Source organism: Pelobates fuscus, chromosome 2 (assembly GCF_036172605.1).
Source record: "Pelobates fuscus isolate aPelFus1 chromosome 2, aPelFus1.pri, whole genome shotgun sequence".
Lineage (NCBI taxonomy): Eukaryota > Metazoa > Chordata > Amphibia > Anura > Pelobatidae > Pelobates > Pelobates fuscus.
The window spans coordinates 406,164,181-406,308,359 of record NC_086318.1 but is presented as its reverse complement, the minus strand read 5'-3'; the positions used below and the strand labels follow the sequence as shown (position 1 = coordinate 406,308,359).

Sequence of the window (144,179 nt, the reverse complement as noted above, 5' to 3'; positions counted from 1 at the left end):
GGCAATCTAGTATATTATTAGTGACACTAATCTCTAATTTACCTCACATTAAAGAAACACTATAGTCCCTAGAACCACTGCAGCTTAATGTAGTGGTTCTGGTGTCTATAGCCTGTCCCTGCAGGCCTTTTAATGTAAACACTGCAGCAATAGCATTCGTTAACATGGCAGGTCATATGGGTGGGGCATTGTGATGTCACGGGGTGGGGGGGCGGCAAACTTTACTTTTGCCTAGGGCGGCAAAAATCCTTGCACCGGCCCTGATGGTAAAGGTTCTATGCCTATATACAGTTACCCGCTACCTACGCACATGGATTCCACAGTAAGGCTGTCCCTCCAAATACGGAGGAGAGATAGAGGACCAGGATTTGCTGCAAAATCTAAGTAATCACTGCTGAGGCAGGAGATCTTAGCAAATCACACATCTATTCATTAAACTCTAGTAAAACTCTAGTAAGCACCTTTTTGTCATGACCGGTGTATAGTCACCATATGGGCAGTCGGAACCTGGGACAAAAACCCCCACATGCCTAACCCAATAATACGCTGACACTAGGGTATATGGGTAAAATTATAATAATAAATATAATAAGTTTATCATTAGTAATAACAATCATAACTAGAAAAGCTACAATTTCTGGGGAAATTGTGTGAAGTGTTCTTGCCTCCACCAGTAGTCCACAACTAGAGTGGGCGGAGTAACTGTTAGTATTTATTTATATAGCACATTTAATTGCAATGTTGTTGCCCAAAGTGCTTCACAGTTACATTAAAACATACAGTTATAAAAAAATTAGCAGGTGTAAAAGGCTTTGTCTATGACATCACTTGCTTCTGCAGCCTTGCACAGGTCAGAGTATTTTGGCGGTTGCCATCTTCAAACGGTCGTATTTTAAAAACTATAAATCCTACAGTGAAGAGCTTTACATTGTGAGAATCACAAGACCCAGACCTACATTTTGATGTATAGTATGTCTCTGAGATATTAACAATGAAGGCACAGTTGCAGTTTAGATATTGCCCTTCAAATGTGAGCTTTGCAGAGTGGAGTTTCAATGAATGTCAATGGAAGGCGTGAGTTGCAAACAAATGGTCATATTGTGAAAACTATCAGGACTATGGCTTAGCTGTGGACATTTTTAGTGGCAGCAGGGATAGCTGAACGTTTTGAGATAAGATTTGTGTAGGTGGGCCTGAAAATGAGGGAGTGGTGGCAGTTTAGAAATCATGTCCTGATTTTTCAGCTTTTGCCAGCTCCCACTCTAGCTTTGCCATTCATTCCTATGGGACAAATTTCGCCACAAGAACGACGATATTCCGTGAACCATTCGGCGAAACGTTCCACAAAGTAATAGCAATCCGATCGGGAACAATCTGCACGTTTTGGTATATTTTTGTCTATGTAGTGTAAAAACTGTGGGAGGAGTTAGGGTGGCAAATTTGGCTATAATAAGAATAATAATAACTAGAAAAGCTACAATTTCTGGGGAAATTGTGTGAAGTGTTCTTGCCTCCATCAGTAGTCTACAACTGGAGTGGGCGGAGTAACTGTTATTATTTATTTATATAGCACATTTAATTGCAATGTTGTTGCCCAAAGTGCTTCACAGTTACATTAACCCCTTAAGTCCGGAGGACGTAATATTACGTCCTGCAGGAACCGGCTCTAAACGCCGGCGGGCGTAATATTACGTCCTCGCCATAATGGCCGCCCACGTGGCCGGCGCTAATCGCCCGCTGCAGGCTGTCACTGCGACCAGTATTAAGCATGTGTTAAGCATGTGTCAGCCGATTTCAAATCGGCTGACACATGCGGCCGGCGGCGTTCCCCTTCTGCAGATCGCGGTCGGGGGACTTACCTGGCCCCCCAGGCAGTCCCCCTGGGGTCAGTGACCGCGATCTGCGAAGTCTGATCGCAGTGACAGGCTGTCACTGCGATCTCAAAGCACTCTGATCGCAGTGACAGCCTGTCACTGCGATCAGTGTTACATGTGTCAGCCTATTGGCTGACACATGTAACTGGCACAGTGATCCCCCTGCAGATTGGAAGGGGGGAGTGCTTGTACCACCCAGGCACTCCCCCCTGTGGTCAATTACCCAATCTGCAGGAGGTGATCACAGTGACAGGCAGTCACTGTGATCACTGATCCTGTGTGTCAGCCAGTGATGTGAAATCACTGGCTGACACTGTCATTGCCCCCCTGTCCTAAAATAAAATAAAATAAAATATTAGTTAAAAAAATTACAGTTACAAATAAGATATACTTAGATCATATATATTATATATATATGATCTAAGTATATATATATATATACACATACACACACACACACACACACACACATTTACACATACACGACGTGTATTTAAATATTAATATATATATAAATATATATATTAATATCAAATTACACGTAGACTGATACTGATCAAATGTATATATAATTATTGTTATATATATATTTATATATAATATAAAAAAAATATGTAAATACGTAAAAAAATAAAATTAAAAAAATATTTAAAAATAAATAATTAAAAAATATATAGATGTGTTATTTCGTTCTAACTGTATTGTGATATTAATATATATATTTATATCAAAATACACGTAGAACAAAATAATATATATATATCATAATATATATATATCTATATACATAAATATATACGTATATATCACTATATATATACCTATATATAAATAAAAATATAAAAAAAAAATTATATATATATATACGTATATATACACATATGTATATATATACATATATTAATTCTACACATATATTTATGTAATAATTTTACATAATTAGGTATCCTAATTAATTACAATTAGCGGGACCTGCCTGACAACCCATGCCGAAAGTATAGGGAATTTAATTTGCTAGCACTATATTTAACCCTATAACTTTCCAAGACACCATAAAACCTGTACATGGGGGGTACTGTTTTACTCGGGAGACTTTGCTGAACACAGATATTAGTGTTTCAAAACAGTAAAATGTATTACAACGATGATATCGCCAGTAAAAGTGACGTTTTCTGCATTTTTCACGCACAAACAGCACTTACACGGACGATATTATTGCTGCAATACTTTTTACTGTTTTGAAATACAAATATTTGTGTTGAGCGAAGTCTCCCGAGTACAACAGTACCCCACATGTACAGGTTTTATGGTGTTTTCAAAAGTTACAGCGTCAAATATAAGGCTTGTGTTTCATTTTTTTCACATTAAAATTCGCCAGATTGCTTACGTTGCCTTTGTGACCCTATGGTAGCCCAAGAATGAAAATTACCCCTATGATGGCATACCATTTGCAATAGTAGACAACCCAAGGTATTGCAAATGGGGTTTTTCCAGACTTTTTTAGTAGCCACTAAGTCACAAACACTGGCCAAAATTGGCGTTTTTTGAATTTTTCACACACAAACAAATACTAACGCTAACTTTGGCCAGTGTTTGTGACCAAATGGCTACTAAAAAAGACTGGACATACCCCATTTGCAATACCTTGGGTTGTCTACTATTGCAAATGGTATGCCATTATGGGTGTAAATTTAATTCCTGGGCTACTATACAGTCTCAAAGGCAACGTAACCAATCTGGCGAATTTCAATTTCAAATGTAACGTGCTATATTTGACCCTGTAACTTCCCAAAACACCATAAAACCTGTACATAGGGGGTACTGTTTTACACGTGAGACATCGCTGAATACAAATATGTGTATTGTATTGCAGTAAAAGCAAACAGTATTTTGACATCCACAGTTAAAATGTCACATAGAACAAAAAAAATAAAAAAAATATTTTTTTCTCCCATTTTTTTATAATTTTTTTATATGAAATTATGTTCAATACCTAAATATTTGATGTTAAATGAAAGCCCTGTTTCCCCTGAATAAAATGATATATAATAAGGGGGGGTGCATTTAATATGAAAGAGGTGAATTACGGTTGGACAGACATATAGCGTAAATGCCAGGTTTTGTTTACGTTTTGTTCTGTTCACAACTTGTACATTTGGCTGCGGTGTTAAGGGGTTAAAACATACATTTATAAAAACATTAGCAGGCCCTGTCTATGACATCACTTGCTGCTGCAGCCTTGCACAGGCCAGAGTTTTTTCGCGGTTGCCATCTTCAAACGGTTGTATTTTAAAAACTATAAATTCTACAGCGAAGAGCTTTATATTGTGAGAATCACAAGACCCAGACCTACATTTTGATGCATAGTATGTCTCTGAGATATTAATAATGAAGGCACAGTCGCAGTTTAGAAATTGCCCTTCAAATGTGAGCTTTGCAGAGTGGAGTTTCAATAAATGTCAATGGACGGCGTGAGTTGCAAACAAATGGTCATATCTTGAAAACTATAAGGACTATGGCTTAGTCGTGGGTATTTTTAGTGGCAGCAGGGATAGCTGAACGTTTTGATATAAGATTTGTATAGGTGGGCCTGAAAATGAGGGAGTGGTGGCAGTATAGAAATCATGTCCTGATTTTTCAGCTTTTGCCAGCTCCCACTCTAGCTTTGCCATTCATTCCTATGGGACAAATTTCGCCACAAGAACAACGATATTCCGTGAACCATTCGGCAAAACGTTCCACAAAGTAATAGCAACGCGATCGGGAACAATCTGCACGTTTTGGTAAATTTTGGTCTATGTAGTGTAAAAACTGTGGGAGGAGTTAGGGTGGCAAATTTGGCTATAATAAGAATAATAAGAATAATAATAATAATATATATGTGAGATAACATTAAGTGGTCTTGCTATGCAAGAACACTTAATAATAATAACTAGAAAAGGTACAATTTCTGGGGAAATTGTGTGAAGTGTTCTTGCATCCACCAGTAGTCTACAACTGGAGTGGGCGGAGTAACTGTTATCATTTATATAGCACATTTAATTGCAATGTTGTTGCACAGTTACATTAAACCATACATTTATAAAAACATTAGCAGGTGTACAAATGGCCCTGTCTATGACATCACTTGCTGCTGCAGCCTGGCACAGGTCAGAGTATTTTGGCAGTTGCCATCTTCAAACGGTCATATTTTAAAAACTATAAATCCTACAGTGAAGAGCTTTATATTCTGAGAATCACAAGACCCAGACCTACATTTTGATGTATAGTATGTCTCTGAGACATTAACAATGAAGGCACAGTTGCAGTTTAGAAATTGCCCTTCAAATGTGAGCTTTGCAGAGTGGAGTTTTAATGAATGTCAATGGACTGCGTGAGTTGCAAACAAATGGTCATATTTTGAAAACTATCAGGACTATGGCTTAGCTGTGGACATTTTTAGTGGCAGCAGGGATAGCTGAATGTTTTGATATAAGATTTGTGTAGGTGGGCCTGAAAATGAGGGAGTGGTGACAGTTTAGAAATCATGTCCTGATTTTTCAGCTTTTGCCAGCTCCCACTCTAGCTTTGCCATTCATTCCTATGGGACAAATTTCGCCACAAGAACGACAATATTCCGTGAACCATTCGGCGAAACGTTACACAAAGTAATAGCAATCCGATCGGGAACTATCTGCACGTTTTGGTATATTTTTGTCTATGTAGTGTAAAAACTGTGGGAGGAGTTAGGGTGGCAAATTTGCCAATAATAAGAATAAGAATAAGAACTAGAAAAGCTACAATTTCTGGGGAAATTGTGAAGTGTTCTTGCCTCCACCAGTAGTATACAACTGGAGTGGGCGGAGTAACTGTTATTATTTATTTTTATAGAGCACATTTAATTGCAAAGTTGTTGCACAGTTACATTAAAACATACAGTTATAAAATCATTAGCAGGTGCAAATGGCCCTGTCTATGACATCACTTGCTGCTGCAGCCTTGCACAGGTCAGAGTATTTTTGCGGTTGCCATCTTCAAACGGTCGTATTTTAAAAACTATAAACCCTACAGTGAAGAGCTTTATATTGTGAGAATCACAAGACCCAGACCTACATTTTGATGTATAGTATGTCTCTGAGATATTAACAATGAAGGCACAGTCGCAGTTTAGAAATTGCCCTTCAAATGTGAGCTTTGCAGAGTGGAGTTTCAATGAATGTCAATGGACTGCGTGAGTTGCAAACAAATGGTCATATTGTGAAAACTATCAGGACTATGGCTTAGCCGTGGACATTTCTAGTGGCAGCAGGGATAGCTGAACGTTTTGATATAAGATTTGTGTAGGTGGGCCTGAAAATGAGGGAGTGGTGGCAGTTTAGAAATCATGTCCTGATTTTTCAGCTTTTGCCAGCTCCCACTCTAGCTTTGCCATTCATTCCTATGGGAAAAATTTTGCCACAAGAACGACGATATTCCGAGAACCATTCGGCGAAACGTTCCACAAAGTAATAGCAACGCGATCGGGAACAATCTGCACGTTTTGGTAACTTTTTGTCTATGTAGTGTAAAAACTGTGGGAGGAGTTAGGGTGGCAAATTTGGCTATAATAAGAATAATAATAACTAGAAAAGCTACAATTTCTGGGGAAATTGTGTGAAGTGTTCTTGCCTCCATCAGTAGTCTACAACTAGAGTGGGCGGAGTAACTGTTAGTATTTATTTATATAGCACATTTAATTGCAATGTTGTTGCCCAAAGTGCTTCACAGTTACATTAAAACATACAGTTATAAAAAATTAGCAGGTGTAAAAGGCTTTGTCTATGACATCACTTGCTGCTGCAGCCTTGCACAGGTCAGAGTATTTTGGCGGTTGCCATCTTCAAACGGTCGTATTTTAAAAACTATAATTCCTACAGTGAAGAGCTTTATATTGTGAGAATCACAAGACCCAGACCTACATTTTGATGTATAGTATGTCTCTGAGATATTAACAATGAAGGCACAGTCGCAGTTTAGAAATTGCCCTTCAAATGTGAGCTTTGCAGAGTGGAGTTTCAATGAATGTCAATGGAAGGCGTGAGTTGCAAACAAATGGTCATATTGTGAAAACTATCAGGACTATGGCTTAGCCGTGGACATTTCTAGTGGCAGCAGGGATAGCTGAACGTTTTGATATAAGATTTGTGTAGGTGGGCCTGAAAATGAGGGAGTGGTGGCAGTTTAGAAATCATGTCCTGATTTTTTAGCTTTTGCCAGCTCCCACTCTAGCTTTGCCATTCATTCCTATGGGACAAATTTCGCCACAAGAACGACGATATTCCGTGAACCATTCGGCGAAACGTTCCACAAAGTAATAGCAATCCGATCGGGAACAATCTGCACGTTTTGGTATATTTTTGTCTATGTAGTGTAAAAACTGTGGGAGGAGTTAGGGTGGCAAATTTGGCTATAATAAGAATAATAAGAATAATAATAATAATATATATGTGAGATAACATTAAGTGGTCTTGCTATGCAAGAACACTTAATAATATATATGTGAGATAACATTAAGTGGTCTTGCTATGCAAGAACACTTAATAACTAGAAAAGCTACAATTTCTGGGGAAATTGTGTGAAGTGTTCTTGCCTCCATCAGTAGTCTACAACTAGAGTGGGCGGAGTAACTGTTAGTATTTATTTATATAGCACATTTAATTGCAATGTTGTTGCCCAAAGTGCTTCACAGTTACATTAAAACATACAGTTATAGGGGGCGTGGTCTGACCGCCGACGGTGATGGCTGCCTAGGCGAAGAGCTCTGCGCCCTGCCAGACCCGAAACGCCGAGCAAAACGCTACTCACCCCTGCCAACGAACCACGAACCTGCCTACTGAAGGAGGAACACTCCAAGGAATGGCCACAAATAAAAAATCCGGCAAAAAGCCGAAGGAAGGGACCCCTTCCGTCGCCGAACTCCTCGCGACGCCCAGGCCGCATGGAATCAAAGATGGCGGCGGCCACATGCATGCGGGCTCTCCGGAATCCCCACATATCGGAGACAACGGGCACAGACCACTGCAGACGACAAATGCAGAAATCCTGCACTCAATTGCAGAGGTAAGACACTACCTGGCTGGGGAGATAGAGAGATCAGCAAGGGAGGTTAAGGAGGAGATTCAGGCAGTGGGCCAGCGCACAGAGGCCCTGGAATGGAGGATGGACCACGTGGTAGCAGCCCACAATGAAACAACCTCCACCACCAACCACTTACTCACTAGAGTGGCTGAACTAGAGGCAGAGCTAGAGGATGCCTCTAATAGGTCCCGCAGAAATAATTTGAGAATTAAAGGTATACCTGAAAGAATTAAAGATGCAGACCTAACAACTGTATTGCTGAGGCTGTTTAAAGACCAATTACCTGCCATACCGGAACATCTATGGACCATAGACAGGGCGCATAGAGCGCTGAGAGCCAAGGGCCCACCTGACAGCCCCCCTAGGGACGTGATAATGAGGTGGCATTTTTTCTCTACCAAAGAAGCGATTATTAAAAGCGCACGCCGCCACACTTACTCGCTGGATGGCTCCACACTCCACCTTTACCAGGACATCGCACCTGCCACTTTAGCCAGGAGACGGGAATGGAAGCCCGTTGCTGACCTAGTCAGGGCAAAGGGCCTCAACTTTGCATGGGGCCACCCCTTTAAAATGCTGGTGTTCAACGGCCCGCGACCAGCTGTACTCCTGCCCACGGCTGACCCAAAGGCCTTCCTCCGGGGACTAGGTATAGAAGTCCCAGAAGATTTCCGACTCCCCCATCGAGGGACCCAAGCGCTAGGCCTCTTGCCCAGGGATGGGGCAGGCTTGGATGGCGGTGCACAATAGGGGACCCAAAGGGGCCTTCCCTCTACCAAACATTACCAACTCCTAACCTAAATCACCTTAACGATATCCCCTCCCGCACTAAACAGCAAGAAGAGACTTAGACCCAAATCATAGGCTATAACACAAAAGTGGACTACCAAACTGAACACAGACGGCTACAGCTGCGGACCGCAAACTCACAGACGACACGAACACAAGAGACATTATCCAAAGATCCAATGTATGCAACACTCAAGTAATCAAGACAAGACCTGCGACAGAAGGATTACTACCACACATCACAGTACAACACCTAGGGGCTTGTGTAAGGACTCTGCGAAAACAAACGGAACGTAATATACCCTAGAAATTACATGAAACTCAAGGGACTGGCACTGGGTGAATGATTACGCAGCGCCCGTTAAAAACTTTACAACATCGCAAGAAGAAGAATGACGCAGAAAAAGAACGGCTACCACTCTAACCCGTGACCACAGACTCTGAGTAGAAACGGAAGCGGTGCAAGGACGAGAACACACTTATACAGAGGACCTACTCTTATACAGAGGACCCACTCTTGCCTGACCCGTCCACGATATCACCGTGCAGCACGGTTCAGAGACTCTTAAGACCCACCCATTTACAAACAGGACGGTGCCGGAGTCCACTACTGAATAAGACACTGGTTCCTCCCCAGGCATTAGGACACTGCTCAGGGTCTTTGAAAGTGTTGCATCCACGACCAGAAACGCAAGTGTATACTCCCTCTCCCCCCACCCCTCAGTATCACTCTGTTACTCTATTGTTTTATTATCTCATTATTATTTTGCTATCTTCTGCTTTTCTGTTTTGATGTGTAGTTCACAGTACTTAAGGGGACCTCAAGGGCTTTCTGATGATGACGGACCCTGGGGGTTATGACCTAGGCCACCAGGTGCATATGCGGTAGGGGATAATGCTTAGTACCCCATGGCTGATCCCACCCCCCCAGACCCGTCATCAGGACCACCCCCACAGAGGTGACTGAAACTTCTTATTCTCTCCGGACATCCCTGTTCTCCCCTGCCCCACCCCCACTAATACCCTACGGGACGGGTGACGGAGTAACACACCCCGGCAGCTCTGACACAGACGGGACGAAGCCCCCCCCCCCTTGCGGACCCTGAATGATATCCGGGTAAGGTGATTAGAACTTTAGAGGGAGGAACTAGGTGTGATAGTTCTAAATATATTCAATGTGGTAAATGTCACAGGTTTAATGTCTCACGCAACTTACATATGTATTGAATGTCTACTTAAGGTCAAATATGCTTGCTTCGTAACTGTATTGTAACTCTGTATACGTACAACTGATTTGGTATGAAATTACACACATCCCTTACCGAACTTGGCAGGGCACTGATGTTTATACGCTAAGATATCTAGATACTCGGGTCTTCGGCAGGGTGCTCGGCGATTGATTGTCCCCTCCGTGCTACTTTAAGTACTCGCGGAGCGGACAACCACCCCCCGATACACCCGGCACAGATAAGACCGGAGTGATCCCCTACCCCCTGTACTGTACCACTACCCTTCCCCTTTTCCCTCACCTCACACACTAAGGCCGAGACAGCTGAGACAGCCCTTGGGCCTCAACAACCCTCCCGCAAATAGCCTCCAATAGCCCAACTCATAGGCCAAACGTACTCTCCCTAGTGGGGACTCCCTTCCCATCCCCATACCGGTCTCCAAAAGGAGCCCAATCTCTACCTCTCCTCCCTAGATCACAAGCACCGCTCCCTGGTGGGGGACGCGGCGGACGGACCTGACTACGACACTAACGGGACTGATAGGACCTTAACCAACCCGAAGCATGGCCACACTTAAAATTACTTCCCTTAACGTTAACGGCCTCAATACGCCGACCAAACGACGACTGCTCATGAGGGAACTAAAAAGACAAAAGACAGACATAGCCTTCGTGCAGGAGACTCATATGTTGCGCTCAGCCCGGATTCAACTAACCGACCACCTGTACACCAGGGCGTACTCTTCCAGAGCTCTGGTGAAAAAAAACGGAGTAGAAATACTCCTCCATAAAAACTGCCCTTTTATCGCTCATACGACACAATCCGACACCACGGGTAGGTATGTCATCCTTACTGGGACCATACACGCCACCACCTATCACCTGATCAATGTCTATGCGCCCAATCAACCAGACCCAGCCTTTTGGGACAACTTACACAGTATTGTGCAGTCCCTTTCGCATGGTATAATAGTATTGGGGGGCGACCTGAACGCCGCCCCCAGTCCACCAGTCGATCGTAGCACACCGATGGGAGGTCAGAGGACCACGAGGGTGGGGGGACAGGATAAATTGCTATTTCAATTCATGCAGAATACACAACTACTTGACCCATGGAGACTGCGACACCCGGGACAAAGAGACTACACTTTTTTTTCGGCGGCACACTCCACTTACTCCCGCATAGATTTATTTCTGGTCAATCAGGCTGGGATCCCGTGGATCCATTCCGCGCGGATCAACCTCATTACGTGGTCAGACCACGCAGACATAGAACTCTCACTACGAATCCCAGGCCCTAGGCCACCGTGGAAATGGAGGTTGAACAGCACACTCCTTAAAGACCCAGATGTTGCACAGCTAATTCAGAAAGACATTGTTTCCTACTTCGAAGAAAACGACACGCCGGACCTAACACAAACCACAATATGGGCCGCCCATAAGGTGGTCATCCGGGGCTCCCTCATCAAATTGTCAACTAGGCGAAAAAAGCAGAAGGCGGAAACCCTCTTCGAGCTCCAGAAGGCGCTGAGGAGGGCCGAAGCCAGGCACAAACAATCCCCCACGACACAAGGCCTCCAAGACCTCCGGGAACTCCGTCACAAAGTTAGGGCCTTAGCGGTTGAGGAACTTGGTAGGGATCTAGTCCGCAAAAAACGACTTTATTATGAACGCTCTAATAAAATGGACACCCTCCTGGCCCGGGCACTCAACCCCAAACAACAGTTCAAATCCATAACGGCGATCCGAAATAAGACAGGGCAAATCACACACAACCCCGCGGAAATCAACCAGGTCTTTACGGAGCTCCTGGCAAACACATATAACCACTCCCCGGACTTAAACAGTAACAATGCGACATATGCGATCACGGTTGCAAATTACTTGAACAAAACTAAATTGCCACATCTCACACCAGAAAACATATTGACACTGAATGCCCCGATAGAGGAGGATGAGGTCGATAAGGCCCTCTCAGCACTTAAAGGTAATAAGGCCCCGGGACCGGACGGATACGACGGTTCCTACTATAAGATCCTTAGGGACGCCCTAATCCCACGATTGGTTAAGGTATATGCGGAATGGATGGACGGAGGACATCCCAACCCAGAAACACTAACGGCAGACATCACCCTCATTCCGAAACCTGGCAAAGATCCGTCGGAGGCTGGGAACTATAGGCCCATTTCGCTCATAAATTTCGACGTCAAATTGTTCGCCTAAATCCTAGCGACCCGTCTAAACCCCTTGCTGGAAAAACTGGTCCACCCGGACCAGGTCGGCTTTGTGCCATCTCGACAATTATACGAGAACACTAGGAGAGGAGCAGATGTCATATGGTGGGCAGTGAGGACCCGGACGCCTTCTCTGATCCTTTCCCTAGACGCGGAGAAGGCGTTCGATAGGGTCCTATGGCACTACCTCTTCTCGCTTCTGGAGCACCTCCGAATGCCGGAGAGGTTCGTAAGGGGCATAAAGGCCCTGTACACAGCACCTAGGGCGCAGACAGCAGTCCCAGGGGCGGCTGCGACCCCATTCACGCCCGCCAACGGCACCAGGCAGGGCTGCCCCCTTTCCCCCTTATTGTTCGTCCTAGCGCTTGAACCACTTCTGCAACAGATAAGGGAAGACCGGAACATCCCAGGCATACAGGCAGGGGGGGAAGAGTACAAAGTTTCCGCGTATGCCGACGACATAATGGTCACCATCACCAACCCCCAGAGATCCCTACCACACCTTCTCTCCCTCCTAGATGAATACGGGCAGGTATCGGGCTATAAAATTAATTTAGAAAAATCAGTGGCAATGCCACTGGAATTGAATACAGCAGAGATTATAGACATACAAACCAACCACCCCCTTCACTTCTCAAGAACCGAAGTCAAATACTTAGGGATCAAACTAACCGCAGACCCAGAGAAGCTATACGACGCGAACTACACACCCACAATGCAAAAACTATGCAAGGACATAGACAAATGGCAGGAGAAGCCAATCTCATGGATTGGGCGGCTGCATGCCATAAAAATGACACTGCTCCCACGTCTATTATTCTTGTTTCAGGCCCTGCCGGTCAAAGTTAGTAAACAAGATCTCACCACACTACAAAGACACATAGATAACTTCATATGGGCACAAAAACGGCACAGGATGGCCAGACAGGTGTTATATCGTCCGAAGTTAAGAGGAGGGCTCGGACTCCCGAATTTACATCTTTACTACTTAGCGGCCCAATTAGCCCAAATAGTGGCGTGGCACACTCCAGAAGGCTCCCATAGGTGGGTCGACCTAGAAACTAAGCTCATGGGCACAGACCTGCCACAATACTGGATATGGGTCCCCAAACCAGACAGACCCGCCCTAAACACCACCTGCCCGGCCATCCTAAATTCGGTGAGAATTTGGGACAAGACGGCTATCAAATACGCACTCAAGCACACCCCCTCGCCACTGACACCATACTTGAGAAACAAGGCGTTTGAACCCGGGCTGAGCGCAAGGGACTTTAGGGCCTGGAGAGCTCGGGGATGCAAAGATACCGACAAATGTACGAGGGCGACGCCTTTAGAACGTTTGACAGTCTTAAACTCCTGACGACCCTGACTACAAAGGACGTATTCCGCCATATGCAATTACGAGACTTCGCCAGATCTCCAGAAGTTAAAAAAGCAGCACACACCCCTATGACGTTTTACGAACAGCTATGTAATGCCGAAACTGTACAAAAAGGCCTAATAACTGCTATTTACTCACAACTCAGCGCCCCCGTCAAAGACGCCACAGACCCACGATACATTAGCCAATGGGAGACGGACCTGGGGGGGACGCTGGAGGGAGAGGATTGGGTTGACATATGGGAAGCGACAGCCAAAACCTCAATTTGCGTACTACACCAAGAACAATCATACAAAATGCTCATGAGATGGTACACCACACCAGTGCAACTGCATAGAATGGGTAAAACCACGACCGATACATGCTGGAAGGGATGCGGGGGTAAGGGCACCTTCATACATATGTGGTGGGAATGTCCCGAAATGCACAAATACTGGACGCGCATACAGACGCTCTTGACAGACGTGCTTTTGCAACCTGTTGCTTTGGAACCCTGGTCGATCTTATTGTCCAAACCCATAGACGGCCTCCCCAGGAACGAACAACGACTCTTTGACAAAATCACACTAGCGGCCAGAAGGGCCATTGCCCAAGCATGGCTTAAACCTGACCTGCCCACAGACGCGGACGTAATCGTAAAAATCAAAGACACTTATCTGATGGACAAACTCACAACCCAAATTAGGAACACAGAAAAGTCTTTCCACAAAATATGGCAACCCTGGGAAGACTATATTGACGAATAGGGACCTTTATAATAAGACGCTGTCAGACAGAGACTGCTTATCTGGCCTCACTCCGCCGCGCCCCCCCCCCCCCACGACCGGTGCCTCCCCCCCCCCCCATCCCTCAGCTTCCTATCCTGACCCGCCCTCCCCACCACTGTTCTTATTTTTCGCCGTGCACAAACAACAAACAATTGGACATATTACGACAGAACCTTCGGCTTCTCCTGAACATAACATTGCATTACGTTGTCCTCTCTCTTTATACACGGCCTACAGGCACCCAAGACGATGAGCAATAATACGAAATAGTAAAATACCAAGGCCATAAAGGCTAATATACACCTAGCTTACTCTATAGGACACACGTCACACTATGGAGGTCGATCTCGGTGAGAGCCGTAACATCCCAAAGAGCCACGCTCAGCACCGACGCGATCCACAGATGTCAAACCCTGTATAGCCACATGCAACACAGACCATATCTCACCATTGTGACTTATTACAGCGAGAAGCGATTTGTCTGCTGCACTGTTTATCTACATTGGAATGTTTTGTTTCATTCTAATGTTTTTCATTGTATTGTACAGTTTTATTTTTACGCTATTGTTTTTCCTGTTCCCCTGATTACAGGGCTAAACCGCCCTTCCCCCCCCCCTTTTTTATATATTTCAAATAATGTGACACGGAGCGGCACAAAACAACATCTACTATGCTAAAACATCATCTGTCTACTGATGCATATCCTGTAAAACTGTTTGTACTCGGCCCCTGCGCGAGCCACTGTATATTGATATGCCGCACTCCGTGCCGACACAAAAATAAAGAAATAAAAATAAAAATAAAACATACAGTTATAAAAAATTAGCAGGTGTAAAAGGCTTTGTCTATGACATCACTTGCTGCTGCAGCCTTGCACAGGTCAGAGTATTTTGGCGGTTGCCATCTTCAAACGGTCGTATTTTAAAAACTATAATTCCTACAGTGAAGAGCTTTATATTGTGAGAATCACAAGACCCAGACCTACATTTTGATGTATAGTATGTCTCTGAGATATTAACAATGAAGGCACAGTCGCAGTTTAGAAATTGCCCTTCAAATGTGAGCTTTGCAGAGTGGAGTTTCAATGAATGTCAATGGAAGGCGTGAGTTGCAAACAAATGGTCATATTGTGAAAACTATCAGGACTATGGCTTAGCCGTGGACATTTCTAGTGGCAGCAGGGATAGCTGAACGTTTTGATATAAGATTTGTGTAGGTGGGCCTGAAAATGAGGGAGTGGTGGCAGTTTAGAAATCATGTCCTGATTTTTCAGCTTTTGCCAGCTCCCACTCTAGCTTTGCCATTCATTCCTATGGGACAAATTTCGCCACAAGAACGACGATATTCCGTGAACCATTCGGCGAAACGTTCCACAAAGTAATAGCAATCCGATCGGGAACAATCTGCACGTTTTGGTATATTTTTGTCTATGTAGTGTAAAAACTGTGGGAGGAGTTAGGGTGGCAAATTTGGCTATAATAAGAATAATAAGAACTAGAAAAGCTACAATTTCTGGGGAAATTGTGGGAAGTGTTCTTGCCTCCACCAGTAGTCTACAACTGGAGTGGGCGGAGTAACTGTTATTATTTATTTATATAGCACATTTAATATCAATGTTGTTGCCCAAAGTGCTTCACAGTTACATTAAAACATACAGTTATAAAAAAATGAGCAGGTGTAAAATGCTTTGTCTATGACATCACTTGCTGCTGCAGCCTGGCAAAGGTCAGAGTATTTTTGCGGTTGCCATCTTCAAACGGTCATATTTCTAAAACTATAAATCCTACAGTGAAGAGCTTTATATTGTGAGAATCACAAGACCCAGACCTACATTTTGATGTATAGTATGTCTTTGAGATATTAACAATGAAGGCACAGTCGCAGTTTAGAAAATGCCCTTCAAATGTGAGCTTTGCAGAGTAGAGTTTCAATGAATGTCAATGGAAGGCGTGAGTTGCAAACAAATGGTCATATTGTGAAAACTATCAGGACTATGGCTTAGCCGTGGACATTTCTAGTGGCAGCAGGGATAGCTGAACGTTTTGATATAAGATTTGTGTAGGTGGGCCTGAAAATGAGGGAGTGGTGGCAGTTTAGAAATCATGTCCTGATTTTTCAGCTTTTGCCAGCTCCCACTCTAGCTTTGCCATTCATTCCTATGGGACAAATTTCGCCACAAGAACGACGATATTCCGTGAACCATTCGGCGAAACGTTCCACAAAGTAATAGCAATCCGATCGGGAACAATCTGCACGTTTTGGTATATTTTTGTCTATGTAGTGTAAAAACTGTGGGAGGAGTTAGGGTGGCAAATTTGGCTATAATAAGAATAATAAGAATAATAATAATAATATATATGTGAGATAACATTAAGTGGTCTTGCTATGCAAGAACACTTAATAATAATAATAATATATATGTGAGATAACATTAAGTGGTCTTGCTATGCAAGAACACTTAACAATATAATAATGATTTAACATATAAATATGGGTCATTTCCCCCATACTCCGCCCTCGCATCCGCATCCTTCTTTTAATATAACGGGCAATGACCCCCAACATATTAACACATATATATATATCTTTAACAATTTGCAATCTTATTCCAACATAACAATTTAAGTGCCAACCATAAATAACCATGGCAGGGGTATACCCGGATAGCCCTACCCCACCAGGTTCTGAGCCACCTCCAGGACTCGAAACCTACCAACCACCAGTGATCACAATTTCCATGTCCGTGACGTTCCTCATGGGAGCCTATTTCCTCCTCCTCGGCTCCCTATCCCGCCGCTGTGACAAAACGGGATACCATTATTCATCTAAAAAAAACCAGGGAGCGTGGGTGGGACAAACTCAGCCAGGTAAGAAATTAAATGTGCTCTATCTAAAATGGCTGCCTACTTAAGTATACCAACCCCCTTTCTCCCACAATCCACCAGTCCTAGCCGGCTCCTCCTAGGCCCGCCTCCTCACTCCTGTCAAGGCCCTCCTCCGCTAAGCTGTGCTTTGGCTCCTTGGGGCTACATATTGTCAAGTATAAGTGTGGATATTTTTTTATTTTTTGTTTTTCTTAGCAAGCGAAAGGTGACATTTAAGATTGTGAAAAAAGGATGTGTCACATTTCCTGCTTGTTTTTACTTGTTGTTTTTTTTTTTTTTTTAAACAAATTTCCCTATTTTTGGTGGGCTATCTCAAGCATCTTCTTCTGAACAGGGGATCTATTTATTTATTTTTTTTGCAGTGCATATTAGTACAAACAGGCCTGAGGTACCCCAACGGCAATCCTCAGGCTTCGCAAAACATTGGATAAGGCATGCACAATTTCTTTCGTCATAAACAGGAGATAAACGGGGTAGTACAATTCCTAGGTACGTCTATCCAGCTGAAAATCATTATACAGGCTATATGCAGGCATATATGGGTGAGTTTGGCTAGGAGACTTGCTAGGTTAGGTAATATACACAAAGATCAGAATATAATACAAGACTGTGTCGGTATTAAACATGCTGGACACACATGAAAGGCATCCGTCCTATATAGATTGCTAAACAAGAGCATGTATAAGTAAGTTGGGTAGTTAGGAGACCTGTCTATTAGGAGTTACAGGAGGTGCTGTATTCATGCCTGAATTAGGCTGGCGGGCATGCTGTAGCAGTAAGATTTGTTTAACATTCAATATTTTTTCAGTGCATAGCGGAAAATACAAGCTCATTTAGATATTTCAGAAATGGCATACACGGTGTTAAGCGATACGAGGGGTTGCCTGAGATGTCGAGAATACTGCACTCGTTTTTGAAAAATGACATAGAAAATACCAATCCACATCAGGCATGTACAATTACCAGACTAGATATTAGCCAAACATTCTCAGGCTAACTATCTAGATCTATGTTGTTTATGGAGTAGAATAGCTGAAAACAGTTAGCACAATACTGCCAGCATCACACTATACTGTATTATCACCTTTTTTTATTTTATTTGCTAGACATTCAAACATAGGGAGCTAAGCTGGATATGCATGCCGACTGCAGGATTATACAATTATGATCAGCGTGATGGGAGTTATCCCATGTTCATCTCCACAAAGCTGTTACAGGCTATACTTAGTAATAATATAAGTAAGTAAAATTATGTAGCTTCAGTCGGTTTACAAGTGAGTAGAGAATCAAATAAAAACAAGAAACAAAGAAAACAGAGTGTGCAGGAGAGAGTTCTCATGGTGTGATCGGGCTGAAACCAAGAGTTGGATAGCTATTCAGTCTGCGCCAGGTAAGCTGATGCCCGTTTTGGAGGCTTTAAATGCAGGGCTGTTAGGTATGTTGCTGAGTCTTCCCAACTGCTCTTCGGTGACCCGTGTGTCTACGGCAGTCACACTGCGTGAACCAGAGGAGGCTCTCCTGCTGCCCTGGGACCTTGCACGGAGCCAGCACCAGTGTCTCGCGGACTCGCCGCCATCTTGGCACCAAGTCCTTCCCCGTGTGGGGTTGCGCAGGTTCGCACTTCGTTGCTGTCGCAAGCTTACTTTCCTCCGCAGGTGTGAGTAGTGTGTAGGGGTCGCGCCCCATGCGGCTCTGTTCCCAGGTGGACCAACAGGCTGTCAATGTGTGGTTCTGGTGTGCGTTTTGCTCGGATGGGGCCTCCCCGGGTGTGCCTCGGCCTTGCGCCTTGCTGTGGGCTGAACTCTGCTCGGCCGTCGTGCTTTGGGTGCTGTGATCTTGTCGCCGGCCAGTGCTGGTGTCAGCGGCTGTCGCTTGTTCTCCAGGCTTTCCCAAAATCACCTGCAGATGGCATCAAATTTTTTCTTGAATGCCGCTGCCCATTCCGTGGGTGTCTGTTGTACCTTATAATTAGCGGGGCCACCAGCCATCGTAGTCAGGCCACGCGGTGCTTTTCTGCTCACTCCATGTTCTGGATCGCTTTGGTGGTGAGTGTTCCCGGGGGATGACCCTCGCCGGTCCAGAGGGGGGAGGGTCGAGGGCCCTTGTGCCGATATGCGGTCTGTTGTGGCGGCAGGAAAGCGTCCGTCTCTCCTGCGCCTGTCATGTTGGTAGGCCTCACGCCCTTGTCGGGTGAGCATTGCACCAAATGTCGCTTGGGTGATGTCATCTCGCTCAGCTCGATGTCACCTCTCGATTGGTGGCCTTTCTGCCTTAATTAGTCACCGTTTAGGCTGTAAAAAAATGCTTTATGTGCTGTATGTAGTGGGAGCTGCTGAGGTTTGCTTCCAGTCAGCTCGGCAGTCAGGCCCAGCCCCCCAACAGGATATCTATTTAAACATAGAAACAGATATGCTTTATCTGGGAGGTAATTAACTAAAGGACCAGCTTGGATGTTCCTATTTTAAACATATATATATTTTTTCTATAACATTAAGATTATGACATTTTAGCTACGTTTATTTAATTTTTTTTAAACTAGTTACCCTGATCAGCCGTGCTAACGAATATTTTGCAGACCTTATGCGTCAGGACTTTCCCATAATAAATGAGAGTTTGTGTAAACATCAGAATTCTTAAATTACAGCTTGTGTCTTGTGCTGCGGCCAGAACAGTTGGCTTGTAGACACTACTCACTAATGGGTTTAATTTGAATAAAATTACATGAAAAAATGCACGGATATAATAAAATAAGAAGTGTATGAATAGAGAACATTTCATAACAGGAAATGTGATACAAGATAACTAAAGGCCTGTTAAGGTTCAGTGAACTTTTCTCACTTCCAGTTAATATTCATTAGAACTGCATAGACACGTGAGGCTCAATCCCCTGTTACATATAGGCATCAGAGCCGGATTAAGGTTGCACAGGGACCTAGGCAGCGTGCCTGATGGGAGCACACACCTAGAGCCCTGGCCTCTGTTTCTGTGAGTGGTGTGTGTGTAGTAGAGCGTGGTAGTGGCTGAGTGTTGTATGTGTGGAGCAGGTTGACAGCTTTATGGGGGGGGGGGTGTACTGAGTGTGTCTGTTTATCTAGCATTATGTGCCTGAGCATCCTTGGGTGTTATTGTGTGTCGATGTGCATGTCTGTGTGTGGGGTAGTTGCTTGCGTTGTGTGGGGATTGCTTGTGGTTTTTCTATGTTGTGTTTATGGTCAGGCTTTGTATCATGTGTGAGATGTGATTGTGTATGGCGATGACTATCCTCAGGGGGTGACTGGCAGGGAGAGGAAAATAAATGTGACAGGGTGTGAGGCGTGAGTGTGGCAGGGTGAGGTGTGAGTGTGGCTGCACTTGGGGACTGAGTGTGACAGGGTTTTCAGGGTTTGGAGTAGGTATGCGAGGGTGAGGGAATGAGTGTGACAGGGTTAGGTGGGGTTAGTTTGACAGGGCTGAGGGTGAGTGTGACCGATTTAGGGGGTGAGTGGGACATGGTGAGGGAGTGAGAATGGCAGGATCAGGGGTGGTGAGTGTGACAGTTTTGATTGGTGAGTGTTACAGGGTTAGTATGTCAGGATCTGATGGGGTTAGGGAGTTACAGTATGTAGGGAGTCTCTTCACACTGTAATCTCCTTCGTACCTCCTGGGTAGGAATGCATTTGCTGGTGGATTCCCTGGTAATCTGGTGGGCTCCCGGTTCAGAAGCAAACCTTCCAGTCCAGCTCTCTGTAAGGAAGTCAGAGCACAGGCTGAGAATCCTGCCTTCTGCGCTGACTTAATAGTGCCGGAACTGCGAGAAACCACAGACCACCAGGGAGTCATTTTTAAATGGCCGAGCAAGGAGATCCTTTGATCTCCTTACAAGTTCGAGGGGACCCAATCAGAGTCGGAGCTCCAGGTTCAGGCAAGGTCTGACCGGACTGCCTTGGTCGCCTAATGGGTCATCCTGATACCTAACGGGTCATCCTGATAATCTGATAAGCATCTGCTGTCAGCTATAGCAAGCTAAAAAGTAATAGTATCTGTTGCAGTCTTTGCCACCCGCATTTTTCCCTGTTTCACAACATTTAATGCAGACAAGAATTCAAAGTAATTCAAAGTGAATTTTAAAATAGCGGAACTGTAGAGAAACATTATTACCTATTCTGGCCTTAAATTGGAAATTCACTTTGAATTCTCACTTTGGTAGATAAACTTGTTAGTTTCAAAATGAAAATTAAGTAAATTTGTAAAGGCAGTAGTTAGCGGCAGCGCAGCCAGAGGGGTTGATACCTGCCTGTAAAAAGGAGGACAGGCAGAGGTGTCGATACCTGAATGGAAGTAAGAAGAACAGCTTGAGGGGTCTATACATGATTAAAAGAAATTGGACAGGCTGTGGGTCCATACCTTGCTGGAAAGAGAAGGCATTGGTAGAAAGGCCACTGTGACTAGCCTAGCTGATGGAAATATAGCCTTGGGCTTGACCCCAGTCATAACGATGATCCCTCTCTGGGATGGCAGACCCACACATCTGGTGGCACGTCCTGGGAATTGGTAGGCCCAGGACAAGATGTGCCATCACAACATGCATGAACTAAAGTATATGGCCACCTGCTTATCTAACCTCTCCAAAATGAGCTACAGCTATTCTGGGAAGATTTTTCATCAGATTATTTGGAAAATTGGGCAGACTAGATGGGCCGAATGGTTCTTATCTGCCGTCACATTCTATGTTTCTATGTTTCACATGTTGGAACATTGTTGCAGGAATTTGCTTCAATTAATCTGTTGGAGCATTAGTGAGATCGGGCGCCATTGTTACACAATTAGACTTGTCTCATTGTTGGCTTCATCCCAAAATGGGTTGAGAGATCAGGACTTTTTTTTTTGTTCCACATCAGATACTATTTTCAATTATACTTTTGGAATAAACATCTGATGCACTAGGTACTGATTTACATTTCCAAATTTTTATAAGAAGGTATAGAAAATGCACTTACTAGTTGTATATATTTTGATAATGTATCACAAGCATTTTAATGTTATCCATACACCCACAATGCAACAGGCAGTGCATTACCAGTGTGCAAGCACATTTACCTAGTAATTACAGAACAGAATGTCCCAAAACATTGATTAGCTATTTAGGAAACCCACTGTATAAAACTAACTGAATACATTAACTAATATCCACTTTACTTTTTAGGATATATGCAATTTAATGCTCATAAAATTAGGACAAACATAGAATATTTGCCATTTTATGGTTTTTACACTTTAAATTATCTCTTTGGGGAAAGTGAAGAAAGCAGTCTTCCGATGTACACTTCCCCACTTAGGAAGTGGTGTACTGTGACATGATCTATTTCTGAATTCACAAGACCAGAGTTGGCATGAAAACACAGCACCTAATTGTTTCTTCTAAACTGATTGGAGATAAATCTCTATGCTTATGCTAATTCTTAGCAACAAACAGAACAAATACATTTCCTCATCAGTTAACCATGTAAAAACCAGTGTGCAATTACCACTGTGTAATGTATTCTATTAGATCTTTGTGTTTCAGAGTAATTTACTAACTTGCTACAAATATCATAGTAAAATTAGCCCAATAAGCTCAATTCATATTAAAGTACATTGTTTGTGATTTTGTGTCTGTGTATTATGTATCCCAGAGAGCTGTTTTATGTATATGACACGTTGCTAGCCATCATGCATGTGTAGTTACTCTGGTACCATTTAGAATGTCTTGTTTTAGCTGTTAGTAACTGAATGAGTAAGGGAGAGAATAAGTTAAATGGAAGGAAATGGCAGAATATATTTTTTTTTAATCTGAATCTTTTGGTTACATTTTGACGTTTATTAAAGGCAAACTCTGTACCCCTTTCTGAAATACTTTATATGTAAATAATTTGTCCTCTTTTTTCATTTTACAAAAAGTGCACATTTTAACCCCTTAAGGACCAAACTTCTGGAATAAAAGGGAATCATGACATGTCACACATGTCGTGTGTCCTTAAGGGGTTAATAGAAATTGGCACTTTTATAAACGAGCATGGTTACACCACCTTGGCTGTCAATTAACAATTCCTGTTACTTCCTGGTTCGGTTAACTCGTTGGAGATAAACTCAAGAGCCAGCAACTGCCCAGAGCAAAGACTTCTCATTGAGCAGCATTGGGAAGTTTGTGATTGGACAGTCACAGAAAGTCTGGGCGGGGTTAGAATGGGAGGGCTTGCAAAAAGTCTGGGTGTAATTAGAAGGTGAGGGTTGGCCAAGGCTTCAGGCAAGAGATCTGAAACTTTTACAAGCTTGTTTTAATACCCCCCCCCCCCCCCAATAAGGAAATGCATAAATAAATGCATGCATGCTTCCATTGGTGGTATATCTACCAAAGAGTGAATTTTACTTTCATTTTTTTATTTGGGCAGTGGGGTGTTCCTTTAATGAGTTTGAAATTGATATTCAGTGAAGTAAATGTGTTTATTTATCTATTAATATGGAAGAATGAATGGATATCCTGCCCATGGGTGCTACCGTTTAACAATAGTGTCTACAACAATCTGAACAAAATGTTACAGTAGAAAGCCCAACAGCTGAGTAAAGAGTTGCCTCATGTTGAGTGGCATCGAACTGCTTGATGTGCATGTGTATACCTGTGTGTGGGAGCTTATGTGTGTGTGGTCATGTCAAAAGCCACAGATCTAGAACAATCCAGAGTACATAACATTATTACACATGTGATTGTACAGTGACATTTGAGCTTTGGAATGGTATAACACCTGTTGGAGAAGAATGTAGGGTAACTACATGAAAGTAATTGTTTCAATATTCAAACCCCACATACACACAGTTCATGCGTAATGAGCTTCAAATTTGGGAATCGGTCAAGTGAGAATGCCCCAGGCTTGACTTATGTGAAAACAGATATCCATACATTCTTGGGGCCTCTGGCTAAATTCATAAGAATATGTATCCTGCTTACGCTGCTTATGTCCAAAATTTAGGAATACACCCTATGGTGCTGCCATGGAAATGTTATCCGTAAGATTGGTAGACATTTACAGCTACGAATCCTATTGTATCTTAAGAGGAAAGCCTGGGTTATTACATTAGGGAGTCACAGCCAAGACACTTGAAGAAAAAAAAAAGGTCTACACTAGTGACACACCAATCTTTTAACCACTTAACAAACTTCTGGAATAAAAGGGAATCATGACATGTCACACATGTCATGTGTCCTTAAGGGGTTAAAGATCTCCAGCATGCTGATGGGTTTATTTATATCCTCATTGGAAGAATAATAGTCAACTTGAAGATTCTGAACTAGTAACTTTGAGAATTGGCACGAGAAGCTCGCTTCTATGTGGTCTAAACATGGGGTGCATCAACCAAACAACCTTTGGCATTTCTGTCATGTTGGTTGCCAGATTGACCACTTTTCATTTGCTGCTCATCAGTTAGAAGATAAATATGTCCGTGAAAATATGAAGATTCTGGCATCTCAAGTGTCACAGGGTTTAAATCTAGAAGTGTTCAGTGGTTGTGGTTCCCAAGTATGCAGATGTTTCAATCTGAGCCTAGTATCAAACACAAATTCACGTTCATTCCCATTTTTGTTTTTACAGACATACACATATGGCCAATGACTATTGTTTAGCAAAGAGTACTCAGAACAAAGAGAAGGATCAGTATATTTTAATAATGTATCAGTGTCAAAGTACATTTTCTTAGCAATCACTTTCCATACAGCGATTATATCATCAATAAGAATCCAGCCACATAGTTTTGTTTATGAAATCGTTTATGCTGAAAAGGCTCGGTTAATATCAGTCCTCGGATATTTTGAATAGCTTAGTAAACTGCTTGAATATAATGCTGGAAAAACTACACAGACAGTAAAACAGGATTCAAGTGTGATTAACCCTTCAAGTGCTTTAGCCACGAGCCCCCCTCCCAATAGCTATGGATACTAAACACAAGCTACTTGGTTAATGCTTTGGATATAAAACAATTCAAAAGCTAAAAATCAAAACAGAACAACGACGTTGGTAAGAAACATTTATGACAAAAAGTTAGAAACGCCAGAGGGGTGCCCAATGCTCATTTGCACGTATGTTGCTCATGCCTGGCAATGAAGGTGTTAATACTAATCATTTTTAAAATTTTTAGTGCATTTGAAATCTTATTAACTTGACAAAACATGAAAAATTAGGGAAAGCTATCAATTTTGGATAAACGGTAGTTAACCACACAGTGACATTCAGGAATATTTACCAAGCTAAGGTGTAGATTGTTGGAACTCCACAGTGAATTGAGAGTAAATTTCAAATTTAAGGCCAAATAGCTGAAATAGAAGAATTCTCCATGTCATCAATGCTTGCAGTGCAGCTAATTTGGCCTAGACTTTTACATTTCCCTTTGATTCCACTTTGTGTGATTGAAAAATCACACTTTTAGTAAATAACCCTGTTAGTGGAACGTTTAATGTAGGGCTCCTGCTAACTCCTATAACATTTCAAAAGATAAAAGTCCAACTTTTGCAGGGGGTTACAAAAGTCAAGAAACTAAAGGATTTTGATTTCTATGAGCTGAAATCTGGAACCCCACTCAAAAACAGACATTAATCTTCTCACATGCTAATAGCGATGATAATGTATTGCTAGACTTTGGACTTTTTTTTGCTTACAATTGCAGAAGTTATTATAAGCACTACAAAAAAAATTATAAAAGAACCATTAAATAGGTAGTCACTCTACCTGCCAAAAATGAAACGTCATTTTTCCTCACGTGAAATTTTGCTTTGCAATTCTGTAAACATGATCACATTTTAAGAGGTCATTCCCTAACTTTGAATGAAATGTACTCCATCCAGTTAATAGACATAACGGTTACTCCAATAGATACACTGTACACTGCAAGGAACACAAAGAGTATATGAAGTCAAATCTGACGTATTAACTGTCCATACCTATGTCCTTGAAAGTTCTCCAAAAAAAACAAGAAAATGTCCTGAATAGCAAAATTGAGGCAATTGACATATACACAGTAGGCATATTCTCGCTTTCTGACCTATTGGTGTGAAAAAAACAGTGCTATACATTGGGTTTATAGGCACTAAACCAGGGCTAGGCAACTTTCGGCACTCCAGATGTTGTGGACTACATCGCCCATAATGCTTTGCCAGCATTATGGCTGTAAGAGTATTATGTAAGAAGTTGTCCGCAATATCTGAAGTGCCAAAGATGGCCAACCCCTGCAGTAAGCCATGGGTTCCTAATGATGGTCTTTGTCTTGAGCCGTGTAGTACTCAAACAATATTTCTAAAATACTTAATGAAGCACTAGCATTGGGGACCATTGTTAATGTTGTTTTTATTTTTTTTTTATGATGGTGATGATGGCATACTGTACAAAAGACATTGGCTGCACGATATGTTTCTTATAATTTCACTCAGTTAGGCTAGATATGAATGTCTGCTTATGTTTGATTGGTGTCTCAATATATCCTATTTTCTGATGTATGGAAACGATATTTAAGGATAATTTTTTTTTCACCAAACTGGGGACTGTGAAAAATTGACAAAGGAACTGCAAATGGTAGATCACAGAAATCTTATTTGAAAACTCTTTAGCTCTCAGTTCAGCTATCTGTGATTACAATTTGCAGGTAAATTCTTCAAAGTTACCAGTTTAGTGAATATCTCTGTACATGTTAAAGAAAAAGGCACCGGAAACTGAAACCAGAAATCAAAGGATGAGGTTATGCAACAAACATGACCATGGAGTTTCATTGCCGGTCAATGAACATACTACATACTGGTACAAAAAATGTTTTCTAAAAGTATCTCTACATGGGCCTAACATAAAGCTTAGAAAACATTGCATGGAATTCTGGGAGACACGGTCTGCAACTATACTACTCTTTAGGGAAACTATCACAGCACTGTCCAACTATTCTAGACATAGCCTTATATTAAATTTTTTATTTATATATATATTTTAAGTGCAAATTTGCTTTTTTTTAGTTTTTTCCTTCTTTTTCTTCGACACTTTTTAACTGAGATTGTCTCCATAAATTTCTTAGAGCATTGTTACTAAAATAGAGGTGATTCTGGTAAAGTTGTATACATATTTACATTAATTTGCTGGTTCATTTTACTGTACCAAATAATCAGGGTTTCCATACACTAAAAAAGATGACAATCGACAATCTAGACTAAACCAGCAGGTGTTTTTTTGTGTTTGTGTTTTATTTTTTAAATAAATCTCCAGTTTGAGCAACTTATAGAAACATAGAATGTGACGGCAGATAAGAACCATTCGGCCCATCCAGTCTGCCCAATTTTCTAAATACTTTCATTAGTCCCTGGCCTTATCTTATAGTTAGGATAGCCTTATGCCTATCCCACGCATGCTTAAACTCCTTTACTGTGTTAACCTCTACCACTTCAGCTGGAAGGCTATTCCATGCATCCACTACCCTCTCAGTAAAGTAATACTTTCTGATATTAGTTTTAACCTTTGCCCCTCTAATGTAAGACTATGTCCTCTTGTTGTGGTAGTTTTTCTTCTTTTAAATATAGTCTCCTCCTTTACTGTGTTGATTCCCTTTATGTATTTAAATGTTTCTATCATATCCCCCCTGTCTCGTCTTTCCTCCAAGCTATACATGTTAAGATCCTGAACTTGGAAATAGTAATAAAATCAAAGTATTTCAGAAGTTGGGGTTTCACTAGTTTTCGGTTCTAGTTGTGGGTACTATTACCTTGAGTCTAGAATGGATTAACTTAAAGGGACACTCCACACTGAACATGGTCAATTTTGTTAACCCATGACATAGATAATGCATTAAAAATGTAGGCAAAAAAATATGAAATGCAAAATAAAATAAATATCTGCATTTGCCGCAAAACCTCAGTCAATGAGCTTTTGTTAGAAAAGGACAATGCTCATTAAACTTTCCATAGCACCGAGTTTATACCATAAGTAATGTTTTACAAGCACAGCAAGAGTTTCGGGGAATTTTAGTCTATCAGATTTCTGCTGTAAAAAGTAAACATGTACAACGTTAAACTGGGTTTATCCCACCCAACATAACGGATTTTAATCTAACCTTCACATGTTACATCACATGCGCGAGTTTCTGGAATGTGCCTTTAAACATATTTTTATATGAATGGAATTCTAACCATTTATCTATCATACCTGCTTAGCATAAATGTGGTTACAACCTAGCCATTATTTCCTCTGATACAAATTCCCCATGTCATTGTGTTTTTAATTCTTAGATATTTGGCTTTTCTTGAGATCATTTCCACTTTTCATTTTTAACTGCATTATGCAACCAAACCTATAAATATATTTTTTTCACTGCATTTAAATAAATTCCCCTAGTAGATTTTGACAACTATGGCCTTCCAGACAAAATAAATACCTATTATCCGAAATCTGCCAAGGATAATGGGAGTTGCAAAAACAGAATGAGGATACAGTTGCAATTGAGCAAGTTATCTCCTCAGTCTGGATCAGCACCAGAGCTGCTCTCACATGCATGGTAGATTTTAAGGAAATAATCTTTTCTAAAATAAATGAGCCTGGTAAGTGTATATGCCATAACACTATACAATAAAAATGTACATTAACCTATTTTAACAGCTATAAAACTCAAAAATATTAGGGTACACTGCATTAGGTATGTTTACCAAATTGCCATGCTTCTGAAGGATGCTTATGAATTTTAAATTCTGTTTGGCAGAACTCCTGATGTGAAATCAATTAACGAACCACATGAGTTCCTTTTGGAGCACAGCCTTGATTAATTAGTTGGTTAATTGATTTCCCACTGGGAGTACAAGAATTGTACACAGTACCTGGTGGATCTTATCTGACAACACCTACGTGAGACTCCTGTGTCTCCCCATTTCTGTACTATTTATCATAAGATTCCTAATATTATCTAATTAGCATAAGGTTTCACCAAGCTATCTCGCAATAGATTTAAAGTCTGCACAGACTGTTTTCAAATGGAAGAGGCTCTTTAACCATAGGTGTGAAGTCCTGGTTTCTTATGCCTACTTTTAAAGGTTTAGTATACTACTTCGTTATCACCCCCTGTACATTAAATTAATATATCTTAAAATGGGAAATAATTGGGATGGCTGATAAGTATTCCCAGTTGTACTTTATCAAGGAGTCCCTTGCAATTTTGATACAGCTTCTATACTTAAACCTTGTGTGAGCTTATGTTAACGATTGCAAGCCTTATGTAACATTTCCAGGGCTTTCTCACCCACAAAGAGCTAATTACCGTCCCCTTAGGTTGGCGTGTTTGCCTAGCATAGATGGCTAGCTAATATGGGATGCGGACAAAATAAAACATACAAGTTTATTAAGACTCAAGGAACCAAGCTATTGCAATGCCCAGCAAAAACCCTGAGAAAAATGATTAAAAAACTTCAATCTCAAGCAACAATAGGTGACCTTCGGCATACCAACCAGTTGAGGATGGTCAAAGAGGGATAATCTTCATGGGAACTGAACTATTAATCAGTACGCAACAACAGGCCCTCAAAATCTGCCCACCTGTAACCATAAGGTAGTGGCAGCATGGCTTCAACACATTGGTTTGGATGAACCCATCTTGATTGGGTCCTTAAAAAAATGTTTTATAACCTACTTAAAGGCCAGGGCACAAAATACAACTGGCCACATTTCACCAAACTTTATATAAAAAAATATTTAATATGCTTTTAATAAAACATTGTAGTCACAATTACAAACTATTTGCACTTGAAGAGTTATCAACATATAAAAGATATAAACATAGACCCTCAATCAAATGCATACAGAAAAAAAAATATCAGTTCCTAAAGTTAATGGTATACGATTCTTTACACTGAATCGGTTACCCATACTGCATTGCAAAAGTAAGAATTGCCCTTATAACTGATTAGAAGTGTTAGTAGTGTCTGTTTTGATAGATTTTAAATGTGTGTAATGTTAAACAGAACAACTATTATCAGTTTTACAAAAATAAGAGATTATGTGAACAAGAATTTATGTTTCTGACATAAAAAAACAAGTACCAATAAAAGATGTATGTAAGGCATATATGGTCAAAAGGCTCAACGTGTTAAATGTTAATACAACAATTTTGAATAATGTAAATGCCAGGGTCATCTCTGTGCAACATTGAATCTTACCCTTAACCCTTTAGCTTAGTTAAAAAATATATATATTTATATAAAGTAGTTTTTATTTTCAGATATAATAAAATCACTGGTATTTAACTCCTCAATTTTTGACAGTAAAATACAAAAATATTCAGCGGAAAGGTTCATAAACTGCTGAATGTATGTAAGATGCTAAATTGGCTACAATTTAATTTTCATTTATTTCAAAACCTTTTTTTTTTATGGGAAAATTGTGTGTATTTATTTTCTCTTTGGACCATTCAAGTGATGAATGAAATTTTAATTCCTTGGTGTCAGATAAGCAGATAATGTATTGTCTTTCTAACACCTTTGGCTTTCAACGACTTAAAATGTAATGCAGGTATGATGACCCTTCAATAACAAAGCGCTTAAAAAAATTCCAACATGACCACATGATAATTTACACATTTGCATTAAGATCTTTAATATATGCAGTGCCCGTATGTACCTTTGAGATCTCATAGCCCCTTTTTAGGAAAGAGATCCTCTGCAAATTACATTTCCTGCTTTTTTAAAGTTTATTGCAACAATTTTTAGATCTGAAAATCCGACATGCTTCTACATCATATTAGAGGCTACCATTAAATCAGGGGTGCTAAAAACACACACAGTTGTCAGGATAAGACACTAATAGGACCTTGCAAGCAGGACAGCATTTAGCTAAGAACTCGTTCCCAAAATCGGGAAAATGACATTTCAATCTCGACACATTTGTTTTATGAGAGATGGGTCTACAAATTTATATTTATGGAAGTCTGATCTGTGTCATTTAAGTCCCTGTATTATTTCAAATGCCTGGGTGGAATTAAAATGGTTTTCCACCACTAATTTGTTTACACTTAAATGATTGAATTTACAGTCTGACTCAAAGATTGGAACATAATAGGCACTGCATTTTAAAATGGGCAACTAGGCATTTGTTTTTTTGTGTCAGTAAAATCACCCATCTTGGGTATAAAACTGCACGATTAACAGAAATACATGCACCATAATTCACCTGTGGCCAATTTAAAATATATATATATATATAAATTACTTTTACAAGGGTAGTAGGGTGTGTAAAATATTTTCTATACTATACACTTTTTTTTTTTTATTAAAATGAAGAAAAAAAATACAGCAGGTAAAAACATATATGCTTTTCTTTTAATATGAAGTCATTCGAAGAAGGCCACTATTTGGTAATGTGAACAAAGTTCAGAAAAGTAAGTGAATCTTGTACAAGTGTTATCAACGATAGAAGCGGTCTACTTGGACAAAAAATGGATTTAGAAGTTGAAGACATTTGAACAGTTGTGAGTCAATAGTTATCTTTGTTGTTCCTCAGGTAGTCTGATCAAGAGCTCTGAGGAGATCACACCCTTGCAGAAGGTTTGAGTTGCCCAGAACTGGGACATTAACCTCACAGTCATATCTTGTCAGTTCAGGCAACAGGTAGGATTCAAAAGACGGGCCTATGAGACGATTTGTCAGACCTACAAACAAACGGGAAAAAAGTAAACTTTAATGACACCCAAATGCACAGCTTAAACAGAGACAACGCTTAAAGAGAAACAAAGTGTGCTTTCTCAGTATATAAATGACGTCTAAGAGAATAATTATATAAAAATAATAATTTAATTTTTTTAACCAGCAGAAAAGTGTTTTTAAAAAAAATAGTGTGCGATGTTTGATCGATCTCAAATCAATATCTATGTTTTTTTATGAGGAAAGCATAATTATCGGATGAGTGGATATTTCAGAAGTTGTCATGCATGATCCTTCAAGTTCAACAACAAAGGACAAGCCTAGTGCTGTTAACGAAGTTCTGGACAATCCAGCCTTGGTATCCACCACTCCTCCAGACTGCAAACGATTATTCAAGACTTCTGTAAACAATCCCTTTAATAGACGTGGACAAGAATGCCCGCGTACTACCTCAGCAGGTCTTTATACATCTTCTTACATGGCTGATTTCAAGGGATTCTGATTTATCAAGGGCATTCCACAAAAAACTCCTCAACTGGGTCCAATGTCTCCTTGGATGAAAGCTCTCCAGTTACTCATTCTACTATTCGAAAAAGGCACACATTAACCTCTACCATTTAGTTATCTCCATTGGTCAAGCTGACAGACAGTGACCCCTTTGGAAAACATACACTTGGCACCTTCTGAAAGTATCCAAATATACATGACATCTGCTTCCTTAATACCTTTCTCTCTGAAATGTTAATTTGGTCTTGAATTAGTTTGATTATTGGTCTTCGTGATTCTTAAAGCTCTTTAAGTTTTTTGGGGATCTTGCCCATGAAGTTCCTGTTCCAGTTTTGGTTTTTGAACATGCTAGTGCTAGTTTGCAGTTCCTTGGTTCCAGGTGCAGACTTTGCAAATAAAGATGATGTTACTGCGGAGACTGGACTATTTACAGACTATAACGTGTTCTGATTGGCTGTTTGGTTTGATGTCATGTTCTTTGTTTTTAAGTTTTTTTCTTTTTCATGTATATAACTGCTGCTGAAGTAAAGCAAAATACAATACTTACCTCTGTGTCTTTAATAAGTGTATGTCTCTATGTCATGAAATGGTAAAATTCTCGAATTTCATAGTGTATGACACAATTGAAAGCACTTAATGATATTGCTATCATTATATAATCTTAACCTGACAGAGTCTACCTCAATTAAGCTTATAACATGTATTTATCACAATGAACTTGCTAGCAGCTATTTAATCGTATCTTAGCAGATTGAAAGAAGGAAAACATTGTGTCCATTAGCTTCTAAGCTGCCATGGTAACTATATAGGAAAATATATAGATGTTTTGTTTTTTTTCTAAACATCTAATACTTCAGTTTTAATGGTAACCATTTTAGATACAGAATTATTCGAGGGCATAGACAAAGTTTCTTTATTTTAGACTTAGGTCAAAACTAAATGTTGCCCCAGAAATCAATAACAAGCTTACCTATCATTTTCTCTTTTTGTGGCATATTATAATCCTGGTAACTACAGCTGAAGAACGGGGCTGGAAAAGCCATTTTATGGCCATCTTGTGCAGAAGACGCGCATTGCAGTTGTGGTGGTGGTAGTGGTGGCTGCGGACGAGTCATCTGTTGGTGTAATCCTCGAAGTCTGTTGCAAATGAATTCATCTAAAACCACAAGACAATAGAGAATGAATACAGATGACTTAGAAAGGAGTTTAGCAGCTGTGATTTATGATTTTTATTAACATGTTGGATGTTAAAGGGTTACCCCAACCACCATGACCACTGCCGCTTTTTAAAGTGGTCACTGTGGTAGGAATGCGGATGTGCAGTGTTTCAGCTTTAATCTCTCTTCTGGGTTGCCTTATGTCAATAATATGCATAAATAGCTGACAGATGTAACAGATACTTCCTTGCGAGCAGTTCTTGTCACCCCTTCCCCTCTCCCACACTTAGGGAAGCCTCTCACTTCCCAATGCCTCCCTTCACATGCCCTCCTCTTTGCGGACTCAGAGTGCGTCCATCTCTCCTAACCCATTAAGCCCGCCAATCAAAGGCTTCTCTATGATTAGCCTTTCATTGTAGCTCTGCGCGGCACTGCTGATGTCAGACGGGTGTGTCGAGAGCTTCACCCTGCGCTGCATTAAGATAAGAAAAACTTGCATTTAAAACACTCTTTGAAAAAGAGCTGCCTAAGTCAGGCATTAGCACACCAGACATATTTAACCTCTGTATGTTTTGCTTTTGTAACTGTGAAAATTTCAAATTACTGTAGATTTCAACTATAAATTAATTTATATTGCAGCCAAAAGATAGGAAACGAGTAAAAGGTAAACCTATACTGTTAGCGACATATTGATATTATTATACCATTCATTAACAGATAGCTAATAGAAACCAGTTACACAAAGATGGTCTCCTGACAATGTGGGGCTCTGACACGGGCAATCTATGGCAATGGGCACTCAATGTGCCTGTCAAGGAAAAATAACTAATTGACAGAATTGGTACATGCCAAAGGGCCCAACACAATTTTAATCAGGCTCGGCAGCATGTCATGACTTGGCACAACAAAGGGAATAATTATGCAAAGGAATTCAGACTCTTGAATTTCTCGCTCAATGAAGTAATGGGCATATTTTTTATCACACGTGGTGAAATACGAGTACTAACCAGTAAGGACACTTGTGCTGAGAGACTTTTTTTCCGCAACCAGCGGGCAGTTTTCCGGCTCCAAAGATTTCATTCTTTTAAACATTGATGGCGGTATTGTGTGATTCGGTATCTCCTCCTATAACAAAATGTTTGCAGAGTTACAATACAATCAGCATTCTCTTCGAGTTAACCATGCAGTTCTAGGCCACGGTGGCCGCGTAATAATATTATAACGACCTCTGATACATCGTTTCCCACTGTAGTTTTCTCATGCTGGTGGGGACATTGATTAAACCATAACATTGTCAGCTGTAAAGTTATTGTCACCAAGATTAAAGACAAGAGAACATTCAAGATGCTCGGTAGGTAGCCAAGTAGGTAAATAGGCAATACATGAGTATACTTATTAGAGTGATGGAGTATTCAAAATGGATAGTAAAATGAAGCTTTGGCAAGTGCTGAAATTCCCCATGTTACCCTGGCATTCTGTGTGTTTAATATATTCTTTATATTGGTGGGATGCTTAAATACTCCTAATGTGACACAATGACCCATTGACAAGATATGATTGGAAATTAACATGCGTGTAAGACGGATACTTGATTATATTTTGTTTCCAACATATTTACGCACTACTGTTATGTAGCTGAACAGAACCCCGCCCCGGGCAATATTGAAGATGAACAGCAAAAAAAAACAAAGTAAATCATTTTGCTGTATAATGGTAACAATGTACATTATCACAACACTAATCCATAACATACAGAGTTATTTACTAAAGAGGGAACTCAAAGGGATTCTAAAATGTAAGGCCAGAGTAGACGACCTGAAAGCACAGCTGACTTAAGACCTTTTTTTTCCCATTGCGTCTGTTCTGACCTTAAATCAGAAAATTAACTTTGAATTCTCCTTTTAGTGAATAACCTTGTTAGAGTTGTGGCAATAAAGTCAGTAAACACAGCCCTTTGCCCCTTCCTTACCATGCTGAGATGTGAAAATTGTTGTCCTCCATATTCATCCTGCCGTTTCCTCTTCATATTGTTACAGAACAGAATGTCTGCCGCTGGATTTACGTCTTTACTGCACTGGACAAAGCTCTCCAGAGACCTGACAACAAGATTTCACATAGTTCAGGATTACTATTACACACTTGGTGTTTCATCTTTCTAAGGGTCTATTTACTGAAATAAACTGTAATAACAGGCCGGCAGAAAATGTGAGCATCTGAAAATCTGCTATAAAACAGACAGGGATTCATGGCTAATTAGAAATAGATCATATTTACTATTCAGTTCTACATGATGCCCATGGACCCAGTGCTACTATTGCGAGAATGTTTTTTTTTTAGGTTTGTTTTTTTTTAAATCCAGGGAAGCAACTTTTGCCATATGCTTAATCTATTTGTTAGAATAAAATAAACATGTAACACACACGCACACGCACGCACGCGATGTATACAGTGTTGCGTGCATTTGTGTACATGAACAAAGATAAGTGTGTTTGTCTATTGACAGATTGGCACAACGTTGAAGATTAGATAATGGGTTTTTAAAAGGCAATCCATAGTCTCTGCATTAAATTTAAGATGATTATTCATAACTGGGAATTAGCTGATTATTATTATTTGCAAAGCCATTCAGCATTTCCACATATAAGAAGATGTGATTGCATCATAATAGAGCCCTTCCCATCCCTCCATGACATGCCCTTAAACTGGGAAAATGTCAGATATCTTAGTGACACGACCAACTCTTTATATCTAGTCCCGATCCAGTGGTAGGACAGCCTTTTCTGTTCTGCTTAGGTGAAGATTTCTGGTCAAACAGAACTAAATAATGCCCAGGTATAGCTATAGAATATACACTTAAAAATGCTTCTCCACACTGTAAAATAAAGTTATTTGTCTATTAAATTTTATGTGACCCCGTTTACTCACCTTTGCTTATACTGTGCCATGCTGTGTAATGGCATTGGTGGCCTTGAAGGCGAGTTTGTTAACGACCCATCATACTGATCCATTAATCGCCATTTGCTCGCCATGTAGCCAACCGGTGGATCAGGAGGCCATTGGGCATTTGGTCTCCCTCCCATTGAGGACAATGGGGTACTAGCATCTGTATGGTAGCTTCCTAATTGTGGAGACTTCTTTTCACCATTAAAAAGCACTCTCGGCAGTGGGTCCTTGTTCGGATTACTGCTTTTAGCTGCCACAGGTTGACCAAAATTCTGAGAGAAAAGTTGGTTTTGTTGAGAAGGTGCACTGGGAAGGTAGAGAGCATTCACGCTACTTAAATTCTGCTGGGAGCTTTGTGCACTGTCACTTAGAGGGCATTCATCTTCACATATTGGATTCAACTGGAAATCTTCACCATCCATGGGAATGTATGGAGCAAGCGTCTCAAGGTCCAAGTCATTAAAGTCATTCTGTTGGGGGGGGGGGGGGAATCAATACAAAAAAACATTAAAAGCTAGCTGGTATAATTCAGAATTTGTTATTTTTTTATAGTGAAAAAATATATGGTGACATTTGAATTTATATATGTATATAAAGTAGCAATGTCATACTTCCTGAGAACCACTTATAATTAGGGACTGTCCCTGTCTGAGCCGTAAATCATTCATCCCCTCCTTCTTTGAAGTGGTCAATGTGGTAGGAGTCTGGATGTTTGCACAGTTTGGCTAGTTGCACCCCCACTAGGACATTATTTTTATCATAAATAAAAAAGGAAAGGAGAATCCTTTTACACAACAGCTATTGAAGTGTACAAGAGGTTATCTAAAAAGGTTAGCAGGACACCAGTCCCAGGTTTTTTTGCAATAGTTAGGTATGTAGTGCTAACTTTTATTAGGTATGTATTTATTTTTAAATACAGTGTTAATCAGGGTGGTTGATACATAATGAATGAAAATCTCATCCGTGAATGAAAATCTCATCCATTCAGTGGATTTCCACTGGTCATATGACATCCTCACAGCCATACCGACCACCTTCACAGCCATAGCCACCACCTTCACAGCCATACCCGCCACCTTCACAGCCATACCCACCACCTTCACAGCCATACCCACCACCTTCACAGCCATACCCACCACCTTCACAGCCATACCCACCACCTTCACAGCCATACCGACCACCTTCACAGCCATACCGACCACCTTCACAGTTCCAGTATCAGTGGATCAGAAGAACATTAGTCTTATACAAGTGAAACATCTTCATTTAACACTACACACGATTAGGGTTATTAACTAAAGTGAGAATTGGAAATATTCTTTCAGTCAGCTATGTTTCCAGTTTTTACTTTAAATTTCAAATTCACTTTGAATTCCTGACGATTCTCTATTTAGTAACCATGTATATATATATTTTTTTTCCCAAAATTGTGGATTATTTTTGAAACATTTAAACACTTAGCAATGTTTGAGAAAGATTGTTGCCAATTCACATTTCCCATATAGTTACAAACCTGTGTAGTGTTACATTGATTTTTGGTATCTGTATCCATTGCAAAAAGCTTCTCAATTAACTCAATCTTGAGATTTTCTTCCAAAGAAGTATAATAGTCCCCAGGGCTACTTGGCTACAATACAGAAAAATCAGGTTATATACATGCCACAATCACAAGTCTGTAGATTGAATAGCTGTAAAAAAAAAAAAAAAAAAAATGGAGGGGGGGTCAATGAATGGATCACAAGTACTGTTGACATCCTCACCAATGACCAATGTTCCCTATTAAACACCACCTCCAACTGGTCTTATGACTGGACACAAAAAGAGTGTAACTAAGAATTTATATTATACAATTTAAAATCAAGAAGTTCATTGACAGGGATTAATATTTACTAACTTTTTATTGTCAAAATGTAAGTAATAAATTAATGTAATGATCACGAATGCTGGCCAAGTTATCTACAAATCTGTGGCTGAACCACGTCCATTTGATTTGGATCAATACATTTAATTTATATCTTCTGGTCTCAGAGCCAAAATCATCAGCTACATTATACAAAAGTTGTGCTCTGAGTAAGAAGACTATCAGTACATTTCAGCATGTGGAGAGTGATATCCCACAATGCTGTGCAGTGCGAGAGAGAGCATATAAAAACTTAAAACCTAATGACCTAGATAAGTCTAAGTAAAATGAACTTTTATCTATATGTTTCTTGGCAATGTGACTGGCACAATTTACAGATGAACTAATATACACATTACATTTTATGAACTGCAAAGTGAGGTGATATTTGGATACGAGTTAAAAATGGATCCTATAACAATACACTGAGATCACGAAGTGCTTCACTGCCCGTTACTAAGACTAAGGAAACAAACTTTTATAACCACAGCTCTGCAAGCCACTTCTATTAACAAAACTCAAGAGTAAAGAAAGAACTGGCACTGGTCACTTTGGCAAATTCATAAGAACCAACACTTCACGTTTTTACTGAGCTTGATTCACTTGGATAACAAAATACTTATAGATTGTGGGGTAATCTCGTTCTTTTAGGTGTTGGTATCGGGCAAGATTCCCAGAATGTGTCAACACTAGATATTGATGGATGCTTCTTAAACATTGTTTCTGGAGACTCAACAACAGCCTCTTGGCACAGTATGAAACAGAGCACGAGAGGTAACGGACTCTACCACTCACAGTAATGGCAACATTAAATAAGACAATATTGATACAAAATAAAAAAAATATTTTTATTTTTTTTTAAACTCTTATGTAGGGGAAAATGACACACCATATCCATTCATACATCTATCTTACGCCTCGACTGAATATTTTTGGAAAAGGTTTTCAAAGAATTTAATATTTTTGGGGAAATTTTCAAAATATTTTTTTTCCAAAAAAAAAAAATAATTAAAAAAATAATAATAATAAATAAATATATATATATATACAGAAGATGATAGGAGTTGCACTCCAGCTCTCCATTTGGATATTGCCCGGTGCTCAGCTGCACAAATGCATACATTTCAAAGGAAAGCCAGCACTCAGGGACTTTTAAATGTTGAAAAAGTAGAAAAAAACTTTTATTCCAGAGATCGACGTGTCCTGATGAAAGTCCACAGTGGTGGACTGAAACGTCGATCTCTGGAATAAAAGTTTTTTTCTACTTTTTCAACATTTAAAAGTCCCTGAGTGCTGGCTTTCCTTTGAACTGTATATATATATATATATATATATATATAAATATCCATTGAAATATGTTTTGAAATATTAAATCATTAAAAGTTCATCCATAAATATTAAATTGAGGCTTTAGTTATAGATATACATACACGAGCACAACACTATGTGCGAATAATTATGCATTTTCCAATGGAAAAATCTTTTAAATTCTTTGGTGTGAAGTATCTTTATATAAATACAACATTTAACCCCTTAAGGACCAAACTTCTGGAATAAAAGGGAATCATGACATGTCACACATGTCACGTGTCCTTAAGGGGTTAAAGAAACCATTTTACGTAAACAGGGTTATTTTAGATTTAGATTATTATAGTTTTAGGTCAGCGTGAAGATTTTGAATATTCAAATAAGTTTAAAATATTAACATACATATTGTTATTAGGTATAATGTCCTCTGTAAATTAAGAAAAACGTACTATTTCCTCAGTAACTTCTAAAATAAATGACTAAAATATGCCTTTTTGTGTGTGCTTTTTTTTTGAGCATATATTTTATTTTTGATTGAAAATCACTGACACTTTAAAATAAATAAACAAATACATACTAATTGATCTCATTACCAAATACAAAGGGGAGGAAATGAGCTTTTGTTTTGTTTTAAGAAGTAAAACCATCCTTACCGTGGAGCAGCTGCTGTTGCTACTATTGCTCGGAGTACTCCTCTCTTGCAATACCTGAGGGGCTGTAAAGGACGGATGGTTTAATTTGTTATCCTGGGGAGTGTGGTTTTTAACTTCCAGAGGCCATGGTTTGCTGGTGCTGGTCTGCACAGCACTGGAATAAGTAGATGCTTCTTCAAAAGTCTGTGCACCTGCAGAAACAATTAACGCCCGGATTGCTGTTTGTAGCAAATCAAGAGTACCATACAGAGGGAAATAACGTGCAAGAAGATTGAGAATTGAATTCACTACTAAATGCACACAAAAAAAACCCAACTTTGTTTCTTTTAACAAGGGAAACTTCATGCCGTCACTATATCTTTAGAATTTGGAAAATATCCAATTAATTGCAAACTATTTTCTAAAAACTTAAAGTGACCCTGGAAAAAAAATCTGAAAATATTTTTTTTCACATTTTAATTATTAACTGGGTTTTTTTCTATGTATTTATTTTTATTTTTTTAAGATGCTTTTGAACAGCATATTCACTGACCGAAGTCCAGAGGGATTATTTCATCTCCAGGAGTGGGGGCGAGTTGCGCCAACTCCTCAGGTTCCTCCTTAAGTTTAGTGAAGAAGCAGTCACTCTTTTCAGGTACAGTATTGGTGAAGATGGAATTCATGGTTATCTGGTGTGGTTTGAACAGAGACTCTGTTTGGTCCAGGGAGAACACAATATCGTTCTTCTCAATTTCACTGTTGACAAAAGGCCAAAGACAAGGTATAGCATCACTATAGAGCACAAGTTAATGCCTTTTTTTCTCTCCAGATTCTGAGTTACGGACTAAAGTCACTTCATTTTTAAAACAAATACACAGATAACAGACAGTACACGTAGAGATGCAAGTATACATTGTCTTTGCTAAGACAGACACAAACAAACTCGTCTGGCAACGTTTTGGTCTGTCCATCTTCGAGTAAATACAAGAGAGCTTGCTTCCCTATATCCCTTTAAATATTGGGTCAATTTATTTATTTATAAAATATTTTACCAGGAAAGATACAATATTTTCTAAATAAATACATTGACCCAATATTTAAAGGGATATAGGGAAGCAAGCTCTCTTGTATTTACTCGAAGATGGACAGACCAAAACAAATACAAGAGAGCTTGCTTCCCTATATCCCTTTAAATATTGGGTCAATATTGGATTTCCAAATTTTATAGACCGAGTTTACATGCAAATGAATTGAATAGTGTAAGTGACGGTAAGAATTTGTTTACAGCAGTTACCTAGTTAACTGTTCCACAATATGTTTTTCCACAACTTTCAAAGAAAACACAGATTTGTTATAATGCTTTATATTATTTAGACAAGCCTTGTGAATATGGACTTACCTCAGTACATAGTTCACACACACGATACACTGTGGTTGAGAGTTCCGAGTGTTGTAGATAACGGTGCCATGAGTTTCCACCCAGACATATCCACCATGCTTTGCGAGCATCCGATACTGGCCGGTCACCACTTGACCTTTTGTGCACACTAATGAAAGTACATAATAATAATTTAATGGTTAAAATACAGACTTAAAAAAGTCCACTAGGTTTGTTAAAGTTGGTATAGATAGTTATGCCATGTGATCTATGTTACTAAGTAGACGTAAGCAGCACCATCATTATGAGATAAAGATGTCCTAGACCTTACAGTGGTGCTTTTGTCCAGTGTATCGGGACCCATTCAGAAAGTGTACAATCAATGTTAACACAATTAGTTTGGTGTGTTTTCTAGAACAAGGCTGTGTAATTGTAAATCATGAGCCACAGGAAGCAAATAGGCATCATCCAATTTGCAATAAGATCCAAGCGGTTTTCAAAATAATTAGGAAGATCATAAGGCAAAGTGCAACATGTTTAAAGTAAAATGTGAAAATATATACAGAATATCAGAGATGCTGAGTATAGTCTTCTGCACTTCATAGTACTACAAACCTACTTCGTTACCTCCTGACAACTTGTGGAAGTGGAACTGTTGCTGGATATCCCATATGGATATCAATTATTTTTTCAGTATTAAATACCATAAAGGCCATATTTGTTTCTGTATTTCAGCAGGTCATATCAACACCAACAGTGTTTCTGACACCATTTTCACTAGTGGGACTTTCTAAGTGAACTTTACACACCTCGTGTTTGACCTGTGCAAGATGTCTTGTTAGCAGACAACACTATGTGCTAGAACTTCTACCAAAACAAGTACCGTACTTAATTTCCAAATCATCTCACCCTCAAAAAGTATTATCAATTATAGAAACCTACACTCGAAAAACTAACTGCTGGAACTTTTCAGGACAATAACCTCACCACAAAACATTTCAACATTGTGCAAATGAAATGAAGTGTGATGACTTCAGTCTCTGCTGTCTAATTACTGTTGCCTAGCTTAACAGCACTCATTACTTTAAAAATAAAAAAAATAAAAAAATGTCCCTGGATAGTACTTAATCCAAAATGCCTAGTACAAGATAAGAGCATTACAGCTGTGAATAATAAACAAAAAGGATTGACATTTCTCAGTATAAATATCCCCCATAAGTTGAGCAGATACAGGTCGACAGCAGAACTGCTACAATACTTACAATTCTGGTGGCCTTTAGTCATACTCTCGGAATCCAAGGCATGATAAAACTCGTACGCCGAACGGCTCAGCAGTTCTTCTGGATGATATCCAATCAATTCAGTAACTCTTCAAAGAAAAGAAAAAAAAAAAAGATGCTTAATTCTCCTCCGAGTGCCTAAGATGTATGCATTGGAGTATCCATCTCAGCTTAAAAAAAAAAGAATCCTACTGAAATTAGCCAGTATACAATAATAATGCAGTAAATGCAAAGTTTATCCAAACTCCAACTCCAATGTATGTACAGGACCTGAAATTTGGAAGAAGACTTGAGGCAAGTCAATGTGATTTAAAATGACAAACTTGTATAGCGAGGATACTGGTATATCAGTTGTTTGACATCAGATAAACTCAATGGCATCCAACTGATTGATCGAGATACACCTTTTTTGAACTTTCAACTAAGCATACAGAGAATAACTTAAATTATCAATAAAGACAACTATAACTAGCCACTTTACTACTTCCCTGAAGCTATATTTGAGTAATTAAGTCATGAGTTTAGATTTACACACTTTCCATGCAAAACACGATCGAAGACTTTTATGAACGTTTCGTCTTATTACAATGCAACATTCCCAGCACAGTATCACTTATTTCAGAATCCTGTCTACCAACACCCACTAGCATTGAATAAACTGCAAGACCAGCTTGGTACATGTAGGTCTCTATGGTTAGATGAGGAGAAGCAAATGGGGAAAAAGTATAGGGTTCTAAGGAAGGCAGTGACATGGTAGAAAAATTTGTTCCAATTAAAACACAAACAACGAGAAAGTCGCTAGATAGACGAAAAGCATGTTTAGAACACCTGCAATAATTGTGTGTCATCAATGTGTCATGAGACAGGTATTTTAAGAAGAATAAATGGGGGGCGGTTGTCTTATATATGCTATATATTTGTTATATGTGCAACACTTGTTTCTGCCTCTCTCTAGTTTTCGTACATATTTAATATTTACTGGGTCAAGGGTTTTTTCCTGGAGATAATATTGCGTTATTCTCTCTACATAATATACAGGCAAGCGACATCATAAAATTATATAGAAGTTTTGTTCCTATATTGCCGACTGGGATCTAGATTAATGTGTCTGCAATTTGCAGACAAAACTGCACACATACACTATGTAGCTATGTCACTGGGACATAATTATACAGTCTTTATTGGCCATCAAAATAAAGGTCCTTGGCAATAAGGAACAGAGAAGATTCTATCACTTTCATTTAAGGATGGGAAAAAAAACAAACACACATTTTGTAGAGCAAGAATAATTCTGGGATGTGTGGCAATGTTTTTGCCCCTAAAATGTACCCCACAAGTGCATGTAGTATATAGCAGGAGTAGGCAACCTTCGGCACTCGAGATGTTGTGGACTACATCTTCCCTGATGCTTTTCCCGCACTATAGTTGGAAGAACATTATGGGAGATGTGGTCCACCATATGTGGAACGCTGAAGGTTGCCTAATCCTGGTATATAGTATAGTTCAGCTCTTGGACAGGCACCCGGATTGTTGATACATTATTTATCTGGCATTTGGAATATTGCATTATCACATTGTTAAATAACCTAAATGAAGAGACATAAATCCCAGGGCTAAAGGTCAATAATAGCAAACTGTGGCACTGCAGATAATTGTTTGGCCTCGGTTCCATATTGTCTGATAATCTTTAAAATTATTTAATATTTTTTGCTAAACTTTTAAATGTTTTTTTAAAATATTAAAAAAAAATATATCATACATAAGCGGATTTGTCACATTCGAGGATCTTTTCATATTTCACAAAGATCCTTGAAAGTGTAAGATTCTATGTGGGTGTAGCGGCCGCAGAGCACCGGGGAAGGTAAGTCTTACTTACCTAAGGCTGTCCGTCGCTGCAATCTTCATCCTGCTTCCCTCTACATTTGCCAGGAGCCGTGTCAGTGGTATACTCTCGCGCAGCACTGAGGTCTTTGGAGGATTACACAAGAGCAGGAGCCTCCACAGAATGAGATGTCAATCCCATAGCCGTCAAATGTGATGGCTGCTGGGATTCAACAAAAGTTTACATTGGAGCTCCACTTTCTGTCAACCACAGAATTACCATGAGATAAAGTGGTCCCTATTTTGTCTTATGGTATCTTTGGATTGTGTTGGTATTTTAATGACATTTCAACGCAGTCTTAATCAGTATTTCACAAACATATTTTTATAAATACTGAAAAGAGACACGGTCGCTTCAAGAGTCACTATGCAGGAAGGCGTGACAACTTGGGGCATTTGCAAAATATGCACAGAACTTACAAGTTACAGTGCTACTACAAGTCATTATTTATATAAACCTAAAGTGCACAGTGTTATGCAGCTACTGTAAGTTGTATTGCATTCGGAAGTTTCAATATAACTTGGTGTCCAATTTTAATCAATTGGACTGATGGATTATGAAAAGAACAAAAATGGAGATTTATACAGTTATATTGTAACACAATTGGGGTTATTCGCTAAAATGGAAAGTGTGGAAAATTATAAGGAAATTGCAACTGATCCTTACTTGAAAGAGCTGAACTTGAAACTACGCTCAGTTATAATATTTTTTTACATTCACATTAGGCATTTATAGGTGGAAACCATAAAATCAACAAACACAGTAAATTCTCACCTGTCATCACAATATGTGAATTTCATGTCCATGCTGTGACGACTCAGGAATGTTTTGCTGTCCAGTGGGATGTCAATGTTGGAGGGGTGCTGAATTGGTTGACACATCATGACAAGACAGTTAAGCAAAGGTTCCTTGTACCCACAGAGCGAGTGCGGAAGGTAAGAGTTATAGACCCGGACATGTCCAGTGCAATGAAGCACCTTTAAGGAATACAAAAACACATTTTGGTGATCAGCATGTTGCCTTCAGAGATGTGCATCTGGATACCATGAATAATGAGGGTTATATACAATATACAAACAGCATAGCTGAGCAATAACCATGGAAACTGTTCCCTGGTTTTAAACTAAACCACTTGTAACTTATTCCAACTTAAATGAACTGTATTGGTTATCATGCTTCGAGTACCCCTTTAAATCCACTCTCAAAATTTCATAAACATATTCTAATAATAAATACTGACCCTGACCATGTAGAAATTTCATAGAATTTCCAATGTATTGCAAAGATGCCATAAGCCAAAGCATTGACTACTTTCTCTGAGGTTGACAAAAGTTGTCAAAAGCTGAACTCTACCGTTAACTTTTGTCCAATCCCAGCAGCCGTGACACGTGAGACGTCATCTATGTAGACACCTGCAGTCTTGCAGGAACCCCCTAGACCTCAGTGTTCTACTCTCACACATGAGCATGGGTACCAGACTGATTTGGCTCCTGACAGATGAAGCAGCAGGAGCCAATGATGATGTCCAGGAAGCAGATGGCAGTGGCCACAAGGAGCAGCATAGGCCCACAGCACCATTGATCATTGATGGCACCCATACAAATCCCATTGACTTAACGGGCTTAGAGTGCTCATTTAAGTTCACATAAATTACTGTCATTTTTCATTTCAGTTTTTTTTTAACAAATTGTCTATAATAGACAAATATAGAGATAATTTAACTTCAAAACATTTAACCCCTTAAGTACCAAACTTTTGGAATAAAAGGGAATCATGACATGTCACACATGTCATGTGTCCTTAAGGGGTTAACATGTATTTGTTATATTGCCTTGTTGCAGTCAATATATTCCTACGCATGATTTCTATAATCTTACCTTCCATGTTGCAGACTTAAGATTCACAGTCCTGCCTCTGTTGGTAACAGTACATTTCATTCTCATAAAGAAATCACGCTCCGTGTTTGCGTCCTTGTGAAGTTTTCCAGCCCCTGCACCTTTAACAAGCAAAAAAAAAAGCAACATTATTTTACATTATAGTTGTCTATCCATATAAAACAAGAGATCAAACCTTCTAATATATTTCTAATTTTAAAATATTGGTTCTTTACATAATGTGACTGCGCAGGAGTAATAGGTTATATGAGGTGAATAGGCTGAAAGTGTGTCTGAGTTACGTAATTCTTTTGTTATTTAGAATAAGAGAAGCAGGTTTTTCAAGGGAATTACTGTGAAGCTTAGTTCCTGATCGCGGGTTGCAGGGGAGACAGTGACAGTGACAGTGCTATGTAGCTCATTGTAAACTCAATAAAGGAATGCACTTTTATTTAATGTGACATTTAACCTACTGAGAAGATTAAATGACGAGATAATGTCACTGGTGGCTGGATCAGTTAATAGCAACTTAGATAAACTAACTACACAAACTCCTCTCACTCAAGTAGTGTTTGATTGACAAGTAAATCACTAGCACTTTCAGGAAATCCCCAGTTGTGTTACTTAACAATAAAGGTTTCTGTTAATTTATTAAAAAAATAATTAATCAGAATAAGGAAATAGTTTGTGAATCAAGAGTGTTTTGATGCAACATTTCCTAATTCAGTGTATGGGATAAATTATAAGCTCATATTAAATATTCTTAGACATATTAACGGCTACAGATGAGTGGTTAATGATGTTAAAGCGATCACAATCCCACAGTTCCAATATATTTCAACAACACTTTTACCATTTTTAAAATTGATGAAAAAAGGGCAATATACCTTTAACCCCTTAAGGACCAAACTTCTGGAATAGAAGGGAATCATGACATGTCACACATGTCATGTGTCCTTAAGGGGTTAAACACTTAAGTTTCTGTGTTAATTTTATGAGAAGGGTGAAGTCCACAACAAAAAAGGACTTGAAAAGTTACCGGAAGCACTTTTTATTTTTTAGCAATTAATCCTTATCCTAATATATATATATAATATAAATATATAAACATGGGTTTGTTCGTGAGCAATATAGACCATTATATTCTCTGATAAGGCATAATTTACAGTACTAAGACAACAGGAACATTCTATTTACACCAGAACCATTACATTAAGCTGTAGTGGTTTTGGTGACTATACGTCCCTGTAAAACGTTAAGATCTGTTAAATGCCGAATATGCTGACACTATAACCACTTTATTGAGATGAAGCAGTTCCAATGCATACAGTGTCCTTGTAATGACAATGTCATATCAGCCTATCGAGCTCATCATACGATTATCTAATAAATCAAGAGCTAGGCTTGACATGACATATTTCATCATGGTTTTGGTTGTTTTATCAGAAATTAAATGGTCTATAAAATCTGGAATGTGGTCGCATTGAGCAATGTTGTGTAAATGTATTGGATAGTCAGAAAATGTAATTAATCCTTTAATGACATTGTATTGTCATATACTGCAATGCGTTTTCTTTACTTTGTGGTTACAATAATAATGGACATGCACTGCAATGTAACTTCACCTAGTAATAAGACTAAGAACTGAACGGCAATTCATACGGTTGCTGAGCCTCAAACGTCTAACGTGAACCGATACTTAAAATTAAAACTATAGAGAATATGTTTAAGTTATCCTTTAATTAAAAGCGACCACGTATAATCTGACCGTTGGATAGAATGTAGACTATATGGTAGGACATATTAAATAAAAACAGATATACATAGATACATCTATAATCACAATCTATATTTTGCGTATCACATAGTAGGATATAGTTATAATGATGTGCTAATACCAGCTGAATAAAATGTATACTTCATACCAGTTTTTAAGCTTAAATTCTCTCTGATTTCATCATGATCACATGGGTGAGTGTAGTCGAAAATGCTGTGTCCTGTTAATTCAACCTAGAAGGAGAAATACATTTTTTTAGGATTTGAACATAATGTGCTGTAGTTACAGTTGCATTTGTACAATGTTAATATAAAAAAAACGATATGCATATATAATACTGAATCACGTATACATACACCAACAACACGTATATTCCTATATTTCAGACCACTTTGTCTCTACAAGCAGTTTCCTAACGCTTAGGGGCCAACACAGGAATTGAATGGACCACTCCTTCTAGACCCCAGAAGTGGGTAGGTCAAGTAGCACAAGTGCTTTACACTTTCAATCTCCAAGTTCATGGGTCTATACTTTTAACAGTTAATTGCGCTGAATTGATAACAAATTTGTAAAATTTAGGTTAAACATAGAAACATAGAATGTGGCGGCAGATAAGAACCGTTTGGCACATCAAGTCTGCTCAATTTTCGAAATACTTTCATTAGTCTCTAGCCTTATCTCAAGTCTAGGATAGCTTCATGCCTATCCCACGCATGCTTAAACTCCTTCACTGTGTTAACCTCTACCACTTTAGCTGGAAGGCTATTCCATGCATTCACTATCCTCTCTGTAAAGTAATAATTCCTGATAATATGTTTAACCCCTTCCCGACCTTGGACGTACCAGGTACATCCGACAAAAAGCGGTCGTAAACAACCTTGGATGTACCTGTTCGGTCCGCGGCAAATCGGACCCATTTACTTACCCACTGCGATCCCGGTCGAGGGCAACTGCCAGAGAACCCAGCAGTCCCCCTGCAGCAGCTCCGGCCCTCCAGGGCCATGTGATCACCATGATCACGGCAATAGGAGTCTATGGAGTTGCCAGCAGGGGGCTGTCCCCCAGACGGCTAAAATGTTGTTAAAAAAAATAAATATATATATATATATATATATAGCATATATGTTTTCATTATAAGTGTATTTTGAGATATATACGCATATATCTCAAAATACACTTAGAATGAAATCATATATATGCATTAGATATATATATATATAACATATTATAAAAGGCTTTATTTTATAACATCCATAGGAGTTATTCCAACTATTATTGTTATTTATTGTTAATGAATAACACTCCGTGTCTTATTAAAGTGACTGCTCTTGCTGTCATCTCACCTGTGTGAGGCCCATGTACTTGCTGATGTTGTCTGATAGGAAGATCATGTCACCATCTTGCGTCACCACTGCCACAAATCCCTCCAGAGCTTTAAGGTACAAATGATCCAACTGGTTCTCTGAGTCGGCTTCAATGTTTCTGTCCGCACATACTGAAAAAAAAATAAAAAAAAGAAAAAAATCACAAATATGATTTTATCTTGCAGGAGGAGAAATGGAATCTGAGAATTGTTTTTATAAATTGATGTAATATGTATATGGAATATTGCATAGATTGTGCTTTGAAAGACTTCGGAGAACTAGCAGCTATAATGATCCTTTAACCTCTAAATAACCAACGACATTCCACAAAAATCATGATGTGATGTGAAAGGGTTTAGAGACTAGAATTTGTTCCTGAGGGGTGAGTTACAGAGTAGCAGTTTGAACATTGCGTTAATTGATGAAGATACAAGCAAGTCGGTGTCGCTGCAGCCTTTCCTTTACTTGCTATGAGATTTGTACAGCAAGTCATGGACATGACCTTTTGTCCATCATGGGATTTTCAGTAATTGCACTTACAAAACTTCAAGGACGTTTACTTTTCCAGCAGAAAATGGCAGCGTTAGTTAGCTGAGGTCACTAATGTGACCCAAAACACAGTCCTCTGCATCCTGCTTCCCATAGCATGCTGAAAACATTTTTCTGGTGCTCTAAAAATAAATTGGAAGTAAAATGCAGAGCATTTGCTTGAGTGCCTTGAGATGGTATCATCGCTGCATGGATTTTGTATTGCTCTCAACAAAGTTTAGAGAGTAGTTGTCTTTATTTCAAACCACCATATAATATCTACCCCCAACTTGAGGTGTCATAATCCTCACACCTTCTAAATTCCGTACTTGGACTCCAGTTAGGTGGAGTTGGAGATTTCTTCCAAACTCCTAACGTTTTTATCAGTAAACCATGATTTCACAACATCTGACTTGTTAATTCAATTCAATAGGATTGGCAGTTACTCCCCCAAACATTAAATGGCATTAGGGACAATATAGATTTCTATTTAAGTACTAACATTTCTTACCATGTCCTGTGTGCCATCTAGGCTTCTTATCGGCAAAATCGGGTTGACAGAGCCGGACTTTACTAAGCTGTCAATTGTTTTTTTTTTAATAGGCCAATAGCCAAGCTGGAAAACATTACCCCAGTATATATTTTAACAGTTATGCTAAATTGGCCTTAAATGTGAACTTTGCTCTGTATTTTCTTGAATATTGAAATCCAGACAATTCTCACCTTGCATAACTCTGAGCTCGGAATACCTTATTACAATGAGTTTGGAATACCTGAATACCTGTATTGGAATACACTGTATGGCCCTTACAATGGGGGGGGGGGGGGGGGGGGGGATGATAAACGTCAGCAAATGAATAGGTCAATAATGGATAAAGGACATTAGTTCTCTCCTTCCTTTTTAAATATGGTTTTATTACAGTTTTCTACAATATTGATATATAATTCACACGTTCGCTTCCTTAAATTACTTAATGCTAAAAAAGCACTAGGCAGTGGATTTAGTAACGTGGCATGTCTTTTCTCCTGATAGTGAGAACCATTTTACAAGGCATTTCTAAGTACTCATAAGCAGCTGTTAATAAACACTGTTCAGCAATTTTCATGATTAACTATGTGTCCCACAGAATTTTATTCCAAGAGCAACTGACGGATTATAAACAAGCAAAGCACTGGCCCTGGAACAAAGCCATCAGGAATTACATATGTAATCATATTGCGCATCAAATCTGGGGTAGACGTCCTGCAATTCTCTAGAGGTTTACGAACAACTACTCTCATGATCCTTCAGAGTTTGTGGACTATGATTCTCATGATGCTTACATATCCATGAGCAGAACGTGATGCCCTGTTTATAGCTATAAAGTAATCTTTGTAGATTACATTTCCCGTAATGCACAGACAGACTAAGCATTGTAAGACGTGCAGTCCACACGTGTCGACGCTCCAAAAGTTGCATATTGTTGAATTTATTGTCGTTTACCCTAGTTATATGACATCTAAGTGTTAAATTAGTTCAATATGGCCTTGTATTTAATATTTTTCAATAAACCTTTAAAATGATTTTTTTTTTTAAATATCAAAAATATATCAAATATAAAAATATTTATATCAATACATAAAAAAATATCAAAATGTTAAATCATTTGAAAAGCTTATGCAAACATATTAAATAAATAGAGGTCTATGTCAGAAACAAATGACCACGTTTGTAGCAACATCCGTGTCAGCTTTGTAAACGTTTAGCCATTAAAATCTCGGGCGTGCAATACCACTATCTGGAGTTAAAAGGGTTAAATATTTTGCTTTAAATTTCCACACTTGGCCTCAGTCCTCAATTGTTTGTCTGAAAAAAACAACAAGTGAATTTTTATAAATAACAAATGGGCAGGTCTCCTTTTAAATGACATTTCTCAGAGTCCCTGTCGGTATAATACTCAGACCTAAACCCCTTTCAAGCTAAAAATAAATCTAGCAAACAGGCTTTCATTAATCTTTAGTGTCAGGATGTGCCCTGCATTCACAACGCACAATACGGTTTCCATAGATGCTTACTAATTTCCTTTAAATCAAGAAGTCTTCACCACAAGTGAAAGCGTACAGGACGAAACCATTTCTAACGCAAAGTGAAGGTTCTAAATCGAATCACCGTATATTGTAATTTATACACCGAGACATTTCCCTTTACAGCCAAAAAGACAATGTAAACCTGTTTTGGAGTAAAAACAAAATGACTTCAATTTGGGCTTTTTTTTTTTTTCTACTTGTTTCCAATAACCACGTAGAAATGTGTGAAAGATTTGCTTTGTGAGTTTTATCAGCTTGTATAACGATGTTACTGTGTAATGATTTTATACACGAATAGATTAAAAAAAAAAAAAAAAAAAAAAAAAGTTGCTCACAAGCACATGGGGTTGATGACCTAGATTTACTGTGCTTAGAGAAGAAGTTCCAACATTTGTGTTGTGCAGAACAATTTAGCATTCTAGATGGGTAATAAACTATATCAGGGTGTATAGAAGGTAAGCTCATTGAGCCCCTCTGTTCCTGTACGTCCAGTTGTCTGGTTACAATTATGTGTCTGTTAGTCCACCTATTGTACAGTGCTACGGAATCTGATGGCGCTATATAAATAATAAAATAATAATATTAATAATATAGATCGAGTAACCAGAATAATATACCTCGTAAAAGATGTAGAGCTGTAACGTCAGAGCAGCCCTGGGGTGTATGTTATAGAAGTAACATAATAAACAGAGAGAGAGAGAAGGTTTTAACACCTAACGTTCTCTCATTTCTGTTCGATTTACTTTAACATTTCAATATTTAGGGAAACATTCCTCTTTGTATGTAACTGGATGATGAATGGTCATGCGCACATTATTATTATTTATAAAGCGTCGACAATTTCCGATGGATGTGCATAATGCATGCCAAGAGAAGTCTAAAGAAATAAAACTGTGACAATGTTGCACAAGTTTGTGTATTATTACTTATTATTGTACAAATTAACCAATTATTTCTAAAACTATTTTTGGTTTTTATTTGAAGGGATGACTTTTTAACAGGGCAAAAAAAAAAATATGTATTTTCTTCTCAGAAACGAGAGTATGTTTACATGTGCGTTTTAGGAAGCAGTTGTGAAATAATACGATAATGTAATCAGAGATCAGAGAGGGGAACTGAATCTACAAAGTTCGCTTTTCACATGTTTGAAATGGGCTGGTCTAAATGTCGTACAAACAGATTTGTGTTCCACCATAGCCTTTAGTTACAACTGGCCACACATACAAGACATGTCTGATTTGAGACAGCTAGAGATTTGTCTATCTCTCCCTATACAGCCACGAAGCCACAGAATGTGTAGATATGATCTCATACTGTTCCTTATCAGAGATGGCTTACCATGGCACAGCAGATATCTGTGGGACTCCTTTCCAAATATCAGTTTTGGTAGGTACGATACTGGGATGTGAATAGTGTGCTATCTCAGTGCAGAGTATGCTGAGCTGACATGCAAACGTGCCAGCCAGGACTGCACACATTTCTACTGACATGGAAAACCTGGTGTATTACTGCCTTTGTAATCTGAATATAACACAAATAGGAATCCTACCCTCAGTAAAATTACCTTTCTAATTTCATAACAGCACGGAGACCCTCGACTCAGTTATTTCATGTTCCTTGACATGAAGACAAATACAAGGTCACTCAACACATTCTGAACCAGTGTGCATACGTGTGTGTATTGTAAGCATCGTCAAACATACCAGCATTCCTAAACATACAAAGTAACACATAGTTGGGTGAAATATCACAGTTTTGTACAAAGTAATTAGCGGGACCTTTTAACTAAGTAACTTAATAATTTACTGGGGTTTTAATGCAGAATGTTGATGCCAAAACTGTAAAGTGTGAAACATAACATAATTGGTGATTTAAAATTTTCTTTTTTACCATTTTACTAATTTTACTAACATTTCCAGTTCTCTGTTCAGCTCTCCACAATTCCTTGGTTAGTGTGTAATTTCAATGTTTTTTTGTTGATTGTCATGTTCTTGACTATTAAGTCCCCACGGTTTCCAGTAGATATTTTTATGACATAGAAGGGAGTGGTCCACATATCCCAAAACCGCAAGAGTACCTTTGCACCAATTTGCTCAATTTGTATGACCTTTTGTTCTAGAACGCATTTCCGTGTGCTCCTACACCAACGCATACTATATTTACAGACTCCAAAAGAACAAAAACTTTTATTGTTTTATAATTATATAGACAACAAAACAAAATGTATTGGAATAGCAACAACTTCCTCATTAACCCTTCCAAAGGTGATGAACTTCTGAAGGCTCAGTACCAATGACACTGTATCCATTTCCTTTTTTTTACCCTTCAGAGGTAACACGCTTCTCTCCATACAGAACTATTGGTACCATAACTATTTCCTTTTAAACCTTGATGTTCTGCTGCACTTCTGTGCACTCAACACAAGAAAACCAGTGTTCAAATTTAAGGGGCCATTTTAAATTTGAAAAGTATTTAAAAAGTAGCCAACAGAATAATTATGTCAGAAGAACCTTTTATTCTTTGTATTATAGGGACACTTTAAGCACCGGGACAACTTGTCCTGATTAAGTGTAGTGAGCCTTGTATTTATTGTGTGTTTTCTCGGCTTTCAATTATCTTTAGTTCTGCTTTAAATTTGGATAAGAGCACGGAAGGAATATAAGGCCAGATCTATCAAGTGCAATTAATAAGGAACGGTCACTTCTCTGAAATTTACACCAATTAAAAAAACAATGAATTTCACTGGTAACTTTTTTCACAAAGTGTTCTTTTTTTTTCCTTTTAAATTTATATTAAAGATTTAGCAAATTAATGAATCCAGTTTAGAGAAGACCAAGAGGAGGAAGAGAAACATGGTTTCATTTATTATCTGTATGCTTTCTCAATTCCAACTGACCTGTATAAAGGAAGGGGGCTCTTAACAATCATTGAAATGGAGCTAAAACGGAGTCACCCAGTTGTATGATAACAAGGGGAGGATTTCTACATTTAATATTATTTTTCAAACCTTACAAATACATGTTTGTTAAAAAAAAAAATAGGTATAAGTAAACAATATTAGAAATCCTGGAGAAAAATCAGTTAAGAATCCTGAAGTGTCACAGGTCCCCTTTAAGTTGTGCAAAATAAGTTTTAACAGATGATCTTCACTGTTTTACTCCGTGTTATACAACATAATGTGGAATTTCTGAAAAAAGTGTAATTTCTGTGTATGCTTTTTTAAATATATCCTCTGCAGCATATTCACATATTTAAGCGTGAATAGATATCATAAATATATATATCATATGATATATATATTCCTGCCATTAGGGCATCCTTTACCTCTTGTGCGAGCAGGGTTAAATCAATGGACACCTGGGACTCTACTCTGTTCTCTCCATGTTGCAATCACACAGTATAGAGCACTTTGTACCATGTAAGCTAGGAAATCCCTCTGCTGATGTCAGTAATTATGTCAACAGAGGGAATCCCTTTGAGTTTGGTTAGGGTTATCGTTATGGCTAGGGTTAATGTAGGGCAGGGCTATGTAACCTTCAGCACTCCAAAGGTTGTAGACTACATCTCCCCTGATGCTTTGCCACCATTATGGCTATAAAAAGCAATATGGGAGATGTTGCCCACAACATCTGAAGTACCAAAGGTTGCCTACCCCTGTTTTAGGGTAAGGGGGAGTGCTGGGTTAGGGGTAGTATAGGGTTATGGTTAGAGTAGGATAGGTGAACGGTTAGTGTAGCCATAGGCTTAAGGGTAGGGTTGGTATGTTCATCTCATGCAAGTTCTGTGAGATTCAGGTGTGATTTCTGGGGGGAGGTGGAGGAGTCATTTTATTAAGGGCAGAGTTATTTTCTTCTTCATCAGATAGTTTATTGCTTTGATACAGTTTATTTGTTAACGTTTCAAATTGCACCTCATTTTGGCAAATGAGAAGGCTAGGTAGTTAGCTATTTGGATCTTTTATCATTTCACGATGAAAAAAAGCTTGTATTTATTTAGCTATTGTTCATCTTAATGTCGGGAATCAGCATAAACACTGGAATAACAAAAATTTCCTTTTTTGCCATTTCTGTGGAATTACAAAAAGGAAGCCTGTTTGCACACCAGGAAGATCATTAAAATACAGTACGATGCAATAGAAAGTTAAGTATGTCTATCTGTTGTATGAAAACCTATAATAAAAGGTGCTTATTAAAGAATCAAGAGAAAGGTGTGACAAGTACCACTTGGGTTATCATGGGGAAATGTTTTGAAATCCTGCTGCTTTTGTAAGGCTAGAGGTGAAGATGTGTCATCCTCCTCAGACAGTATTGCAGCTTGGTAGACATGTTGCAACATAGTGACTTTATTTTTTTCAATCTTTAAACTTGCCCAGGGTAGATATAGTGTCTAATAAAACATGTAATCTTAACACTATAGTGTTCCTCTTCCTATTTAGTTGTACCCGCCTTGCAGGGGTATAAAGGTACGTTTTTCCTACCTTACATCCTGCAGCGATATGCTTTACTCAATGTTGATGATTTCAGCCAATCCAATACTTTCCCATAGGAAAGATCCCATTGGGAGATAGTAAGCATGCACAACAAAACTCCGCATTGCACTGCACCAATCACGTGCTCTCAATGAGAGTCATTTGAGCCATAACAGAGTTTAACTCCATTAAAGCCATGGAAGCCCTTCTAGTGGCTGTCCTCCTGAAAGTCACTAGAGGCACGTTAACCCTGCAAGGAAAACATCCGTTGCAGCAAAATGTCAAGGTTTTCAGTTGCAGGGTAAAAGTGAAATGGACATGGCGCTCAGAACTCTTTCTTGGGATTAAGTGGTCTGGGTGTCTCTAGAGTAACTTTGAAGAGATGCTCATTGAAGTGGAGTGTGTCCCTGTTCCCTTAAATGTTAAGACATCATCAAGTGGCTGTCTGCCACTAGAGGCACTTCCTGCGGTTTCAGAGTTTGCGAAACTACAGTGGACATGCTCAGGCAAAGTCACGGTGTTGAAAAATACCATAGGAAAGCATTGAGCCAGTGCTTTCCTATGGGGAAGGCCTAACGCGCACATAGCCTGCCATGCATGCACATTAGGAAGAGGAAGCGCCTGACCCAGCGCTAAGGGATATCAGCACTGGAATCAGGTTATTGAGAAAGTTTTTTTTATTAGTTTACATTGCCTGGAGGATGGGCCGCGAGAGGAGGGGGAGTGGGTAGAGGATTCCTATACTGTTAGGAATACCGCTTTGTATTGCTAACACTATAGTATTCCATTAATAAACTCTCTTAATTAAATATGGCTTCAGAGTGTATCTCCCATACCACCACAACTGAAGCAAGTTTATCTAAAAATATTGAATCAATTGAAAAACATATCCAAATTACTAAAATCAAGGCCTATGCTGCCACGATAGAAATGATAATGTCTTAATAACATGATGGAATATCCCTCTAACATCAACAATCATAATATGTACCGTATTTCATTAAAGTTAATTCTGTATTGTCATAAAAATATATATATATAAAAAAAAAAAAAAAAAACACGCTCACACAGGTGATTTCAGGGCAGCCAGACATGAAACAATAAAATCTGCCAGTGAGAAAAATACACACAAGAATAGTGTGTTACTATGGTCACAGAAACCCGTCCCAGTACGTACAGTAGAGATGGAGGATACCATAGCTTCACATCGATGCCGTATTAATGCATTAACAGGTTTTTACGCGCACACACAGACGTACATATCACATATAGTAAACAGTGTATCATTTTTAGATACATATACACAGACCCGGCTACTTTTACCATGCAATGATTAGTAATTGTATTCACTCATTAATTAATTGTTAACTAGAATATCTTCATTTGATCTCTGTCTCATTAGTCAGCCTGTTTGTATTCTTGGCAACGCCACAATCTCATTGTTGAATGGATTTAAATCAGAAATGTCCACTCGGCTAATGTCAGCACTGTCCCATGAGAAGTCTCAGCATCCAAATCGTGTAATCTCAAATCTCCACTCTTGATTAAGAAATAGCAAAGAACCCAGATTAACGTAAGAGACTGACCACTGCTCTCTTGCCAAATAGTTGATGGCCTAATGACGGTGTATTGTTCTAGTCACACTCTATCAAGTTAACAGAGATCTCCAAAGGAAAAGAAAAATCTCAATTCAATCTTTTTGTATCATTAGCCTGCAAAAGAGCACCCACCCCCAGTAAATGAAATACTACTTACATCTATCTTTATCGATATAGGAACTGAAAGAGTTAAAGGAACACTACAGAGCCAGGATTACAAATGTGTACTCCTAACGTTACAGTGTCTTAGGCACAGTTTAGGTGACCACCCCTCCTACAAGGCTTGAAATTATATTTTACTTATCTCTTATCCCACACTGCGCTGTTCGCTCTGCAGAGGGCCTTGTCTCATTGGCTGAGATCATCAATTTTGAGGATCTAGGCCAATCCAATGGTTTCCCAGCGTTGTAAGGCAAGTGTGCATATGCAGCAATACACCACGTTGCACCATCAGACTATCTGACTGATTTAGCAGAGTTTTACTCCGCTACTTCAGCAGAAGCCCCTCTAGTGGCAGTCAGTGTAACAGCCACTAGAGGCATTTAAACTCTGCAATATGAACATTGCTGTACCTGTAGAAAAGCAATGTTTAAAATCGCAGGGTTAAAGCGAGAAGGGCATGACACACAGACCATTTTATTGAGTTTAAGTTGTCTGGGTGCCTATATAATGAGTCTCATTAAACATCATCACCTTTCCACCCTATTAATTAGAAAGAAGAACAATATTTACTGATAAGCAGTGTGCAGATTTATTAGCATGCAGAGTTTAACAAGTTGTATGGATTCCAGATTTATCACACAATGTTCATTAATCACAATTATTCAAACTGTCCTTGTACCTTAACAAGCTACCTTAGCAAGAATGTCGAATGTTGTCATATAGTGCAGGTGGATCAGGCGATCAAGCCAGATAAATACTCACCAGTATTTGCAAATTATTGTATGGAGGTAAGAAAAGGGAATTACTTTTCTCCACGTAAACATGCTAAGGATTTACTAAAATGCAGACATTTACGCACCCCATCACCTTAGTATGCCCTTAACTGCATTCTAGCATTGCCTTAAAGGCAAGTTAGCACCTGTGCACAGTGTTACAGCAACATAATTACCAGAAGGCATCCTTCTATGGAAAAAGAATTTAAAGGAAAATAGAGTGCTTTTATTTGTGTTTAAAAGGGCAATGAGGGCCACCTTTGCTATTTGTGGGACCTGGGGCAAGAAATATTTGCTCAGCCCATTTTTTTTGTTTGTGGGGTTCTCCACTATCTCCACACAAAATATGTTATTCTGATCTCAAGTGCAGGAAGCTGGATAGGAGCAGAGAGGGAGCAGGTACTAAGGTTAATCCACAGTAGATGTGCCTCTTTGACTGTACTCGTATAGAACCAAATGCTCTTGAATCAGAGAAGGCTCTATAGCTCTGCTTACTATAGGATTCTAGCCTGCACCATGGTACCTTCTAGCTGTAGACATATCCTGTTCCAAATCTACAGGATGTCTGTTAGAGGAACATCAGCACCAAATATAGGGCCTGAAGCACAGGCCCTGCTGAGCCGTTTCTAAGAGTGGGACTGAGGGCAATAAAGACAACTATATATTTAGATATCAATACTAAAAGTCATAATTTGGCAGCACTTCACGCAAAAAAACTGTCACAGTATGGAAACATTCTGGAAAATGTGCATGAGTACATTAACATCACATGTATTTGCAGGCACACAATTTTCAGGCGACCCTATCATCCCCCCCAAAAATTCCAATTTGGTGTTGGTTGCTGCATTATTTGGATGTCACACATAATATTCCGGAAATACATGTACAATTCTTTAGCAAATCAAGAAAAATATGCATTTGCTAATTTATACCTCCCAACATTGGGAGGTATGAGATTAGGACAGGAGGGGTCGTCACCTGTGGGCGTCAGTGGTGATGTCCATAATAGGTAAGTCCACTTAGAGAAGAGGAGGGTCAGGCCACTTAAAAACTGAAGGGGTCTGTGGCAGGGCCTGAATTACCACATAAGTGTAAAGAGCAAAAGAACGAACCGATCCTAATTACGGATTCAAATACCAATTCAACAAAAAGACTTTCATTATCCCAGGTCAATTTGAATAGGACAAGCATTTCCCTTGCAGCAAAAAGACGTTAATTCACTTAAAGCATGGAACAAGGAAACTGTTGAACAGGTTTGTATTGTGTTGATAAATGAGTAACATAGCCAGGAGTGAAAGGCACCCAAATCTGTTTATTCACAACCCTAAACGATTTAGCAAAATGATGCCACAAACACATTATCTGGCAAGTACGGCAGCTGTGAACATGAATGACAGCCTTTAACTAAACAGAATGCTGTGTTTCAGCCATTTTACAGCGATGTCTTGTTTAAACGGGTTACATAAGTGCAAAACATAGCTTTGTTTTCAGACAGCAACTGACTGAGAATCCTTCTGGCAAGTCACAGGGCCAAAGTTTGTAAAAGGACAAACACCAAACAAACAAAAGTGGAGCCGATGTAAATACCCCATTATTTTATCCACTTAACCCATTGTGTGTCTGGGGTGAGGCAAAATCATTGTTTTGCAAAGCTTTGGACCCAAGTTGGTCAACCAAAAGGATTTTAATGACCGCCATCTATATACCGTGTATAGAGATCATAAATAGGAACACTATACTGTAGGTCAAATGGCTGCAGTTGATCATGTTGGTGTTCCATCTTCTTTGACATCACAATGAAAACACTGCAGTGGACACTAAATTACACAATGGGCAATTAGGTTTAGTAAGGGAGGCGGTATCATTTTGTAAGGAGACCATATTCCTCAATGTAAATTAAGTTGATAGAAATGACATTCAATGCATCATAACCAGTATAGCTCATTGTAAAACAATAAAACAACAACAGAATATGTGATGTCTATGTTAATCATTCCAGGTGTACAAAATAAGAAAACTAAACAACCAAATGTATATTATAACTGAATTGATGCAAAGAGCAGCTAGACATTGGTTTTCTTTATTTTCAAGCAGTAAGACAAAAACTGGACTCAAACTCACCCCCAGTACTCCCACTATGTTATCGCTGTTCATGGGTGGTCAAATAATGCAGGAGGTCACTAACAGATATCTGACCAACAGCAAATTTAGTCTATCAAAAATGAAGAGGACAGCTCGCAAAGACTGCGTGGACCATTACCACTACAATGGGCTATAACTGAGAAAGGGAGAACCTGAACGCTCTTAATAGGCCGGTTCCTTGATTAGTTTGAGGAACAAGACAAGGGAGAGCCAGAAAGAGGAGCTATGCAGTTAGTTTCACCATAAACCGTACATCACATTTTAATGTTTAGTGAATAAACCTGCATAGTTTTGGGAGCCACACTCAGGCTGACTGCACGTCCAGATACTAGCCCTGAAAGGCGAGTCCATGACACTTGCAAGGATAAATGGTCCTGCCCTGGTCCTATAATCCATGGAAGTTACACACACAGATTTTATTTTGTCTCCAGCAATACATTTACTGACTGCATAAAAGATGTATGCCTAATACAGGACTGACTCCAGGAGCTATAGATTGAATTAAGAGAAATCCATAAGGCTTTGGTTTTGCTGTCAAGAATGATGATAGGAGGCTAAAAGGAACATAGAAAATAATTACATTTTTCAGACAAAGTGCACTTTGTGATTCCCTACAACCCACAAGACAAGTACATCTGCACAAAATAACTCGTTTACGGTTGAGAACTTTTGGCACCAAGAACTGTCTATTTGCACTACATTCTAGTCTAAAATGCTTACAATCTAATCCTCACCTCACCCGCTACAAGTCAGAAAGGATAATAATAACAAAAACAGAAAGAGCCTTTACTTTTCTACTTGCAGCTGGGATTGGGCATGGAGTCCACATACACAGCCATTAAAAGCTTTCCTCTTTATCTATGCACTCACACATTTACTAAACAAAGTAGCCATCAAGTTCTAAATTCAAACTACAACCTCTGTTTAGGTGACAGTCTCTTTTAAAGAGTTCTGCTTAGCATTTGATTATCTCAATGGGCTACAAAATGAATCTGCAGTTGCCTGGAAGATAGAATTTCCAAGCTATAGCAAGAATGAGAATTATTCACTGCTTTTCTGTTTGTATAGTTAAGACAACATGGTTTCATTCTGAGCAATTGATGTCAACTATTTTAAGAGGCAGCAATTAACATTGCGTTAGCGCATGCTGGCAATGATAATGTACACAACAGGAAGAATAAATAAAATGATTGATGCAGAGGTGAAAAACAAGCTCACATTTCGATGGGGTTGTAACGTCAACTGACTAATTTGGAACTTTGCCTTCTCAGTGAATCGCCTCTGTTAAGCCATTCAAGAGTCATGGTTTGCAAGTTCCCTGTCCCTTCTGCCCAAACTGAAATGGGGACCATCTCTAATGTCATTTATTTGGAAACACTATAGAATAAAACATTGAAAAACAGCTATAAGTTATTCATATTTTTCATGTTTCTTAAATGTATATTAAAAATTCACCAGCTGACATCACAATCCAGTTTAGACCTGGCACAGCATTGCAGGAGGAAATACTAAAAAACACTGGTCCTCCTCGTTCTCTGCTCACTGCAAGGTGCAATGGTGGGTTTATTTGTATTGTGAAAAAAGTACTGGTAATATTGCTAAAAGACAAAAAATAAATAAAATAAAATAAAATAAAAACACATGGAAAAAGTGAGAGAGAAAATAAAACCTTATACCTACAGTGATTGTTACCAAAGGAGTGCATTCGAGGTAGTGTCTGCATTTTACCCTTTGCAATAATGCTGAATTGTTATTTTATTTAAACCGATCCTTTTAGGACAGAAAATGCCAGACTCTGTTACAGAATGGAGCTAAATACAAAAGGTGTCGATTTCCAAATGTTATTTTTTTCAGACGTTACAAAAAAATTCCAACCCCTATATATAAATTATAACAAAAATAATGTAAAAAATATAAAAAAACTATTTACAGCACTATTGGATGCCTGGTTTAATGAGACTGACTGACTTACGAAGACGCTGTAAGGATCCGTTTTAAATGATCTATCACATTCCTGTTTGGTTTTTACACAAGTCTAATTCTTTAGAGAAACCACACCAGAGCGAAGGTTCCACTCGTTAGTATCTGTTCACAATTAAAACAAGTATAAACTGTTTAGTCTAAATTGACACTAATCTACTTTTGAACATGACCCATGCATTTACTTTTTTTTTTTTTACAGTGTTTTTCAGGAAGCAAATGATCTTTGGCATAGACTTATATCACAGCTGTTCACCGAAATTTGAATATACAAAACTTTACTGCTTAATTACCACACAGGGTTCACTCTCTCATACAACAATACACCTATTAAAAATGCTGATGTAACAACTTAAAGACCTCAGAACATTAGGTGGAGTAGAAATAAAAATACAGAGACACTGTCACGCTAAACGTCCCTTTCTCATATTGTTTCCTCTTCTGTTCCTCTCTCAGAATCTGTTCTTCTTTTCTTCATATCTGATCTAGTTTTCTTTAAAGGGACACTATAGTCACCCAGACCACTTCAGCTCAATGAAGTGGTCTGGGTGCCAGGTCCCTCAGGTTTTAACCCTTCACATGTAAACATAGCAGTTTCAGAGAAACTGCTATGTTTACATTGGCGGGTTAATCCAACCTCAAGTGGCTGTCCTAATGACAGCCGCTAGAGGCGCTTCTGCAACACTGGATGCGAAAATCCCATACAGCGTGCAGAACGTCCATAGGACGTCCAGAGGTAACCAGCGCCGAGGCATTAAGGTAAGTGGCTAAAGGGGTATTCAGGCTTCAGCCCAGCGGGAGGGGGACCCTGAGGGTTAGGCTCCCCCAAGGATGATATAGGGTCAGGAAAACGAGTTTGTTTTCCCGACACTATAGTGATCCTTTAAAATCTAAGATAAAGTATTGATTATGTTGTCTTATGTATTTCTCCTACACCTGACATTCTCTGACCAAAGGAGGAGCTTAAGTCAGCTCCATTTCCCACAATATTCATCAGTGAAACAGGAAATGAAGCTGACTTAAGTTCCTCTTTGTGTCAGAGAAAGTCAGGCGTAGGAAAAATATGCAAGATAAAAGTAGTTCCCGCTTTATCTTATATTTGAAAGAAAACTATACCAGAAATAAAGAAAAAAAGAACAGATTCTGAGAGAGGAAGAGAAGAGAAAACTACGGGAGAAAGGTATGTTTGGTGTGACAGTGCCGCTTTAAGAAATAGTTACAAAAATAAAAAAAATTACAGAAAATATTATGTGCATACCTTCCAAAATTACAAATGGACAAAGAGGGACACTTTCATTTTAGGGGTGTGAGTGAGTTTGTGGCCAGTGGCGGGGCTGTTCTGAGAAATGTTAGGAGATTTACTAATAATTCATGCAACTAAAATGTAATGTAGAACAAGAACAATGTATCTTATTTACACAGACTGATTTCTAAACACGATCATTATAGTTTATAGACACATTACTGGGAGCATTATTACTGTGAACGTCTGTTATACACTCAGACACAACAACAACAATATGGAGCTCCTAGAAAAGAGGGACAGATGGATTTGGGTCCCTCCTAAAAACAGTGTGCGTGATATAAATCTTTACAATCTTTATTTTCACTTTTGTCAGATACATCAAGATGGGACAATGGGTAAGATATGGATGATAAACTAACGAATAGTCTGTAATGTAGGGATGCACCGAAAGTTTCGGCCAAAAATGGGCCTATCCCATCAAAATCATTTGGGGAAAAAAATTTATTTTCGGTTTCGGTTTTCGGCCAAGGACATCCTGTATGTTTGGTTTTGGCCCAGAATTTTCATTTCGGTGCATCCCTATCCAATACTATTAAACTGGCATGTTCATATTTCAATACATTAGAGTATAATACCAAGTCTTTAGAAAAATCAGAAAGAGTCACAAATCATCCCAAAGCATTCATTAACAGAAAACAGAGTTCCCTTTAATAGGAGCAGAGACACTTTATTTTACAGCACTAGCTCTGCTGTGCCACCTGTGATCCAGTCACTGGGTTGGTACAGGACCAAGAAATTTCATAATCTGGACAGCAATCCCATCTCAATTAATTCTTTTGTTCCTTTCCTAATAGTGAATGCATTCAATTCAAGAGATGCCCAGACTCAGAGAATTATTTTTTTTATTTGCCGAACAAGTTTATGAAATATCCTGGCAACAAAGGTTAGCAAGGGGGAAAAATTCAATCATGCTCGGAAATTGCCCTTGAGGTGGAAGTAAGCATTTCTTACCGTCTCTAATGACAGTAGACAAGAAACTCCGATCAAGCTTCAAATAAGCAAAACAGTCCAGATATTCAGTCATTTCACAAAATAGTAGGAAAATTAAATTTAAGGGACAAAATGGATTGTAGGAATCACTTTTACTGAAAGGATGAGAAAAACTAGACCGTTGTGGCTGGACTTGGTACCGGCTGCTGTAAAGACGTAATATGGTACTGTTACCTTATTATACCCCTTTGTCCAAAAATTGACAAAGAACTACATTTCCCAGGCTAATGGAGGAAATTAGAGAAACATCTGACTTTTACTTTGTAAAAATAAATATCCTTTTTTTGCGGAAAATTACACCCCGAACAAATGAAGATAAACAAACATTACACGGTACCATCTCCGGCTCCCATTCACTGTAATACTACATTTCTGTCTGGCTTTGATTTCGACCATACTGGTTCTTATCTGACAGCAAGTCCCTGGGAAGCATCAAAGATAAATAGCTTCTGGCTATCTGTGATCTAAATTGTGTGCATATAATTCGAATCCATTATATTTACTAACCAAACTTAATTAATCACTGCAAAACCACTACTTGGAAAAGTCTGGGACTGAACGGCATAGAACAAATCATTTTAATACTTTGAGAAAACATTAATTTTAAAAGGTTCACATGCAAAGCGACTGATCATTGAAGCGATTCACGTAAGCAGATATCCGGTGTTTCTTTTTTGTTTTAATTAAGATTTCATTTACATCTCATAGAAACGAGGAGGAAAATATGCTGCGGACCTTGGAAACGATGGACAAGATTTTAAATAAATGCGATACATTTTCTGCTGATTTCTTTTTTTTTTTTTTAAACGCCCACAGATCCTAACGCAGCAAATACTTATCATAAAGAGCTTGTAGCTAAAATATTTATCAGTATTCCACCACTGGTGTGGCCACCATGATGCCAGATTTGTGGATGCTCCACTCAAGGCTGGCGCTACCACTGATCAAACTAGGCAGCTGCCTAGAGTGCACCAGCCTGGGAGGCGCAGTGTATGTGTGACCGACAGGAGGAGAGCGCACTGCAAAGTGCTCCCACTCTTTCTCCCCCTCCTGTGGCTTTGTGTAGCATGGCCGAGCAGATTGTGGTAGAGGATCTTCGGTATCGTCTACCCTGTCTGACTGGAAACTGCCCTCTAAATGCACCGAACGGCTTACTGTCAGACCGGGTAGAGGAAACAAAGGTTCCTCTACCATAATCTGTGCGGCCATGCTGTGAAGCCACAAAGAGACACACAGAGGTTTTGGGGAGACAAAAGACACACAGATGGACCGGGAGGACAAAGAGGCACAGAGGAGTCGGGGGGACAAAGACGCACAGGGAGGTGGGGGGCCAAGACGCACAGAGGGTCCGTGGCGGCAAAGACGCACAGAGGGGCTGGGGAGAAGACACACACAGAGGGGCTAAGGAGATATAGAAGTTTCTGGTTTTATGCTTTTGACTTTTTCTACAAATCTATTTTTACAAATTGAAGTTGGTAATTTTGTTTTTGGGAGTGAGGTTGCAAGTAGCTAGTCTTGCCTATGGTGCAAAGCAGTCCAGCACCGGCCCTGGTTACACTAGTATAGACACTCACTGCCTATTCATTCCTCCCTTCTGCCTCAATTTATCTGTCTGACATTCTCCAAAGAAGGGCAGAAACCGCTATGACCATAATATTAGCTTCACTGCCAGTGCCAGCACCCTGGGTTTTGCTCTATTCCTATATTCCTCTGGCAAAGCATGAGACATTTCACCAGGGAATGAACACATCAACTGCAGTACACAAACTATGCTCATGCTTGCCAGTCAATTATTGGCATATGCACTATGACTGTACCATTGTCATAAAGAAAATGAAATGCAGTATTGTTTTTACTTGGTCAATGTGTGTATTTTGAAAGATAGTCGCTTAAGTATCAGTTAAAGCAGGATAAACTCCTTATTAGCTCATCATCCAAGGGTTAGAAGTTCTCCATCTTGTGTGGAATGTAATCTCCAAAATGATTCATTATCGGTTATCAGCAGTGATGTTGCTCCATAAAAATTTTAGAGCTATGTTTTTTTTTGCTACCCTAGTATTCACTGGAGCCGAATAATTGTGTTATAACATTTCTTTTAAATTTCCTTGAAGTGGAACTGACACTACTGTGGAAATTGAATAAAACGAGAAAATTACCTATAATTTCAGTTAACCTTTTTGCGTGATTACATTTGTTTTCCTTTAAAAAGATTTAGCACGTGACATCGCAATCCAGTGCAATCCATTCACAACCAAGGCACATCATTCAAAAAGAAGAACAATAATATTATATGTTCAGTGGCATAAATATTATTGTTCATAAAGATTATTGACAGAGAGCCAAAGAGCCAAGATGGAGGCACCCACGTCAGGAATGGATTTGTGAATGTCTAGATCTAATTTCAATTTTCAGTCCTTCCAAAAACATATCTGCTAAGAACAGGTGAAAAGTGGAAAGAATACTAAAAATAATTTTATACGTGACATCTCTCCTTAATATCGGTCACATAATTAGTGTATGACAAGGTCACCTTCAGTAAGGTATGTAAAATGTTATTCTGTGAAGAAAAAAAATAGCCTGTAAATGTACAAAGGCAATGTATAAATGTGAAAAGGTAAAGACTAAATAGCAGAACTAATCATTTGACAACAACATGTAATTTAGCATTTGTCAAAATTTGCTTAGCGCAATATTAGAATGTAATTGTATTCTTTATACTAGTGGTTTATTGGACAGTACAAAATTGTGAGTTAAACCACAGGGTACATGTTAATAGCCACGTTTGAGAGACCAAGTGGAGAAATAATGATTAATGTTATCACACGTACAGGAAGTCTAAGTGCTTTAACAAACAGAACATACTCCAACTGACTAGCTAAAAGTTTTTTTTTTCATGGAGATGAGCAGAGACTAAAATAGATCATTAGCTCAGGAAACTAAAAGCATTATTTTGCCAAAACATAAAAGTGCATCAAGTGAGAATTAACGGAACACACATTTCCCTGATATGAAAGAAAAGTATTTAACATACAGAAATATACATTCTGTGGCTCCTTCATTAGGTTTACCTTTTAAGTGCTAACTAAAAAGCAACCTTGTTTCACGAATACTAGACTATGGAGCTGCTGGAATTTGTGTTTTTTGGGGTGCTTTGTTTTTTTACTCTCTAGCCTCAAAACGGTTCCTCAAATGTTTTTTTTTTTTTTTTGCTGTACATTTTTTACTGCAAATCTTCTTTCCCATCCTATCTCAAAAATGCTCTAGGGGACTGAGATCTGGGCACCATGCAGCTCATTGTGGGAACTTAGTTCTAGTCATGTTTGTATCTATACACCAAAGGTCACACTTTTAGACTGGTAGAAAGGAGATTTAGTCCAAGGCAAATTAAATGGTTTGTTCCAGTGATAAAAATAAGGATGTGGAATTATGTGCCTGAAGAGGTTGTTTTATCAGAGTCTATACAGATGTCTAAACAGCAATTGCAGAAACACTTGGAAAAACATAATATTAGTGGATATAATTTTTCTAATTAGTAGGGTAATAGCTTCTTGATCCAAAGGGGATATCTGACTGCCATTCTGGGGTCAAGAAGGATTTTTTTCCTTGTTTGTTGCAAACTTGAAAGCAATTCTAACTGGGTTTTGTGCCTTCTTTTGGATCAACAGTAAATACAGATATGAGAAAGGCTTGATGGACACATATCTAAGCATCACCATCTTGAGATAATGTGCCAATGTACATTGTACTGATGAAGGTATCTATATGAAACTATGTGACCTGTGACTATAAAGAGATGCACATTGTCAGCAAAGGGGACATCAGATGATGCTCACTTGATGATCTAAAAAGAAAACTTTAAGAATATTGCTAATATTATCGTCACTGGCACAAAGCTGAATAGATTAAAAGGATTTACACCAAAATCTGACGGTACCATCTTTAAGTTACAGCACATCATGAAGTCACCAAAACATGTGAGGTTTTACATTAGCTGTCTAGTTTTGGTGACTACGTGTGCACTGTAGCTAATCATTACAACCAAAGCTGGCAGGCTTCGAACAGTGTGTGGAATTCTGTTGCTACCATTCCAAAGACTGAGATGTTATGGATTAAAATATGTTGCTTTGTACAATAATTTTACAAAGCATTCATAGTTCTTTCATCAGTTTGAACAAACTTGGTCTCCTTTGATTTATCTCATTATCAAGGATTTTTTTGGGCCTCACAGCTATTGTACAATGAATAGTTTATATCACCCCATTTTACATTACTACTAGTCATTGTAGCATTGTAGACCCAGGAGTTCAGCTGTTTCTGAGAAGTTAGAATGATGTCTGTCACCAACATTCCTAACCATAGCCAAAGTATCTTAATTCATTTGTTCTCAACATACCATTGTTGTACAGAACTATAGCTTGACTCTTGATCATGTCTGCATGCTTGATATACTGTACTGCAACTACAATTCAATAAAGGAGATTCATTAAAGCGTCATGTGGGGCAATCACCTTGGAAACTAGAAGAATCTGTAGGCACATTCCATTGGTGACTCCTCACCTTTCACATCTTTGCAACACTTTCAGAATACAACACTTTGATAAATCTTCCCCTATGTCTTTATTGCAATGATAATCATGTGCACTTGAATAACATCCAGTGTATGCACAAACTCCTGTTCCTCAACGTTGATGGTGGTACCAAAGATGTTTAAAGATGTTGAGATACACATACACCTCTGTAAACCTTTTATCATGTGCAGCAAAGGAATATACACAGAATATATGAATGAAATATAATGGTGGAAAAAGGCTTACCTGATGACAATATTTTGTGTGTACGTAAAAAACTGATTGTCAGACGCATGATGGATGCTTTGTCCAGGTGTGAACTGATGTTTTGAGGCAACGGCAACTGGTGGGCCAACTCGTAGAAGACTTCTGTCTCCTTGCTTCGTCGACATCTTGCAGCATCCCTGGATTTCTCCTTTCTTCTTTCTGAACTGCTTCTGTGTGGACGAATGAAGGGAAATAGAGTTAACAACTATAAAAAAGAACTAGCACAGCTGTGTTTAAAAAAAATAATAATACTAAAAACCAAGGAACTTCAGATTAGGTTAATAATTAGTTGTCATATAAAATAAACAACAAGCATGATCAAAAGGTTCAACATAGTTACACAATATAAAAGTGTATCACAAATCACAAATGGTATGCTACCATTTTTTTTTTAAGCATATACACTTTTATTGGCTATGCGGAATACGGCAGAATATTCTAACTTACAAAACAATTTTTAAAAAGTGTATTTTTATAACTACTGAAATAAAAAGCATGAAATGTAAAATATGTACGTAAAAACTTATATTGTTGCATTTTATTTTTTGGTCACATTTATATTTTTCACTATTCTTTGGTTGTGTAAAGCTGCATTTCCCTTTAATCTATGTAAAAAAAGTATTTCTAAAACCTCAGGAGAAACTGCCATTGAAGTATAGCATTTGCTTTACACGAAAATTATTCAATTCATCTAGACCAGGGGTGGGGAACCTTCGGCCCTCCAGATGTTTTGGACTACATCTCCCATAATCCTCTAACAGGCATAATGCTAGCAAAGCATCAAGGGAGATGTAGTCCAAAACATCTGGAGAGCCGAAGGTTCCCCACCCCTGATCTAGACCATGCAATTCTGCTAGTTCGAGTCCAAATAGTTTGGTTAAGTTCAATTTTAAGACAAGAAGCAACATTTAGTATACAAGGGCTGCTAATAAGGACCAATACTCGGAGATATATAAATATGTCCAATACAGAACATTCCAACAAACACAGTAGAGTTTGAAAATAAGTTCCACTAGTTTGGCACGAAAATTAGTGACGAAAGCATGGAAGGATTATGCAGCGATCAGAATATTATCAATCATGACTGACAGGCGTAATTAGAAACACCTGACAAACCAAACATATAAACCTGTCATTTTCTACGGCTGTTATTACTGAGGGCGTGAATATCAGGCAAGAAAACATAATTGGGGTTAATGCTTTCAGGGGTTTTTGGTGTCAAAGCAACAGAATGCATTTACCTACTGTATCACTTGTTTTTAAAACTAATGTAAACGGTGGGAGGGACAATCCAGTACCACTTTATTTCATCTATGACACTTGTGGAGTCTGTTTAGGACTTTGCAGTAACTCAGTCACTCGGGAGCTATTTAACCCCTTAAGGACCAAACTTCTGGAATAAAAGGGAATCATGACATGTCACACATGTCATGTGTCCTTAAGGGGTTAAACCTTTGATCTGATTCTCATAACGTAGTATGGGCCAGGTTTATCAAGTCACAATTGGAGCCGATACGGTTTAATTTTAAGAGTCATTCTGCTGGTTTCCATGGTGAAAGGATCATAATGGGAGAGAATGCAACATTACAACTATTAATACCTGCCTCGGCCACAGAATAATATATATAATATATAAGCACAATATAAGCACACATTATAGTATTAATGCTGCCAGGAGTCCCCTGCCTCCTTCCCACAATAAGAAGTCCAAACATTTTGAACCATTTTGAACCACACTTACCTGACCCCCTTTGGCTAAAGTAGTTGTTCCCGTTTTGTTCAACTTTAGACATACAGTATTTACTTGAATCTAATGTGCATCTTTATTGGCAAAATATATTTTCCAAACTTTGAATGCGCATCAGAGTCAAATAAATTCGCCAGTGAAATTCGAAATTCGCCAGTGAATTTGAACGGCGCATTTCGCACCGTAAAGAGGGCGGTCCTTGCTTAACGACTGTCGTAGGAATGGAACCCAGTCGTTAAGTGAGGAGCAATTTGAGCTACGAGGGGCTATTATAATAAAATAACAAAACAAAAAAAATTATAATAACGCACATTGCTGTATAGTAGTATGTTCTGGTACTAATGCGTATCATATTCGCCAGCAGTTGAAAAAATGTTCAGCTCCCAGGCTTTAAAATATGAGGTGCGCATTAGATTCAAGTAAATACGGTGATTTATTGGCTGGGAATGCCATTTCTTGGAGATGCAGCTGAGAATTACACTAGAATGCCGAACACATAATACACTAAGAATATATACAATGCATTGCACTGGGGGCTCCTATTGCAGTGGGCAAAATATACCCTGTAGTGTGCTCACTGTGTTCCGAGTAAGAACTCTCTCCCTTTTCCACTGTTTGTGGCTGCCACAATGCACATGTGACTTTTGATGTACAGAAGTTTCTATATACTGAGGGAGAAGGCTGGTATTTGCAATCCCTCTGCTTAAAGTAGAGTAACATCATAATTGGCACTTGGGCAAGGAGGACGATAAGTTGGGCTTTATGGACTTAATTGTATTATGCATTGCATTGCAATACAAAACTAAATGTAACACAAGTAAACGTGTTACTGGGAGGAAAGATGTTAGAGACATCACCAAATCTAAAACGGGATTCATTTGTAAATGTAATAGGCAGACATAATAGAGCAAAAGGTCAAAGTGACATTTTAGATGTTGGCTTGGTCAAATGTAAAACAACTCAGCAGAGATTACACTTGCTTTTCATTTCTGCAAACTCTTAACTCATATTTTCAAATTACAATAATTACAGTAAACACTGCACTAAGCCTCTGTTAAAAAATGCACAAACGGAGGTCAAAATGCGATTTCAATGGATGGCAAGTTAAAAACAAACTGCATAATATTTCTATATGTACAAGGTCTTTAGATTTTGGTAGTTGCTACACTGATTGTCCCTTTATGATGACCTAAAGCACAAAAATGAGTCACCGCTGAGCCTGCGAGAACCATTAATGTCATTTGATGACAGTTTAAAGATTATGCAAAAAGGGGATATGAAACAGTGAAATATCTTACAGTTTCAATTTAATAATTTCTCCAAATTTACAGGTTAACTTTTTATTCATTTTACTTCAACCCACGCTCCATAAACCACACAAAAAGGCATGAAATGGGGAAGGTGCACGTGCACCAACCTTTGACCAGGAAGCTACCTATTTTGATATCCATTTGATGAGCGGATGTGATCTATATGACGAGTCTGCCTATACCTTGAGTAATGAAACTTGACAGTAATCCACTTCTATGGCAGTGAGATGAGGCAAGTTCCTAGTGGCCATAAAGAGATGTTTCTAGGCTCTCTCTTCCTGAATGTTTCTTGTCTACAATACTATTGCTTGTTTACTTTATAGAGGCACAAAGGTTACTCACTAATTTGAAGGGTGTAGATAAACCTCAAAAAACGCCAATGATTTTGTGATTCAAGAGCCAAAAATTGCAATTAGTTACAAGTTTTTGTAAAGCATTTTAATACGATCTGCTTGCCCTTAACAGGTCAAATTCAAAGACATGAACGATTTAAGCAAATTGTTCTGCTAACAGAAGAGGTTTGTGCAAATTATGAGATGTCATCTCTTATCGGTTTCGAGCAGACGGTAAAGTCGTATGGCAAAATAAATGGCTTAATACGGCAAGATTACCATAAGGTTAGGCCAGTACTTGTTAAGGCAAAGGTGAATCAGTACTCACTTGGTGGTAGCAGTTTGTTTGTGCCTTGTTCCTGCTTAAAACGTTGCACAAACAGAGATATTTGTACTCTGTTCCGTGTAAAAATTACATCTATCGTCATCTCGCTTGTGATAGGTGTAATGAGTTTCTCAAGAGACAGCCTCCTGCTTCCTGCATTCAGAGTTATTATTTTAATTTTTAACAAATCCCCTCCTTTCCTCTCTCCACTCTTTATCCTACGAGGCTCAGAGAAGCATTTGACTGGACCACGATCAGAGAGCAGTGACGTCAGAGGCAGGAGTAGAAGACAACTGGGAGGTTCACCCAGCACTGAATTCTAGATACATTTTAACTTTTTAATTATAGGTTTTGTAAGAGGGGACACCTAGTTATTTTATATTAAAAAAATACTTTCATAAAAAGAGTTAGTGTAACCTTTTAAACAGAGGTCATAGAGCCAAGATATTTTCTCCCCTTTTCTCCCCTTTGTGAGCCATGTTATCAATAAAAAGTAATATCAAAAGTGCCACAATCAAATCTATTCAATTATATGTGACTAGAATGAATGCCAATGAGTCAATGAAAATTGTGATTTTGGATTAATACTTAGATCATTTTAACTCACAGCATGAATGGAATGTTAAACAAAAGATAGAAATAATTACATAGCGTTCACGCAATGTCACAGGTCACCCATTCCACAAATATTACATTTCATTATCTACGGATAACATATAATCAAGAACATTGGCATTATACCTTCTGAAAAAACAGACAAACTATTTTGTCTACTCAATGTATTTTATTATTTTACCAAAGTCACTTAATTTTTCCCAATCTTTTTCTTTGGTGTTTGATAAATTATGTAATAGATGCACGTACCCAGTCATCAAACATTTAACAACAACTATATTGCCAACAAGGTGGATTATCTTCATTGAGGTGGCAGTCCGATCCTTGTGTACTCACCAACAGTGTTCATTTTGTCGACTACATTTTTTGAGACTTAGTCAACTAAAACTAGACTAAAACAATTCAAAATGGCCTTTTAGTCAAAAGACTAAGACTAAGACTAAAACTAAATTGAAATTGCTAGCAAAATTAACACTGCACAGAGGGGCTGTGGAAGGGGCAAAATAGACAGATAGAGGCTTTAACTAAACCCATTAGTTGACATTTAGTCGACTAAACTACAGAAGATTTAGTCGACTAAAACTAAAACAAATGGCTTTTTAGTCAAAAGACTATGACTAAAACCAAATTAAAATTAGCTTCCAAAATTAATACTGCTCACCAAGACTCCCTCAACGCTGCAGGCCACTCAATCTCCCACAACGCCATTGAGGAAGTGTCGCTGCCTTCATCGATAAGTTAAATGCAGGAGTATTAGGGACTTGCTGCATATGCATCCAGTGCTTCTCATAGAAGAGCATTGGGGACCTGCTGCAGGCGCATTCAATGCTTCTCATAGGAAATAGTTGAATACAATGCTTTCTTATAAGCTATAACATGACGTGACATCATGTTGTTGCAGCCGAAGAACCTCTTGTAACTGTCAGTATCAGTGTTGTATTTAGCACGAGGCTAACAAGGCATTAGCTTTGGGCGGCACTTACAGGGTGGTGGCAAACTCCTGCCCTCCCCCCAAGAGCTGTCCACCGAGGCGGGCAGCTGTTCAGGTAGAAGCAGGGAGCTCTTCCTACTCAGACCCCTCGCTCGCACCGCAGTGATGTCAGAACTGGAATATGACGTCACTCTGGCCCTTGCATCAGTAAGCGGTGCACGCGGTAGCTGAGCAGGAAATGCAGCTCAGAGGAAAGCGCTCCCTCGCTGCCTGTATTGACCGCCAGCCAAGCAGTCCCACTGGACCCCAGGGAAATAGAGACTCCATGCCAGCACTCCCAAAGGTAGGGAGGCTGGGTGGAGTGAAATTAAAAATATATATATATTGTGAGTGTGTCACTATCAGTGTGTATGTATCTGTCAGTGAGTATCTGTATATGTGTCTTAGTGTATCTGTGTGTGTTTGCCAGTAAGAGTGTGTGTGTGTCTGTCAATGAATGTGTTTGTTGTCCGTCAGTGAGTGTGTATGTATATGTGTCTTAGTGTGTGTGTGTGTGTGTGTGTGTGTCTGTCAGTGTAAGTGTGTCCGTCAGGGAATTTTTATGTGTGTGTCTGTCAGTGAGTGTGTGTGTGTGTGTCTGTCAGTAAGTGTGTCTGTGTGTCAGTGTGTGTCAGTCAGTGAATGTGTATGTGTGTATCCGTCACTGAAGTGAATGTTTGTGTCTGTCAGTGTGTATGTGTCCGTCAGTGAATGTGTGTCTGTCAATGAGTGTGCTTGCGTGTCTGTCAATGAGTGTATGTGTGTGTGTGTCTGACACTAAGTGAGTGTGTGTCTCTGTGATTGAGTGTGTATGCGTTTCTGTCAGTGAATATGTTGAGGGTGCCAGAGTTTCATCATGCCTAGGGCAGCGCAAAACCAAAATACACCACTGGTCAGCATGACCCCTGTACCCAGAACATTTCATTGAGATGAAGTGGTCTGGGTGACTTTAATAATCCTTTATTCATTAAAGTTTAATGTAATACTGTAAGGCAACTTACAGTACATGGAGCCGTCCAATACATTCCTTTAATATTCTTGCTTGTAAAACAGTTCAAGTTGCAAAAATTGCCCAATTTATCAACTCTCTCCATCTCACTGTTAGTGTGAATACTTAACAAAAACATTTTGAACTTAAAGTAAAGGAATGCTGATCTAAAGACAAACATGCAGAGAGAGCATCTTAATTCTAGAAAGTTTTGGTCATGGAAAAAGTATAAAAATTGTTTTTTAAATGTATCCCCTGAGACATCCTTGCTCTTTGATGCCTAGTGCAGAAGATTTATTTGGACTGGAATCTATGAGGCTAAGTGCACGTCCACCCCTACACCGGTTATGTAAGCCTGCCTCTAGATTAATTTTTTTTTGTCTTTCCCTCAGGCGGTCTGACCCCTACTGTTTCAGTGACAATACAGATATTTCTTAATTTACAGATTGGCCGTACTCAACTAATCACTGTCACAAACAAAACCTGCTTAGAATGGAGTAACACGGATTCCTTTTTCACTGATTTTTACACTAACCAGTGCAGTAAATGTGAATGACTTCATTTTCCATGATTTATAAGTTTTGCAGGATTTCCGCAAAGCAATATAAGCACAAAATGTAAAATTACAGAAGATAGACTGCAGCTACGAGCAAAGGAATCCCACCAATAAGAATACCTGGTTTTGTTTTGTTGTTTTTGCACAAACAATGAAAAAAAACAAAAAAAACAACTCACAATAAAAAAACACAAACAGATGCAGACTAACAGACAGAAAACTGACACATAGACAGGCAGTAATAACGGATACCCAGTGCTTCATTTTTCATATGTGAAAAAATAGCATATATTCCCCTGAAATATTTGTTTACAAACTGGTAACTTCTAACATGTATTAATGTGTGTGTCCTAGTAGACAGGATATTAAAGTGGTGTTTACACATTTTACAAAGTGTCTCTCTCACACATTCAGTGGTAATAAAATTAACTGACTACATCCTTTCATTCTTATCTAATGCTGATAATGTTTCCTTAAGGCACCTTAGATCATAGTCAAGCAACTGCTAAGAAGGATTAGACCATAACACAATACAGGGAGGCTGAAAACAGCAGCATATGTAGCTGGCGAATGGGACACAAAGTATGAGGGAAGACTTACACACACCTTGGATCACTGGGAGGCAATTCCATAGACCTCACATGGTAATGATACATTGTATGTTTGGAGAAAATGATCATATTGCAATAGATATGCATACCATTAACATGTTCTAAAGGGATTCTCTCTTTCACGATCCATAACTATGTTACGGATTGATTAGCTGGTATGTTCAAAGTCTTTTGAACTGATAGTTATGCAGTAAATTGACCACCTTAGTTGGTGCATAACTCAGTCAACTGCCTGACTCAATTGGCAACTTGTTTCATAGCAGTAGTTGGTTTAAGCCAAAAACGAAAAGGTAAATGATACAGACAAATCTGTACTGCCCACCACAGAGGCATGACCATGGAAAGCAAAAAGGTCACTTTAAATACTCATCCAGCTTTATCTACACTCTTGCAAAGCTCAACAGATTCAATTATCACTGTGCCACATATCAGTTATGTATACAATGTATGCACGCTTGCCACATCCGATGGGAGTTATGGTGAGTTAGATTGATTTTGCATTTGGCCACATAGCTGGCCTCAGGGACCACTCTCCGACTGCTGTTAGGTCTCGGGCTGATTTGCAGAAGGCACAGTGTCACAATGCAAAAACTGGCAATCCCACGCGGAGGGCTGTCCACAGGGCGGGCCCCAGCTCCTTTCTCTCAGGGATCTCATCTCCTCTCACTATGAAAAGTAAACACTTTTGCAATATTTATTAAAAAGGAAAATTCATAAACAGGTTTTATTTATTTAAACATCTGCTTAAGATATAAACAGTCGCTCAAACACTTACGATGTCAGTGACTGTAACGGTTCGTCATAATTAGCTTTTTTTCAAATAAATAAATGTCGATCAATTTGCCTTTTACTATTGAATACCAATCAATCCTGATGGACAGTTAGGCACTGGGAAAATCCCTCTCAAGTTCTACAAAAGTCACATAAAGGTTGGCCCCTGCAGGCAGCAAGGTCAAGTAATAACAGGCAAAAAGTCTGCATTCAGGCTGCGGCGGACTTTAATTTAGGTACTTAACTATCCCAGAGCATCATGGGAGGTGTACTTCAAAATATCTTAAATATTAAAGGTAGGTAGGATGTGTCTATATAAAATAATAAAACTTCCCACTTTCCCTTTCCTAGCACCGGATTCAGAAACCTTTTGTTTAACAAACTGCAGAATAGTAAAATAAAATGGAATAATTCCAACTACCATTCCTGACCTCTTACACATGGCTTTTCCGATTAATCATTAATTCATAGTGTGGACAGTTCCCAGAATTATTTACATATGAACTTTAAATTTGCAATCTATAAAACCGTCTTTTTTTCGTTTTGGTTTTGGACTGAATTGTGATTGAAATTATAATTCCCTGTTTAAGAAGCATTATAGAAAGTCCAGCACCACAAAATCTCCTGTGAATACCAAAGTCTGAATCATAGGCCTATGTTCTATCTGCATGCTGGCCGTCGGTTGTTAAACAGGTATTGCTCCACGCTTTACCATGAAAAGTGGAGAGAAAAACAAAACTGTGGCACAATTCTGACAGTCCCCCTCCCCCTTCCCTTAGCCCCTGTATTGCTGAAAGCATTAGTTGAAAAGTAGAGATATGAATTCAACTGTACTGCTGCTACCTGGGTCATACACCAACACAGGGCACGAAAAAAAATCAACAGCATGGCACTGACAACTAGTGCTTCGGTGAAAACACACTTCTAAGAACCAAGAGTTTATGGTATGTACAGAGGTTTGTTCAATTTGCACTCTATTTTCTCTGCTAAAAATACCTTATTGGACATTCCACGTAGTGTTTGGCATTCTACAGCTGCATCTTCTTTGCATTCCAAGTAGTGTTTTGAATACAATCTCCACTTTTTACATTCCGCGTATTGTTTTGAGTATAAGTGCCTGTATATGCTAGATGGCTTCTTTTCTAGTTTTTTTTCTCTCCAGATGACATGATTCCTTCTGTTCCCAATTATATTTTTTCATGAAAAACATGAGTGTGTGTGTGTGGTGGGCTGGGGGGGGGGGGGGTAATGGGACAAATAAGTGGGAGTCCCAATTTTAACTTTCTACAAACTTTAAACTATATAGAAGAAATGATTCAAGATTTGTAAACCCCAGGAATCAGACAGTAACAGCTCCTGAACATGTTACTGCTGGTAACCAGTAATGTTTTGCAAAATATTGAATAGAATATTAGAGAGATGTAAGTCACCAACACCTCAAATACAATCAGCAAACATCCTCACACTTTCGTCTCTTCGAACAGATAGATTGTGTGCCTACGTGCTTCTATATAAAATACATAAAATTATATAAAATTGCACATTTGTTACCCACATATTTGTTGTTAGATGCTCTATTCTTTAGATATATACTGGGATCTTTGAAAATCAAATACAGATTCTCCATCATAGTATAATGTATTCCTCATTAAAGTGGACTCGCCATCTTTATATTTATTAAAACACTTATATGGATTGTGTTAACAGAATTATAAAGTATTACAGGTCACAGAATTATTGGGGGGCTTTAGAAAGCAGTTCGAGCAGCTCCGAAATGTGGCGTGCACAACGGTTTGCTTCAAGACATACATAATGTTCTTTTTCAGGACAGATCAACGTTACATGAGTGGATGGTACCACAACTTACAACATTTCTAATGTACATTGAGGAAAACGTTTGGCGGAAGGCATGGCGGACCGAGGGCATGGCTTTTCTGGCATTTATTGGAGTTTAAAGACACATTATTGTGAGTGTTATTGCTGTGGAGCTTGGTCATACACTCAGATACACCAACCAGATGGAGCTCCTAGAAAAGAGGGAATTAGGATAGAAAAGGACAGTGGGATCAAAATAGGGACTGTCCCTCTTTGGGAGGTATGCCGTAGAGATAGTTTAAAAACAGAAAACACGCAATGACTTGCCTCAAACTCTAAGATTCAAGACAACAGTTAGGAAACAAGGTGAGCTTATTTCTGAAGGTTTAAAACGCATTTGTTGCCACAGCCACAAGCTCACTTAATAAGGTATATTGGGCAGACAGCATTCAGTTTTTCTTTTTATAACTAGGTACTGTTTCCATATTTGAATTTTTTTTGGCAAATTTCAGGTATAGAATACATCGACACTTTGTTGTAGTTCTACACACTTTTTAAAATAATACACATTGCCCCAAGAATGACACCTCACCTGTTAGACAAGACAGTGCTATTAGCTGTCTGTAAGAGAGATGCTCACAGATTTGAGATCTTTCCAAAGCTTCATGTCACACACAGCGCATGGATGGAATTAACGTCTACAAACGAAAAAGGTCACAACAGCATGACTACGAACTGATCGCACACCTCTCATCGCACTGTGTTTGTGTAACTGGAATGCAACAGTCTCTTGGCTCAGTGACAGAGACACAGCTACAAAACTGACCTTTGAAATAATAACAAAACAAAAAAAAATCTAATAAAGTATATACTGCTCGTCTTCTTTCTAGACTCAAAGCTTGATGCTTTTATAAATTCTAATTCAAATTAGGAAGTGTACCATGTGTTAGTCACAGGACTAAGAACAACTAGGGAGCTTACGATTATTTTTCAATATTGTTATTCGAGGAGTTTCTCTTGAACAACCTGGAAATAGACTCCACTAGCAAATTTGCTAATTTGGTTCAAATTAATTTTCAACTGAAGAGTGAGGCTGAAAAAAGGACTGCCTTCACTTAGCTGGAACACTTGTCTAGAAATGTAATTGAGATGACACATAGGCATGGATTGATGTTGAACCAACTTATGGAAGGACCAAATCAGGTTCCGTCAGGTGGAATCAGAGGATACTATTGAGGCCGACAATACTAAATGCCACATAAAATAGTAGATCTCTGGCTGACAATACTGACTGTCACATAAAATAGTAGATCTCTGGCTGACAATACTGACTGTCACATACAATAGTAGATCTCTGGCTGGCAATGCTGACTGTCACATACAATAGTAGATCTCTGGCTGACAATAGTGACTGTCACATACAATAGTAGATCTCTGGCTGACAATACTGACTGTCACATACAATAGTAGATCTCTGGCTGGCAATACTGACTGTCACATACAATAGTAGATCTCTGGCTGGCAATACTGACTGTCACATACAATAGTAGAGCTCTGGCTGGCAATACTGACTGTCACATACAATAGTAGATCTCTGGCTGGCAATACTGACTGTCACATACAATAGTAGATCTCTGGCTGGCAATACTGACTGTCACATACAATAGTAGATCTCTGGCTGGCAATACTGACTGTCACATACAATAGTAGCTCTCCCTTTAAGCACGGGTCATCACTCAGTTTTTCGGATTACTTTAACTTGATTATAATAATGGTGACCCCTCACACCATTTGTTTTTAGAGCTGCCTTGTCCTTTTCATTTCATGGTCCTTCGGATTAGTATTAGTAAATACTCAGGCAGCACGCAATCAGCCAAAGAAAATGATAATAAAGTCACACTTTTGTAAGGTCATAGAGACAAACCTTATCTCATACATGTGGAGAACAGAATGGGCTGTGTTCCAGTTTATCAGATAGCAGACAATGGCAACAAACTGTATACACTTACAGTTGTGCGTGTTTACACACCCCATGTGCCTCTTATTAAAGCGACTTTCGGAAAACAAACCAGGTCTATTTTATTTCACACGCGTCGCCCATGTGAGTTTAATCACAAGACCCGAACTTAATTCATTTAAATGCTGCTGTTAAATCTCTTGGGAATTTGTGAATCCGACTAAAAAGTGTCACACAAAACACTTTTGTTTTGAAAAGAAACTGTTCTAAAAACATATTAGGACTTAATATGCCTTATATAACAATATGTATCCATGCTTAATTTTATGATCTAAAATCACTGCTTCTGATGTACTTACGAGTAATTAGACATTTCTGACAATCTATACCAGGTCAGGGTAATCAAGAAAGGAATACAGTCCTGGGGACCAGGGAGCTATTGGGTATTATTAATCGGAGATAGGAACCCTCAGTTAACTAAGCAATTGAACAAGGGATAAACCAGTTTGGGAAATGATCTATGTTTATGGTAGAAGGGAAAGGCGAACCCATTACTGTTGAGGGCCTGTGTGCCCACACGATAATTCTGTTACAAAAATGTATTTTCGCGCATGTTGCGCTTCGATTGATATGTTTGAAAAACTGATAGACCTGCGAGTCTCAATGTATTTTGCTCTCATCAACATAGAACCGAATAAAAACCATATTTACAAAAAAAATTTAAACATAGTTAAAAAAAATAAAAAAATAAAGGAATACAGTTGCTAAGATGTGTTCTACAATGCAAAATATTATATTATATATTATAATAACCTTAGAATTGTTGGCTTATTAAGAAGAACTGGGATTTTAAACATAATTTACTGTGTCTATGATTAACTTTATCCATATCCTGCCCTGACATATATTCTATGAACTGAATTTAAATAGTTTTGTTAAAATTAATTTTTACATTTGTTTTCTATTTTTATTGTTATTTAGACAGATGGACATCTCCATTATCCTTAATCCAGGTTAGTATCTGGCTTTGTTTGTTTTACAATGCAATATATGTCTACCTCCAAAAATACGACATAAACACGCATACACCAGCAACGCATAAATTAAATGAACGTGACATTTATTGCATGAACCTACAGGTAAAACAGACTACGGTAACTCATTTGTAGAGCCTGTACATAAACTTACCCTAAAAGCTTACTATTGAGGAATTCATGTAAGAAACCAATTAAGCTCGATTTCCTATCCTTTGTTTGGTTAAGTATATTGACACTTTTTAAAATAATTTTGTATTATTAACATATTATTATTAACATATTGTCTGCAAAAATAGGCAAGACAGGAGTCACGAATAGTACAAATATATTAAATATATTATTGTAGAGAAAATGGCAAAGATATTATGTCATATCTAAAAAGAAAGCATGCAATTTCTCTATAAATTATAAACAACATACAGATAATATATAAACATGCAGTGTTTTTTTTAAATTTTATTTGTAGTTTGTTTTTTCTTAATACCATTATAATGAACACCAACTTCATCCCAGACTCTCGAAACTCTCCCAAGCCCTTATCAGACGTGGAGTATGAAAGGAGTTAGCATTCCTTCTGCTGTTTACCATAGATGGCAGATAAACACTTCCCCCTCATAAACACACTGCTACTGTACGGCTTCTTACACAGTCAATGATTAGCCACCAATAAAACAGTTACAACCGATGTACTCAATAAAATTATAATGCTTAATTAGCCTTGTTTATGCAATAGGCGATCATGGGACTTCTACTGTTAACTAATAGTTCAAATATTACTCAGTAATTGATAAACAAATAGTTGTTCTTCTATGTGGTTATATTTACACTAGATAAAAAGGCATGTTTTAAAGCACTTAGATATTGGTATTTATTAATGCTATACCTATAAATAGCAGTTTAACAAATACAATGGAATGGGGAAATGGCATACCTCCCAAGTGTCCTGGTTTGGGAAGGACAGTCCCTCCTTTAGAGTGAAATCATTCTGCCCTTCTTTTGTATCGTTATGCACCCCTTTTTCAAAATCTTTAAATGTTTCGATGTATGCAGAGCTTTACATAGGTAAAATAAAGTCACGTGTCTCTAAATTACACTGAATGTATGAATTAGTGAAATGTAAAAAAAAAAAAAAATAATAAATAAATAAATAAAATAAAAAAATAGTACTTTGGTCTAAATTATTTTTAGAGTTGGTCATAACTAATAGAATTCTGCATTTGGCTTTATTGCGGTTTGTCAGAATTTTGGACAATCATCAATTCGTCTGATTGCCGCAAGTCCAGAAGACCATATGGATTTTTTTAGAGAGCGTAGGACCTTACATCTAAATAGTGCTTAATAAACTGGAGTGTTCTTTTAAAGGTTATTTTTTACGATCTCAGGTCCTAAAAGGAGTTAATTAGAAAGATCAGTATTTGAAGTAAAAATGTAATTGGCTAAAAGTGTACTTCTTTATTTCAAATAATAATCATAATAATGCAATGTATTACTATCTAATTAATGCATTTTGGCTTGTCTACATATATCAACTAATAGGTGTGTAAAGCATTTAGAACTATAAATATGTATAGGTGTAAGGATAGTGGAAACCTATGGCCAACCACTTTAAAGGAGCATTCTAAACATCTTAATCACTAGTTTTTGAGTGGTTTGAAACATACTGGAGGTTACTCAATGAGCTCAGCCAATATAAGCCTTTCTAATGTGGGGAAATGTGATACTGCTAATGTGGATGTAGCCTCCACGATAGCAATATGCTAAGCACGGGGCCTGGCGATAGGCATCGAGGGAACTCTCAGTCTGTGTCAAAACGCCTTAAAATGTGTTTGACGTAGAACCAAAGAATGGCGTCAAGGTCAAGCTGGCACCATAATTTCTACAGCAGGCTTTAGTGGTTGAAGAATTTGGAGTGCCCCTTTAAAAATATCTATACACACCTACAAACACACTTAAACATCTACACTTTAAACTTCACCCTTCCTCTATAAACAAAATAGATTTTGTTAGCAAAGCAATTTTTTAATACCATGAACAATAATAAAACAAAGTGACAGTTTCCCTGTCTAATTAGGTTCCCATGACTATCCCTTCTATTATTCCATCTTCCAACAATCCTGAACACAAAATTGCACCCAGTAGTGAGGCAACGTTTATTTTATTTAAATTACATTCTACTCCACTCATTTACCAAGAAATCAGAAGTCACGTCTGTTTAGCTCTTTTCACGCACCTTTATACTGTATATCCCATTGCAGCTTGGTGCACTTTTTCCTTATAACAGCAATAAACCGTGACATTATTACTGTATAACAAATGGGAGCTTATAGCTATATGATGAATGGAACACAGACAGGAGCATTTAAAAAACCCAGGATAAATAGAGATGAGTAATATGTTTGCATAATGTTACCAAACCTGTTAACTAATTATTGTAAAAACATTTTATGATTTACACGGCTGGAGAGTGCAACGATTTATTAGTTTTAAAGCTCATTTAATACCTAATGTACCTACGGAACCTTGATTTACTGTTCCCTGCAGTGAACATTCTATACACCAATAAAAGCCACAAAGATAACATTAAAGCAGAGACTCAGTCAAGCAAAAGACAATAGAGTCAGCTTTAAACCTGCTAATAACTTTATCTACACAGTGTGCTAGCTGAATGACTAACAAGTATGAAGACTCTCAGTTTTAGTCTGTTAAATGACCAGTTTCAGCTCTTATGGCAAGCGGCCTGTACATAAGTAAGGTGTGCATGCCATCTCAGAATCCCTATGTCAAGAATAAAACTTCCAGAAATGTTAAAAAAAAAAAAAAAATCACATATGTTGGTGGGAATTATGATCAATATTTTATACATATCTAGATCCTGTAAACTCCCACAGCAAGCATCAAGAGATGTGAGGCTTGCCTGTCAAAGTGCTCTGATTGGGCGGCTTATAAGTCAATAAATCAGAGAGCTGTAATGAGATTTCAAATTTTTTACAAAAGGCTTTGACCTCTTTGAAGCATAATTTGGGAGCCAACGATGAATTGCAGACCCATAGCCATCTGGGGGGTAGACAATGGCAATTTTTGGAGAATGAACAATGGCACGTCCACACCTCCAATGTATATTTTTATTAAAACTCCCAAACACAAAAACCATATATATGAGTGTGTGTGTGTGTGTGTGGGGGGGGGGGGGTCCCCCTCTTTTATTAGAGCCCCTAACTAATGGGTGGGGACTGGAGTGAGTCCCCCTTCCCTTTTTTGTTTTTTATTATTTAGAGCACCAACCCACTGCCCATGGATGTATTGGTAGAGATGCTATGTGTTCCTCAGTATGAAATTAGTAGCCTCACCTGCTGACCATTTTTTTTTCACAATTTCACCCGCAGTATTTTACAGGATTCATGCCCATGGGATAAAGCCTATCCTTAATTGTTTTTTTTTTTTTTAAGGGTAGGCTAGCAAGTGCACCTAGTTACTTTCACAGAGCAGAGGGTCCAGCCGAGATCCGTACCTACGTCTGGCTCATTTAGGGCCTGAATTGCAAAATAAACAAATTTAACTTGTAAAGGCCAAAATTCTTATCTTCACCATTCCCAAATTGCTATCAGCTTGCCCCTGTCAAACTAAATCCACCTTTAGCTACAGTGGCATCAAGTGCATTATATCCTCCTGGAAATGTAATAATTTAACTTCTGATTTTGGCCTAAATGAAGAATCAAAGGCTAAAAGAAAAACATCCTGCAAAAGGGCAAGAGGATATCCTTCAAACTATGTAAATTAAAACAGCAAAAACAGTCATCTACGTGAACCACGGCTTAAACAATAAAACAAAAACAACACACCACCACTGCATCAAAAAACTAGTTAGGAATGAGACAATGACATGATTTACTTAAAATAACAAGTGTTGCATTGTTACAGAATCACCTTCATCTTTTAAAAGCTTGTATGTTCTGCATATGGGAATTCATAGCGAGGCCTGGGAACCCTACTGACTTAAATGCTATGACAACACTCTCGCGAGCTATGCACTTTTCTCCTGCAAGTAATGGGTTACTGAAAAGATGTGATGACATAATTAAAGGGACACTATATTTTTGGAATGCAGGACTAGGTCCCCAGCCACCCTCTGAACATTTTGAAAAGGCGTTTTAATTTGCAGTTTCATCCCATTGGTCTCGCCACAGCTGGTTCTGCCTCCATTGCTAAGATCATCAATTTTGACGATCTCACCCAATCCAGTACTTACTCATAGGAAAGCATTGGGAGGCTTTAGCTCATGGGCAGCTGCAAAACGCTGCTCTGCACCAATCAGCATTTCCTCATAGAGATGCATTGAATAAATCTCTATGGGGAATGTTCCGCACCTCCATGCAGAGCGTGGAGATGCTGAACGCCATTCAGACACAGAAAAGACCTCTAGTGTCCATTTGAGTGACTGCCACTAGAGGTGTAATTATCCAGTAATGTAGATCTGAAACTTTTCTCTACAAATGCAGTGTTTATATTAAAATGCCTGCAAGGACATGCTATAGACACCAGAACCACCACACAAGCTGTGGTGGTTCTGGTGACTATAGTGTGTCTTTAACAATTTTAAATTATGGCTGGGGAATGCCAGTCCATTTTGAACTTACATATATGAATTAAGCATCTTTTAGTGTAAATGCATGACAAGCCCAAGTCTGGGATGGACTAAAAAGTAAGGCTAGTTGTGAAACATAATAAATCTTCAGAATAATTACGGAAAATACTAGTCCTATAAGTCAATTTTGTGACTTTGTATGCACTATTTACTAAACAATGACTTTTAAGGGAGGGGGTTCCCTAAAAAGAGCTATTTTGGGATTTCTTTTCAGTCTGCAGAGTTTTATTCAACAAACCACTAATTGGGGATATCTGTCAAAGGTGAGTTGCCATAGATACGTGATGCATGGAAGATGTATTATTTCCAGCAAAATACACAAGCTGCAAATAATATAGTTGTATAATTGTCCCAATTCGGCTATATAGGCACCAAATTTGCAATACTCTTATCCGTTCTCCAAAATCTCAGGTTAGACAGTACAGCCCTCTACAACACAGAGAAAACAAGGTACTTAAAGGAACACTACTGTGTCAGGAATACAAACTTGTATTCCTTAAATACTACAATAAAACCAATATAAAATATTCTAGGGCCTTTCTCTGAAAAGGCAGTGTTAACAATGCTCAGCCTGCAGGGACAGACCATATTTACCAGAACCACTCTATTAAGTTGTAGTGCTTCTGGTGACTATATTGTCCCTTTAATTACCTGGTTCCTGAATGTTTGCCCACTCTCACTTCTTACACAGATAATCAGGACATAAGTGAAGAGAAAGGGAAGATTTTTTTTTCCCTTTGTCCCCAAAAGCTCCTGAGAGAGAAAAAAAAAAAAAAAAAAACAGGTTAAACCTGCATTACAGAATGACAAAACAAACTATTGTCACTCTGAGAGCTGTGATATTTGTTTGATTCTTCACTCTCATAGAAACCTGGAATGTGCTAGTGGGTTTAGGAAAAGCACCTACTAATGCTACACCGTTTATGTTTGCAAGAGCTGACAGTGTACATTTCAGGTATATTCCTCTACTAAACATGCACACAAACACCATATACTTCTAGAACATAAACACTAATTCTTATCTTACACTATGCCGTGAAACTCACAAATCAGACTGTAATTAAAAAAATGAGTGAGATTTTGCTAAATTATTAAACGTTCGAAAGCAGTAAAAGAAATCTAAGCAATGTCAACATTTTCAATCTACTCTGGGGCATATATTCACTAAGCAATGCTTTGCTGTGATTTGTAATTCAGATTGCAAAAAAGGGCCAAAATACTTGAAATTTAACAATTCTCTTTTATCTGTGTATTTTTTTCCCCCTTTCTTTCAAATTTGCAAGTTTGACCTTATTTAATTCAACACAATGCACTGCCTAAATATCTAAGAGATTTTGCAAAATTCACACCCAATAAGAGAAATAATAAAATAAGGACAATGGAAGTAAAAATGCGAAGAGATAAAAATGCAGCCAAAATGGGAGAACGCCCAACGTTTGGCACTGATAATATTTTGTTTCTTAACAACTATTATCTTTTTACAGATAATTATTATTTTTATTAGTGTAGCACTGGCCATGAAATATTTCAGGGCCTATCTGCTAAAAAGTGAACTATGGTCCTAGAATATAATCGTTTTTAATAAGAGACGCAAAGAACAAAAGAGAACAAGGGATAGCAACTAAAAACCACAGTATGAGAAAATATATATTGTAGGCAGCCGGAACACTGAGTTAAGCATCATCGGTACCACTGTATATTGGATCCTGGGATGGAATGGTATCGGTCTGTTGTAATGCATATCACTGTTGGCAATATAGATACGGGGAAAAGGGAAGAAAAAGGAAAAGGACAAAGAAAATAAGTAAATAAATAATAATAGGGGTAAGTGACAGTACTGGTCTTCCTCCCATTACCTCTGTCTTGAGTTTCATACTGGTCATTCTCAATTACCCTCCCAGTACCTACCATTCCAGAATACCCTGAAAAATATTTAAAGCAAGGTGTCCTATCATTGTATATTTACCTGGCCCGTCCTATAAACTATCTCAAGAAGGTTAATTTCCCATATGGGTTGTACCTACCACGGTAACGTGGATGTTCATTACAGCCCCCCAAGAAATAAAATAAATAAAAACATAAAATAGCTACAGGTGACTTTCTATCTCCTAAGTGAGGAGGTCTGGTCTGTAATCCAATACGAGAGAAAACAAAACTATATATATATATATATATATATATAAACTGTTTTATTAGATACTTCAGCAGAACCAGCAGTAAAATAACTGTTACAGCTACTGTAATTATAAAACAACTGTGGGGTTTAGTTAGTAAACGGAATTGTTGGGAATTAACAAGGACAATATAACTAAATAAAAATAGCCTAATTGTAAAAATAGATGGGAAAATGAGTGCAATTTAGTTATTAGGATTACATTTGCAATTCCCAAGTCAATACCCCACAATGCCTAAAGTAGTAGCAACCCACATTGTTTTTTATAATTGTACAAAACCATTGCAATTACCTTTCTTACTCATTAGTCATATGAAAAGCATTTTTTTTGACAGTAGTAGGTTTAAATATTATTCATGGATTTTATCTGCAAGTTTAAATCCAGTTGACATTTCTATTATCTGTCTGCGCTATAATTGCTGGAACATTTATTTATATAAAACATGGTAAGAGTTCATTTATGTGTAAGATGTGTTTTCTTGTGAATTAAAGCCCCGGGGGCCTTCAGACATGAGGATCTGCCATCTATTGTGTTTCAAAGGACTCAAAAGAGCAAAAAAAAATGCATCAAAGTTAACTGACATTAATATGATTTCAGTGTCTGGGTTACATGGTAGAAATTCATTTTGCTGAATTAGTGCATCATAAGTGTATGGCAGATTCACATAAAACAGTAGCCAACGTCCGCAGCACACTCAGAGTAGCTCTCAGTGCCTTGTTACAGTAAACATATAACGCACACAGTATCATCATTTACATTGTAAATGGTGGAATCTAACAGATACGTTTAAACACGTAAAATAATGCAAATTATTAAAATTAGATAGCTTCATTAGAGGGAAATTGATAGCTCACATGTGGCTTTTTTTAAAAGATGTTTTGAGATGTTTAAGAATTGCAGGAAATAGATGTGTATTCAATTAGATTTTCTGTAACCAGCAAGAACTAAATTAACTCAACTGCCTTTTAGCCAACAATCTAATTTCTGACATAACATGTATCCCCCAGGATTATTCACTGGTGAAGGGGAAGGCAACCTTCGGCACTCCAAATGTTGTGGACAGTGCTGTATTTGCTACGAGGCAAACAAGGCATTTGCCTTGGGCGGCACTTTCCAGTGGGCAGCAAAAAAGCCCAGGCAAATGTCTTGTTAGCCTGGTGGCAACCGGCTAGCTGAGGCCCAGGCGGGCGGCTAAGCAGGGAGAGCTCAGAGATCAGCTCTTCTTCGCTGGCCGCCTGGAACTCAACTAGCCGTCCGACTGCCTGCCTGCCTTCCTGCTCAGACAGCCAGGCCAGCAGCCCCACTGTACCCCAGATAAAAAAATGTTTCAGAGAATGAATGAGTGAATGAGTGTGTGTGTGTGTCAGTGTGTCTGTCTGTGTGTGTGTGTTTCAGTGAATGAGTGTGTGTGTCTGTCAGTGTGTCTGTCAGTGAGTCTTTTTGCATATCTGTCAGTGTGTCTGTCAGTCAGTGTGCGTTTGTCAGTGTATGTATGCCGTGATTGTGTTTGTCTGTCAGTGTGTGTCAGTGAGTGAGTGTGTGTGTCAGTGAATGTGTGTGTGTGAGTGATTGTGTGTGTCTGGGTGAGTGAGTGTGTGTGTCTGTCAGTAAATGTGTGTGTGTCTGAGTGATTGTGTATGCCTCTCAGTGTGTGTGTGTGTGTGTGTGTCTGTCTGTCAGTGGGTGGGTGTGTCTGTCAGTGGGTGGGTGTGTCAAATCAGTGAGTGTGTGTATCTGAGAGTGTGTCTATCAGTCAAAGTGTCTGTTAGTCTTTAATAGGAAGAGGTGTGGCCTTGAGAGGGAGGGGTGGAGCAAATTCAAATTAGAGGGTTCCCAAGTTCCGTCATACCTAGGACAGCACAGATCCAAAATACACCACTGGGTGTGGACTATTACTCCCCTGATGCTTTGCCACCATTATGGTTGTAAGAGCGTTATGGGAGATGAAGTCCACAATTTCCTGAAATTTTAGCTAAATTGAAGTAGTGGATACTTTGTTTCTTATTTTTTTATTATATAGACCTAAGATTTGAAATTCCCAACAGATGCTTTGGTTTGCAATAATTCCCTAATAATTCCCTATTTCCCCTCTTGTCAATTCTCCATGCTAAGATACTGTCCAAAACCTACAAAGATATTTATTCACTAAATAATTGTTTTTGGTGAACTAATAAACACATTATAAATTTATAGCAAAAATGACAATTTATTTATTTATTTTAAAGTTCATTATTTCAGTTCAATTAACAATTTACCAAAATGCACATTCACAAAATTCATTTAGTGATTACATCTATAATTACATCTTGGAAGTTGAAGGCTTAAATCAGACTGCAAACCTATCATTTGCATTAGTGGAAAAACAAATTGGAGAAAAGCCAAGACAATCCAGCTGTTAAAATAACATTAAACAAATGAGGGATAAAGAACATATTGGCCCAGAGTTCTTTTTGCCAAGTTGACCACAATGAATTAAAAAATCCCTAAACAATTCCAGTGGACAGGCCATTTTCCCACCAACCTTCCAGTCATCAGCTCACGAGTGTCCACAGATAACTTTTCCCTCCTGAAGTAATGTAACATTAGCTGTATTGACTTTGATGGTTAACAAATAGTTATTTCCACATGGAAAAAAATAACTCGCTCATCATATAAACTAAATACCCTAAACATGCAATATTTAACATTACAGTACTTGGAAAAAAAGTTACATTTATACTACACATTTAGCTAAATTGGAAAAAACGGTTTTCCACTAAAATATTTCATCATTTGCCTGATGTGTGCTCAGATATTTAGGGATGACAAATTGACTTAGTTACGGTACACCACGGTGTAAAAGGGGTTAATACCGCTGAGGACGTTCCCTTTCCGAATGAATAAGCAGCTAACAGCAGATCCAATTAGCCGAACAGGAACTATACGAAATCCTTCACGAACCAAACAGCCGAACGAGTAAATCATACGAATCCAATACCCACAAGTACAAGACCAAGCTCCGTATAGAGGGTTAAGTAGAGATCTGGTTTATTGAGGGCTCCCTGCCCAGTATTTATGCAGGTCTCCCACCTGGTGGAGACTCCCCTAGAGGACCAGATGGAAGACTGGGACAATATTTATACAGTAGCCAATCACAGTGGCACAAGCACAATCACTCCCCTTTGGTATAGATAAACCCTCCTCTCCATCCTGGAGATATTTGGGAAGTAATCCAATTATCTCCATGGATAGAGGCTAAACTCCATTTTGTACCTGAACATAAAAATGCAATAATATCAATAACTTTAAATTACACGAGCAGAATCCCCACATTCAACGTATCCCCAGATAGCTGGGATCTGAGCGCACATTATTACCGAATGCCGCTCAGATCCTATGCATACAGTTCAATCGCCATGGAGCCAAAGTCTTTCACATTGTCTATCGGTATACGAACGGGCTCCATGGAATGGCTATCTGGAGTGCGTCTATTCGTGCCGGAAAGTACCGAACGGACCGACATTCGTGTGCTGGATGGCAGAGAAGGAAGGTCAGCGGCTTCGGTGGTGATCGTGCAAAATAGTGTCCGTTTTCAGTTCCATAGTTTGGGCACCGAACACCGCTGGCCGTTCGGGACTTTAAAATGGCCGCTGCCACGTGGAAGTTACACGAACAGCGACCTCCCAACGTTCACCAATTAAGCTGTGGTTAACTGAAGCCTCTGGGAGGTCAATTGATGGCACACTCCAGTTCCCAGGTGGTCGATCATTTGGTAGTTTATTCGGTAGTTTGTGAAATAAGTGAACGGAGGATACGGACAGGCAATTAACCGAAAGATAGACGAAGGCAACGGAATAGAAGCATAGTTCCAAGACAGAGGGGTGTGTCACAGACTTTAACTCAATTTATTCACTAAACTGTGAAGGATGGTTGTGATGGAGTTGCCATACTCTGACTGAGTACCACTGCCAGGTCAGCTTTCTCGATACTACCAGCGGACCCTGGAGCACATCAGATTTAGCCGCCGAAGTTGGACTATGGTTCTCTGAGGACCTCTTCCAGGGGACCAGGTTGCCGTGAATATGGCTCCGGAGACCCTCTCTTGTAGAGCAGTGATTATAGCTTTACTATAGCTGATCACATATCAGGGGGAATGATCTTTATTGTACAGAACAGGAGAGTGATATCAAGACCCAGGTATCCTCCAATGCCTGCTTACCTCCCCAACTTCCCCTCCTATTTAAAAATGGGAGGACCTAGTGAACTCTGCTTAAAAATTTACCGAACCGTGGCAAAGTCCCATACAAGTAACAGTTCCAGAGTGTTTCAGGGTATCTTGTTTGTGCTCAATGTGTAAAGCGTGACCCCAAAGGTCCTCAAATCCACCTGGGAAGCACAGCATCCAGGGGCCACCTACCCCTCTTGAAAGTGACAATAGCCCCTATCCCCTTTCATGGGCTCTTGAGTCCAGGTCCATAGTCTGTAGGCAGAAGGCTGGCCTTCATGCCTCTCCACAAGTCTGTGGCACAGGAGCGTCCGTCATAACAGTAAATCTAAAACCAAATTGAAAAATTCCAGCTAAAATAGCCAATCTGTGAGTGGAGTTGGAGAATTTTCCAAATCAGTTATCTGAGCAATTCAAGTTTCAACTCACTACAATGTTTGCATTCAAGTGTTACACTTCTACATGAATATTTTCATCTATGTTACACAATACCATACACAAAAACCAAAGACCCTCACTAACAGCTATACACAATCATACGCACACTTGTATATTAATTCAGGAACAAAACAAAGGTCAAAACTCAGCAATGAATGTGCCAGACAAAACATATAGTTCACATTGCTTTCACTATGCTCTACTGGCTGACAATACCCAACCCATAGAGTGGCTCCAGGGCAGTAACAGGAGCTAAAGCTGGACCAGCTACTGTATTACTGTGCTGTTGTATCTGCTCCTTTATAAATAGAATTAGGATACCATAAATGTGTAACATATTGCACTTAAGTCAATTCTTTACATTAACACAAATAATCACACCTGAAACTAAGTATCCAGGTGCACTTTCTTTTAAACATGCTTCAAGCTCATTTAAAGAGCATCTGTCAGATATCCCCACAGAAAGTAATTGGGAACTGAAAGGTCCGGCGAACGTGGTGGCCAATTAATCTGGGAATTTCTTGAAATTATCTGCTCGCTGAAGAGTGGTCTCAGGAGTTCCATTGTGGCCCTGGCTGCATGGACAGTAACCCCATCCTGTTGAAACCACAATTATTATATTGAAGTAGTGGCAGTAAGCTCTTTACATCAAAATAACAGCCCTGACATTTTAAAAATAAAATTCCACTATTTCTTACTCGTTCCTTTGTGAAATTACCCATGATGAATCCCCAAAGACTAGGTTTATCAGGGGTGCAAAAACACACAAAGTCCTGCAATCAATCAGGCGCCAACATGGTGCCATCAGGCTCAACGGAAGTGACGCACATGTCCAGTGGTGCTACGTCACTTTCGGGTAGTAAACTAGGCACCAGCACGTAGAGAAAAAGGTAGATTCAGCTTTGGAAGTGACGCTGTATTTTTTAGTAAGTCACTTCTGTTACGGACTAAATGGAAGAACAGGAATCACCTGAGAAGGAGAACACACCCTCATACTACCGGAGCTGACTGGCTACAAACCATAGAGAGCCACCAATGAAGTGATAGACCGCCATATTAAAAATGGACAAACCCAGGAAGCAGACTATGCCGATTGATAAAGCCCTTTGAAAAGGGTGAAACGCGTCTCGGAACAAGGAACCTACGGTGGACACTTAGTATTGTATTTTTTTATTTTAAGCTTGTTTTAAAGTGTTTGATTTGACTTCAATAAATTGATTCAACTTCAGATGTCCGATTTGTGTCCTCCTAAAGCTGCTTCAAAAGAAGGGTAGTGTCCTCTATATAGACATCACAGCTATTTTACCCAGAGCCAGGTCTACAGGCTCTGGAAAAGGTGAGCAAGCATTTGCACTTTATATTATAGCACTCTGTTTACCAGAAGGTGTTTCCTGTTGTGCCATTTTTGTCTCACTCTCTAGCTTAAAGGGTATAGTGCCACCAGACGGCACTCCTGCTGATGAGATTTGAGCCTGTCCCGTTTGAGGCTCTTATACATGTGAGTTGACACCTCATAGTTTCTATACGCTTCATTCCAACATCACAGATTTATGCTATGTGATCTCCCCCATTTCTTTCTTTTTTTATATATGCATTGATATCGACTGGATTGCATTATCATCCAAGCTCTGCAAAAGACTGATATATTCACATTTAGGGTAGGTGGTTAATTTTAACCACTTAATGCTCCACTCTTGAGATTAATAGCTTTTGGGCTTTTTCCCCCACTTTTTCTCGTGCATGTTATTGGTGGGTGAGTGGTAATTCTCACTAGAGTGTTGTAGTGGATGTCAATTGATAATCACAAATATTTGAAGCACCTCTATCACACAGATTATTGTATATCTTTTTAAACCAATATGTTTTTTTTAAATATATTTTAACTGCTTGTACTGCCTGTGGGCATATATTGTGGGTTTCTGTAAGATTAGGCAAATTTCTTTTTTGTGAATTTGTCTTTTACTGGATATGTTTAGAGTGAATCTGGTTAAATTTCAGTGCTGTATACGTATACAACTCCTATATATTCTATAGTATTCCCATGCAAGAATGACTGGTTTTACTGACTGTACATCAGGTGGTACACAATGAAATGTGCTTGTTTTGCTGAAATAACACAATTTCAGCCAGATTTGCTTTTAGTAAATCTACAAATTGCTAAATTTTGTTGAAATTTGGTTATTCTAAACAAATTTTGCTGGTCGGAAACACCCTTGGTGATTAACCCTGAGAGTTCCACCATGTCTAGAATTTTTTATTTTTTTTAAACAGCACTATGCCAAAAAGCAGGCAAATATTGCCTTTAAACCTGGTTTCTAAATCACCGCTTGTTTACAGGCAGATTCCTTTTTTTGTAACAAAGTTTATGTCAAGAACTTTTTCCCACCTGGGGAGGAGGGGGGGGGGGGGGGGTTAGTATTGCAACAACAGACACTGAATGATAACATCAATCCATTCCTGTCCGCTATTGGTGTTTTCTTCAAATTAAACTACGTGCATCCTGTAAAGTGTATGAGACAAACAATGGTCTGGCTTTAACCAGTAAACGGCCAAGCTGTTTCTTACTCCTCCTTCAATTATAAGCGACAAGTGACCAGGCTAAGTACACAACAATTGAAGGCACAAGGAAATATTATTCAAGCCCACAGGAAGTTAGAGGAGACAGGGTTCTGGGCAGACTCTGGCAAAGAGCCTGTGTGAACTGCAGCTAACAAGCACAGCTTGCTTACGGAGGCCAAATCTATCAGAGATCATCATCTGAGCATTACGAAGGATAATGCTGCATAGTTTTCTGTATGTTTGTTTTTCCTCCAGAACTTTGTGTACCTGACCGAGAGCAAATAGATCGGAGCAGTGTCACAATTTATTGGCCTTTCCATTACTTGTAGAGCCTGGTTCGCATAAGTGATCTAACTCCTACATACACTCTGATTGGATAGCAGTGGAGACTAGAATTGTGTGTGTAACACATGACAGGGCTTAAGAAACAACAACAAAAATGCATGAGATTTAATCACTAAAATATGGAGAATGGATTAGGAAATTGCTAATTTTAATTCAGAATAGAGGAGGAGATACGATAGGCAAGTTGGACGTTGCTTCCAATCGGATCATTTCAAATTAAAATTTGCAACACTATCATTATTCAGAATCTGATTTAGTTAATAAAGCTGCAAGTTGGAGACATTTTGCAAATATCCAGAAATTAACCTTTCTACTGCAACAGAATCTTGCAGTACTAATTTAACAAAAACTTTTACACTTTTTGTCTTTTCCGTGCACTTTTCTAGGGTTTAGACATTAGATTGGGGGAGCCATTTATCACTGCACCCAGTGGCTGTGTGAAGGTTGTGGGATATAAATAGGAGAGCTCAGAGTGCTTGGCGTCTAGATCCTGGAGGTTATAGGTAATGTGCAAGGGACAAATGATTCAGGTTCAGGTCCAGATACATCTATTATTGTCCAATGCTATTTATCTCTTTGAAATTACAATATAAAAAAGGCCTGTTTCTTAAAACCCAGAACTACAGAAGTTTGAGATTGATGTAAATCTGCTGAAAAGTGTGACGTTCAAACTACGTTATATAGGTATTCAGAGTACTGTAAATATTTACAGAAATAATATGCAGAACAAAAAAGTAATATGAAGTATTATATAATCAACTTAGAGGATATTGCTTGCTGACAATCCTTGATATGGAAATTTGCATGCAGTTGGCATCATTTCCAAATATTTATTTGGTTATAATGTTTAGGAAGCCTTCCAAACGAAGGCCTTGGTTTAACACTTTTAGATTAGCTTTTCACATAATTTTATTTTTATGGATACACTTTTCAAATATTTTTAAAAAAAATCTTAAACTATGGCAAGTATCATAGAATATATCGAAACATTTAAATGTTTTTTCATAATAATAAATAATTTTAAAAGTGTATCAAAAAATATTAAATTGTTTGAAAAGACTATCTAAAAATATAAAATTGAGGTCCAAATTAGCAATAATACTATAAAATACAGTGGCTTAGCTGAAAGGCTTTTGATTAGAAAATGTTCTATATTGTGTCAAAATTAACACAATACAAGAGAATGACTGGATTCATGAAGCTCTTCCCCAGAGTCAGTCAAGGTAATAAAAATATCTATACATGGACAACTAACAGATACTTTTTTGCCATGTTCTTGGGAAAATTTGCTTGTACTTTTTAAGGTAGATATCAGTACACTCGCATGTCCTTCTAATCAATTTGTAGACATTTACCCATCATTTACCTGTGATAGGTATGAAATGGACTGCTTCCCTCAAGACCGTTCCACTGGTCCCAGAACTTGCACACTTGTATACAGAAATATATACATGATCAGACCCTAGAGGATATGAAAGTAAAGCAAATAATAGTGTGGTACCCTCCAACACCAGATATTCTGTGTACCTGGGTGGTGTTATGGGATAACACACTATTTTTATTTTTACACCCACTAGAATCTGCTGTATCCCTATATATACACATTAAAAAAATTATTATCGGTTGAAACACAAAAAAAAATTGGATGGACGAATATTAGCCATATGTTGGTTCAGCTGAAATGAATTACCAAAGAACGATTCCAGAAAAAGAATCAGACAAACCAAAAGGGCACAAAAACGAGCCAATCAGTGAACTGCAAAATATATATACAGTGCATTGTGGGTGCATTTTCCAACCTTTTGGTTCGCAGATCAAGTGAGAAGAAGTGACCAATCGAGATAAAAAAAAAAAAAAAAGAAGAAATCTATAACCCCCCCCATCAATGATCTTTATTGGTGCCACTGATGCATTTCAGAATCACAAATCAAAACAAACATGCTTGTCCATTGCACGCTTCATTTGGTTCGTGACATTTCTGCACAGAGTTTAGGAATACGAAAGGCTTACAGGTTCTAACTAAACGAATCTCCAAGTCTAGTGATCAGTGTAAAACCACACATTTATAGCCACCGATATTTTTGAACCAATTAAAGCAAAGGGTAAAAATAAAGTCGAAGGTCTTTTTAAAAAGGGACGTCATCGGATGAGCATCATATCTTGATATGTACATAGGATATAGCAATAATGTAGCGGATTCTGATATGTTAGTTGGCTATTGCCACTGCGTCATCCATCCTGGTGTTATAACCTCAAGTGACTGGCACACTATTTTTTTTACAATTGTTTCCAAGTTGGGTGGTAGCTGAACTATTCCCCTTCTGCAAAACAAAATAAAAAAAATCTAAGTATTTCCAAGAAAGGCTGTTTGGTCGATGGGCCAATTAGCTCCATTTCCTACAGAGTGTACTTATGCCCTAAGATCTTCTGTACCACCCATCATAAATATTGTCCTAGTAAAGTAAACAGGTAACGTGCATGGGATAGATAAGATTGGCATCTTTCGTGTGCTATGGTTTTTATGCCTGAATTTGGAAAACCCTAACAGATTTGAAAAGAACCCTTCAAAAAAAAAAAAAAAAATTTAGGAAACGGCCTTCTTCGTTTCATCAATTCATTTCTTGTTTCTTAAGGCTTAACAAAACAAGAGCCAAGAGGAAACTAATCTGTAAACACTAAAAGAAAGAACGGTTGGTATTTTCAAAGGGCAATGTAAGGCAGCGAGCAACGGAGGAACCTAACTTTGTAAGTGTACCAGTATTACCGAGGTTTAGAGGTGCACTCCAAGTACCACAACCACTACAGCAAAGACAAACATTTCCCAAAAGGAATAAAAGAGAATGATTGTCCCTCTGACGTATGGCACATAAAATATAAGCTAGAAAAGGGTGGCACGGCAGTGGACAGGTTTAATAGAATTGATCAGAGCTTAACAAATCTCAGGCGCATGGGACATACGGCACACAAAAAAAACAAAAAAACTGCTACTGCAACACCAAACGAGGGCTGGTCAAAACCTAAATGGTCAACTTTTCATTCAGACCAAAAACATAGCACACATGTATATTATATGCAGTCATTATAGGCTAAACCATTAACAGGAGCATGGACAGATAGAGTTTAATAGGATTCATTGAAAAGTTCAAGGATGAACTGATTTAATATTATAATTAGGGATGCACCGAAATTTTAGATGACGAAATTTTCTGACGAAAATGGGCCTCCCCCATTTTGGCAGAAAACGGGTCAAATTTGCTGAATTTTAAATTTATGTTTTTTTTTAATTATTATTATTTTTGTAGTGCATCGTTTAACAGACATGCTTGCATTGACAATTAAGATGATTATATATCATAATGAAAGATAGTAATGATAACATGAAAAGTCAAGAATACGACACTTGGTACGGGGGAGAACACTATGGGACAGGGGATGGGGAGAAAAGAACACTATGGGACAGGGGATGGGGGAGAAAAGAACACTGTGGGACAGGGGACGGGGAGAAAAGAACACTGTGGGACAGGGGACGGGGATGAAAAGAACACTGTGGGACAGGGGACGGGGATGAAAAGAACACTGTGGGACAGGGGACGGGGAGAAAAGAACACTGTGGGACAGGGGACGGGGATGAAAAGAACACTGTGGGACAGGGGACGGGGATGAAAAGAACACTGTGGGACAGGGGACGGGGATGAAAAGAACACTGTGGGACAGGGGACGGGGATGAAAAGAACACTGTGGGACAGGGGACGGGGATGAAAAGAACACTGTGGGACAGGGGACGGGGAGAAAAGAACACTATGGGACAGGGGAATGGGGAAAGAACACTATGGGACAGGGGATGGGGAGAAAAGAACACTATGGGACAGGGGATGGGGGAGAAAAGAACACTGTGGGACAGGGGACGGGGAGAAAAGAACACTGTGGGACAGGGGACGGGGATGAAAAGAACACTGTGGGACAGGGGACGGGGATGAAAAGAACACTGTGGGACAGGGGACGGGGAGAAAAGAACACTGTGGGACAGGGGACGGGGATGAAAAGAACACTGTGGGACAGGGGACGGGGATGAAAAGAACACTGTGGGACAGGGGACGGGGATGAAAAGAACACTGTGGGACAGGGGACGGGGATGAAAAGAACACTGTGGGACAGGGGACGGGGATGAAAAGAACACTGTGGGACAGGGGACGGGGATGAAAAGAACACTGTGGGACAGGGGACGGGGAGAAAAGAACACTGTGGGACAGGGGACGGGGAGAAAAGAACACTATGGGACAGGGGAATGGGGAAAGAACACTATGGGACAGGGGAATGGGGAAAGAACACTATGGGACAGGGGAGGGAGGGAAACAACACTATTGGACAGGGGAGGATGGGAAACAACACTGTGGGACAGAGAAGGGGGGAGAACACTATGGGACTGGGGAGGAGGGAGGAAAGAACACTGAAAAAGAGGGAGGGGAGAGGAACATTTTAGGGGGTGGACTAAGGTACAGGGAAGGAGAAAGGAACACTGGGGTGGGGGGGGCACTAAAAGAGAAGGGAAAACAGAAGTGTTTCATATTAGATTCATAAAATTCATTAAAAATTCTAATATTAATAAAATTATAGAAAAAAACATTATTTTAAAATAATTTGGGGAAAAGGTCATTTTCGTTTTCGGTCAAGGGCATCCTGAATTTTCGGTTTTGGTTTCAACCCAGAATTTTCATTTCGGTCCATCCCTAATTTATAATAATTATTATTTTTTTCTACAGCTTTAAATAAATAGCAATGCTAAATGTGTTTGTCAGCACAGGTGACAGCCAACCTCCTTATGTCTTTTTCACTACAACTACTATAACAATCACCAGTTTGATGCCAGACCAGAGTGGGACAGCTTTATGCCAGCCGCTGATCTAACTACCAGCTGACTCTTCATGTTATAAGACACCTTTTCACTACAAAGTTACTTTAAAATGTAACTAGAAGTGTCTATAAGTGAATAGCAACTGGCAAATTCTGCTAACATAAAGAATCCTTAGAGGTCAACCTGATGACACACTTACCATTTTCCTTACTGTAAATATAAAATGCATTTATGATTGAATATAGCTTATTGTGAATGTGAAACATCAATTTAGTGTTTCAATAACGTTTAAAATGTTGCATTTTAGGTCACAATAACCAAACTTTAAAAGTATTTGGCCTGAAATCAAACTCCTCCCCCCCCCCCCCCCCCCCCAGACGTCACAAAAGAACAGTGTGGACTGACAATGCAGGTAACAGGCCGTTTCATTTACCTGTCACATATAACAGTAGCTCGTGGGTTTGATACGGAAATGCTGAACACATTTAATCATTTACTAAGAATATATTTACAAGTCATTCCTTCGAACAGTCTACGAATAGATTAGTCTGATTACCACCACAGTCATAAAACTAGCTAATCCAACACATTGTATTGTACATGCATAATATGATTAAGAGAGAAACTAGGCGATTCCTAGATTTGTCTTTGTAGAGGGAAATGATAAGAGCTGGGGGAAGCTGCTATCTGCTGAAAACCCAATAAAGTAGTTCCTTTTTATGGATGATCAATGTCATATTTTACAAGGAGAGGTGATTATAAAAGCATTACAGTTGTACGCTGTGCCTATTGTACTTTTACAGCCCTAAACTAGTGTAAAGATCATACGACAAAAAGGCATTACGGTTAGTTTGTTTTTTTTAACTCTGTTTCAAAGAAATAATCAAAGTCAATATATAATTACTGCTACTGCAGTTACTGAGAGAAGTAACTCAAGTTACTGTGAGAAGCCAGAGCCAAGTGCAGATTGTCTTATTATAATCTTAATATTATAAGTATTATAATCTCCAAGGTGAAGCAAAAATACAATAAATGTAACTAGCTGTACATAAATTATTGTATTTCTTGACCCTGGGTTGAAATACGGTAAGTTCCTAGAGGGAAGAAAGGGGCTCTAAAATGGTTTAGCCCCTATTTCTGCTGACACCCCATACCTCACTTTTCAGAGGTCCAGTGGCCCTGATGGGCTAGCATGGTTGCAAAAGAGGTTTTGTTCTAGGTTAGCGGTAGGCTACCTTCGGCACTCAGATGTTGTTGACTACATCTCTCCTAATGCTTAGCCAGCATTTTGGCTGCAAGAGCATTATGGGAGAAGTAGTCCAAAACATCTGGCGTGCCAAAGGTTGCCTACCCCATTCTAGGTGCTACATGTATCTCCATGATCCCTGACCGGCTGCCCCCCTTGGTGGTGTCCTCCTATAGATATATTACATAGAGTGCAGGGATATGACATCACATATCATCATTCTCATTGTCTGTTAGCATTGGACACAGAGATGGACAACGGATGGGAGAGCTATGTCACCTTGCCAAAATTCTTTGGCAACCTTCAAAATAATGTTGTGGAGGGTCAGAATGCGTGAGCTCCCTGGGGCCAGGTCACAATTGTATCTCCTACAATCCCCGTTGCAAACTGATTCAAGAACCAAACATTTTAAAATTCCCAAGATCAGATAACATATATTGAGGATAAATACACGATCTCAGACACTGTATACGATAATGTTGATGCTTGGTAATTAAGAATGAGCATGAACACATATGGTAAAAAAAAAAAAAAATAATAATTTAATAAAACTGCTATAATTTTAAACTATATTATAAAAAATAATATATTACTGTATATTATATTATTTAAAAAAAAAAAAAGGCACAGTTGCAGATTATTCATTAAAATGATAATTCAACATGAATTCTAAGTGCATTTCAAATTTAAGGTGAAAAGAGCCAAACTTGAGGAATTCTCTAAGACAGCTATGCATTCAGATCAACTACTCTGGCCTTATTTGAATTTCACTTTAGAATATAATCCTGTTAGTGAAACAGGTGATATACCTAGCCTGATACAAATCAGAGCAATTAATGGGTTTTAGACCAGGGGTTGGCTGCAAGGAGAACTGACACCTATTTAATCATATGTAGGATTAGGAAGTCTGAATTGTTGGGAAATCAACTGAATATTTAAATTTGTGCCCAAAATCGGAGAGTTCGTTAACTCAGCTAGGTTGCTTTGGCCGTAATGTTGGAATTCAATTTGAACTGCAGGCATTTTAGTTCACACTTTAGAAAATACTCCTAATGGCATCTGCCCTGCAGCCAGTAACAATCTTCAGCAGGTTTTTCAGGATACAGCTATAATCCCCAAATTCTCCTTTATTCTCTAGTTATCTCCTCGTGCATGAAATTGGCGTGAGCAAAGCAGAATATAAAACTTCCTGAAGTAAGCCAATGAACAACAACAACAGATTAACATGCAATACACCAAAGAGAAGTAAGTAGCACCCCACCGCTTTAATAGGCACATTGCAATTTGAATATATTAATGGTAAATTAGGGTCACTTTTGTCCACTATTCTCCATTCAAAGGCACACTCCAGGAACCATCACCACTACTGCTTATTTAGTGGTTATGGTGCAAGGAACCTGTACCTGAATTTTTAACCTTTGAAAACCCTGCCATTTTCATTATTTTCCTCTCAATCTGAGAAGCACATACTGCACTTGGTAACCAACAGAACTCAAGGAAAGCTGTGAACGGCGACTTCACAAACACTCTCAGCAAGTTACCTCCGAGACTTGCTGCAAACTAAATAAGAATAATAATAAAAAAAAATAAAACCTATCAGTATGTTCCGTTAATCTGTATGATTAACCCCTTAACCCCTTAAGGACACATGACATGTGTGACATGTCATGATTTCCTTTTATTCCAGAAGATAGGTCCTTAAGGGGTTAAGGACACATGACGGAAATATTCCGGCAGGATTCCCTTTTATTCCAGAAGTTGTGTCCTTAAGGGGTTAAGGGATGCTGAAATGGAATTTACTCAACATATTCTTTAGTTACGATTTACAAACCTTTTAAGTGAAAACACTAATGAATAACAAAAGAAATGCTCCGAACGGCATATCCCATTAAGTTTATGCAATACGCACAATGTATAATAGAAAGCTATGTTAGGGCCATCATTGGCCTCTTCCTTGCCAACGCAGAATCTGACAATTTGCAGCAAACAAGGAATATTTTAATATCTATTGTACAAAATCCTCATCTGACGTTCAGCATTATTTCTTTATTAGAAAGCTAAAAAAAAAGCACAATAGTCTGTTGTAAATCTGTCTTGCTACTTATTTTAAGTGGCTGTAAATAATTAGTATGTATGAGTATCATAGTGCCCCACGCAATGTTTATTAAGTTCATTTTTGGGGTTGGAAGAACTGGTAAAGTGTTGTAATTCTATTTATACAATGTGCCCAGCACTGCAGATTTTATTTGTACATGAGTGGAAAATTCTCAGTGTGAACTGCATGCTTTGTGAACTAGAAATAAAATGGATATTAATGAAGGATAAAAACTAGACAAAAAGTCGGAAATCATTTTTTATGCATTTTTACATTTACATGCAAATTCATTTTCAGTGGGTTAGCCAGACACCTTCATCCTTCTAAAACAAATACATTTGAGTCAGTAAACTCTTATCAGGTATGAAGCTAAGATACTATAAGGTTGGTTTTACAACATCAGCCAATCAGAACACAGCTTTCATATAAAAACTACCTTGAGCTTTTTTTCACTGTAATATACAGGATGGACAGGGCACACTCTGTAAACATATACATTTGAACTTCCCAATGTTAATGATCACATGCAACTAATTTGTATCAAGTCATCACTGGCCTTTGAACATATTACATTAAGTGAAGGTTCGGAGGTGAGCTCAGGACAGGTGTGTTATTAATTAAAGGACCACTATAGTGCCAGAAAAACAAACTCGTTTTCCTGGTACTATAGTGCCCTGAGGGTGCCCCCTCCCGCCCGGCTGAAGGGGGAGGAAGGGGTTAAAATCGTACCTTTCTCCAGTGCCGGGCTCCCTCAGCGCTGGGGACTCTCCTCCTCCATATAGCTGTCATCGGCTGAATGCGCATGTGCAGCAAGAGCCGCACGTGCATTCAGCCAGTCCATAGGAAAGCATTCTCAATGCTTTCCTATGGATGCTGGCGTCTTCTCACTGTGATTTTCACAATGAGAAGCATTGAAGCGCCTCTAGTGGCTGTCAATGAGACAGGCACTAGAGGCTGGATTAACCCTAAAGTAAACACAGCAGTTTCTCTGAAATTGCTATGTTTACAGCAGAAAGGGTTAACCCTAGATGGACCTGGCACCCAGACCACTTCATTTTGCTGAAGTGGTCTGGGTGCCTATATTGGTCCTTTAAGGCTTTAATTAAATATTTTTGGATAAACTTTTCAAATGATTTCAAATTTTTTTAAATGATTTAATATATCGAAAAAATGTATTACTATTTAGATTTCTTTACATACTGATTTTTTTAAAAAAAATTGTTTTAATATATTTTTCATATTTTGAAAAAATAAAAAATAATTTGAAAAGCTTATCCAATAATATTAAATCATGGCCAAAAAAGGATGCGACAGACTGCACAGCGGATGTAAAATAGTCAGTTACATTCCGAAATCTAAACTCAAGCAGGATTCAAGAACATCAGAATAGTAAATACAGGCTGGTAATGTCCAACCATGGCATCACACATTTTAAACTACATGTCCCATCATAAAGGGGGTAAAACCAGTCTAATATCACAGTTTCTGTTGGATACAAGGCATTTCCTCATGCAACGGTGAAATGTATTTATAGACGAGTTGCATAAATAGTTCCAGTACTGTATTGAGGGTCATTTCCCAAGAATGTGCAGGACATGAGCATTTTTAAGAGGGTAATGGCTAGCTGACTACAAAGGAAGGAAATACTTTTTTGGAGAACATAATAATAGGTATTTTATTCTAATAAAAGCCTCCTAAAGGTCTTGAAACAATTACAAGAAATATTCTCTCTCCGGTTCGTATCATATTAAAGGGAACACTCTAAGTACTATAACCACTGCAGCTCATCGCATGTAGCACAGAGTCCTCAAGCAATGCTCCCCATTTTTCTCTCCAGCTGTTTTTCAAGAGATCAAAAGTAAAAAAAATTTAAAGAAAAACAAACCACAACAAAAAACGCTCTCTGTTGCAGCCTGGTTACTGGTGAGTAGACTTCCTTATTGGCCTGTACAATTTTGGACAGGAATGATAGGACCAACAAGGGTGAGTAATGTTAGAGCTGTCACCCTATCGTTGACAGCCAAATTAGTGCATTAGCTGAACCTCACTTATTGGGTAGTATGACTATGTAATTACAGTAATAACACAAATACTTTTTAAAACAAAAAAAAAAAACCAACAAAAAAAACATTAAAATGATCTTGGACGCTACACAATAACGCTGACTCTATGCACAGGTGTTGTGTTTTGATTTAACAAATTGCTATGCTTTTTTTTAACATCAGTTGCAACAACATATTGTTTAGCCCCGTGGCATGAATACGGTTAAATAGGTGGTATCTGTAACAAGACCTGTTCTTCCACTGAAACAACCAGCACATTCCTCACATTTACACTTGTATACAGTTGTTTACGAACCCCGGTTAAAAAACCCAGAGCCACCCTCAGCAATATCCTTATTCAGAATGTTGTTGATCATATCTACTAAAGTGCGGTAAGTTACATTTAGAAGGGTAGGAGAGTATTCTGTAGATATTGTGAGAAACAGCACATGAGATCCAATCACATGAGATCCAATCAATACAGTTTAAAGGGCAATCGAAAACAGGGTGCACAGCTTTGAGCTGTAGCTCAGCTAAATGTTTGCAGCAGTATAAAACTCCCTGGAACACCTTGTTATGCAGGAGTTTATGGGATATGCTAGTCACACCCATAGAAAATCTGGACTGGAACATCTACTTCTTACTTCGGCGGTGAATTACTAGAGAGTCCCGAAGTCTGTGTTTTTGCAGGAAATGCAGAAACCGCCAAGTATTATTTTCATGCAATGTTTTTGCATTTGCATTATTCTCATGCATTATCTATATACTGTAATGGTTTTGACCTGCATTCCAACTACCACAACTCATTTCTTAATAAACAGATTGACTTCCAAGAGCTTGATCTCTGACTGCCAATAACTCAAAGCTTCCTTAACTTCCTGGAAACGTTCTTCCTGGGTATTGATGATACAGAGTGTGAAAACTCAAGCTGATGTCACAATAAGAAATTGATTAATTTCTAACCAGACTTAAGAAACTTTGCATAATACCCATCACAAATGGTCCTAAATATGTAAGATACCCACACTATAATATGTACAGTAAAGCTTCTATAATGAACAATTCTACTCATTTACAATAAAGGTTCGAATAGCCTTAACCCCTTAAGGACCAAACTTCTGGAATAAAAGGGAATTGTGACATGTCACACATGTCATGTGTCCTTAAGGGGTTAAAGACACTCTGATGTTCATTATGTAAAAGTTATTGTGGTCTTAAAGCGACCACGCTCTAAAAATCCTACGTGCTTTTTACTTATGTAAGGATATCCCTTCTCATTAAAAGTATGTATATTTTCAAAGATGGCTCCACTGGAAGAGGCATAAGACCAAACATTTGTAAACAATCCAGTTTTATCTAACACCATGGTGAAAACAATGATTCCATCATACAGTGTTAGCTTAGCCAAAACAAGCATGTCCGCTCTTGCTTGTAGGATCCTGGTTTACAGCTTTAAAGTTATGGCTTTTTAAACACTGATAGTTGTTGCGTTACAAGTTTTTTCTTGACTTGAGGATTGCAAACAATGAGGCCAAGCCATTAACCTCCAGGCCTCTTAAAAACACAAGTTTTGCCAATAATAGTGCAGTGTTTGGTGAAATTGAAATGCAAATCTATTAACCTTAAAAAGGGAAATGCCCCCTTCCTCACAAGTCCAAGCAGACGACGCAGCTCATTACAATCCAGTCTCCCTCCTGTGCCTGATCTTGAGCTTTGATGTGGAAGTTGGATTTAAATTTATGCTGACCATGTTTTGTGTCTGTGGTTGACCGGTCTTATTTTTTGTATTTGTCTATTGTTTAAACATTTTCTATTTAACATTTCACTAAAAATTGATACATTGAAAAAAAGAGGGGAAACTCGTATGTACGTTTATATAAAAAAATTATTTTTTTTAAATATTTGCAATAGGTTTGAAAATGTTGAATTTCAAAAATTTAACTTCAAAAAATGATATCCAACTACAAATGTCTCTCTTTTGCAGTGGAATCTTGATTTCTGATCGTCCTGCAGTGTTCTGAGTTAATTCTGGTTCTTCCATTGCTTTCAATGACACAATGATGAAGCATTGTCTTAAGTGCACAGAAGCGTTTGAGAACACACGCAAAAAAAGTCTGTGATTGGACAGCCACAGAAAGTGAGCAGGTAAGAAGGTGATGGCTGGTAAAGGCTTTAGACAAAAAGGTTTTATAAGCTGCTACAAGCTATTTTTAGATATGACCCCATTATAAAAAAAAAATGCATACTTTTTTATATTTTTATTTGGGCAGTGGAGTGTCCCTTTAAAAGAGAATTGTAATAGACAGATGGGCTAGATAGACAGACAATTCTAGATTACAAGTAAAAATTACAACAGATAAACTGTCTACGAGCAGACAAAGCAAAATAAAAAAATAAAAAAAGTCATATTTATTCAGGAAATGAGCCATGCAGGAAATAAAATCTTTAGCTTACTTCTAATCAGCAATGCATTTTACAACATTGTACACATGTGAATAGTATAGGACACCAAAAACAATATAAATATGGATTTTTATGTAATTAAACACAAGAGCTCAATTTCATCTGACAGGATTCATATGCCAACAGAGTAAAAAAATAATTCTTCTCAACCATTAACTGTGTTAATATGCAGGAAAAAAATTTGCAATAATTTAGCAAAGGCAAAATCTGTCCTATTTGCAAACAAACTTATGAAACAAATAAATGCGTGACCTTGTGCCGATCTGAATATATTTCGGACATAGCTATGTAGTCAATATAAGAGGGTTGATATAGCTTCACTTTTGCAAACAGTATCTTGGACAGAAAAATATGTGCATGTATAAAAAACATAAATATATATAAATATATATATTATTTTTTTTGATCCACCAACACAGAACTGGAATATTGCTGGAGTGCCATTTTAGAAATTAAATATGATTTTCATTTATCCCAGATGTTAGAGTTAATTAGAACACACATGCCGAGTGTATCAGTGGGTTAATGATATTGCTGACTTCACACATTCACGTAGCAGGAAGGGTCAAGACCAGGCCACCTCTTTGACTGAAGATCAGACAGAAAAATTCAACTAAAGCAACTTTGCTTCTTGTCAGACAAAACGTCTGATGAGCGGCTATAGAACCGACGAAGCACATTTGCTCTGTCATGTCATGTCATGGTGTGGTGTAATGAAATGAAAACACATGACCCCACGTTCGCTTACAAGAGGTTGAATCTGTATTCCATTCGGAATCATAAACCAGAGCAGCGGAATACTGCGCAGACGGGAAGAAATATGTCTAATAATACATTTTATATTGTGCTTGATTAAACTTTTATATCATTTTAACAGGCTCTATAGTTTATCCAGTTATGTTTAAACCCAAAAACGAAAATATGAAGTCAGCAGCAGATGAACCATTCAGCAACGCAGATATTTTCAGAAATAAGTGATATCAGGAGTTCAGCTAAAGCTCTCAAAATCCATAGGGACAGCCAATCATAGGGTCACGGGGGAGTTTATGGCTAAACAAATAATATTTCATTAAGTCACACTAATCTGTTGATTTGTCTATTCTAAATTCCAAAAAGTATGAAATTATAAACACATTTCTTTGCTCAGTCCTACTTGCAGCTTTTAGTAAATAGTGAGCATTTTCCGTTTCGCTGGCTTTTTGACTTGCATAAGGTTTTGATTTGGTTCTTTTTGTTTTGTTTTTGTACATACTTTACCTGCGATTTACATTATCGAGTAGATTACTCACAATTTGCATCCAATAGCAAACTCCTTGAAAATGAACTATTGCTCGTACTTTACCCATGAGTTATCTATGAGCTGCTCGAAATTAATGTCAGTAGCTATTCGAATAAGTGCATCAGAGATTCAATCCTGCATGAAAAGAACGGAAGCCTAAAGTTGCATTCGTGGGAGCAGCAGGTAAAGTAAGCAAACATTCAATGAAGCTGCACTGGAGGCACTGGTAGATAGAGTCCGCAAGCATATTGAGAGACTTTTTGGCAGGTATGTTGGATGGCTAGAGCTGATGAATTTTGAAGATTGTCTTGGATTAATGAGTGCGCATGGGTGTCGTAGACTGATTGGTGTGGATGGATGACAGGGATTATGGGTGTGGATGTATGTCTGGGGGTAATACGTTTTAATGGTATATTGGGTGCGGATGGAGGAGTCATGTTCATACATATCTGCTCTCTCCTCGTCCTCCTTTGTTAAAGTTATAGCTGGGTAATAGCACTGGAGTCCAACATGTGTGCTGGCGCTAATATTTTCACTTTGGAGACCTCTGCTCAGCTGTCCTGTCCACTCGCCTTCTACTACAGCTCCGTGCTGTAGGAAATTGCATTGGGGATTTACTCAACTTTAGCTCAAATATTTCGTACAATATTCCCAAGACACTGTCGTTGTTTTTTTAAAGTGAAACTCAGCTTTTGCTCATTATGCACCCTAAGTATTTGAGCAAGAAATCATGGTAACATTTTTTTGAGTAAAAAGCGCATCAAGGAAATACCTACATGATGTAAACACCATTTTGTGAGCAAAAATAAATTTACTCGATAGGGCGGACACTTTTTTTTTACAGAGAATAGAACCATAGAGATGCCCCTCACTGTATGCTTATTTCAGACATTAAATGGACATTGAATCAAAGATCGAATAACTGTGATGCAAACAAGGTCACATGTCTGTCCTGCTCCAAAAGGGAACGAAGTCCTGATAGACACTGGGGTAGATATTGGCAGACTGACTGAATTTAATATCTTCAATATTGTCTGACTTATAAACCTTGAACACTACCAAATATATAAAAATAGAAGATATATTCGCAAAATGTGAAAATGGAAATAAACTTAAAACATCAAAAAATGAATCAAAGCTACTTAGTACACAAGTAAATGTTACAACAAAAGAGCCTAGCAATAGACTACACAACCTCGTAAGTATGGGTAAAAGACAAGGCCATATAGTTGAGCTCTGACTAAGCACTTGATGGTTGGTCTGGGTATAAGGGACAAAAGATGATAAGAGGGTGAAAGGTGATACAGATTAGAGCTCAAAGCAGCAATTGAACCTAAAGATATAATAAGATATCCCTAGTAAAACACTGCTAAGCCTAACAAGTAGCTAAAAGCCACAAAGTCTGTAATACAGCTTATACCATAAACCAAAGATTAAAGGGATCCTATATAGCCAGGAAAACAAAGCAGTTTTCCTGGCACTATAGGTTTAATAGATCCCCCCTCACTCATGCCCCCCCCTTCCGTGGGGCTCAAGGGGTTAAAACACTTTCAGCCATTTCCCTGAATCTAGCGCCAATGTCCCTCGGCGCTGGGCCAAGCTCCGCCCCCCTCCCCGACGTCAGCCGGTGGGGGAGACCCAACGTGCATGCGCGGCAGTGGCCGCGTGCATTAGACCTCCCCATAAGAAAGGATTATTAAATGGAGAGCGTAAGGACGTCCAGTGTCAGATAACAGACCAAAAGTCCGTTTGGATTCCGGAAGCCCTCTAGTGGTTGTCTGGTAGACAGCAACTGAGGGCAGACTTAGAGCTGCAATGTAAACATTTTACATTGCAGCACTAGGTGCAAAAGGGACACAGCACCCAGACCACTTCAATGAGCAGTAAAGAGTATACCTACAGAGAAATCAAAATTAAATGGACACTCCAAGCATCTAATTAACCAACACTGATCACCCACAGCATTAAAACCACCTTCCTGATATCCTGTAGGTCCCCCCTGCTCATGCTGCCACAACAGATCTGATGTGTCGAGGCATGGACTCCATGAGACCTCCGAACGGGACATTAGCAGCAGATCCTTTAAATCCTGCAAGTTTTGAGGTGGAGCCTCCATGGATCTGATTTGTTGTTCCAGTACATCCCACATATGCTCAATCGGATTCAGGGGTGGACTGACAGCCTTCTGGGCCCCCGGACAAAATTAGATCCAGGGCCCTTCAAAGACAAAATATTAAAGTAGCACTATAGTGCCAGGAAAACAAACTTGTTTTTCTGGCACTATAGGGTCATTATGTGTCCCCCCCCACCGCTGGGCTGAAGGGGTTAAAACCCCTTCAGCCACTTACCTTTCTCCTGCGCCGAGCTCCCTCGGCTCTGGGGAATTCTCCTTCCTCTGCCAACGTCAGATTCGAATGCGCATTCGCGGCAAGAGACGCGCACGCATTCAAACCGCCCATAGGAAAGCATTACTAAATGCTTTCCTATGAACGTCCAGCTTGTCTTCTCGCTGTGATTTTCACAGTGAGAATCGCGGAAGCGCCTCTAACGAACTGTCAGTGAGACCGCCACTAAAAGCTGGATTAACCCTTAGTGAAACATAGCAGTTTCTCTGAAACTGCTATGTTTTCAGCTGCAGGGTTAAAACTAGAGGGACCTGGCACCCAGACCACTTCATTGAGCTGAAGTGGTCTGGGTGCCTATAATGGTCCTTTAAGGACTAAGTAAATGTTAAAAATAATTTTAAAGTAAGTAGTCAAACTGTTTGAGAACAGTTTGACAACTTACCTGGGGTCTGCTGGGACATGAGGCTGTAGTAGGGCATAGGAGCAGTGGTGTGTGTGAGTGGTGCAGTGTGTGTGAAAGGTTCAGTGTGTGTGTGTGGGGGGGGGGGGTGTAGGGTGTGTGTGTGTGTTTTGGCAGTGTATGTGTGTATGGGGGGCAGTGTGTGAATGTGTATGGTGTGGGGGCAGTGTATGTGTGTGTGGGGCAATGTGTGTATGGGGAGGGCAGTGTGTGGGGGCAATGTATGTATGTATGTATATGGTGTGTGTGTGGGGGCAGTGTATATATAGGTGGGCAGTGTGTGTGTATATATATATATATGGGTGGGCAGTGTGTGTGTGTGTGTATATATATGGGTGGGCAGTGTGTGTGTATATATGGGTGGGCAGTGTGTGTGTATATATGGGTGGGCAGTGTGTGTGTATATATGGGTGGGCAGTGTGTGTGTATATATGGGTGGGCAGTGTATGTGTATATATGGGTGGGCAGTGTATGTGTATATATGGGTGGGCAGTGTATGTGTATATATGGGTGGGCAGTGTGTGTGTATATATGGGTGGGCAGTGTGTGTGCATATATGGGTGGGTAGTGTATGCAGTGTGTGTGCATATATGGGTGGGTAGTGTATGCAGTGTGTGTGCATATATGGGTGGGTAGTGTATGCAGTGTGTGTATATGTGTGGGCAGCGTATGCAGTCTGTGTGTATATAACGGTGGGCAGTGTATGTAGTGTGTGTGTGTATATATATTGGTGGGCAGTGTATGTAGTGTGTGTGTATATATATCAATGGGTGGGCAGTGTCTGCAGTGTGTGTGTGTATATATATGGGTGGGCAGTGTGTGCGTGTATATATATGGGTGGGCAGTGTGTGCGTGTATATATGCGTGGGCAGTGTATGCGTATATATGGGTGGGCAGTGTGTGTGTACACATATATATATATATATATAATATGTGGGCAGTGTATGTATATGGATAGGCAGTGTGTGTATATATATATATATATATATATATATATATGTGGGCAGTGTATATGTATGGTTGGGCAGTGTGTATATATGGTTGGGCAGTGTGTATATATGGTTGGGCAGTGTGTATATATGGGTGGGCAGTGTGTATATAGGGGTGGGCAGTGTATGTATATGGGCGGGCAGTGTATGTATATGGGTGGGCAGTGTATGTATATGGGCGGGCAGTGTATGTATATGGGCGGGCAGTGTATGTATATGGGCGGGCAGTGTATGTATATGGGCGGGCAGTGTATGTATATGGGCGGGCAGTGTATGTATATGGTTAGGCAGTGTATGTATATGGGTGGGCAGTGTGTGTGGGGTGGCAGTGTGCTTGTGTATGGGGGGGCAATGTGTGTATGGGGGGCAATGTGTGTATGGTGGGGTGGCAGTGTGTGTATAATGGGGTGGCAGTGTGTGTATGGGGGGGGCAGTGTGTGTATGGGGGGGCAGTGTGTGTATGGGGGCAGTGTGTGTATGGGGGGCAGTGTGTGTATGGGGGGGCAGTGTGTGTATGGGGGGCAGTGTGTGTATGGGGGGGGGCAGTGTGGGCCTGCTTACCTGTAAAATCTTATGTTTTCTCCCTCCATCTCCTGGAGCAGCACTTGTCAGGCCAGGCTCCTCTTCTCACCCTCCATCCATGCTGTGAGTGCTCCGTGTGAGAGGGAAGCAGCGGGTGATGTCACTTCCTGCCCCCCTCCCATCCTCACACGGAGCACTGAGCAGGCAGAGATAGAGGAGACCTGGCAGAGTGGCAGTGAGAGGTATGCTGCCAGGTCTCTCACTGAATGATGGGGGGGGGGAGGTATTTGCAGAGTGATGGGTTGCAGGGGCCCTTCGACTCATTATGGGCCCCCTGCAACCTTCTTACAGCACTTTCTTTAACTTCCTTCTGCTGTGGAGATCTCTGATCTCCACAGCAGAAGCATGGCTGTGCTGCCGGGCCCCTGACTGATTCGGGCCCTCGGTCAGTGACCGATCTGCCCGACCTGTCAGTCCGCCCCTGATCGGATTGCGATCTGGGGAATTTGGTGGCCAAGGCAACACCTTGAACTCTTTGTCATGTTCCTCAAACAACTATGCTATTCACTTCACCTGTCAGTAGTTTTAATGTTGCTTTTGTAAAAATTCCTGCTCTTACCTCCCTGCATTAAGATGGCAAAATAAGTATGTCTATGACCCATGTAGGGCATGTATAGGGTGCGGCATTGCAGATCTCTACCTAACCTGTTGCACACATGCACTGAAACTTGGCAGTAAATAGGCTGATTGCAACTGCAGTATGCTTGTTATCAGCTTATTCAGCAAGTCCATTCATAATATTTGAGGAGAGCAACTGCTCTGGGCTACACTCCATATGGACATATAATCAGATTCAATTGATGAAAATCAGAGGCGGATGATTGGTGGAGCCTTTTCATGTTCTGGGCATCAGCTGCCTGATAGATCATGTGCAGTAGCACAAAAATGTGAGTTTAATTTGTATCCATATTTGAATGCATTATCAAGGTAATGCATTAAAATGGGGAGGGGTCATTTTCAGCAAGTAATATGCCTTTAACCTCCCTGGCGGTCTGATTATGTCAGTATTTGTTAATGTTAAAGTGGAACATTGTTTTTACAACGTATTGTGTTTATTTTTTTACACCAGGACTCGTAGGGACAAGGTAAGTGACACTACAGTGTAATCCTGAGCATGGCTCGGGGTTACCGCTTTTGGTACTGAAAATTAACCCCGAGTTCGGGATTACCGCCAGGGAGGTTAAGATGTGTGAGTGTATTGAGAAAGTCTTTTTTTTTTTTTTAAGTGATAAAATCTTTGAACAAATACCTCTAATGCCTTAAACCAGCCTTTAAATACCTTGAATAGTTCAGCATTAAAGAAACACTCCACTAGAAAAAAGGTAAACAAAAAAATTTACTATTTAGTAGATATCGCCCAATAAAAACATACATTTGTTTATTATGCTTGTTGTCATTTGGTGTATATCTAAAATCAGCTTGCAAAAGCTGCAGATCTCTTATCTGCAGCCTGTGCAAGCCCTCCCCTTTTTCTCCAGCTTAAACTTTCAGTCTGTTCTGGGGAAATGGCCAATACTCTGAGTCAAAACGATCAGGAATGCGTGAAATCAGGGGAGCAGAACATGCGTGCAATCAGGTGAGCAGTGTAGGACACAAAGGTAAATTGAGCCCTTGGGACATGCGTGCCAGCAGACTCACTATAATTTAGGTGAGGCAGGGGTAAGTGCACTTTACTTTTCTCATTACCCTGAGCAGCACAAAGAGGACGGGCCCCTGGTTTAGTATCGAACCATTCAGAAATGGTTAAACTATGATCAGGAAAATAGTGTCTGGGGACTCCAGACATTAAAACCATTTCAGTGAGATGAAGCTGTTACAGTGCCTAGCGTGACCCTTTCCCATAGTCTACATGGGTAACAGATGGTTTAGGTCTGAACACTAGGCAAAAAGCTGATTTTTTACAGGAATAACTAATGGCTATGATACAACAGACTGTACTTCAGGAGTGGCGTAAATCAGACACCTGCACAATATCCTAATGGACACTCCATTAAAGTATCATTTTAAAATCAAACAGATTTAATCAAATATGTGTCCTGGAAAGTACTTTACCTCTTGTTAGTGTAGATTTAAATTAAACACTTAGCTGTTCTCCACCATGAATCAAATCACTCCAACATCAATTAACTTGACAGATCCATTAACTTGCGCTTCAAAAGTGACGGGAACAGCAGCCTTCAGCTAATGAGATGATCACAGAACAGGCGTATGCACAAGTTTCCGCACTCTCTAGCAAATGTAAGGTTGGAGTTTTGATGCAATAGTTTAAGGATAAAGGTTCAAATGTGTAGTTTTTGTAATTTTTGGATATTAATTGTCTATGGTTTATAAAAAGTCAATATTAGCAGCTTGCGTTCAAGTGGCACTGCATGATAATGGATTGTAGAGACATTATTGTCACCAACATAATTGGTGTCTTTAGCTATGGTTTGATCACAATGCTCAGTAACAGGCCAGTAAAGGCTAAAAATGTTGTAGTCCCAAAATAACTGAGAAAGTTTCCAAACAACTTTGTAAAACAGTTTGGTATTCGATGACGCCCTTTTATTCTGTTATCTAACCTTTAAATCTCAATTATTAGAGGTACTATGTTTTTCAAAGCCACTCGCATCAATCCCAAAAAATGAAATCTGAGCATTAATTTATTTAAAAACGACTATTCGTGAAATTATCAACCTCCCATATTTGCAAAATTGGCCGAGTTTTCAATTCGGAAGTTTTGCGTAAAGCAATGCTTAAAGGAACACTATAGCATTAGAAATACAAAGCTGTACGCCTATAGTGTCCCTTTAACCTAAGGTTATTGTCCAGCACCCAACAACCCTCCACATTGTCTGAGATGATATGGGAAGCAACTAAAATATGTAGATTTGTATTCACAAAGAGAAATTAATATAAATCTGTGAAAAATCCTTTTTATTAACTGGATTAAAATCACATTCTTATAATCTGAATTGAATTGTCCATAAGGAATAAAGTGTGCTGATTGTATCCGAATTCTCATTTGCTCTGATAGACCTGTATTTAGCACAACTGCTGTGCAAAGCAAGTTTGCATAGAGAGAGAATAATGACGGTTTATATATAATAGCACCAATCGCATATTCAGCAGTGTACAACTAATTGACCTTGACACGGCAGACATTTCGGCAACCAGACGTTGCCACAAAACTGATAGGGAAGTACAAAGAGTTAAAATGATCAAATCCAGCCTACAGTGTAGCACTGAACACCAAGGTAAAATCATTGCTTTGTCGCTGCTGTCACAAGTGCTTCTTAGAGGGCATGCGCTTCCCACCATGTCTAGTGTAACTCCTTACCACCTTACATGGTTCTGAAATAAGGGATTTTTTAAATTTGATTTTAATTTCATATATCAGGTGATAGACAATGCGAAGTTGCAATAATAGCACGAGGAGTCACACATTATATAGAAAGAAGAAATCCCTGGTAAAAAAAAAAAACAGTTAGCCTGGTCTTCCCCTGCCTCTGCTAAATTAAAGTTCGTATCACTTTTCACAGCCTTGGTGATGGAGCAGCAATCCAACAGCACATGTATGGCTGCTGGTTTCTCCAACTTGCATTCACACTGTAGTTACTGATGATGATAAGTTAAAGAAAACAAGGGCAGCAGGCACAAATTACCAAAGCGATTTAAAAAAAAAAAAAAATACTTATCTTACTCTCAACACAAGGCTGCTTCTAATTACTTATATAGAATATAAAATGAGCTATTGTAGGGAGGTAGGTTGAAAGTGGTGTGGGTGCAGTGTCCCTGTCCCCTTAACCCTTTGAGATTGTAAACCACTGCAGTTGCAGAGAAACAGCAATGTTTTCATTGCATGGTTAAGACATCTTCTAGTGGTTGTCTACCATGCGCCATGGTTGCTATGGTAACTTCCTAACCAGCACTGATATCGCTGGCTGGTTATTGTAGGAAAGAGAGTGACATGATCCCACTCCGGTCAGACACTGGCATTCTGGCAACAAAGCCAGCATGTCAGCTTGATGGAGGAGGTTTGCCCTGCTTTGGGAAGTGTCCCAATGCTGGGGAAACCAACGAAGACCAGAGAAGGGGCACAGGTGAACCGGAGGTGCATGTTACAAAAGTGTAACACCCGTGACCCACCTCTTTAATGAGATTGCGTCGAGGGAGCAGAGCACCAGGTAACGCACCAGTTTCCCTTTAAAAAAAAAAAAAAGAATTTGAGGTGACAGTTGTCCTTTAATTTATATTGGTCGAAATCTGATCTACACAGAAATCAAGAAAGTGAGAGAATTTCACAGAGAGATAGATAAATCTATATACAAATAGGGTCTATAAGGTAAAAATTATCATTGAAATACGTGGTGGTAAGTGACAAAATATATAGATATGCAAGTTAGAATCTTGGTAAGTGACTTCATACATACAAGGATGGGCACGAGCTGTTCAGAAATGGGCAATTAAAGCTAGCACTATCAGTCTATTTAGATTCACATTTACTTGATGACATGTTTTTCATAAACTTACAGAAATCAAGTGAAAGCCTTATAAAACCACTCAGTGCTGGCAGGTACAGTAAGTAGGTGCTTAGTGTTCTATACAATAACTCAACATACGCCTATTCTTAGTGTACGTTCCAAATAACTTCTGCACCCAAATGGTTTCTGTAAATCACAGAAAGTAGCTCCTACTGACAATGAATATTATTCTCGAAATAGTGGATTGCAGAGAATAAAACAGAAAAATTAGGCCAAAGCAGCCTATTTGGAAAAGTTCCCAATTCAGCAACATTCAAAGAGTGGCGATTTTATCCCAAATTCTGCAAATCAGCAACTCGGTAATATTTTATCCAGAATTTTGCAATTCCGTTTTCAGTTTGGTTCAATTCACAGTTTAGCAAATAAACCACAATGCATCAATTTGCCCACACAGGGCAAGGTTTGCACGACAATATAGTCTGGGGGTCATTCATCCCTCCCCCTCCCCTCCAACCTCACTTTATAGATCTCATTTTTCCAGATCTCCATATTGTAACAGATAGGGATTTAACCAAATAAATACCACTGATTCAAAACATATAGCCCAGGGATGACTGCTTATTTGCTTCAGAGTGGACAGAACAAACAGATAGTACAAAGGCTGTATACACAGTAACTTACTGCATGTTGGTTTATAGCTATATATGGATTCATTGTACATATGGTGCGTGCGATTTATAATCTGGAGCAAAATTCTCAAAAACGCCATTGATTGAACATCAAGCATTAGATTTGTGTAATTTTATAGATTTTTTTTTTCACTGTCCTTGCTATTACAGGTTTCAAAAGTAAAATTATTAATTCTGGGAAAAGATTCTGGGCCAGACAGACTGTGAGAAAGACAATAAAGAATAATCAGTCACAAATACTTTATTTTCCACAATATATCTGGGGGGAGAGGGGTATGTCTGTATCTACATTCTTTGTAATTTTTCTTGCCATAGAACAACAATCTATGCAGGGAATATTGTTTCTCTTTATTTCATGAGCTAGCTATGAATCCATCATGAAATCACTTTTTTTTTGTTTTAGAAAGTGCGAGATAGTGAAGCGGTCGATCCTTTTAAATTACATATTGCATGATACTATGACAAGTTCTCTGACATATACTGTGACTGAAACCACATGACTACTTTTCCCCTAGAGGGTTCTGGGAGAGGACACAGAAAAAGGCCAAATGAAGAAAGTGCCATTTCAATATTTTGCTAATTCTTATCTTGAGATACAAATACTGAATGTGAACATTCAAAAACAATTTGTGAATATTATCAGTTGACGACGTTGACTAGCATTCTAAATATTTATAAAGTTATCATGGCAAATAAGGAATTGCCAGGCCTTTCTACAGTGCAGTAAGAGTTTACAGCTAAACAATACATGATATATTTCTATAAAAAAAAAAAGTTCATCAAGTGTAGATTCTCCCCCCCCCCGCCCCACCCCACCCCCACCACCAATGTTTCCTATTTAAAGTTGGCCATTCCCTTGAAGGGATCAGAAAACAAATGATTACAAAAAAATGATCAGACCACTCTAGTTCAACAAATATATTCTATTAATTTATTGGTAAATGATGCCGGTCAGATTCCATTTAAAATGATCTGTCTGCATCTGGCAAATTCTAAAGAAATGTAAAGTAGTCAATACTATAGATTGCTATAGTATACAAACTTAAATACTACAAACAAGCAGATTTATGGTATCTACGGTAGTAAAATCTGCTATTTTTTTTTAACAATTTGTTTTTCACAAAAAAACAAACACATCTTGCACATCTTATGATGGATCAAGCCGAATATTGAGCTTTTTACATATAAAGACCCTGTTAATGCTCATGTTATACAGGCATACCATTCCAGATCAACATGGTTGATTATCAGTTTGCTTAATACCGTATTTTAATTGGTTTGGAATAATTCAATAGAAGGAAATAAGCGATTGCTCTATTTATTAAAGTCTTCCTGAAACAATGTGGGGACTCAGTGAAATAAATTGCCACAGAGGAAAAACTCCAAAACGCTACTTCCTTTATTATGACTATGGCCGTAGGTGCTGTTGTCCCTACACAACTTATTATATTTTTTTCAGCATTTTTTTCCCCTCCTTCACTTATACTATCAATATCTGTTTAACCCTTCAAATCCAAACCCAAATTTATATTTTTTCTAATTTGGCACACATAACATACACATTTTAATATGGAATAGTGTAAATAATCACGGTTAAGTAGAGGGGAACTAAATGGTTTACGAACTCCCAAGTGTCAAATGGTCATTAAATGGGTGCAATTTAGTGTAGCATTTTAACATTTTAAATGACATGCAGTAGATGTGTTTTTTTTTTTTTTGTTCATAAAATCTTGTTGCAATTTTGTGACACGGACACACACACACAGCAGTACACAGCTCAACTACCCCTATGGTTTAAGTGGAATTCCATTTTTTTTGTGAGAAGGCTTGTCCCAACACACTTGGTAATGTCAGAATGACCAATGGCCTAAGGTCAGTCCACCAAAGCTCTTAGGAAAACAAATTCTGAATTTACTGCCTTGTCCATATTTCCTAACACAATGATTATATACTTCAGTTAACATCACTATATATTAAATATCCAAAGACTCTATCCTATTACAATCTCTCCAATTGAACAGATCTAATTTACTTAGTTTACTAAACAGTGAATAATATCAACCGAGAGAGGCCAAAATAGCAGTATCTGGGAGGTTTTTCCTAATCTGACTAGTGTATATTTTGCAAGTTGGATGTCAATTCACTGTTTAGTAAATAGATTTCAAAACTTCTAATAGTTTAAATATTTGGACAAGAATGCAAGAATGCAATTTGAAGTTCACTGAGTTTGTGTAATGGATTCATATGAAACACAGACACATATGGTAAACAAATACATTACAATACAAATTTCGTATTTTAGCATGACTTCTTTAACTGATGTAAAAACAGGGAAAAGCACCAGTAATAACTCTAATATAGCAAATAAATAAATAACACATTCAAACTATATAATGTCACCCAAGTTTACTCTCACATTCATAAATGTATACTTATCTTATTATTTTTAGAATTTACACTGCTATATATAGGTGATTCACAATGTAATTTAAATCCTATATGATACACTGTCAGGGTTACTCTCTAAAAGTGTGAATTGTCTGAAATTTAAAATCACTCAAAACAAAATTAGTGGTTACATATTGGGCCAAAATAGCAGAAATAAAAAACAGAAAAAAATGACTTTCTATTTGAATATTTTGAGCTAAGATTCTGGATATTTCATTGTTTATTGAATAGCCCTTTCTTGAAGATGGAAGGAAGTGTAAACAGAGAGTACACAGGTAAGCACAAGTCTAAAGCAAACTCCCCTTTGATCCAGACTAAGCGATAAGAGGGGGTAGATTTTGACCAGCACTGATACATTAGTAAACACTCAAACTGTAACATAGTAGATAAGGAGTTTGTCAATAAGGGCTCATCCTCCCATTTACTGCGACACCTACACCAGCCCGCAGTTACATTCTGCACATATAGAAGAAACCAGTCTCCTATATGGACAGCAGGTACATAATACCATTAACATCACTGGGATAAAACCAGGTGAATTACTGCGATTCAAAGTTCACAGATCGACCGTGCTACCAAGCCAGCTGTCTATAAAAAAAAAATACATAGAATACAGCTATGCATCGCACATAATAATATATAATAATAATAAAGATCGCAACAAACATTAACAATTTGATGACTGGAGAGAAAAAAACGACTACTTAATGGGGATTATAAAGAGAATATCTGACACCCACTGATTCCAAGAAATAAATGGTGCTTTTTTATTTCATAAGTCTATATTTAAATATCTATACGTTATGAGATACTTCTCCCAGCACCCTCAGGCAGCCACTAGCCTTGATATATACAGTGAGATAATAGTTCACAGCAAATGGAACGTTGAAGAATACAAAGTAACTTTGGATGTTTCACACACACACACACAAGGTGATATTAGGTCATCTATAGATATTATTATTATTAATAGAGCGATCTTACCTCTTCTTCTCCTTCTCAGCCGTCATGATGTGAATCGCAGGTGGAATAAAACACTTAGAAAAAATAGATGTAAAAAAAGCAATATCCCTGAAATAGGTAGAGATGGGGCAGCTGAATAGCACCCAGCACACAGAGTAGTGAGGTTACCCAGCACTGAGATCACTGCAGGGGTGGCAGTCCTTGGGGTAGCCCAGTGTGATTACACAGCGCTGAGAACAGGTCAGTCCTTGGGTAGCCCAGTGTGATTACACAGCGCTGAGAACAGGTCAGTCCTTGGGTAGCCCAGTGTGATTACACAGCGCTGAGAACAGGTCAGTCCTTGGGTAGCCCAGTGTTGAGCCGGCTATACAGTCTCAGGTCACTGCTGAGGATTGTACAGCCGCTCTGGGGGGGCCCAGGGCAGGGGGGCAAGCTGTGTGATAGCCCAATGCAGCCAGTGGCCAGTCCAGGCGGCGGTGAGGACAGTGAGCTCCCTGCTCTCTGGGTGGGTGGAGGATCGCTGGGCTGTACAGTCTGTCCAACTGCTGGGAGAGAAACTATTGCACAGCTCTCAGCCTGAGCTGGGGCGACACGCCCACTCTGAGCACGGACACGCCCACTTAATCTGCATAACCACGCCCCCACACCCTGGTATCTGCCGGACTGGGTTATCAGGGTCAGCAAGGTGACATGGGGCAGGACTTAAAATTATTATTATTTCATTTCCATTTTCTATTTCTCTCTTTATGTATCAATAGAGGATTAATACCCGTGTTAATATTCCCACGTTTTCTAAAGTAATATCATATCATAATCATAATTAATAATATATATATACACATACACACACACACAGACACACACACTCTCTCTCTCTCTTTCTCTCATAAAAATCCCTTTTTATGTATTGTTTCTAATTGTTGCTGTTCTTCCACTGAAGGATTTTAAGATATATGGATGTATTCCCCTTTGTTTTGTATTTTATATTAAGTATTACATTTAAAATTTCATTTAACTTTTTTTTAGTTTAAAATGGTCAGACCTTTTTTTTTTTTTTTTATCGTACAGCACAAATGGTGATATGATCTGTACAGGCCATCTCCATTCAGTATTCGGTGCACTAAAATCTTGCGCAGAAGCAGGACATAGAGTGGGATTGGTAGGAGTTACTGTCCTGAGCATGCAAGGACTGTAATATCCACTAATCTCATCCCTTACACTACATTAAACATTGACCCCTACACAACACTAACCGGTATACTACCCTAACACTAACCATTAGGCCGCAGTGCGAGTCTCTCACCGTAACGATAACGAAAAAAACAAGGATCGAATTACAGAAAGCATTTTGTGGGGTGTAGGATAACTGGACTCTCTTCTACTTTGAATTGTGTCTTTTGATCTTGCACTTGCCTCTAAGACTTTACACAACTTTCATTTTTTTTCTCTCTCTCTCTCTCTCTCTCTCTCTCTCTCTCTCTTTTTTTTTTTTTTTTTACAAATATCAATATAAGATTATAAGTTTTAAATGAAAACAGTTCATACATTTTATATTTTATATTTTATATTTGTAATAAAGGAATTTTTGGCACCAAAATATCTTGTTTGCCATATTCCTTTAAATATCCTTTTTTTTTTTTTTTTTTACCTTTTCTAACCTGACCTTACTTATAATTTATAACCCACGCAATAGCGCAAAGAATCCATAGGTGGGGATTATACCACCCATACGCTTACACCGAGCAGTTCAGCCTGCTCTATATACTGTGAGTATAATTTTATTTTCTTCTAGCATTTTTATCTGCCATACAGAGAGCACTATATTTTATTTTCTCTTATTATCGGCCGAGCCGGATCATCGCTGGACTTTTCACCTGCACTATTTGCTGACCAGCGTCACCCTATATATCCTTGAGTGGGGATCATTCCACTTCACGCATATAATATCAGAGCTGGATTTTAGCTCTGAAAATTGTGAGTAATTTTCATTATCACTATTTTATCCCCTTTCACCTTGCTGACATACTGTACCATTGGGATTTTTGTTTTCCTGCTTTTATCTTCACATATCATCACCGAACTACAAGTGCATAGGTGTAAAGACTGACATCATCCTCAAGCATCCTCCATACTTTGTGGAACTTACCACTTCGGACTTATTGTAGGACTTTGGACTATTTTTTATTATTATTTTATTTATGCATAATATTATTTTTATGTAAGTTAGGCGCACCCTTTTCATTTCTGTTTTCGTGTTTTATGAAAACAGTTCACCTGCCCTTAAAAAGTCATCCTCACACTACAGTCTAGAACACAAAGACAAACAGATATTAATATCAACTCACGCAATTGCAACAGACAGACGCACAGAAAGGTAGAAAAGTATGAATTTGTCACAATTTCAAAATGAGCTTCACAATTTAGACTAAAATGGGTGAATCTGAAAAATAGATATGTCTTAAGTTTATAGGTACAGCGCTACGGAATCTGATATCGCTATATAAATAATAAAATAATAATAATAATAATAATATGGTCATTGACTTCCCAACAATTCACAATTTTTTGAGTAACACGGACACATTCACAAATCCACTAGCTGCTAGAGATGTGTATGGAAATAATTATTGTTTCTGTACGATCCACTCATTTTAGTTTTTCCTTTAATCTGAAGTTCGATCAAAATTTTCACGTATTTATGGAATTTGGGCGTCCATTAATCCCTAAGGAATCCAAAAGATGTACTCAGAATGACAGCAGCCAGTCAACGAACAAAAGAATCATGTCAAGTGAAATTCGTTCGGCGACCGATAAGTTCATTCGTTAATATATCAACTTATATTGTTGTTTGGATAAAATTAACTAACAACTAATTTTTCTATTAGCATTATGTCACCTCATTGCTATATTTCATATTCTGAAGCATAATTCATTCTAGTGTGGATTTACGTCCCATTTATTCGTACTTTATAGAGGGTATGTATAAAGTAACAAACATTTATTTTAGCAATTAAAATGCCATTCTCATTGGAAGATTCTCTCAGGCTGATGTTTGTCTCTAGTAAAATTCTTCAACCAGGAAATAGCTCTTTGCAAACAAGGCTCCAACTTGCATAAAACTACAAATCAAATGTTTAGCCACCTGCAGGCACGGACATCGCCGCAAAGCTGTAGCTATGCAGTGGCTCGAGAGCTATCTGTTGTCTATTGATGTGCTAGTGTTTATTTGTGGAGGATGAACGTGACCTTAACCTGGTAATGCTCCCTTATCGGATTGTAGGAGATTGAAAGGGATATCTTTGGGATCAGTCTGTCAGCATAGCCCCTAGGCACGCTCATATTTGATATACACCCATATAGCATCATATTAAATGCCAAGATTTAATCAATGATTACAAACTCTCTTTTTTTTTCTTTTGTCTCCTACCAGAAAGTACAGAAAATGTTATACGTTTTTGAGTACACAGGAGGTTTATTCCAAGTGGGAATTCAAAATAATTTACATTTTTTTCGGCCAAAATAGGCAAATTAGAAAACGAATACATTTTAATTAATTCAATTAATTTTAATTTCACTTTAAATTACTGACTGTTCACACTTTATTAACACAGTCAAAAAAAATGCTGAACCCCACGTAATTGTAAACTGCGTTTACCCTAATGCCATGCATGGCATAGATGTCACATATGCAATTTTTTTTTCTGTATTTTCCATCCTTAAAGGAACACTATAGGCACCCAGACCACTGCTATGTTTACACTGCAGGGTTAATCCAGCCTCTAGTCTCTGTCTCACTCACGGAGTCCAGCATCAAAAAAGATCCCCATAGGAAAGCATTGAGTACTGCTTTCCTATGGGTGGGTTTGAATACGCACGCACCTCTGGCCGCGCATGCGCATTCGGCTCCACTCGGGAGCTGACATCGATGGAGGAGGAGAGTTCACCACTGCCAAGGGAGCCCGGCGCTGGATTAAGGTAAGAAAATAAATGGTAATTAACCATTTATTCGCCACGGTAGGGGCCCTAGTCACCTAATCGCTGACTAGGGCTCTATAGCATTAGAAATACAAATATAGTGTTCCTTTAATGGAAAGAAATGCTAACATTTTTTTTTTTATAACAAAAAAAAAACTACTGTTTCATGAATCATGTGGTGTGTTATTCTAATATAGTTACTATACACTATAGGCAATATAACCATTTCATAGCGCCGTCCCTCCATTCGGTATTAAACCATTTTCAAGCAGTTTTTTTTAATACCAAAAAAAGGTTCCTGTCTGATCACAGCCCAGCTCCTAGTGAAGGTATGGCTAAGGCAAAGATTATACTGGCTTCCTTATTAGCCCAAGCAGCACAGTGGGGACAGACTGCTGGGGGCTATCATCTAGAATTATGAAAGCCATTTACCATTTACCACTAAATGTAAGGATGGCGCCCAGGGACTCCAGGCGTAATAACCACCTTAATTGAATGAAGTGATTACAGTGCTTACAACTGTCCCTTTTGAGTTTGTTTTTTTTCTTACGTGGCACTTGTTACGTAGGAGTTATTATAAGCAAAGAAAACGATTTTGTTTTGGTCCTGCAGTTAGACAATTTTCTAAACAGTGGAATTGTGGTGACAATCAGAATTGCTTTTTAGGGCTAGAACATCAGTCTGCTTTATTTTATTTTTTTCTTGTGTAATGTAATTGCAGTTGCCTGCCTGCCAGCCAGCGTGTGTGTCAGGCTCACAGCGTATACTGTGCCCACCCACTCACTGGTGTCACAATAGCTTGCATTTAAACAAAAAAAACGTTTATAATGTAGTATAATAGCAGTCAGTTTCCTTCACTAGTGTGCGTGTTTCAGGGCCTGCCCAGTGCCACCACTCACTCACTGGTGTCACAATAGCTTGCATTTTTTTTTTTTTAAATTCTTTATTTTGGTCGTGCAGTTATGAGAATTACAAACAAGCTTTCTATAAGTCACAGCATCATGGACAAGCTTCAGTACAATATGTTTAAAACTTGAAGTGACATTTGAGGGTCATGGACATTTTTTTTTTATATAGATGCTTGAACAGGCTTTAACCATTTAGTTGCAACTGGGGAGTTCGGCTAGGCATAAAATAAGGATGGGTAACAGAAAATGTCAACATTGAGCTCCGTTAAGTGATAAGTACAATATAGTAGCTTATACTATGTGGTTGTATACAGTAGGCTTGCTAAACATTGCTATGGGCATCAGGAGGGAGATTGCCTGGTAAGACAGATTTTTATCTATAGCCCAGCACGTCTTTAAGCTGCAGTGTGGCAATAAAATAATATGTTAAGTACACATGTCTGCACAATTAGGACATGTGTGGAAGAAAACATGCTGAGTAAACATGAAAACAGTGCTAGTGATTAATAGTCTTTTATGACTCAAGCTTGTGGTCTATAGTACTGTGGTAGAGGAGTGTGTTTCCCGGGAGGCTCCCCAGGTAAATCAGGCTTTAAGTCCCGTTATGGTGATCTGAGGATGAGAGTATGCTGGCGCACTGGGGGGGTATTGCTGGGGTACCTTGGTACCTATATTCAGCCTCGGGGTCATCCAATGCCGTGTGGAGGCTCTGCGTTTCCCAGCCCTGAGAGTCTCTCTATGGAGCCTTGCTGCTTTCCCAAGTGTGGGTCTGCATTCAGGGGTCGCTGTGTAGGCCCGGCTGTGCAGGAGCGTCAGCTTCTTCTGCGTGGCTTCAGAGACCGGCTTGCTTTGTGAGGCAGGCACCTTGCTGCAGCCCTGTCGGCTCGTGGCAGGCTGGTTGTGGCTTTGTTTGACGATTTTCGCATGCTGGGAAGCTTGGATGTTTTCTGGTGCGTGGCCCGCGTGTGCTGGGAGCCAGGTCTTGTGGTCCGCCATTTTCTGCCCCTCCGTATCTTGGATACTGTGGGTTTGCCGCTGGAGCGTAAAGGCAGTTTATGAGGTGTTTGTTCTGTCTCGGTAAGTAGTGCTTGTTGCTGCCTACTCTCCAGCTTCCTCCAGAAGGCTGTGAACAGGCTGTCTAGTCTGGCTTCGAGGTCCCAGTGTGGTTGTTTGCGGTGCGTTAAACGGGGAGTTTGGTCTGTCACTGTGAAGCAGGCGTAACCCTTACACTACCCGATCGATACAACATCATACCTGATGTTTTAAAGCAGGCTATTCCAAACAATTTAGGAATGTTAGGTGATTTATGCCCTTTATGGATTAAAACCAAACTCTGCATCAACTATGTAATTTTCCGTGGGAGTTTTGCCATGTATCCCCCTCTGGCATGCCACAGTCCAGGTGTTAGTCCCCTTGAAACAACTTTTCCATCACTATTGTGGCCAGAAAGAGTCCCTGTGGGTTTTAAAATTCGCCTGCCCATTGAAGTCTATGGCGGTTCGCCCGGTTCGCCCGTTCGCGAACATTTGCGGAAGTTCGCGTTCGCCGTTTGCGAACCGAAAATTTTATGTTTGCGACATCACTATTTGCAAACACTAATGATAATATCTTGAACTAATGTATTGTAATCTGTGAGATAATACAGAAAAATCGAATCCAATAAAATAAAGCCACTGTTTTCAAAAAGATTACTAATCTAGACAATAAACAATAGAAGTGAAATGCTTCTAATTGGAGGAGAATGACGGCTCCTGTAAGTGGGAGCTTCAGGTAAGTAAATCTCAATTCAGCTACTCCCTCCAGCAGCTGCACACTAAAGTGGTCATGCCACATGTTTTGTAAAATATGCAGAGACCTCAGAAAATGTCAATGTCTCTGGTTTGGGCACCATAACAACTTCATAAAATTAGAAAGGGCGGGGGAGTTATCCAGCACTAGTACACAGACTTTGGTGTTAAACCATTTGTGAATGGTCTAACCCAGGGGTAGGCAACCTTTTAGCAGCACTGTGCCGATATAGGATTGTGATGTCCCTTAGCGTGCCGATCCTATTTTTTTTAAATTGAGGTGTGTATGCTGCCGTATTCTGCTTGTGTTATTTTTACTGTAATTGCTCTGTATCATTGTATTTGTGCGGATATGAGCTATTATATTGTATATGTTCAGGAGTACTTTATGGTATCGTGTATGATACCTATGAATTTGGGCTGTGTATGAGGGCTGCTTGTGGAATTGTGTGTGGATGGATATGTCACATTGTGTGTTTGGTAGTGTGTGTATGTGAGGGGCTGTTTGGGGTATTGTGTGTGTGTGTGTGGATGGATATGTCACATTGTGTGTTTGGTAGTGTGTGTATGTGTGGGGGCTGTTTGGGGTATTGTGTGTGTGGATGGATATGTCACATTGTGTGTTTGGTAGTGTTTGTATGTGAGGGGCTGTTTGGGGTATTGTTTGTGTTTGTGTATGGATATGTCACATTGTGTGTTTGGTGTGTGTATGTGTGGGGCTGTTTGGGGTATTGTGTGTGTGGATGGATATGTCACATTGTGTGTTTGGTAGTGGGTGGGGGCTGTTTGAGGTATTGCATGTGAGGCTGCATGTGGGGTTGTGTGCATGTATGTGGATAGTTAGTGGTGTTGCGTTTGTGGGGATTGTGTGTATGTTTGTGTATGGGCTGTTCGTATTATTTGTATGAGGGGAGGGTTATTGTGCATTTCTTTCTAAATCTAGCAGTGTGGGTGGCTTCCTTGGGTTCCAGTGGGGACCAGGCCGGCCAGGTATAGCTCAAGTATAGGAGCTGCAACAGCAGCTGCGTGCTGCTCTATTACAGTGTGGATTCCCATTCACAAGTGCTGGGAGGAAGTGATCTATGGTCACTTCCTCTATGTGCCGCAATGCATAAATTGAGGATTGTCTTTTACCACCTCTTCGTATTAGCAGATATCTGAAGTTTCACTGGGACTCCTGAAAGCCAGAGCCTGTTTGGCTCTAGCAGCCCTGAGTGCCGTGCAAAGTCACCTTGAGTGCCGTGCATGGCACTAGTGCCGTAGGTTGCCTACCCCTGGTCTAACCACTAAAGGTGAGCCAGAACCAGGGACCTCCAGGCACCACAACAACTTTCAATTAAGTTGTTATGGTGTCCAAACTGGTCCTCTAGGAGTGATTGACATCTAGAGATAGCCAATGTACCCAGAAGCCACAAAAATTAACCAGGCAATTAAATGAATTGGTTTATGTGTCATGTGTTTGATGTATACCTGACAACTGTCCAGAATACAGCGAGACGGTCCCAATAGTGAACCTTTCTTTTTTCCAGGTTTTTTGTTTTTTTTATGTGGCTTCCCAATTTTTGGGGCACTAGAGAAAAATATCCAAAAAGCACATTATGAGTGCATTTTTAAACAGGCTTGCCGAATACAAGGCATATCTGCCTGTGTCAACATGCATATGCAGTACTCGGTGCACAGCAGCCCGGATTGGTTAGATTTTAGCATGCCTGCCACTTCAAATTATGTAAAACCTTGAAAACTAAAATCACGTTAGTCACATTTTTATTATATATCATAAAGAACCATCAGTTTATATAGTGCTGTAAACACTTTAAAGAGTAATTCGTACGCATTGATTGAGACCCACAGGTAATTGAAATTCCCGGGATTTGCAAAGATTTGGATAGTATTCATTCACCCCGGGAAACTAACAAAAAATAAAACTTTCAAAATTCTGGCATTTACTAATTTAATTCCAAAGAAGAATAACGAATATTTTCTGTTTCTTTGGTTTTCTTCCATTACAGTGATACTTCCAACTGTGCATGAAATAAGTCTTTTGTTTGGAAACTTAAAATGGGTGTGCCAAACTGTACCATCTTAATTGACACTATATTACAGGTTTCACTTCGGCTAGTCAATATACATTTGAATCTGTCCATAAACCTGTCAAACTTGATAAACCACTTGGCTGAATGAATACTTCTAAACGATAAAAACACTCAGGGATTTATTTACCAAAGAGTTTAAAGTGGTAAATTGGAAACCAATTTAGATAAATGTAAGCCTTAATAACTGGTTAGCAAGAGCTCAGCTTAGTTATATTCCCAACCAAGTTACTTTGACATACATTGTGTTTTGTTTTTTAATTGTTATTTCATTACCGCAGTTCAATGTAAATTAACGAATCAAAGACAACTCCACCAATGGTGTCAAGAAAGAAAACATGATGCAATTTCATTTGATACAATCTCTTGCTATTCAAATATATTGAATATTTTTATCATTAAAACTATTGCGGCCTGTGAATCTATCCCGCTTATCTAATAAGCTACTACTTATTGCCCCGATTACCGAGAAGGAATTTAGCTGGGCTATTTATTTGACTGCTTTGATTAGCCATACGATTGAATACTATTAGATATTAAATCTTCAACTTCTAACCTCTTTAATGCCATTTATATTGTTCACATTCTATTGGTCAAATAATTTCAAGCCCGTAGTATATTGCATCCAAAATTAGGAAGATACTCAGAGTTGGCAGACTCTTAGTGTCCTATTACATTGCTTAACCAAGATCCAAAATGTCTTCCCAAAATCATTGCCCAAAGATTAAAGTTTTTTCTTCCAGATACATTGCATCCATAACAGTTAGACTTTACGAACGGTAAACATTAAATTAATGGTGTCCGATTAACTATATCAGCAAAAATGCCATTTATGTATTCTACTACATCAAATGATAACTTGCTGCTGTCTGCTGAGTCAATATACTATAGGCATAAACCACTATCAATGCATGGAATGCATGAATATGATAACGCAACTCAATCTTCATTGGCAACACTCTAGATTACTCACATCCATTTCTAATCCTCATTTCCATAAGAACCTGTTCGATCAGTTTTTTCCACCCCTGGCATCTGGATTCATTATCATGTACTGGACATGTTTAGACACTCACAGTCAGTTCCCTCACTCCAGATACCTCTTTTTGCATATTTACAAGTTTCTCAATAATGCTACGATCCCTGCATGACAGTAACTGGTTTCACCCACTGGACACTATTGGAAGGAAACCTGTCCTAAGTCAACTACTCCCATCAGATAACTTTACAATTATATACACCGATACTAGACCATTCTCTACCAACTAACCATATTTACATCACTGCTGGTACCACGGAGTCCCAGGTATCTGTCAGCCAGAGTCACAGTTAGTGGCATTAGACTCACAGATACGCTATGTGCAGCACTCAAAGTGAATGCTGCACATAGACCTTTGATTAAGTATTTCTAAATGTGCCCTCAGCCTGCAGCATTAAGAAATCAGGGACCCCCAGAAATCTGTCCATACCAGAGGTTCCCCTCTGTCAGTTGGGGCCACAATTATTTGTTCCAGACTAAATGAATACCTATGTGCAACGCTCTAAGTAAGCATGGCACATAGCCCACTGAGCGTGGGCCAATCCAATGCTAAGGAGCATTGGGGACTAATGCACATGCACCGTGTGCATTCCATATCATGTGACTGAGTTTTAATCTGCTAATGCAGTGGAAGTGCCCTTAGATTGGCAGCCATTAGAGGTAGACTTAAACCTGCAATGTAAACATTGCAGTTTTTATTATTATTATTATTATTATTATTATTATTTATAAAGCGCCAACAAATTTCGTAGCGCTTTACAATGGGTGGACGAACAGACATGTAATTGTAACCAGACAAGTTGGACACACATGAACAGAGGGGTTGAGGGTCCTGCTCAAAGAGCTTACATGCTAGAGGGAGTGGGGTAAAGTGACACAAAAGGTAAGGATAGTATTAAACTAGTGACATTTGCAAGAGTTTTGAAACTTTTTTTTATTACATTGCAGGGTTAAAAGTACAGGGCTACTGCACCCAGACCACTTTATTGAGATGAAGTGGACTGGGTGCCTATAGTGTCCCTTTAAATCACCTCCTCCAACCACTTCCTGGTGTATACCAATTCTGACCTGTTCTTCAGTTTTAAATAATGCTACTTTTATTTTTCTCTTCACGCCCAATATTTGTCCTGCTCTCTGAGAAAATACACGCAGTTCACATTTCCAAAAAACACTTAAAATTCTTCTCTACTGGATATCGACCTGGAAAATCTTGCAGTATTAATTAAAGAATCACTATAGTGTCAGGAAAACAAAGGGGTTAAAACCTTCAGCCACTTACCTTATTCCAGCGCTGGGCTCCCTTGGCCCTGGTGACCCCTCCTCCCTCGCTGACGTCAGCTCCCTCTGCACGGCAATGCTTGCAATGCTTTCCTATGGACGCTCTGCGCAATGCAGGCATAATATGCCTCCAGCGTCGCAGATGCGCCTCTAGTGGCTATCCGGAAGACAGCCACTAGAGGCTGGCTTAACCCCAAATGTAGACATAGCAGTTTCTCTGAAACTGCTATGTTTGGATCTGAAGGGTTAAAACCCGAGAGACTTGGCACCCAGACCACTTCATTGAGCTGAAGTGGTCTGGGTGACTATCGTGTCCCTTTAATATAAACTGCTCCTAAGTGACTCTTCGTGGTCAAAGATTCATGTCACTTAAAAGTAGGACCTCAATGTAATATGTTTGGGTAAGCGTTTAAAATTATTTTTTCAAAATATTAAAATATGAAAAAAATATACCATGTATATAAATATATCAAAAATACCAAAACATTAAATTTTTTTTTAAATACTTTAAAATATTACACAATTTTAAAACTTTATCCAAAACTTTATCCAAAAATATTAAATCAAGGCCTTAATTAGAAGGCAATAATTTTGTTCTTAGGGTTGCTGTGAAACGGCATGAAATGACTGGTACAGATTTATTAAATGATCTGATGTATTTTCACAGAAGAAGACAACAAAGTGTCTGCCTCATTTGAATATTATAATTTACTCATATGCTTTCCTTTATAGGAATACTGTTACCACATTTTATTACTAATTTAAATAAAAGATTATATGTATAGCAGCCTCTGTGCGTATTAATTTATAATCCATATATATAAGTAAATGCCTCCTTTCGTTGTATCTCGAGCTTGCTTTGTTGGGGGTGGCCATTTTTAAAAGGAATCTCTGTCAGAAACAGAGTAACCATTTAGGAAGTCAAGAAATACAGTTTATGTACAAACTCTATGAGATTAAAGTAAAGTAAAGATGGCTGCTCTGAAGAAACAAAGATAGACTAAGGAGACTCGTTGAACGAGGTATTAACTTGAATGCATTCATCATAAAATAAACCAGAATGCTTTAAAACATTTACAGGGTTAGTCACTAAAATCCAGATTTTAACAAATTGAACCCCAATGGCAAAAATAGGCTAAAAGCAGGTTTGGAAAAATCTATAGTCAGAGCTGGACTATTTTAGCCTCCATTTTGCAATTTTGATTTTATTCATTAAAATCTGAAGTTTAGTTAGTAACCCTGTTACTCTTTCATTTTCAATGAAATTAATTTTAAATACAATTTATACCAGTTTTCCTGTAATGGCCCGAGGGGTCGAGGAAGGTGAAATCAGGAAAAGGAAGTAATGTAATGGGTGTAGTCTATTGCAGATTTGCAGTTTCTCCAAGCACCATCTACAAACATGAATACACCAAAGGCAGATCTGTAGTCATTGTGGCACCAAGGGAATGTGCCACATAAACACAATGGCCATGTGACGATCCTCACTTCTGTATTCATATATCATGTGGTGATATTACCACACCGTTCCTGTAGATACTGGACATATTTTATTGAAAAAGCTCTGCCTTTAGAAAATGTGCTACACTGTCCAAATGGCTAGCTAAATAAACTCATTAATAACCCATCATTCCAGATACTTTCCTTTAAAGGGACACTGTAGACCCTGTAACTACCTTATCTTATTGAAGTATCCTTTCATTCAGCATTAAACTATTTTTTTTTTAATGCTAAATGAGAGTCCCCATTAAACCACCCCTCTGTGCTGCTTGGGCTAATGAGGAAGCATTAGCCTGAGCTGCAATGGATGGCCGTGATTGACTGAGAGTCAGCTGACTGCTTTCAGCCTATCATAGCACCCATTTTTGGTATAAATCAGTATGGCTGCCTTAGCTATACCTCCAGTAGGGGCCAGACTTAGGATGGCCAGGAACCCTTATTTAGTGGCAGTGGCATACACCATCCATGGGGCCCCGGTGCGAAACTGATCCGTGGCCCCCCCTCACTGCCTCCCCCCGACAGACACACACACATACATAGAGACACACATACATACATAGAGACACACATACATACATACATACATAGACACACACACACACACACACACACATACAGACAGATACATACACACACACACACATACAGGCACATACATACAGACCGACACACACACAGATACAGACAGGCACACACACAAAGACACATACATACAAACAGACAGGCACACATACATACATACAGACAGACACATACATACAGACACACACACATACAGACAGACACAGACACACACACATACAAAGACACATACAGACAGGCACACATACATACAGACAGACAGGCACACACACATACCGAGACACATACATACAATCAGACAGGCACACATACAGACACACAGACAGACATATACATACAGACACACACACACACATACAGACAGACACACACACACAAAAGACACACATACATACAAACAGACAGGCACACATACATACACACATACAAACAAACACACACACATAATGTTTAAGTCACCCTCCTGTTTCCTACCTTGTAGGTGCAGGAGGGTGACTTTCCCTGGGGTCCAGTGGTGGCTCAGGTTGATGGGAGTCAGAGTTCTCACTCTGACTCCCTCTGCTTCCTCCCGCGCGGGCTCTGTGTGTTAGCTGGGAGGAGTGACGGGGAGTCACTTCCTCCCAGCTTGTGATCTCATCACAGAGGGCCCGGTCGCACTGTAAAAGCGCCCAACGCTGACCGGGCCCCCTGACAATCCATCTCCATCTGGTGGCCCTAACAGCATGGGCCACCCGATGGACCCCTTGGATGGCGGCAAATTAAATTTGAGAAGCCGGATGTTGCCTGGGGGGAATGAAGATCCGCACTGGAGGCAACTCAGGGGCTAAATTATTCAAGAATGGTTTAACCCCTTAAAGCAAGAGTGCATTGGGGGCCTACTGACACTGTAACAACTTAATTTATGTAAAGTTGTTATGGTGCCTTAAGGTGACTAAACTGTCCCTTTAATTAAGCTGCACCTCTAGAATCCCCAGGCAGCAATAGAGAGCAGGCCCGGACTGGCCATCGGGCACACCGGGCAAATGCCCGGTGGGCCGCGGTGGCCAGGGGCCGAGGCCGGCAGGGGAAGTCCCAGGATCTCCCCTGCCGGTCTATGCAGGGCCGGCACTATCCGAGCGCCGGCCCTGCTGTATTCCATGAAGGGCCGGTGAGGGAGATCAAAGATCTCCCTCACCGGCCCACTTAAATAGAGCTGCGACTGGGGAGGGAGGGAGAGGACCCGGCGGAGCTCTATCTTGCAGCTCCGCCGGGTTCCTCTCGCGAGATCCGGACCGTTGCCATGGCAATGACCGGATCTCGCGAGAGTGAACTCTAGCCCCGGGCTAGAGTTCACTCACCCACTGGACCACCAGGGAAGGCGTGCGACTGCGAGTGCCTCTCCCCCCACCTCCCAAGTACCAGCGTGCAGGTCCCCCCCTCCCAGACTAAAGGTAAGATGGGAGGGGGGGATATAATGAATGCTTAGATTTTTTTTTAATTTGTTTATTTACCCCAACACACAATCCCTAACATTTACACACAGCACTCTCACACACATCACCCACAGCACTCTCACACACATCATCCACAGCACTCTCACACACATCATCCACAGCACTCTCACACACATCATCCACAGCACTCTCACACATCATCCACAGCACTATCACACACATCACCCTCAGCACTCTCATACACATCATCCACAGCACTCTCACACACATCACCCTCAGCATTCACACACATCATCCACAGCACTATCACACACATCACCCTCAGCACTCTCACACACATCATCCACAGCACTCTCACACACACATCACCCTCAGCATTCACACACATCATCCACAGCACTATCACACACATCACACTCAGCACTCACACAAAACACATCACCCTCAGCATTCACACACATCATATACAGCACTCTCACACACATCATATACAGCACCCTCACACCCACATCACACACAGCATCCATCATACACACATACTGCACCCCTCACATACACACAGAACCTCCCCAACACACTGCACCACACACATACACAATACTTCCAAACATATGTATATATATATAATATATGTATGTGTGTGTGTGTGTGTATATATATATATATATATATACACACACACACTCACTACATTCCTGACATACACACACTAGATTCCTTGTAAGCAAACACATACTTCACCCCTAAACACACTCTCTATAAACACTACATCATCTATACACACACACACACACACTATAGTCTGTATGCACACACTTGCTACATCCCCTATACACACATTCTCTACAGCCCCTAGCCACATATGCATTACATTACCCCACAAACACAACACGACTAAAACCGACCTTATTACACAATACCACACCACAATCACCTCACTCTATACACACACACACAATCCCACAAGCAGGCTCCAAACACATGTACAATACTCTTTCCTTGCATTTTTGTCTCCTGGTATCCATGTATAGAGACACCAGAGACAAGTTGCAAGGAAACACAGTGCAAGCATGTTATTAAATTTGCTTGCGCTGTGCAGAACAAATACAGGGCTTTTTTTCTCATGCTAGAGCTCTTTAACAGAGCTCTGCGCATGGTCTGCCCTGGCCTGCACTTTTAGAGGGGGCGTGTTTGTCGTGATGACAAAACACACCCTCTCTGCCCCGCCCCCTTCTTAGTGGGCCGCAGTGATAAAAAAATGCCCGGGCCGAATTTTTATCCCAGTCCGGCCCTGATAGAGAGTTCACTAGAAAGAATGAAAATTTCACATTTTGAAAGTGATGAGCATTAATTAAAATGTTTTAACTTTCTCAGAAAACCAGAGCATGTTCTCGCAAAAGCAAAAATGTCCAGAACATGAGATAAATAGCTCTGCTGACTTAACCTTGGTGTGTATGAAGGAATGAGCTGGTAGCTTCCTTTCAGCAAAGTGCAAATTATACTTCAAGCTAATTTGTTCCACGTGCTGTATTTGTGACAAGCATGACATGTTCTTCGATGGGGTATGACAAAACATTTTCCTTAAAAGCTTCAAAGAACTTCTGTCACCAGACTAGCGTAAGGTTCTCTGCTGAACCTTTCCCCCATTCCCTGAAAAACCTGTTTATTAATACATAGCAGGGTTTTCATGATCTATACATTTTCACAATATAAAGTGTTATTCAATAAAGTGAGAATTGTTGATATTCACTTTGAATTGATATTGAACTCCCATTAGAAAATAACCCTGATAGAGAGTTACTGTCACTGGGTAGGGAAGACAGGCTATGTACTAATACCTTTATCCCTGTTTAGTTATTATGTCTCTAGCCATATTCATCTCTCATGGCCCTCTCTGTCTTCGATTCAACTTCCATCAGGTCTTTTCACTAGATGGCAACGGTGGCGGTGACAGGGTGTCCGAAAATGAGGGGAAATATTATTATTGTCTCCCCCAAAATGCTTAGACCCCTGTTATTTTGTTGTTGTTTTTTTGCTGGAAAAGAAAGATTTTAGGGGTCTGACATACAAAAATTAAAGTGGCACTATAGCGTTAGCAATATAAACCTGCATTCCTACTGTTTTAATGCCCCTGTCGCTAGTCATTGATAGGCCCCATTTTTGGGGAAAACCATTAATAAAAAATAAAAAAAAAAGTATTATACGCCAGTTTCGAGAAGCAAGACTCCCTCCTGCTCACCTCTCTACCTCCAATGACATCACAGAGGAGGCGATGGTTCAAGCCAATACTTCTCACAGAGGAACATTGGGGACCTGATGTGCATGCATGGCAAGACAATGTTTGGTGGTGTGGTGCATCCAAGCTTCCCCATACGAAAGCATTGTATTCAATGTATTTCTATGAGTTTCAGCATCATGCAGGGCTGGCATCAGACATTTTGGGCCCCTTACACAGCTCAAGGTCTGAGCCCCAGAGGCCAACTCTGAGTCTGCCCACATGGTTGCAGAGTGGATGCAGTCTGTGTGTAGTGGATGCAGAGTGTGTGTGTGCGTACAGTGGATGCAGAATTTGTGTGTGTAGTGGATGTAGTGTGTATATAGTGGATGCAAAGTGTGTATGTGTGGTGGATGCAATCTGTATATATTGGATGCATAGTGTGTGTGTGTGTGTGTCTAGTGGATGTAGCATGTTTATACTGGATGCAGAGCGTGTGTATAGTGGTTGCAGTGTGTGTAGTGGATGCACACTATGTGTAAAGGCTGCAGTGTGTGTATATTGGATACAGTGTGTGTATGTGTTTGTGTAGTGGATGTAGTGTGTATGTGTGTGTAGAGTGGATGCAGTCTGTGTACAGTGAATGTAGAGTGGGTGTATAGTGGATGCAGAGTGTGTATGTATTGGATGCAGTGTGTGTGTTTGTATAGTAAATGCAGTGTGTGTGTAGTGGATGCAGTGTAGTGGATAAGGTGTGTGTGTATTGGATGCAGTGTGTGTAGTGGATACTGTGTGTGTGTAATGGATGCAATGTAGTGTATGTGTGGTATGTGTGGTAGGTAAGGGACTGTGTTCTGGGGCTTTTTTTTATTTTTTATTCCTTCCTGCCTGCCTCTTACCTGTGTCCAGGGATGGGGGACATTACACTCCCTTATGGTCGAGTGGCTTTGTACAGGCTGCTAAATGCTGTATAGTGAAAAGGAGGGGCCAAGCAAACGCCATCTTCCACTCTGGCAGTTCCTCTCCCCCTCCAACAGTTCCTCTCCTTCTGCCATGTTAACCTGGTAACCCGCAGCAATGCTCTGGCAGTCAGGTTCTCAAGAGTTAGAGAGGACTTGCCAGAGAGGGAGAGGACCTGCCAGATGGGGAAGATGGGATTTTCTGGGCCCCCTCTTCACTAAACATGCAGCCAGTGATATATAAAGTGATATACACACACATTGGGGATACAGGTCTGGATCCCACACAGCCCTATCGGCTGTACCACCTGGATGGCGGCCCTGGTGTCACATGACGAGTTTTACATGATCATTGCTGCGGACAGGTCCTTTTGACAGGAAGACTGCCACTAGAAGTGTGTTTAACCCTGCAATTTAAATATTGTGGTTTAGTGAGTGCAGAATAGCACTACTAGATATGACAGGTATTATTTAAACTAGTGGCTCCCAGACCTGTTCTCAAGACACACAAGTTGTCCAGATTTGCACATATTAACCTGGAGTGTCCCTTTAACCCCTTAAGGACCAAACTTCTGGAATAAAAGGGAATCATGACATGTCACACATGTCATGTGTCCTTAAGGGGTTAAGCAAGCACATACTTAGACCATGTGAAACCTAAAGGGTCACTGATTCTCTATAACTAACTACCGTATATACTCGAGTATAAGCCGAGTTTTTCAGCCCATTTTTTGGGCTGAAAAACCCCAACTCGGCTTATACTCGAGTCAGAGTCTGTATTATGGCAATTTGCATTGCCATAATACAGACTGGGGGGAGAGGGGGGCTGTCAGAGCTGTACTTACCTTTCCTGCAGCTCCTGTCAGCTCTCTCCTCCTCCGCGCCGTCCGTTCAGCACCTCGGTCAGCTCCCAGTGTAAGTCTCGCGAGAGCCGCGGCTCTCGCGAGACTTACACTGTGAGCTGACAGAAGAGCAGAACGGACGGCGCAGAGGAGGAGAGAGCTGACAGGAGCTGCAGGAAAGGTAAGTACAGCTCTGACAGCCCCCCTCTCCCCCCCACTGAACTGCCACTGGACCACCAGGAAAGGAGAGCCCCCCTCCCTGCCATATATCAAGCAGGGAGGGGGGACGAAAAAAAATAAATAAATAAAATAAGAAATAAAATAATAATAAAAAAATTAATAATAAAAAAAAAGGGGTATAAGGACCACTATGGGAAGGGGGGGGGGTATAAGGACCACTATGGGAGGGAGGGGGTGGGTTAAGGACCACTATGGGAGGGAGGGGGGTATAAGGACCGCTATGGGAGGGAGGGGGGGTATAAGGACCACTATGAG

At 39.2% G+C, this 144,179-nt stretch overlaps 1 protein-coding gene across 1 annotated transcript; it reads right to left on the bottom strand.

Annotated features, from left to right (window-relative positions):
• Positions 1-29,965: 29,965 nt before the first annotated feature.
• On the bottom strand, positions 29,966-125,613 carry EPAS1 (endothelial PAS domain protein 1). The gene is made up of 16 exons (XM_063443920.1): positions 125,098-125,613; positions 70,744-70,934; positions 49,895-50,046; positions 48,700-48,784; positions 46,778-46,896; positions 45,675-45,877; positions 43,001-43,107; positions 41,760-41,907; positions 40,914-41,116; positions 40,382-40,572; positions 38,034-38,147; positions 36,503-36,990; positions 35,547-35,673; positions 34,585-34,702; positions 33,391-33,576; positions 29,966-31,921 (listed from the first exon to the last, which is right to left on the bottom strand). Exons 1-16 carry the CDS (start codon positions 125,121-125,123, stop codon positions 31,770-31,772), a joined length of 2,610 nt encoding a protein of 869 aa, XP_063299990.1. The 5' UTR covers positions 125,124-125,613; the 3' UTR covers positions 29,966-31,769.
• Positions 125,614-144,179: the final 18,566 nt, after the last annotated feature.

What these genes read in the sequence shown, in the direction of transcription:
- EPAS1 (XM_063443920.1), bottom strand. Translation starts at nt 125,123, where the DNA reads ATGACGGCTGAGAAGGAGAAGAAGAG. An exon ending in ACACAAAATATTGTCATCAG is followed by an intron (nt 50,047 to 70,743) that starts GTAAGCCTTTTT and finishes TTTTTTTTTCAG; the next exon opens with TATGTGCGGACAGAAACATT. An exon ending in AATAATCCCTCTGGACTTCG is followed by an intron (nt 40,573 to 40,913) that starts GTCAGTGAATAT and finishes TTGTTTCTGCAG; the next exon opens with GTGCACAGACTTTTGAAGAA.